This window comes from Musa acuminata, chromosome BXJ1-4 (genome assembly GCF_036884655.1).
Source record: "Musa acuminata AAA Group cultivar baxijiao chromosome BXJ1-4, Cavendish_Baxijiao_AAA, whole genome shotgun sequence".
Lineage (NCBI taxonomy): Eukaryota > Viridiplantae > Streptophyta > Magnoliopsida > Zingiberales > Musaceae > Musa > Musa acuminata.
Genome location: NC_088330.1, coordinates 10,928,864 through 11,035,229, shown reverse-complemented (window position 1 = coordinate 11,035,229; position 106,366 = coordinate 10,928,864). Strand labels below are relative to the sequence as shown.

The following is a 106,366-nucleotide window of genomic DNA, read 5'->3' as shown; positions in this document are numbered from 1 at the left end:
CAATTTCATAAATCTTATCATGTCAATCCAGTTTTATTCAATCGAATTGAATCGATTCATTTAAAAATTATATATTTTTAAATTAATTAAAAATATAAATCAGTTAATTGGTTAAGTGAATTGAGGTAATCGATTTTGAATCAGTTTAGTTATTAGGTCTGAATTGGTTTCGATTCGGATTATCTTATTTTAATTGAATTAAATTATCAATTCGATCGTTAACTATTGGTTCGAACTGATTTAAACACTCCTAATAATAATATATTTTTTTTAAAAAATTAAAAATCATATTATTTCAAAATGTGATTACCCCTAGCATCAAAGGCAATCAATCAAAGTAATGAGATCAGGAAGCCAAAACTATCCAAAATCTATCCACACATTATGAGTTCAAGCATAAATTTGCTAGCCAATTTATGGAGCGATTTTTCTCCCTAAATAAATGTATCACTTTAAATTCCTCAAACATATTTAGAAAATTTAAAATGTTTTGTTTTCAATAACATATCTTAAATCTCATGGTGGCTCCAAGTGGTGGTTGATAAGTTGTATAATAGCTAACGAATCCAACTCCACCAAATAAACTTTCTTTGATTGTAATTGCTTCATTGAAAACTATCGACCTTGGAGTGATACATTTGTAACCTTGGAACAAATAGCATTACTATCCTTGATGATGAAACCAACACCTCCCACCTATTCTATATTACCCGAGCCATCAGTATTTAGCTTATTTCAACCTTTTGCGTCCCGTCCATATTGGGTTTGGATTATATGATTTGGGTATTGAGCCCAAATCTAATTTATTAAAAAAAAAAAACTGTAGAGACGGTGTGAGAAAGAAAATGAGAGAAAAAATTAAGGTTTTTAGTACTTTTGCAATCAAACGGTTAAACTTTATTGGTTTTGGCTCAAATTTTATATAAATTTTTTTAAATAAATTTTATAATTTTAATAGTATTGATCTATAGTTTATCCTCTCTAAGGTGTTTTCTTGTTATATCTATTTTATGAGACTTAAAATTTAAATTTATATTTAATGATGATATGTTAATGTTGAACCAAGATTTGTGTTCTTGATTTTATTATGATCCGTAAACCTGTTATCATTATTGGTGATTTTGGAAGTTTGAAGTGGACTACGGTGTCGTGATTTTTTCCGCACTGAATTTTCCATATAAAAATTTCAATATCTCACTTTGTGACTGATTTATTGTTCTACTATTTATGTTGCTCTGATTAATATTTGCTTCTGATAACAAGTTAGTATTTTGACAAAAAAACCCATTTTAATATACAAAGAGGGAAAAAAATTATTCTGCTATAATAATTTTTCCTAACAAGTGGTATCAAAGCAAACAAGTTGTTTGATACTAGTTTTTTTCTTGTGTGATTGAAATGAAAAAATCAGATTGTATGATTAAATTGAATTCATTAAATTATTTCACTTGAAGGCGCATGATGGAAGATTTGTTTTATTACAAAAATTTATATAAGCCCATCAAGGTTAAAGATTAAACCTTCTACTATGGAAGATGAGGAATGAAAGGTTCAACATATAAAAGTTATTACTTATATTAGAATATGGATGACTATAAATTTGCATGAGCATATTTCTAGTGAAACTAGAGCTAATGTCTGTTTGGCAAATGTTAGAAAGCATCTTTGGGAAAAACATAGTGGAAAATAGAATTTCTCTTGTAAATTTGAAATATAAAGATGATAGCAACATTATTGAGCACATAAGTCTATTTCAAAGTCTTACAAACAAATTGGTTGCTATAAAAATGAATATAGATGATAAGATGCAAGGATTATTATTTTTCAACTCTTTACCAAAAAGTTGGGAAACATAAGTAGTGACAACTTGTAACTCCATGCCAAAGGGACTCTAATTATAGATATGTTTAAATACAGTTTGCTAAATGAAGATGCTAGAAGGAAAGAACAAATATATTGATGTTAGATATTACTGGATTCGTGATGTGCTTGAGATAAAGAATTATACTTGGAAAAGATGTATACCATTAAGAATGGATCATATATATGTTGATAAAGTTTTTGTCTAAGGAGAAGTTTGAAACATATAGATGAAAAACAAGCTTAGTAAGTTTGGACTAATCCATATGAGCTGGATGAAGAGAATTATTGGATCTAACCTATGTGTAAGTTTGGACTAAATATTTTTAGCGTTGAGTCTCAGATTTATTAAAAAAAAAAAGAAAAAAGGAAATTATAGAGACTTGCATAGTAAAGGCCAAAAAAGGAGAGTGCATGCAGCGAACAGCGGCGGCGTGAGAAAGAAACAGAGAGAATGTGAGAAAAAAATTAAGTTTTTATAATTTTTACTAGATGATTAAGCAACTAAACTTTAGTTCGTTTTGGTTCAAATTTTATGTAAAGAATCCTTATAACAAACTTTATAATCTTAACAGTACCGATATGTAGTTTATCCTCTTTAAGGTACTTTCTGATTATATTCAGACTTAAATTTTATTTTTTATGAAACTCATTTTTTATGATAATGATATGTTAATGTTGAGTCAAGATTTTTATTCTTGATATTATTATGATAATATTGATAATATTGAACCAACTGAACAAGCATCTCCACCACGATTCAATTGAGAAGATCCATAAGAGAGCGACAACCATATACTATATATCCTCTACATGAGTATGTTATGCTTACTGATAGAGAGAGCTAGAAACTTACTAAGAAGTTATTCTATATGAGCATAATAATGAGTGAGTTAAAGCCATACAAAAAGAAATGAGATCTTTGCTTGAAAATTACACATATGACTTACTAAAATTGCCTAAAGAGAAGAAAGCTTTCGAGAACAAATGAGTTTACCTATTAAAAACTGAAAATAATAACTCGCAACAAAGATACAAGACTAGTTATGAAAGGATTCAATCAAAAGAAATGTATTGACTTTGAAGAAATATTTTCTCCTATGGTGAAAATGTCCTCTATTCGAGTTGTTCTTGGTTTGGTTATTCACTTGAATTTAGAAGTTGAGCAATGTGAAAATAACATTTCTGTATGGTAACTTAGAAGAAGAAATTTACATGGAGCAATAAGAAGGTTTCAAAGTCAAGAGAAGAAAATCTGGTGTGCAAGCTTAAGAAAGGCTTATATGGACTCAAACAAGCACATAGACAGTGGTACAAGAAGTTTGATTCCTTTATAATAAGACAAGGGTATAATAGAACTATATTTGATCATTGTATATTTATAAATAAATTTTTAGATTATGATTTAATTATTCTCCTGCTATATGTTGATGATATGCTGATTGTTGGCCATGATGCTAGTAAAATTAAAAAGCTTAAAAGATATCTAAGTAAGTCTTTTGCCATGAAAGACTTGGGATTGGAAAAATAAATACTTAGCATGAAGATTCTTCGTGATAGGAAGAAAGGAAAGATTTAACTATCTTAGGAGACATTGAAAAGGTTCTTGAAAGATTCAACATGAGTAAAGCCAAAGCAGTTTATTCTCCACTTACAAGTTATTTCAAGCTTAGTTTGAAATAATATCCTACATATGAGAAAGAAAAAAAAAGAAATGTTCATAGTGTCTTACTCATATGAAGTAGCCAGATATAGCTCATGCACTTGGAGTTGTCAGTCGATTTCTCTCTAATCCTGATAAGGAACATTGGGTAATAGTGGTAATAGTGAAATGAATATTAAGATATTTAAGATGTACTTCCAGGTTGTGTTTATGTTTTAGCAGTGATGAACCTGTGCTAGAGGAGTACACAAATGCAAACATGACAAGTGATATTGATTCCAGGAAGTCCACTTCGGGATTCTTGATGACATTTGCAGGGGGAGCAGTCTCTTAGCAATCTAAGTTACAGAATTGTATTGCTTTTATCAACCATAGAAGCAAAATATATAACAATTACTAAAGCCTGCAATTAAACTTTATGGATGAAAAAGTTTATATAGGAATTGAGCTTGAAACAAGAAGGATATACTGTTTATTATGACAATTAAAGTGTTATTCACCTCTCAAAAAATTCAACATTTTATTCTAGATCCAAATATATTGATATTAGATATTATTGGATTCATGATGTGCTTGAGATGAAAGAATTACACTTGGAAAAGATGTATACCAATAAGAATTGTCAGATATATGTTGATAAAGTTTTTGTCTGAGAAGTTTGAAACATATAGATGAAAAACAAGCTTAGTAAGTTTGGACTAATCCTTATGAGTTGGATAAAGAGAATTATAGGATCTAACCTATGTGTAAGTTTGGACTAAATAATTTTCGCGTTGAGTCTCAGATTTATTAAAAAAAGAAAAAGAAAAAAGGAAATCGTAGAGACTTACGTAGTAAAGACCACAAAAGGAGCGGCGTGAGAAAGAAATAGAGAGAATGTGAGAAAAAATTAAGTTTTTATAATTTTTACTAGATGATTGAGCAACTAAACTTTCGTTCGTTTTAGTTCAAATATTATGTAAAGAATCCTTATAACAAGCTGGTACTTTCTTACTATATTCAGACTTAAATTTTTTTTTTATGAAACTCATTTTTGATGATAATGATACGTTGATGTTGAGTCAAGATTTTTGATAATCCTCTAATTATTCTAGAGAAAATTTACTCTAATTCTATTATCATTGATGATAGTGGAAGTTTGAAATGGACTACTGTCTCGTGATTTTTCTCGTATTGAAGTTTTTATGTAAAAAATTTAGTATCTCACTTTACGATTGATTTATTATTCTATTATTTATACTGCTCTGATTAATATTTGCTTTTGATAACAAATTGATATTTTGATGAAAAATTCATTTTAATATAATAGTTTTTCTTATTTTGATAATAAGTTGATATTTTGATGAAGAAATATAATAGTTTTTCAAGTTGCTTTTGATAATAATTTTTTCCAATTTTATTGTTCCCGCAATGCAAAAAATTTAAACCAAATTCTCAAAACAGTTTTAGAAAGCAACCATACAGATTGTGCAAAAGAGCAATTGAAAAATAAGTGATCAATATATTCTTTATGATTCTTTCGTAAGTAACAACATCATTTCATCTTCAATCCCAAATGGATCAATGTATCAACCGTCAAAAGTTTACGGTGTACTACTTTCTAACAAAAGAGTTGGACTCTATGAGCAACCGGTAGAGGCAACCCCTTTCGGATTAGGCTTCCAAATCTAACTATCATCATATGATCATGAAGGAACTTCGATTCCAAAATTTTCTCGATAAGCACAAGCCCAAAGGTCAAACCAAGCAAGGATGCATTCCAACATGAGCAAAGTAGCTTTCAAACAAACTGGCATGTGAGAAAGGTCAATTATCCTTGCAAACATTAAAGGAACACTATTTCCCAATAAATCTAATAATAGTTTCCAATTCCAATTGGCATTTGTAGGTCTAATGTTTAACCACAAGTTGACCTCCTCATTAAATATTATCAATGACAGTTCTAATAACATGTATCTCTCTAAGGCCTAGAAATGTATATTTCTATCTTTAATAAAGATGTATTGTATCGAAGAGGAAGAGAAGAATTCAAAGCGAAAAGGCAATTATAGAGATCAACAACGTAGTTTAGTAAAACTAATATATTCTTAACAACCCGATCCAAACGACGCCAATTAGGAATCAGACTATTGAATCAATGATTCGGATAGAGAAATCGGACCGAGAAGGGCTCTTATCGTATGATCATATGCCTTGTTCTTATCTCGGTCAAGACGCGTAATCAGATGGATTCTGAATGAACGGTCAACGGGTGAGTTTGACGGAGGCCCATTATTTCTTCGTGCTTTGTAATTTTCTGCAGAGATATCTTTTTTCTTCTTCTCGGTGGACGAACTTATTGTCCGCCTCCGATGCTGACTTCGATGCCCACTATATATCGATTTCATAGCATCACAATTTGTTTTTCTGCAAAATGGAAAGATTCAACAAAAGAAAATTACGGTCAGTGTGAGGATTGTCATATCCATCGTTTAGTAAATACCCTTCGCTCTCTTGCCATTTTGTCTGTTCGTTTCTGTGTGTCCCAAGTCAACTCTCATCGTCCACTTCTTCTCACTTCCCAACCACCTATCTATCTATATGAAACACCTTCATCGTGGAGTGCAAAACGGTGCCTGTTTTCGTATGTTCTAACCACGTGCGATCATGCTCGATGCAAAACCACCACCGTCATCTCTTCCTCTTCCCATCCCTCTCCTTTTCCTCGTCCCGCTATTCTCCATCGCCGCCGTTAGCTTCGCTTCCGATTACGCCTGCCAGGAACTCTCAACGAGCTGTGGCAGCGTAACCAACATCACCTACCCGTTCTGGCTAGCTAATGATACAGATGAGCATTTCACCCACTGCGGCTACCCAGACTTCAAGGTGATTTGCCGAGACAACACGCCGATTCTCAGCCTTGCCACCGATAGCTACACGGTCATCTACATCGATTACGACCGCCGTATCATCTCCCTCGCCGACGCCGACATCCTCGGCAGTGCGGATACCTGTCCCAGAGTCCGCCACAACCTCACCTCTCTAACCAATTTCTCTCTGGCCTACGCACCCTCCGACGCCAATCTCACCTTCTACTTCAACTGCAGCGACGGCCTCACCGAATACATGAGTCCCTGCCTTGGAAAGAAATCTTTTGTTCTCACAGACGAGATGATCGAGAACAATTCCTTCGTTCCTCACAACTGCGAAGCCGTCATCGTGGCTCCGGTCCTGCAGGAATATCTGAAGTCTTATCAGTATGAACTCGCGAACCGGTTCAGAGAGGTTTTGCACGAAGGATTCGAATTGAACTGGTCGGCGTCCACCAACACCACCTGCAGCCACTGCGAGCAATCCGGTGGGTGGTGTGGGTTGAACAAGACCAGTAGTACGACTTCGGTTTTCTCCTGCTTCTGCTCCGACGGAAGAACAGCATCGTACAATTGTTCAGGTACGCCTACTTATCTTCTACCGCTCTGCTTCTCGTTCTATTTCGTTCAGATCTGCACCTTCTGTCGATCCATTATCATTTGGGCCTTTCACCAGTAATCAAGAGATCGGTAGAAGTACCAGAGAAACTAGAAGAAACACAGTAGGTCTAGTGGTTGGTGTATGAAACTTCGTTCTTCACCTTCTGCGAGTGTTTGCTGACTGACTGGCTGGTCTTTCGGAGGAAACACGGCAAGAGAATTGAAGGATGGATGACTTGACCAGATTAAGACATTATTAAGATCATTTATTTTAACTTGAACTGTTTGACAAACATTTTCAACTGTACAGTAACGGCGACTGAATCATATAAAAGACTTGCTTTTTCTTCAATCTAATCGTCCTACGTTATGCTTCAGTCAACAGTTTCTCATTTCACTATGATGCCGAGAATGTGTTCTAATATCACCATTTGTTAGTCAATGCAGGCAGCCAAGGGAAGAAGAAGAAGAAGAAACTGAAAGGTACACAACTTTAGAAATAATATATTCTGAGAGACTTAAGCAGGTAATTTGTATCTCTTATGCTTTCCGTGACTCTGCAGGGACAGTCGCTGGTCTTACACTTGGATGCTTCACTCTGCTATGCCTATTCCTTTGTGTCTATATTCTACGTTCCAGAAAACACCATGAAAAGAATGAGCAGGGTGTCGAAGGCTTCCTACTTCGATATGGTTCCTTGGTCCCGAAGAGATACAAGTACTCAGAAATAAAGAGAATGACCAGTTCCTTCAGTAACAAACTAGGGCAAGGTGGATACGGTACCGTGTTCAAGGGGACTCTCAAAGATGGTCATCTGGTGGCGGTGAAGGTCCTAAGCGAAACCAAAGGCAACGGAGAAGAATTCATCAATGAGGTAGCCAGCATCAGTAGAACATCCCACGTTAACATTGTGAGTCTTCTAGGGTTTTGCTTAGAGGGACCAAAGAGGGCTTTGGTGTATGACTTCATGCCAAATGGGTCCTTGGAGCAGTTCATTTATGCCGATAAATCGAAAACTGAGACACAAAACCTAGGGTGGGAGAAATTATACGAGATCGCCGTCGGTGTTGCCCGAGGCTTAGAATATTTGCACCGGGGATGCAACACCCGTATCGTGCATTTTGATATCAAGCCCCACAACATCCTACTAGACCAAGATTTCCACCCCAAGATTTCTGATTTCGGACTTGCCAAGATATGCCCTCCCAAAGTGAGTGTCATTTCAATGGCGGCTGCAAGGGGGACTTTTGGGTACATTGCTCCGGAAGTGGTCACTAGGAGCATCGGAGCTGTATCCAGCAAGTCTGATGTTTATAGCTACGGCATGATGGTGCTTGAGATGGCCGGAGGAAGGAAGAACTTGGATGCAGGAGTGGAAAATCCTAGTGAGATATATTTTCCACATTGGATCTATGACAATCTTACTAAGTACTGTGAGGTGGGCATTTCTGGGTTGACCAGTGAGACAGGAGAGGTTGCGAGAAAGATGATAATGGTTGGATTATGGTGCATACAGGTAAATCCTGAGAATAGACCTTCAATGAGCAAGGTTTTGGAAATGTGGGAAGGAAGCACTGGAAAATTGGAAATGCCACCAAGGCCATAACACACTTCTCTTAAGGTTTTTAGCTGGACAAAATAATTGTACAAGATGAATCAGATTTTGTTTATCCATGGTTGCCATGTAAGTGTCTACAAGACTAATGCTCAATTATGAATACACATCATTTCATTCATTGTCCAAAGTTCCTGTCTAGTGTGCGTTGTGTTCATTGTGAACAACAAAATTAGAAATGACAGCTTGATTAACATGCAAAAGATCAATTATCTACTTGACTTTCAAGAACTCAAAAGTCATAATGTTGATATGGTTCTAAATGTTATTCTTGTTTCATCCAAGTATGAAGAGTATCGAATTCATCAATTATGTACTTTTTAATACATGTCACATTATCATATGCGGCTCACATGTTCTTGCTCTTCCTTATCTCGGTTGATGAAATATCCATGCAAAACTTTTCCAGTGGTATGGAGATGAACATGTCATTCAACTCTTGAGGAATATCAAGATCTTCAAGAACCTGAAGAATAGCAATTGTTGTTATTGAATTTGGTGAAATTGACCATGAAACACAAACAACACCTGGAAAAAGTATCATATACCTTGAAAACTCCATCAACCAAGCGGCCACCAACTAGAAATGTGCAACCTGTTCTTTTGCAGCCAAGAAGAATCTCCAGCATTTGGCTATAACTTCCACCATAATATTTCGGCTAACAGAAAGAGAAGAATTTTGTTTAGCGTCAGCTCTTCGAATCAACGGTTCTTCAGAAAAGCTATTACAATTATTGCTCTCACAATGGAAAGAACATATTCTTAGTGCGTATATCTAACTGCTGGCACCAAGTAAATTAATCTGCTCTATTGATGGTGTCTTATAAGCAAAATATAGCTAAGAATTTAGCAACTATTAAATTCTTACATTAATAAGCCTCACAGCAGTGTCTGCCCCAATCACAAAGGCACTTCCAGGGAAAATTTCTGCTTTCTTATAGAAGTATGGCTGGTTTGAGATAATAACAGTTTTCCCTGGATTGAAGATCAACGAGAAATAAGCCAACATGAGAAAAGAATACTTAGATTGTGAATTGATAAAAATATGTTTACACTTAATTTTTATATGATCGATGAACTGACGAACATGTATTAACTTTATAGTAATTCTCCCTCGATGCCTGCCTATGTGTTTGTCTTTTACCTAACCCTTGTATGGTTACCACCTAGGACCAAGTAGGCATTTTGACAACTTTGGCTATTTACTGAAAAAATCTGACCTCATGATAATATCACTCCACAGGGAACTCCCAACTGGTATTTACATGTCCAGGTGTGAACTGGCATGTGGACCACCACCATTTCAGAGAGTCTGGTCAGTTCCAATTATTAAAAGAAAATTGAAGGGTTGAAATTGGGGCTTGCAAATTGCGAGCCCTCTTCTTCGTGGACCTCTCTTCTCGCTGTCGTTTGTTGCTGCTTACCTCCCCTTTTCTTACAATATATACCAGTGTAATGTGTCTCAGTAAACTGGCACCAGTTGGTACATACCGATCTGGCTAGAGACCGATACAGTACCTGGTACGAGATTACGATCCTCATATTTCGTATGTTTTCATGAAGGAAAATGAAAAAAATAAAAATCACTGATTGCAGATAACTAGTACCAGCACAAAAAATTGCCTCAAAAAACAAGCAGCAGCTTTAGATAGCTAGGAGTAGTGCAGACTTGTCTCAAAAATACTAGTAGCAGCACAAACCTGCCTTTCTAAATTGTTCTACTCGACTTTTAATTTCAGCCAAAGACAATGGTGGTTTGTCAGGATTGATCACTGATATCTCGAAGCATGGAAATCCGTTCTCACAGATGCTGCATCAGAAATCAAAAGGATAAATTAAAAATAATTAAACAAATGCAAAACCAAACTATTCAACTTCAGAGGGTGTCAAAGAATGCTGGTGAAAAGTAATGTTATTCAGTTTTTTTGGCAATCGCACATCTCATATAAAAATTTCTTTTTTTTATTTGTAGTTGCCATAAATCACTATTCCAGTGAGAATATATACCAGTGCACTAGAGTAGCATTTCACATTTCTGATTCAAAATGAATCAGACGAAACAAGAAGGAGCATAATTTTTTAATACATTGTCACCACCACCCCTAGGCAGTCGCACTTTAGGGCGTTTTAGGCAAGCAGCTATTGTGCACCTAGATGGAGAAACAGTGATTGCCTGCATGGTAAAAGAGTGCTTTTTTTTGGGCAAACATGCGATGATTTTATCAAGCTAAGGGATGACAGAGACTCCGAGTCATAGCAAATATTTTTACATACAAAAGATTTAATTTAATTACCATAATGAAATTAGTTTCAACCGAAAATATGTATTGCTTGGGCACATTGTTTAACTTATAAACAGTTTAGTCTATGGACATGACTTGTTATTGCACCCAACTAGATTTATCTTCTGACTTCATAACAACTTTATAGATAAATGTTTTATAGTAAATGTTTTAGATAGAATTTGCAAATTACCATGTCACCTTACCTTGTTTGAAGCTCAGTTCATTTATTATAAATCATGTCACTATGATTGCAGAACAAAAGATTTGACATGAACTGTCCATGCAAATCTTGATAAATAAATACACATTTGTTGTTCAAGCATTATAATGTTGTCAAGCATCTTATGAGAACGATACAAAAATTTCCCAAGTCAGATGGTGAGAAAAGATCCATGCAAACAATATGAAAATGTCAGGATTTATGGCTTCTTGCTGTTGTGTATAATGTATATATGTTGACAATCTGTTATATTGAATCTTAGCTATATTCACTTTAGGCACCTACCTAGCTATCTTGTCATACACTGAATCATCAACAACCAAATTTTGTAATGGACAGAAATGCTAAAGCTGAATTTCTAAAGTCAGAAGTAATACACTGAATCATCAAAAAGAAAAAGGTAATATGCCCTCATAACCAACCAGTATGCAATAGTACAGATTGGCTGAATGAAAATTGGCAAAAGTAGTACGGAAACAAGAAACCACTTTAAAAAATTTAGAATTTCAACCTAATTGGTATGAGGATTACAAGACATTGTGGAAGTGCAGTGCTATTATTTTGAATTCAGAATTTGGAAGAAAATGGTGAAGTCTTTACATAAGACTGATAGGCATTTAGGAAAACAAAAACACACAGTTATATGGTCTTTTTGGAACTCGCTAAGACATTTAATTTTCGTTCTCTAAGAACAAGATATGTACATACATTTAGTACTACCAACAGATCAAGGTCTTAGATCTCACAATAATCGAGCATTGACATAAGATGGACATTCTCTTAAACAGGGTATTTCATTTGGGATATAACCAAGGTTCGCAATACCGTACCGTACCGGAGTTTCGATCTGGGCTCGGTATCGGTACGGTACGGTATACCGAGCGGTACACCCAGGTGTACCGAGCGGTATATTCAGGCGTGCCGTGCTACAGTACTGCTACAGTACCGGACCGGTAAGATGCGGTCCGCGTACCGAAAGTCTGTCGGACCGGTACGTACCGCCCGTACCGGGCGGTATAGTCCGGTACGGCAAACCATAGATATAACACCAAACTAATAAGTTCTGATGTGACCAGTATAGTCAAAGGTGCTAGGTGCTCGCCTGAGCAAAGTGAGACTCTCGTGAATATTAAAATTAAAAAAATATAAATAACGAGAAGTACAGTTACTAAAATAAAATTGAGATAAAAATTAACTATTAGGAACAATTACTATCACTACAAGAGAAAGATCGAAAGGAAGAAGATGGAGGAGAAGCTTAGACAAGGAGAAGAAGAATGGAGGCTATCGGTTGGGAGGGGAGAAGAAGAGGATGAGAAAGGATAGGGGGCAATCAAGAGGGAGCATGAGGCTCGATGAGGAAAAGAAGGAGAAGGTGACAACAGCAAGAGGGGAGCTATTAGGGAGAAGGAGGGAGGGGGAGGGGGAATATCGGGGAGTCTCGAAGAGAGGCGATGATGATGGAAAAGGGGGAAGGGGAGGAGAAAGATGAAAAGCAACAAAGGAGAGAGAATTACTGCAAGAAGATGCAAGTTCGTCATTAGAATTTCCGGAGGAGGGGGGTACGCGGTGGGAGGCTCATCTGGTTTGATGGAACCAATTTGCCAAACCCAATATCACTTGGTTCAGGTGCGCACTTGGGCTCAAGTGTGCAGTCGCGCCCAATTGCAAGCGCCCGACTGAGCCATGCCCAATTGCAAGCACTTGCTCGAATTCAAATCGAGGTGCTTGAGCCTCACCTTGCCTTGTCCCACTTATGTGAGTGCTTGAGCGCCTGGTGACATCCTTGGGTGTGATAGAAAATGTACTCTGAAAATGAGTTGCTATGTTCTTGCCTATCAACATCTAGAAAGACAAACCAAAATTTAAGATTCACTTGCTTTAGTTTAGGTTGAACTGTCCTCAACACAATTTGTGATAGTGCGAGAGAATTGGAGTGGTAAGAAAACAAGGATCATGCAGCATGTAAATAGTATAGAGAGAATAAGATTTCTAGGAATGTCACATTATGACCAGTTCCCTAAAGAAAGAAAAGAAAAGAAAAACAAAAAATATTGATAAGCTTGCCATCATATACTTTTTACATCTAACTTGACCTCGATCTCAATCACGCACACAAGTTGCTCAATATACATCAACGAGGTTCAATTTAGTCAATTAAATTGTCCCTAAGTCTTTCTTTTGAAATTTTGAATCATATAATTTGATAGACATCAAGCAACATAACTAAAACACCCATAGAAATCGTAAGCCAATTTGGCAGGTACTGATGCCTCACAAAGCAATAGCTAACAAGGTTTTAAATCTAGGCCACACCAAGTGATTTGGTATGGTTGGAGGAAAAGGACTTTAGCGCCACATTCTAGATGCATTCCTTGCACTACGCAAAGCACAAATTGGCCTCACCATAATATCAAATGACCGACACTGACTCTACATAGCTCAGTAGAAAATAAGGCAATCCATGCAACCTTTTTTTAGAAAATCCATCCATCCTAATTGAAGAGCTACTGCAAAAGATAGCTCTAGAATGTTAAAGAAAGATACAAGATGTATTAAAAAAATCCAGAACAATGTTAAAGGCCAGACAAATAAAATCTAGAACTACAGAAACCATGAACCAAGGTATACAATTTCATACCGTACCGGAGTTTCGACGTTTGCTCGGTACGGTACGAAACAGTATACCGGTATACCGCTCGGTATATATATATATATAAAGGCGACGTCGCATCGCCTTTTCCTTCTCCCACGCGGGGCGACGTCGCCGAGGCGACGCGATGTCACCTCATATATATATATATATATATATTTATAAAAGGCGACGTCGCCTTTTCCTTCTCCCACGCGGGGCGACGTTCGTTTATATATATATATATATATATATATATATATATATATATATATATATATATATATATATATATATATATATATATATATATTTATTTATTTATTTATATTTATATATTTATTTATTTATTTATATTTATATATAAATATTCTTTATATATAAGGCGACGTCGCCGAAAAAAGTGACGTCGTGTCGCCTTTAATTTATATATTAATATATATATTATTTATTTATTTATTTTTTCGTTCCGCCCGATAACGGGCGGTCCGTATGCCGGTAAACTGACGGACCGGTACGTATCGCCTGTACCGGGCGGTATTATTCGAAATTACATACCTTGCCATGAACAATATTAAGGGCCATCATGTGTGCCAAAATGGAACTATTAATGGTCCATACTGCCCATATTGCGGAGGTTGTTGGCAAGTCGATATGTGGGCTCTAAGATGGTTAATGATACAATTTACATCACAACAAACTGCTGCTACTTTGCCTTGTATTGGTTTGCAAGCCCAAACCCAACACCAAATAACCACTCCTTTGATCTTATATTCCCAATAGCTAACCGTACATCAATGAACGAATGAAAAAATAATAACATCAGTGATTGTCATAGCTAGTCATAAGATGATTTAGTCGGCCCAATTTACTGACGTTCACTAGAAGTTTCTTTTAGTAAATCTAGCTGCAATAGCAATCTCCTTATAAGTTAGCGACATGAATCGTTTTTTGTTCTACCACTCTGTATTGATGGGAATATCACTAGTCAAACTAAGGGCCATAATATCACCTTCGACACAGCTAGGTCTTTCTCTGCAATATGTTAAACTAAGAGCACTGGAACTCAACTGCAATATATTAGCACACTAATGCTCCAAGCAACCTTGAAAGAAAAAATAGACAATGCACACAGGAATGTGAAAAAATAGATAATGGTTTTGCTACTTCTAGGACTACAAGTAACATAGATGTAAACAGGAATATGAAAAAATAGACAATGCAGATCAACTAAAATCTTTGAGTGTATTTCAATACCTTGATGCAATTTCCGAGAGTCTCAGATGTCCATCATGCAATGGATTAAATGAACCTGGCAATATCACCATCCTCTCTGAAGCTGTGTCCTTATCTACAAGCACAGATGCTTGTTAGCTCACAAATATTAGAAGCAAATTAAGTTTTATAAGAAGTACAAGCAAATTAAGTTTTGTAAGATGACATCAAAGAATCTAACTATTTTCACAGTACCACGAGAAAAATCATAAATCTTCATGCAAAGCTTCCCATCAATAATTTGTTGTAGCTCCTCATCCTCATCAACTTGCCTTTCATATTCATCGGGTACTTCAGATTCATACAATTCTGAACTAAAAGTGGCAGAAACTTTGCAGGCATCTGAAATTGCCTTTCAAAATCAGGTAACATTTCATCAGGATAGTTGCAAATTATACATGTCATAAAAACGCAATCAACAATTAAGAAGCTCAACTGCATCATTACAGCTCATACTCCGCATAGAAATTAACAAAACTAGTACGATGATAGACTACAGCAATGCTACATGAATAAGAAGAATAAGTCTCAAAAACAATAAACTAAAAGAATTCAGAAGCAGGTATAGACTGAACTGTTACATCAGGTATGTACCAGTCCAATGGCCTGGCAGTCAACAGCATAAACCGTGGCACATGCCACTCAACTGTATATACTCAAATCTTAAAAGGTTCCATGGCACATGCTGACGTGCCATGTGTTGGTATACCAGCATGTACCAGACCAATAATGGTCAGGCCAGCACGGCGCCAATATCCGGAACATCAAACAATGGTTAGAAAGATATATTTAACTGCACTAAAAGGATGATAAATAATCAAGTTTCAATAATGCATATCATGATATTAAGTGAAGTAATCAGAAAAGTATTAGAAAAAAAAGACACAAAAAAAAAATTGTGTTGTACAATAAGAAATGAGCACTGCTACATTCCTAATAAATGAGTGATAAACAAAAGCTGTGTGCGTTTTGAGAAAGAAGTGAGCACTTTGGTTATATTGCAATAGGGTAGTAGCATATATGCAAGTAGCACATATTGCAACAGACCTCTAACAACAGAAGTCACTCAAATAAGCCAAGTGGCATATATATGCAAGCACAATTATTCTATTTCTTCTTCCTCAATCAAGCTAAATCTGCTTTTCGATCTAATTCTCAAATAATCAATACAAGTAATACATAACTTACATCACTAAGTTCTGAAAGTGCAGTACATCTCACATTGGCGTCATACAAGCACACAGCATTAGTGCCATTGCCAATGATGCCATATGAGATCACATTATAAAAGTATAATAACTGTCCTTGCCAGAGTATGGCACAGACTATGGTGTGGTTCCATATTACCACAATACATATAATGACAAAAGCTAACCAACATGGGCACAGCATATGGAACCTTAAACAACCAATCAACATAAATTAGGTATATAACATGATATCATCAAGGAAACAACAGAAAGTGAAAGTTGTATGGCCTTAGCTCGAGAAAAAAGAAACTTGCATATAATGGATCCTATTTCTCTCTCAAAATGCTCCAGTAGTAGTGAGCCTGTTAGTTCTTATATACCAATCCCCCTTTTCAAGATCCCACTCTTTGCACATATTTCATCTCAATGAAGTAAGCCAGCAAATTGTGCATCTTGTAACTTTTTTTCTCATGTAAAAGACATGCACAGAATAGGTCTTATTCGATAGCTCATCAAGTCTTATTGATCCAAATCATCATCATGCATCAGGCATCCAAAACAGACTAATACATCATTCTTTGAATGATATAATGCTTATCATTATATGATTCTGATGATCTAGCACAAAAAGACAACACAAAAAGCAACAGTTTGAAAGTAAGCAAACAATAATTAACACTTAATAGGAAGGTAGCCCAATATTACCAAACTGCTGCATAATTGGCCTATCGATTATGATTAGTTTATAAAGTACTCATCTCATTATTTATGTTCACATTATGAAATCATGCAAAAACGCATAATATTATACCTTTAATAAGAAATGACTGGAAACCCTGTCTTCTTCTTCTCGAGTTCGCAAACCCTAATAAAGACAGTTCTTAAGTAATATAGTATAGTAGTAAAAACAAATCTAGTATAGAAATATTATCCATGAATACCTTCAACAAAGTAACACTTGATGTCCAAAGACGATCACATGTTCGGGTAGACAAGTAAAATCTGCATGACAGTTAAAAATTAAGTAGGAAGACAATATAGACTGTATGATCATCAAAAGATATGTAGGAACATGACATAGAAGAGTATTTTACTTGATCTGAAGAAATGAATCACTAGCTGTATATGATGCAGTTTCATGTTTAAAAAGGACAAGCAACCAGACATACTAGTCTTTCGTATCTTCCCGTATATTCCATAATTTTGTTTCAATTGAGCATAGACATGAGTTATAACATAGTTGGCCAACTAAACAATTTAATTCTTTTTGCCAAAAAAATGGTTTCATAGACTTCTGAAGAAATATATTTTATTTACTGTCCCAGAAGCACACTGACTCAATTACTTCAGAGAACATATTTCATCTACACCAAAATTGAATTCAACCACCAAATGACAACATCTCATTTCCTATGAATAGAAAATAAAAGGCAACAACAATGATACCTGTGGTCTCCATGTTTTGTATATGTAGTAGCCAAGGACCCCGTAAATCCAACACCCAAAACTGGTAAACCTGCTTTTCCAAACATTGACTGAAATGTGTTAATCACGTAAGAATATCCATAATTGACATATCAGAAAGCATGGTTTTAAATACTGCAAGTGTGCTGCCAGGTATACAAGGCACAAACCAGTCCAGGGCGAGTTGGTATGCCAATAGACTAAAGTCCACCTCAGGTTTCAGTAGCCATTTATCATTCTTTTTTGGTTGAGTCCAACTGTTATGATTACAACATCGACCGGTATATACTGGTCAGATTTTGGGCTTGGTACAAGTACCAGTGCCAGTTTTTCTAAACCTTGTCAATAAGTATGCCCAGTTCCCATCAAACCTACCGTTAAGTAGATTAAATAATCTACAAGTTGATGTTCAAGGAACAAAGAAATCTTCAAAAAAGTATAATGATTTTGCATTATAAGTAGAAAAAAATTTGGAACTGGAGTTCCTTTTTTTCATTCAAATGTATATTGGATTATTACTTCAAAAGTTGGAACTAGAGTTCCTTTCTTTCATTCAAATGGATCAGCTAAAGTTCACGGTTGACAAGTAAAGAATAACCCATGGAAGATTAATGTATAACGACTTCTGGAGATAAGGAGGGAGAAGATATAAATAGAAGAACCAGGAAGAGAGAAAAAAATCTAGGCCAAAGTGCTGAATATCAAGGATTGAAATATCGTACCCTACCGGAGTTTCGACATTCGCTCGGTACGGTCCGGTACTGTATACCGCTCGGTATACCATCGATATACATATATATATATATATATATATATATATATATATATATATATATATATATATATATATATATATATATATATATATATAAAATAATAATAAAAATTCGTTGTCGTCTCTCTTCTCCCTATGCAAGGCGACGTCGCCTCTCTGCTCTCTCTCTCTCTCTCTCTATATATATATATATATATATAATACTGTCCGGTAGCGAGCGGTCTGTGTACCGATCTGCTGACTGACCGGTACGTACCACCCAGTACGAGCGATATTATTCGAAATTGAAGATCTTGCTGAATATACTATTATTTATCTGTAAAGCTTGCCATAAAAAAGAAATTCAATATCCTTATATGTAATCTAGAACTTAAGCTCAAACTTAATTGTAAAAACAAGAGAACCACTATTTAACCAAATATTAGCATACTAAGATTGATTCCTAAACCTAAAGATCTCCAAACTCAACTTACTTGGACAAATTAGACACCTAAGATAAATGATACAAATGATCATTCAGAAAAAAATGTCAACAAAAAAAATAAGGCATTGGACAGAAATGTCACCTTGTTTAGACTAAAAGTTGACTCAAGCTAGATCTAACCTTCATCAGCTTCTTGTTACTTCAATTATGGTCTTCATAATACTGTCCATCTTGATCTTAATTGAACACAGTAGCACCACTTCAATGTAAAATGAATGGTAGTGGAAGAAGAAAAACTAAGACTGAAAATTTAGGAAAAGGGAGAAGAGATGTATAAGCCAAAAGCCTTGAACAAATTCAATGATATTAGTTCATCTAATTCCTTTCTACATAATCTAGATTATTTAAGATCAAAGATAACTTAAAAAGGAAAATAATTTTTATATAATCAAATCCTACATAATTATTGTCGACTCCTATCATATCCTATCAAATCCCAGCATATAAAGATTATTTCCTAAACCTTAAAATGAGAGACCCACCAAAAATGAAATATAAAGCCAGTTCAAAAATAGGAAAAAATAGGAAAAAGAAAACAGTAGACTTAACACAAATCCTAGTTAGACAAAATTCTGAGACGAGCTAGAAATATCAATGATTTGATACGATCACCAAGTTATGCCTGAGTGCTGAAACAACTCAATACAGAATCGTATACCATTCACATTTGTTCCGGATGCTCAACTTGTATTGGAAGTCGATCAGCACTAGTAGAAGTTACAAGTTAAAAAACTTGAGCAATTATGTGCAACATGTCCAAGCATCACACAGTGGCATAGAGAAACTGTTTAGAATATCCAATGCAACATATGTTGTACAGGTCTTTAAAAGAAGAACCTGGTCTTGAAAGCTTCAATGCACGATTGTATGCCAACAGTGCCATTTCCTCTGCAGTTTGGTTGCTAACAAATTGTGCAGGAATCTGAAAACAAGGATTCAGGAAAATAAGCAATCAAAAAGCTTGCCATACTTGTTTAAAATTTTTATGTAGAAAACATACCCCCCCAAAACCGAAAAGATGAACATATTAAAAAGGTGAATTGTGGCGTTGCACCACACTCTTTGCCAGATTGGGAATGTTACAATTTATGTAATAATCCTCTTCTCATAAATTGTAATGCCTCCAATACATTCTGCTCAGTTGGTATCAAAGAAGTACTTGGGTGTTGTGGAGTGATCATACGTAAAGGCCTAAACTTTGCGGAAATCAGATTTAAGAACCTAATTTTTCCTACGAGAATTGCAAGGCCTAAACCTATACAAAGACTTAAGACACTTAAACAGTTAAACATAACTCAATATATAATAAGTTCACCACATAACATCCACACAAATGTTTATTGTAATAAACATCATGACAAGCAACACATTTTATTTCCTCCAAACAAATCTAAAAACAATTCCTCGTGATATGAAAAATTTTAACAACAAGATATAAACAATAAATTCTGAAACTCATATACTGATAAAACATATCATGAAGTAATATTTTGTTGAGTTTGTACGTTCTCTATGCATTCATACATGCAATGTTAATCTTCTTTTTTGCTTATATGAAAGATCAAAACATAAACTTTCTATGCTTTACAAACCATAACTTTTAACATAAACAGTACAAAAGCACACAGGATAAGTTTTGAAACACAATCATTCAAATACATCTTCATAATAAAACATAAGTAAACAAAAAACATCATAGTGCAGAAGGTTTAATTAATCATGAATAATTATGAATATAATTAAAGTTCATATCTAAATTCACAAATGATCATAACTATAACTAAGGCCACTTACATAACAGAAGTCAGAATAGTAATGACTGTAGCAATGTTGTATCTCTGTGACAAGAGTCAAAATTATGTTTAACCCTCGTAATGTAGATCAGGGATTGCTGTACCACACAAAATGGTTTGGTCTGTGCGGTACATACCGGTCCGAGCATGGACCAATACGTTGACCACTTCGTTTCGGGCAGTCTGAATTAAAATAAAAAAAAATCAAAAAGTGGTGGGCCCTAGTCCATTTCAGCATTAAAAAAAAGGCAGATTAGGGCTCTTCTCGCATACGAAGTCACAGAGTTGCTTATTCACCGCTTCGCCACTGTGATGCTGCAGCGACGCTACCTCTTCACCATTGTAACATTGCTACCTCACGTCACTTCACCATTGCGATGCTGCAGTGGCATTGCCTCTTTGTCGCTGCGATGATGCTACTTCCCTTCAACGCTGCCGCTGCTTCCCAGGTATCGCTGCACTTCTTCTCCTCCTTTTTTTTTTTCTTCTTATTCTTCCTTCTTCCTTCTTCCTTCTTCCTCCTCTGTTCCTCCTCTGGACCTTCCTCTTCAACCTCTTTTTCTTCCTCATCGAAAAACCAGTACACACCGGCGTACCATGTTGGTACACCAATACAGAGCGGCACAGATCGACCGGCACACTGGCTCAGTCTAGTAAGTCAAACCTTGGTGTAGATAACACATTTATCCATGTATTAGGGTACAAAAAACTAGCTTTAGAACTTATAATCAATATATAATCTCATTAGTAGAGTCCAGATCATGGCCAAACTTGAAAGCCACTTAAAATAATATGTTAGCATATCTTTTCAATAAGCAATGCATTTCAAATCTAACAAATAATATGATAGTAAACTACAATAATAAAAAAAAATTCAATCATTTTAACCAAATGCAATATCAACTCAGATGTGCTTTAAAAAAAGTAATTTATTCAATAATTGTAAATCATATGACTTTATTGGTAGTAAATATATACATTACTAATTTTGAAAAAAAATGACATCAGGTTTGGCTTATTTTATTGTTGATATTTTTTAATTTTATTATTTTGGCTTCCTATTCAATTTGGACGAGGATAGAATGAAGATTGTAATTGGGAGTTCATAATTTTTTTAAGGCGTAAAGAACTTTCTTTATTTCCCTATAAAGAGAACTTTCATACTTCAGAGAAAAGGGTCATAGGCTCATAGCACCTCCTACCAGGGTCAATTCTCTAGAATACCGCTTGAGTTTATCAAACCAAATAACCTACTCTAAATGTCTGGCCTCCTGGGAGAAACTCTAAAAAATTGATGACATTACCTTTCTAGGGGAAGGGAGTAAACCTACTTGCGCTTATATCTTGATATATCTTACTAAGTCTGTACCCTAAGAGGTGATCATCAAGGTTGACTCTTCCTAATCATTCAAACAACTGCCTTTCAATATACCTCACGCTATATTGTGGAATTGTGGGCACAAGATTAAACATTTAGTATGAGATATACTTGTCCTATATCACTATGGGTGTTGCTAGAGTTTCCTATATTGGGCTACAGTTTCCTATGTTGCATTGATGGAAGAAAAAAAATCCATTTATGAGACATGATTCTAAGTCCAAAGCGAGACAACTCAAATTATATGCTGGTTAAAAAAACTAGCTTTATAACAACCAAATCCATTAAAACAAAGGAATCCAAAAAAATTGAAGAATGGCTAGAAGGACAAATACAAAAACAGAAGGGTTATCTCACTCATCTGGTCCCATGTCTAGTTATCAGACTTTTCAGCAACCTATTTTGTTATCTTTATATTTATTTTTTAATGACAGCAAAAGATCTATGTAGCCAACCCCAAATAATTGTGACTTACGACCTTGTTATTGTTGTTGTTGACAGTTAGAGACTCATTTCTATAATTTCGTCAATTCAAAAGACAAGTTACTGAACTACTCCAACCTTCATCCAATTAAGATCTCAATTATATGTTCACGTTACATCAAAGCACATCCACTCGGCAACATCATCACTCTACGATATGAGTATATCTTCTAAAGAGTCTCCACACATCCCCGACAGTCCCTCTATATCGAAGCATGCCTCTATGAGACATTAATCAAGGACGTCCAACGACAATTTCTAAGACCAATTCATATAGGATTCACAAATGACGCTCTACTTAATTATAATCTTGCCTGTATGAGACATTAATCAAGGACGTCCAACGACAATTTCTAAGACCAATTCATATAAGATTCACAAATGATGCCCTACTTAATTATAATCTTCCCCTGATTTCCTCATGATTATAAACATCAAAAAAGAGAAGAAGGAATGTAAAGAACAGGCTGGATTGAGGAGGCGTACCTTGCCGAGCAATTGGGTCATGGAATTCTTGGAGTAGGGGACGACGACTTCAAGAATCGTGTTGGACGCCCCCGGGAGGGACATCAGCCATCCGAGAGCCTGTTACATTACCAACATCCAATCAGTCTCTCTCTCTCTCTCTCTCCCCCCTCTTCTTCCGATGATCGGGGATCAAAATCAAGAAAGGAAGAAAGAAATATAGAGAGAGGGGGAGGAGGAGGAGGGAGGATGAAGGACCTGGGAAGCGCCGCCGGAGAGGTAGACGACGGCCTTAGTGGGGGTGGAATGGATAGCTTCGACCGCTGCTCGAATGCACCCTTCCGTCATCGCAAGTCGCGACCCCTCCTTTTGGCTTCTTCTGCCGCTGTTTTGCTTCCCTCGACAGACGGACCGCAGGCAGCGGCGATCACACGCTATCCCGCTGTTTTAGCTGCTGTTATTAAGTGTACCTTGAGATAGGACAAGGGTTAATGGGACGCCCAGTGATTTAATGATCCACACCTGATAGGGTTCTTATTTCACCACGTCTCCCTTATCTCCGTCGTCTTCCCACGCCTCTTCCCCTTTTAAAAACCATCCTTTCTAAATAATAATAATAACAATAATAATAAACTATTTTAAGTTTTCTGGCCAAGCCCCGTTGCAATCTACTTCAATGAACCATTCATTATAAACCTTCATTAAAGAAGAAGAAAAAAAATCATATTCTCATCCTGGTGTACGCTACCTCCGAGATCTTGTTGGCCGTGCAAGGATGGTTGGTGATGACCCTGGGAGAACGATGATGATGGCCATGGATATACATTATCGTCATCAACAGATTGTTTTTAAGATTAATATTCATAAAAAAGCAATTAGTGGTTGGATTTGTTCATAAAAAATAATAAACTATTTTAAGTTTACTGGTCCGGCCCCATTGCAAGCTAGTTCAATGAACCATTAAAAAAACCTTCATGAAAGACAAAAATAATTAAAATAAATCAAATTCTCATCCTGGTGTACGCTACATCCGAGATCTTATTGGCCATCTTTATAATCCAGAATCCAGTTCAACGAGGTAATTTCATCAGCTGAGTTGATTACATTACAACAAATAACCTTGACTAGTAAAATTAAAATTGCCACATATTACAAGTCAAAGAGAGCAGTAATTACAGAATAGAGCAAATCTCTAATAACGGATGCACTATTAACAACCACAACTGGGATTACAAGAACCATGTGCTTATACAAAGATAACATTTGTGGTCTATAAATCATAGTACGGATTTCATGGCTCTAGAAGAATTCTATCACCTTTGACTCGAAGTATCAAAGGAAAGTGCATCGATTGACTCTGAGGAACACAGGACGAAAGCTCCTAGCCCGGCTGTCTCGGAGGCTCCTCGTGGCCCTTATTAACTTTGCCCCTTAACATCTCACTGAAACCGCCCTTCATTATTCTCCGGAACCTTGTATCGTCTTGCAGAGCCGGTGGACTCGGCTGTTGTGGTGGAGCAGCCGGTTCGTGTAAGTCGCCAACCTCTTTCTTCCCTAGAAGGCCACTCTCACCAAAGAAGCTGCTAACCGAAGATGCAAGCCCAAGATGAGCCCCCATAACCTTGCTGATGCTTTCAAATGCTCCACCTGACCTCTCTTTCAGTATAATTTCCAGTGCTTCCTTGTGTGCAGGATCCAGAGCATCCGGGTCTTTCAAAAGGTTTTGGATGGTGGGTACAAGGAAATCACGGATACTGGTAGCAGAAAGATCTGCAGAAAAAGGAAAAAGCTTGGAATGAGTTCTTTTATAAAAGTAAATGTAGGGATTCTAACAGATTCACCAATTAATCATGACCAGTTGACAAAATCTAAATCATTCTTAAGAGTATTGTGCCTTTGCATTGCTAATAAAAAACCATGAAATTTCTATAATCAGTAACCATTCACCAAAATTGATATTGACAAATTCCACTTTTTGGAGCAAGAAGTTGGTCATTTAAGATGATGAAACATGAAAAGCAAGCCCACTGCACAAGGTCTCACAAAAGAGGAATCCAAGAATGATTAGTGTACATAGCCTTAGCCTTATTCTGACAAGTAGAAAGATTATTCCATGACTCGGACCCTGTCCACTAGGTGACAAAAGGAGCAATCTTACTTGAACATAATGGCTCCAAAGGAAATATGAAAGGACCAAACTATTAGGCAAACCTGGTGAGTAGGGCCAGATGTGAGTGGGTCGCACCATAATCAGGTCTTGCTTCAGGATTATCTCACCACTCACAGACCTGACAGGTTGGGGCCCATCACAGCAAGTCTCTGAGAGACCCCCAAAAAATTTTTCTGGGTAACTCGGTCAACCTAAACAGAGTTCTCCAATATGATGGTAATAAAACAACCACAGCTAACTCAACCAGCTACAATGACAGCTGTCCTCTAGTATGGTTGTAAGTCTTGCAACTTATTCTTCTGTAGATTTGTATTCAACTCAGAAATGAAAAGTCAATGCATATAGTTGGGTTTTTAAGAAATTTCACGGAGAGACAACATGCATAAACATAGTGCCTAAAAGAGAAAATACAATGGAAACCTGAGTGCTTCGTCAAACTTGAAGTTCCCCCAAATTGAAATAGATAAAGCTCAACTCTACCAGCCCTTTTCCAAATACCATGGGGCTAATAGTCCAGAAATGGGAATTGGAAATTTGGAGGATTAAGTCCAGAAATCAAGCCAAAATTAGCTTTTTTTATTATCTACTTAATTGCTCTATTTATGACATCATAGGCTTACCAGACAAACTATAATCATGTGCTGCTTAACCTCTCCATTTTTTTCCTAGAAGATGAAACAATTTGGAAAACTAAGTAAATTCCTTTAGAAAGAGAATAAAAGGATTATCCATTCATGGCCATGATGCTTGTACCAGCTTAATCGATTGCTAACATGATAGTCTGCAGCATTGGTTCTTGTCTCCATAGAGCCAAATTTTGCACACACAGAAGTTGCTTTCAAGAACTGATCTTTCAATGAAAAATCAGTGACAAGAACCAAGCGCCTCATGAAAACCCAGACAAGGCACTTGGACTTGGGCATCGAGTGACACAGGCGCTCATATGAGTCAACCCAAGCATGTCACATCCCTTAGAGTGAGTCCAATCCAAATTGAGCCAAATGGTTTGGTTTGGCATAGTCAATTCATCAGATTCCTTCAAACCCTCCCCCTTCCTCTATATTGAGTGGATTATATTGAGTCCAATCCACAGTGAGCCAAAAGCACCTGTAAGCCCTAATCACCCCGACAACCTCCTCCTCATTTTCCTTGCACTCTGGTCTCTATTTTTTAGCAATGCAAGGCCACCCACGCCATCTGCACTCAATCGGACAATGTTTGACTTTGATTCACTTGGACTCCACTGCTCCTTTCCATCACCACTACGCTCTATTGGTACAGTCGCTTTTGATTGTTGATCTAGAATGGTCAATTACTGGATCATTACTCCTAGTCTTTTGTATTGTCACTACAGCTTTAGAATCTTAAATTATGGCTACTTATCCATAAGAATGATCTCAACTTATTTTTCTATTTATAAGTTCTTGTTACAGTCTTCTGTAATTTTGGAGCATAATGATATTAAAATGTGTTATGTACTAGCGATAGTTGTTATTTATCATGTTCTGTAGCTAAACCTCTAAGTAATTCCTAAGGCTTGCAGCACATATCATTATATACTTGAAAAGAATTCATTGTCATATCCATGTCGTGTTGTACCATATTTTCCCAAGGTTTGAACATCCTGGAGTATTTGTAATGTGTCATATCAGTATCCATGTTCAGTAGCTCTATATATATATATATATATATATATATATATATATATATATATATATATATATATATATATATATATATATATATATATAAATATATATATATATATATATATATATAATGTTAGGATGCCCTGAATTCTCTAAGTCCTAAACTAATGTAAAAAACATATTCTCTTGAGTTATGTAGTTCCAGTATGAGTCGGCTAGGCCTTCTAGTCGACTAAGGATCTAGTTGAGATTTGTTATTTTGATTAGGAGTCCAAGTCCTAGTAGACTAAAGGAATGAAACTCTATAAATAAGGATGTATCTGCTTCTTTTCGCTATCAAGAAAATAATCTTTCAGCCTTTGGCTAACCAGGAGGCTGATCCCCTCGAAATGATCAAGGAGGCCAATCCCCTCGAAGTGATCTTATCTCTCTTTTCCCCCCTTTCTTCTATGATAAAACCCTAGGGGTCTTACCATCTGGTATCAGAGCAACGATCCTCGACGTTCCCATTGCAATTCCTCACATCCCATCTCCCGCCAGAGACAACACCGCTAACCACCTCACGCAGCCCCAGATCGGTGTGCACGATCAGGATCGACTTCCGAAACACGAATCCAAGGCACTATCGTGGCTCCCCATCCACGTCGCCCGCCCGATTAAGATCGACTTCCAGATCACCACCACTTTACGTCAACCCCATCCACGTCGCCCTCTTGAGCGCCTCAAACAGTGGCAATAGCCTTCGGAGCCCCTCCCGCTCGTGGTCCTCCCCGCGGCCTTGCAGCAACACTTGTACGGCATCCTCGATCCCCCCGACGGAGTCGGACCCGGAGCCCACCCCGGATTCGCACCTAATCTCTTTCGTTGCCTCCTCCAAGAACCCGTCATCGAGCTCGTCCTCGAAGCAACAGCTGGCATCGAGCGCCCTTTTCCCGCTCACCGGTGGCCGAGCGAGAAAGGTCCACCGTCGTTAACCACCCCCTCGTAGCCCCCGGCTAGGATCGCTAGCCTCACGCCCACCATCACTGCCCCCCAGGCCTCGGCAACAACAATCCCTCGCGCCCTTAACGCTGCCATGGGCCAACGGCACAATAGCCGCACCGAATAGGGCAATGCATCACCCTTGACCAGACACCAAAAACAAGAATTGCGGATTACAGATTTGCAATCCGACGCAATGGCTACCAACAACTCAGTGAAAGCCCAACTAAAAGCCTTGGAAGCCAAGATTGAGAATCGACTGCAAGAAACCCTTAATGATTTCAAAAGAAGCCTATTGGAGAGGTTCAACAAGTTTCAACAAGATGAAAGTTCAAGTCCTACGTTGAACTGATTTGGAGACACAGGAAAAAGGCACCAAGATCATGACACAAGCTACCCACACATGAAGGTGGAATTTCCAATATGAGAAGATGGGGATCCGACTAGTTGGATCTCTAGGGTAGAAAAAACTTTCCACTTTTACAAAACTCCGGAAGAATCCAAGGTGGAAATAGCTTCAATCCAATTAGATAGAGATGCAATTCAATGGTATGATTGGTACGAAACCTGTCATGAGGTCCCTTCATGGGAGCAATTCAAGAGAGGACTTCTTGTTAGTTTGGCAAGTCTCATAGTCCCACATCGGGAAAATCAGACTTGTCGTCTCGTATTGGAACTATAAATAAGGGTCTGGGTTTTGAAGTCAGATGCACCACAAGTGGCACCACAAGAAAAACCTAAGTGTTTGCTTTGGGTTTAAGTCCACACTCAGTTAAATAGTTTGGGCTTATACTTGGGGTTTTTTCTTGTTTAGTATTTTCGGGTGTCTTATGGCCTAGGAACATCTTCCTAAGGCATTTGTAATAGTCCCTTTTATAGTAGTGATTTGCTCCTCTTTCGTCCGTGGATGTAGGTCAAAGTCAATTGACCGAACCACGTAAATCTGGTGTTTTTGTCGCTTTTTATCTTTTCGCTTTATTGTCTTTGTTGGGTTGCCAAAATTATCCTTTGGTAAATTTCCTGGGGCTAGCTCTAACAAACTGGTATCAGAGCCTAGTTTCGGGATCTTTTGGCAACGATGACAATAACAAAGATTGTTGTCGAGAAATTCGACAGCAATGTCAACTTCGGCATGTGGCAACTCAAGATGGAGGCCATTCTGGTTCAAGACGGAGTTGATTTGGCACTACAAGGAGCTGAGAACATTCCAGATGATACATCAAAGGAAGATCTTGCGGCAATGGATAAGAAGGCCCGATCAAGTATCATTCTAAATCTCTCTGACGAGGTTTTACGGGAGGTAGCTACGAAGACTACGACTAAGAGCATGTGGGACAAGCTTAAAGCCTTATACATGAAGAGGACAGTGGAGAATCGTCTCTACTTGAAGCAGAGTTTGTATATGCTTCAGATGACTGAAGGTACATCTATACTCTCACATCTTGATAGATTTGATTCCTTGATTATGGATTTGGAGAATATAGATGCAAAAATTGATGACGAGGATAAAGCTCTATTACTCTTGTGTTCTCTTCCCCAATCTTTTAAGCATTTCCGTGATACTTTGATTTATGGAAAAGAAACAGTTTCGTATCAAGAAATTAAATCTGCACTGAAATCTAAGGAGCAAATAGACAGGAATATCACTGGGGAAAGTAGAGAGAATCAGGCTGAAGGTCTGGATGTTAGGGGGAGAATAGATAAAAAGGAATTTGACAGTAGTAGATCTAAATCTAGATCTAAATCCAGATATAGAAATTTGGAGTGCAGATATTGTCATAAAATGGGGCACATTAAGACTGATTGCTTTAAATTGAAAAATAAATTAAAGCAAAAGAAAAAAATTGTTGAGAAAACTATTGAATCCACTAAAGCTAGTGTAGCAACTGATGAGAATGATGGAAATATTTTCTTTGCTACTGATGACAGGACGAGGTCTAAAAATAAATGGATTTTAGATTCAAGTTGTTCTTATCACATGTGTCCCAATAGAGATTTATTTTCCACATATGAATCTTGTAATGGTGGAATTGTTTTGATGGGCAATAATACAGCATGTGATGTTGTTGGTAGAGGAACAATCCGAATTAAAATGTATGATGGTGTTGTGAGGACGCTCACTAATGTTAGACATGTTCCTGATTTAAAAAAGAATCTCATCTCGTTAGGCACCCTAGAGGCCCTTGGGTGTAAATACACAGCTGAAGGTGGAGTTATGAAAGTTTCTAGAAGTGCCCTTGTTGTTATGAAAGCTTGCAGGTCTGGTAGCTTATATATTTTGCAGGGAACTACTGTCACGGGCTCGGTTGTAATGTCGTCATCATCATTGTCTGATTCTGACATCACCAAATTATGGCATATGCGTTTGGGTCATATGAGCGAAAAAGGTTTTAGCATATTGAGCAAAAGGGGTCTACTTTGCGGACAGAGTACTGGGCCACTGGTTTTTTGTGAACACTGCATTTTTGGAAAGCAGAAAAGAGTCAGCTTCAATTCTCCGACAGTTCACAAAACGAAAGGTACTCTTGACTATATTCATTCAAACCTTTGGGGTCCAGCTCATGTTCAATTTAAGGGTGGTGCCAGGTATATGTTGACTTTCATTGATGATTATTCTAAGAAAGTTTAGGTTTATTTTCTGAAGCATAAAAATGATGTTTTTCTAACCTTTAAACAATGGAAGGCTTTAATTGAGAAGCAGACAGGTAAACATATTAAGCGGCTTCGAACAGATAATGGCATGGAATTTTATGAAAGTGACTTTAATGAAATTTGAAAAAATGAAGGAATCGTTCGGCATCGCACTGTTAGGATGACGTCTCAGCAAAATGGTGTGGCTGAATGTATGAACAAAACACTCTTGGAGAGAGCAAGGTGTATGATCTCAAATGCAAGGTTGACAAAGGACTTTTGGGCAGAGGCGATTAATATGGCCTGTTACGTTGTCAACCGCGCTCCTTCTGCAGCACTTAACTTTAAAACTCCGGAAGAATTTTGGTCAGGTACTCCTACTGATTACTCTGATTTAAAAATTTTTGGGTGTCCAGCATACATGCATGTAAATGAAGGAAAATTAGAGCCTCGAGCTAAAAAGTGCATTTTCCTTGGGTATGCTTCTGGGGTGAAAGGATACAGATTATGGTGTTTTAATCCTAAATCCCCAAAATTTGTAATCAGTAGAGATATTACTTTTGATGAATTATCTATGTTATCTTCTAAAGAGGATTCTACTAGTTGTACAAATGATAGTGCGCAGAAGCAGGTGGAGCTTGAGATTGGTAGGTCTGATTCTTTTAAGTCGAACTCTTCTACTCAAAGAATGCCAGTAGATGGTCCCGAGTCTACTGACGCAGATGATCCAGAGGAAGAGCAATATTCCATAGCCAAGGATAGACCACGGAGAGATATTCGACCACCACAAAGATATGCAAATTTGGTTGCATATGCTTTGTCTATTGTAGAAGAAACATGTGAAGTTGGTGAGCCTACTTCCTACTCAGATCCAGTTTCTTATGATAATTCCACTAAGTGGTTGATTGCGATGAATGAAGAAATAGAATCTCTCTATCATAATAGAACTTGGGATCTTGTGAAGCCGCCTTCGGGTAAGAAAATTGTTGGATGCAAATGTGATACTATTACTGGGGGAAAGGTCCTTGTTCAGAAAATTCATACGAAGCACAATCCAACTGATATGCTTATGAAGCCTCTTCCGGTTAACAAGTTCAAGCAGTGCTTGGACTTGGTTGGTGTTTATTGTTGGTAATTGCCCGTTGGGGCTTTTATGAAAAAGGTGGAGCAAGTTTTGTTGGGACATGCCAAGGTGGAGATTTGTTAGTTTGGCAAATCCCATAGTCCCACATCGGGAAAATCAGACTTGTTGTCTCGTATTGGAACTATAAATAAGGGTCTGGGCTTTGAAGTCAGATGCACCACAAGAGGTACCACAAGTGGCACCACAAGAAACACCTAAGTGTTTGCTTTGGGTTTAAGTCCACACTCAGTTAAATAGTTTAGGCTTATACTTTGGGTTTTTTCTTGTTTAGTATTTTCGGGTGTCTTATGGCCTAGGAACATCTTCCTAAGGCATTTGTAATAGTCCATTTTATAGTAGTGATTTGCTCCTTTTTCATCCGTAGATGTAGGTCAAAGTCAATTACCGAACCACGTAAATCTGGTGTTCTTGTCGCTTTTTATCTTTTCGCTTTATTGTCTTTGTTGGGTTGCCAAAATTATCCTTTGGTAAATTTCCTGGGGCTAGCTCTAACACTTCTTGTTCATTTTGGACCATCCGAATATGAGAATATTGATGGGCAGCTCGTCAAAATTCGTCAGACTTCTACAATGCTAGAATATCAGAGTCAATTAAACACCGTCAAATTAAGATAAAGACTGGTCCGAACGACAACTGGTGGGTACATTTATTGAAAGACTTATTCCAGATATCCAATGTGAAGTTAATGCTAGACATAGGTGCCCTGCAAGCCAATCACGTGAGTGATGGCACGTGTGACATAACATGCAATCTTTTTGCTTCTTATTATTATGGCATTCTCTCAATTTTTATTGCTTGTTGCATATATATATTGTGATGTCCATAGATCTGTGTAATAGGAGTCGAATCGTGACGAGATCACAATAATGAAACTGATTCACCTTTAAACACAGACCCTAAATAATCCTGGTCATAGGTTACTCGAGAGGGACATCGAGATAACCGGATAAACTGGTGTACTGTATACCCGTGCATATGATAGGGGCGACTGATCTCATAGCTGCTCGTGTGGGGACACTAGGGATCCCGTACAGGTGCTCACTGGAGAATGAGTTGATTGATTAATCCGCTTACGGAATGCTGGATGGTTGATGATACCTCATTGTCAGACAGTGATTCCGTCGTCCCAATAGTGTACCTAGTCTTTAGACTTGAAACACCAAGAATGTCCTGTATAAGTATTCCACTCTTTGATACTGGCCTTATAGGTTTGAAAGTTCCAGATCTAGTACAACCGGTCATTGGGAATGGCAAACAACCTTACAAGGGCTATTGAGTGTCGATAGTGGATCATCCGTTCTCGATATCATGAGAGAAATATCCTGTGTGTTCTTGCTCAGACAAATTGGCCAAGGTCATCCGGGAGAATTTAATTAGAGCGAAACTCGATGAGAAACTGTATGAGCCTGACAGTATCATGCCCGGTATACGATCTCTGAGATATTATATGGATGAGGGACTATAGGTACACGGTAACTGAGGAGAGATAGGTACAAAGGATTGGATTCCCTTATATCGTCTGGGGACTGCGACGTAATGGCCTAGTACGTCCGCAATCGATGAGTTGAGTGAATTATTATGGAGATAATGATTCACTTAGTCAGAAGGAGTTCTGACAGGTATGACTCACGGCCAGCACGATATTGGGCCTAAAGGGTCACACATATATTGTCGACGTTACGAGTAGAGGCTCGGATATAAGATATCCGTCAGAACCCCTATCTTATTGGATATCCAATAAGCACTTGAATTATTGGATCACATGGATGAGATCCAATAATAACTAATAAGAGATTATTGGGTAGAGATCCACCAATTTAAGAGGCTTGAATAATTGAATGGAGATTCAGTAACCAATAAGGCAGAATCCATTATGGTTAAGTTAACTGGGGGCCTCTATAAATAGGAAGGAACCAAAGGCCCATAGGTTGAGGCTTCCTGGTTGCCACCTCCTATTCTCCTCTCTCCTCCTCCTCAAATAGTAGGTGTGAAGATTTGGGCAACGATTTGAGGAGCGTCGTCGCAGCCCTGTTGTGTGGATCGTCGCTCTAGAGGAGGGCACTTGAACTCCTTCATCCAATCTCATAGATATGTAGTAATTCAGGGATATACGATCTCCCTAGGTAAAAACACTATCTCACACGTGGATTTAAGTTTTGTAGGTTTTTGTGCACCAATCTTCGCACCACGACGAACACCTTTTTAGGAAATTTGGGGTTTTTGTTTTCTGTTCTTCCGCTGCGCATGTGATGTCGCTCTTAGATTTCCCAACAATTAAGACTCGCCAACCTCGCACTATGACTGTCGCGATCTCATTTGTACGTTTGAATAAGGAAAAAAAACAGTATAAAGAATCAGTAAAACAAAGGTTTCAACAAATAAGTGATCAGCAAGCCGCCCACCCCATCTACTCCCAATCGAAACCGAAACCCAAACATCCGAAGACTAACCCGAGAAGAACTCAAGAAAAGATCAGCGAAGGGTCTATGCTGGCATTGTGATGAAAAGTGGAGTAAGGAGCACCGATGCAAACAAGGGAAGCTTATGATGATTAAACTAATCGAAGAGGAACTAGAAGCTGACGATGTGGACTTCGATCATGAAGGTATAGAAATTGATGAAGATATTGAACCTATCACACATACAGTGTATGCATTAGCCGGCTACTCTAACCCACAAACTATAAAAGTTGAAGGAACTTTGAAACATCAGCCTATTACTGTTTTGATTGTACTGGTAGTACTAACAATTTTCTGAACAGTAAGGTTACTGCCCGATTGGCCTAACACATTGAAGGTTGTGACAAATTTGAAGTAAAAGTCATTGATGGACGGATTCTAACTTGCGATAGCAAGTGTTTGAAGATATAATTGATTATGCAGGGCCAAAAATTACTTGTGGATTTATTTTTGCTATTCCCGGAAGACTACGAAGTGGTGCTTAGAATTGAATGGCTATCGACCTTGGGTGATGTTTCCTAGAATTTTTCTAAACTAATCATGAATTTTTTATTAATGGAAAGTAGGTGATCCTAAAGGAAAGACGTGGAAGTAAGGTCACAACTATCACTAGCCATCGGATGGAGAGGGTTATTCGGAAGACACACACCGGATTCTTAGTACAGTTGCAGAGCATTGAAAAGGAAGCGGTAGTGCACAACCAAACCGAGGATGTTGAATCATTGCTCAAAGAGTTTGCAGATGTATTCACAGATCCACAGGGACTCCCACCTCTTTGACCTCATCATCACCAAATTCCGATATTACCTGGGAGAGCTCCAACCAACATCGGACCCTATAGATATCCACATTTTCAAAAGGTAGAGATAGAGAAGATTGTCAAAGAGATGCTGGAAATAGGGGTCATAAGAGCTAGCGTCAGCCCATATTCTTCCCCAGTCCTGTTGGTAAGAAAAAATGATGGTTCATGGCGGATGTGTGTGGACTACACAATACTCAATAGCATTATAATAAAAGACAAGTACCCTATTTTAGTGGTAGATGAGCTGTTGGATGAATTGGGAAGAGCCCAGGTCTTCACTAAATTAGACCTACAGTCAGGCTATCACCAAATCCGAGTACATGAAGATGATATTCAGAAAACCGCCTTCAGAACACATAACAGCCACTCTGAATTTCCAATAATGCCTTTTGGGTTAACCAATGCACCCTTTACCTTTCAGAGTTTAATGAATGATATATTTCGAGCTTATCTCCGTAAGTTTGTTCTGGTTTTCTTTGATGATATTCTGATATATAGTCCCTCCTTAGAGAGTCATTTATTACATTTGTGGACTGTCTTAACTATCCTTCGTGAGTATTGTCTTTTTGTCAAGAAATCAAAGTGCAACTTTGTGCAACCAAAGGTTAATTATCTCGACCATATCATCGCTCAAAAGGGTGTTGCAGTTAATCCTTCAAAAATCTAGGCGATGAAAGACTGCCCAATTCCGAAATCAATAAAAGCTTTAAGGGGATTCTTGGGACTCATGAGCTTTTATCGAAAGTTTATGAAAAATTATAACAAAATCAGTGTCCCCTTGACATCGCTTTGAAAAAAGATGTATTTAGATGGTGAGGCAACTCAAGCTTTCAACTCCTTGAAGACTGCAATGGCTACTACACCAATGCTTGCTCTACCCAATTTTAACAACCTGTTTGTAATTGAATATGATGCTTCCGGAGAAGGTATTGGAGCTGTATTAATGCAGGAAGGTCGGCCCATTACTTATACTAGTAAGGCTCTTTCCCCTTCTCATTTGAATTTATCTATTTATGACAAGGAGATGATAGTCATTGTACATGCAGTCACAAAGTGGAGACCCTACTTAATTGGTCGACGGTTTCAAATATGCATTTATTACAAAAGCCTAAAATATTTCCTGGAGCAAAGGATGTCTTCTTTAGAGCAACAGAAATGGGTCACCAAGCTACTAGGATTCATTCGATTATGAGATTATTTATAAAAAGGGGAACAAGAATTTAGTTGCAGAGGCACTCTCACGCTTTCCAGAATAAGCTAAATTAGTAGCTATCTCTATTCCTACTTGCGAGACTTCAGAAATTATCAGGAGGGAATGGTCAGATGATCCTAAGATCCAAGATATTATTAGAAGACTAGAAGAAGCTCCGGGTTCCGTTCCAAATTATAGCTGGGATTCGATGGACTTGCGCTATAAAGGCCGAATAGTTATAGCACCACATTCTTCTTGCCAAGCAATAATTATGAAGGAGTTCCATTCATCACCAATTACTGGTCATTCCGGATTTCTCCGCACTTACAGACGAGTCCAGCAACTTTTCTACTTGAAGGGTATGAAAAATTTTATCAAGAAGTTTATTGTTGAATGTGATGTTTGCCAATGCCATAAAAGTGAGACAGTAGCTACCCCAGGTTTGCTTCAGCCCCTCCCTATTCCTGATGTTTGCTTCAGCCCCTCCCTATTCCTGATGTTGCTTGGACCGACATATCCATGGACCTCATTGACGGACTCCCACCATCACAAGGGAAAAGCACTATATTTATAGTTGTTGATCGGCTTATGAAGTATGCTTATTTTTGTGCTTTATGAAATCCTTATACTGCCACAAGTGTTGCTCGTATTTTTGTTGAGAACATAGTTAAACTGCATGGGATTCCCCGTTCCATTGTTAGTGACAGAGATAGGGTTATTACTAGCACCTTTTAGACAAAGCTTTTTCGTTTACAGGGTACTCAACTAAATATGAGTACTGCTTATCATCCACAAACAAATGGGTAGACTGAAGTGGTAAATAAGTGCCTAGAAAATTATCTCAGATGCTTTTCTAGTGACAAGCTGAAGGAATGGACTAAATGGCTTCCCTAGGCAGAGTGGTGGTATAACACTTCCTACCATTCTTCTATTAAAATAACTCCCTGTGAAGCAGTTTATCGTCGAACCCCACCCGCGATTGCAAAATATGTACTCGTCTCCTCTAAAGTTGATCAAGTGGACAAGGAATTGCTTGACAGAGACAAGATTATTCAGCTTTTAAAGGATAACCTCGCAGCCACACAAGCAAGAATGAAACAGCAAGCTGATAAACACCGAAGTGAATAAGAATTTATCATGGGCGATTAGGTTTTCCTTCATCTTCAGCCCTACAAGCAAACTTCCATAAAGGTCCGATCTTCTATGAAGTTGTCTCCTCGATTTTTTAGGCCTTATAAAATATTAAAACGCATTGGACCAGTTGCCCATCGTCTGGATTTGCCGGCTAGCTCCAAGATACACCCAGTTTTTCATGTTTCCTGCCTTAAAAAGAAGTTAAGTGAAGATGAGATAGTGCAACACCATTTGTCGGACATCTCTACTGCTAGTGAAGTTCAAGTTTAACCGCAAGCCATACTTGATCGACGAGTTGTGATGCGCTGCAGACATCCTGTGACTGAAGTGATGGTGCAATGGGCTAACTTACCAAAGGAAGATGTCACTTGAGAGTCCTACAAGGCGCTGAAAGAGAAGTTCCCAAAGTTTGGTACTGCTCAGCCTTGAGGATAAGGCTAAATTAAAGGGGGGAGGAATGTTAGGATCCCCTGAATTCTCGGAGTCCTAAACTAATTTAAAGAATATATTCTCTTGAGTCCCGCAGTTCCAGTAGGAGTCGGCTAGGCCTTCTAGTCGGCCAAGGGTCTAGTTGAGCTTTGTTATTTTGATCAGGAGTCCAAATCCTAATGGACTAAGGGGTGGAACCAGGAGGTCGATCCCCTCGAAGTGATCTTATCTCTCTTTCCCCCCTTTCTTCTATGATAAAACTCTAGGATTCTTTTATATATATATATATATATATATATATATATATATATATATATATATATATATATATATATATATAACACACACACACACACACATACACAAAAATGGTAAATATGTAATACCTAAACTTAAATTTGCAATTATATCTATCTCTGTTATGCTTGCAAAGTTGCAATTTCCATATCAATATTAAAAAAACAAAAAACAAATAGGATAGAAAAGGGGAAGAGGAGAGCAAACAAGAGACAAGTCACTATCACTCAATATTTTTTGCATCTAATATATACAAGAGAAATAGATGGGTACCTTTGACAAACTAAACCTTAAAGTTTCACACCTTAGAAGTCAACTTCAGATGCCCTAAGACCATGGGGGATTGTTTGTCCAAAATAAAAGGACAGCCAAATATATACGGCTTTTACAAATGTGTGTGCCTTACCCCTATAAGCAGGAAAGTTATTTCCATGATTCAAGCTCTGTCACCTAGATCAGAAAAGTGCAACCTAACAGGACTATTTATCCAATTTAGCAAAATCAAATAGACCAATATAAGCCAGAAACCAATGTAATTATTATATTAATCAGCAATTACCTTTGCTAGTCCTTTTCATAATTTGATAGTTTATTCTCTTCAATCAAAGATCATTATTATCATCTCCGAAAACCTATATACCAGATCTTTTAAATTTATTGATATTGCAAGGTAGCAAGCATACACAATTGAGACAACCAGCTTAACAAACTTACCAATTTTATCTACAATTTAATGTTCTCCTTGTATGAGCAACATGTACTAGTAGCATATTTTGATTAGATAACAAAACATAAGATTGATAACTAATATAAAACTGTAGTAAGAGGGGACTGGTCCTGAAGGGAGCAAACCTGTGGCATCCAGAGCACGAATTGCTTCACAAAATACATTTGCTTTCTCATGGCGACGTGTGATATCGTTTCCATGAGATTGCACGCAAGTAAGTTGGAAAATTTTTGACAACAGATGTATGAAATGTCAAGGACAAAGGCAGAAAAAGGAAGCGAAAAAATAGAACATCCAAAACTATATATATATATATATATATATATATATATATATATATATATATTAAAGCACATCCAGAACATAAAGGATATATTCACGTAGCCTGTCTGTCGTATGTGGTACAGCCACAAGTAGTGCCCGAACAACAGTAAGAGTAGCTTCATGTGATCCATCTTCAAGAAAAGCATCCATTTGTATGCGTATCTTGTCAACGATCTGAAAGATAACCGCTTGGTTAGCCTACATTTAAATATTTATTTCAAAACTAAAGATATAGTGAAATAGCATTTCTTTAGTACCACATCATTTTTGAAATGCTGTGCAACAGCTCCAAATGCTTCTATGCTTGCATATTTTACATTCAAATTTGGATCAGAACCAAGAGTGACAAGAGCAGGCAAAACATGTGTAGAAGCCACTTTCACATCAATATATGGTACCTACAATTTGCATAAATGGAGTTAAAGCATCCAGTGCTATAAAAGAAGAAGAAAGTATCTGCAATATTTGTGAAAGAAATATACAAGGACTTTCAAGAGAACTGCTGCATTCGTCTTCATATTCACATTGGTGCTAGCTACCATCTCCCATAGGATATTAAAAATGACTCCATGATGTTCCTCAAATATGCTGGATTAAACCCCATATTAGTGAAATCATATGAAGGAACAGTAACAACATAGTAACCATGCATTATTTCAAAATACTAACCAAAGAAAGCGAACTGCATCAATCACCTCAGCATTGTAATGAACAAACCATGAATCTTCTTTGCTATTATTTTGCACTAGCAGTTTTCTCAAGTAATCTGGCAATTTTTCATGGCTGGTTGGAGCCCCTAAAATACCAGACAACAACAAAGGAAGAATGCACATGAGAGAAAGTCTCTCTGCCACAGGGGTTTTAGGCTGCAATCCTGCAACAAAGGAAAAGAAAGCAAGATCAGTGGTCATTAACAAAGAATAATTTCATCAATGATTGTGAAATTGGCTACATAGCAGAATATTCCAATGGATGATGTGAAGAGACTCTTCAACCAGTCAGGTTGATCAATCATCAATGTTCATAGTTTACACAGTCCAAAGTTCCTATTAGTGAAAACATAAACGACAGAGGAGTGCCATGAAGCAGGTACACAAATATGCCTAAATGATTATCCTAAGTTCATTAATATTGAAAATAACAGAAAAACATAACGCCTCTTGAGATGGTCCAACTACCTTTGATTCTGGACTTCATGGTTGAAGGAAAATATGTCAAATCTGCAGCATCACTATCGCCAACAGCTATCAAGAAAACAGGAAGCACTATATGTGAAAGATATTGTTCCCCAAATAATTTAGGTACGTCCAGAAGGTACTGTATGTACAAAAAAACCAAGAAATCAACAGGTCAGAGTTCATTACCCTGGGAATAAGCAGTGAGTCTAAAGGGAACCAGTTAAATAACAATTACTACTGACTTACCTTTATTATTCGAGTTCTTAAATTGTCTTCCTTGTAAGATAAGAGACAAGATAGCTGAATCAAGTCTGGAAGGCAATCCACATGCATCCAATCAAACATAGGCCAAATTGTATGGTTCCTATTCAAAGTGTATTTTACAAAAAAATACGTAGATCAGCTAATGTTAAAGCAAGGAAAAAGTAATTAAAAACCAATATGTTTCAGAAATGGACGAACTAGAAAGGCCTCAAATCATGTGAGTAGCTAACCCTGCATATAACTGAAGCAAAGAGGTTGAGAAGAAAGAATTTTGTTGTTCTGAAACAGCAAGAGGTTCTGCTATATTAAAAGGGCATGTTTCAATAGCTTTACGATGGACAAATGGCAGCAACCCTGTCAACATCCGAAGTAGCACATCAATGTTCCAGCGTTCTTGTTCTCCTAGAACACGCAAGTGAGAATCTACAGAACCTTCAACCCCTGATAGAGGTGGACACCGCTGACAAATAATTTCCGACAGTGTATTAGCAAGAAAGCCAAATCCAGTCATGGTAGAGGAGTCAGCAAATTCTACACAACAGTACCTGAGCAGAACCTAATATGTGGGAGAGTATGACTCGTAAAACATGGTCCAGTTTGCCACCCCAATTTATCACTGCAGGAACAAGTTCTTTGATTGTGGTATCAACAACCATTCCTGAAGGATCACATACCAACAGGAACATGAGCTCTTCAACCTATGAAACAAAAGCATGCAATTCAGATAAGAATGCAGTTGTGATCAATTTGTTTAACCAGGAAGTAAGCTCCTAAGCCACTCCTGGAGCCATTTGTTACAGCCTATTATATAGCTTACATTTTAGACAATTCTGTGAACTCAATTTTCTGCTCCATGATAGCCTCTTAGCATTAATGAGGCTGACCTTAAAATATTTGTCCAAATTTGGGAAGAGCGGAAGCAGTAGCGCCAGGTTATGAGCAGCAGCTTCTCGGACAACTGTGGCAGAATCCTCAATTAATTGTTGAATGATGGATAGAATCAGAGAATCACGAATCTCCGGTCGAACAAATTCTGCAAGCTCTCCGCATGACTGAGCAACTAGTAGCCTACGCTCCTCATATTTATGATTAATCTGCATATCAGTTTCAACATATTGACCATGTTGCTTAAATAGATGAAGGAGATTAAGACAACTATAAATTACCTGTTCCCAACACTGAGGAAGCAACTCTGTTTCAGTTCTCATGTCTCCTACGTTTTTTGCGAGGGTAACACAGGCCTGTAAAGAAAATACAAATGGTGATAAGCAACTCAGTTAGCTACTCTTTTCTTTGATAAAAAATAAGGAAAAAAAAACGAAGTCATTTAAACCATGTCTTAATGCAGGAACTCACATCCATAATGATGCGCCTTTGATGTTCATCTGGCCGTTTTATAAGATTAAATAATGTGTGTGTTAAGGAATCTCTAATTGTACCATCTGGATGGCGCTCAATCGCACACATAATCAATGGAAGAAGCTCCTGCATCCATGACATAGCTCATGTAATCTAATGTTTCAAAATATGTAGACAAAGGAAGAAAATCCAGATAAGAACCTCACGATGGTTGATCAAAACATAGGGAACAATCTTAGGTAATGCATCTGAAAGTATTTGGATGGTCTCCATTGCCTAGCAAGAAAAAGAAGTTAAACTCGTTCTTTACATATCCACCAAATAGAAGAATACTAGTGTTAGACACACGTTTTCTTAGCATTTACCATCTTTCAGTTCTTACCTTCTTGAGAGTCACTGAATTTTGGTCTAATCCTTTATCATCAGATTGTGATTCAGAAATGAGGTTATGAACATTCTCTTGGTATTCAACAGCACCATTACAAGAAACAATTGTTGAATCAGAAACAACATCATTAGCCTTAGATCTAACATCTTCAGATGTCTGGTAACCATCATTTCCATCTGAATTGGTAGATAATGATTCAACAGATTTAGATATAACAGCCAATTCATTGATCTCAACAACTTTTTCCTCCATCTGCACATCCTCACTAAGAGATTTAACAGATTCTGGATTTCTTGTTGAAGAATCAACACCCTTAAATTCTTCTAGTTCATTATATGATGATTTCTTTTCTTCCTTAGATTTTTCAGTATAAGGAGGCTTTTTGTTTTCCCCTTCTCCGGTTGTCCATCCTCTACTAGCTCGAGCTCCTTCTATGTGCATCTTCAGTGCAGTGATTTCGGCTCTGTAGTCATTAAGTTGCTGTCTCTGAAGATCCATGGACTGTTTAAGATCAAGTACCTTCAAACAACACAGATGTCAGCTGTATAGCCATGAAGCTAACTTGCAGAAAGATTGTGGACATGAGTGATACCAGAATGTCTCTATCTTTCAAATCTTTGTGTGCACCTTCCAAGTTTTTATTTAGAACTACTATCTGATTATCAGTCAATTCCTTGTTTCTATGCATGGACTCTAGCTCATCATGAAGTCTTTGATTTTCTTTCATCAAAACTTCATTTTCTCGAAGGAGGGAAATCTTCTCCTGCAGCCAGACAATCCATTGTGAAACACAGTCAAATTTTGCTTCATTTCTTGTTTGTAATATCTTCATAGGAACCTTGTATTTTGTAAAAGCAATTAACACAAATGATTGTCTGGGTGAAGGCTATTGCTGAAGTTCATCGATATTGAAAAGAACTAATCCCTTATATTCATCATAGAAAAAAAATATTTTTACTAACATAGTTACTTTAACCAAATGGAGTATACACCAAGAATTTATGATAAATTAATACCATTATTTTAATATTTTTATTCATAATATAATGCCTAGCACAGACAATAAATGAACAATCTAACTAGTGGTATACACATCTTGTCTAATAATAGAATTATAAACACACAAACAAAGAAAGTTCACCAGAAGTATCCATGGAGTACTTCCAAAATGTGGTATTTGACAGGTGCAAACCAGTATATATCCATAAGCAATAACTGTGCTTCATAGCTCAACTCAAGACTTGAAGAACAGAAAGAGGAGAACTTTTGGACTTTACACAAATTTGAGCTCTTAGAATCACAGAAAAGATCAAGAATTCGGTGTAGGTCTGTATCTTTTCAGTGCTGAATGGGTGGGGTATTTATAGGCCCCAACCCAGTTCAAAAATATGTGCTTTTTCTTATTCCTCCTCTTTCCTCACCCTTCTTTTTTTTACTCTTAACCTTTGCCAGTATCTTTGTATTAGAATGATGGCGTAGACCACTGGCGGCACTTGGTGGTCCATCTTGACAAGCATAGGCCATGTCAAAACCAAGGATCATTGGAACCAGCAACATGCCATAACCATTTCCCTAATCCCTTTTTTCTTTTGTGTAATGCTACATTTCAAGATGTCAGATCACCTTGCACCAACTAGAAGAAATACCAGAAAAATTATTGCCCGCAGTCCAAGCTCTGTCTTTCTTCTTTTTGTTGCCAAAAAACAAAATCAAAACGTTTCTTCTCTTTCAAATTTTAATAAGGCAATGAATAGACAACAAAATTTAAGTTTGATTCAACCAATATATTCTTAAATGATTGAATTTAACTTTTTTCCTTTATTTTTTCATGACATGTACCACTAACACACACTTGTAGGTAACTCATTGGTGCTACACACAGCCAATAACATGCATTATACAGAACTAAATCACTGGCATGTGCTGCCAATGTTTACATCCATGTAACAAACATCCTATGTTTCTTGAACTATTTTTGTACCTTGAAGATGATTTTTCATCCGTAAGCCTGGTGGTTTCCCTCTTCATCAAAGACTCTTTACAACTTTTGGAGGTACCATAGAACTTTTAGTTGAGTGCATTATTTTAATCTATAACCAATGAGATTAGTCCTTTGAGTCAAGGAATGCAATTTTGATTATTTTGGTACAGTACGGACGTTAGTTACCAGTTCGACTTCTGACCGGCATGTAGACCAGCCCAACTTTGGGCGGTTCATATGCAATACAGGGCTTACAACCCTTGAGCCCTGTGAACCAGATGGTAAGGCCTATGAACCGGTCTGCTAAAGACTAACTGTCTATCATGATGTGCTAACTGTCGGATACAAAGCTGATGTTAGGGTACTAAGGTCTTTGGCTATTGATCATCAAACGATCACTAGTAGTGATATGTCAGCACTTGGTGATCACTAATGGTGAAGATACATGCAATCTCCAGCATCCTGAAATGGCCTATGCAGACTGTCAAAGACAAATTAAAAGAGACATGAGACATGCTAATTTTCAACATTTATAATTATTAAAAAATTCAAGGTTGAAGTCATTTATTTTCCTTCATCCACTTTATCGATAAATTGAATAGTAAACTTGACAATCATTTTATGAAAAAAATCACACACATAAAGCAACTCTACTGACTGCTACTAATACAAAATCAAACAAGCCCTTAAGCTCATAAATATGATCTACTGATGGAAACATCATGATATGAACAAATAGGTCAATGGATGTACAGTAACATATGTAAATGAAAGAAATGTCATTTCAAGGGTGAGAGAAAACTTTGCCCAGAGTTTGGATATGTATCACCAATCCCAATTAAACATGGAATGCAACTAGTTTGGATTTGGAACAAAATATTGTCTAAAAAAAATGAAAACCATGTTCGAAAAGGTACCTCAGCAGCCTCTGAAGTGGATGAAAGATATTGATAATAATATCGACGCAGAGCATCAGAAACACAAGCAGAACTTTGCGGCCACACATCTAGATTTTGATCAGTGACCTATAATACAAGAAGGCAAAATAAAATGTGCTTAAGCATTTTGTGCACAATAATGAATAGAAAAAAAATAAGTAAAATCAAGGATACGATAATATTTGTCCATCAACAAAAAGGAATTTAAATGATAATCTTGACAGAAGTTAAGTCCTGATCAATCAGCATCTCATTTAACAAAAATGTTCTGGCATATTCTGCAATTGCTCAAGATGACAGCTTATTCTATATCATGTGAAATGATTAACCAGCCTACTGCATCAGTTGAACTTGTTAGTTATAAATGTTTGCTGTCATGCCACTAAGTCCTACTCACCTCCTCAAGAAATGTCATAGCTGTAAGGCGGTACCCGGCAAAGAGCAAGTACTCCTTCACAGCGCAATTTATATCTTTGCGTTCGGTGTCCTTTAAAGGGCCTAAAGAGACATAAGAGATCTCCCTCTTGTTATGTTGATATGTAGGGCCATTAGCTACAGACACACCTGAACTGGAACCTGAACTAGAATACAAGAACAGCATTAGAGTACTTTTGTGTATAGAATAATATTTTCAAGACAAAGGCATCAATGAAGTGTTAAGTATTGATATGAACAAATATCATAAATATAAAATACTAATTAAGGGCAAATTTCCAATTGCTACCATGTCGTGAGTTTAAATTGATCAACAAAAAGACGGTCGCAAGATAATAGCTATACAACAAGACATAAGCATGTCCGATAAATTTTCAGAAGATTCTGAGCTTTTACCACCTATCTTAGTATCTTATCCAAGTCATTTTGTAAATCACAGGAATCATTTACATGTTTAAGGTCCATGGAGGCATCTACAACATGTACATAAACGCTAAGGAGAAATATATGTTTGTTACAATGGACAAATTAAAGAAAATGAAGCTTGTTCCTTATTGTGTTTGTTGAACATTTTTCATTATCATACATTTCCCACTTTGAAGCTCTAAAAGAAATCACAAAGAAGCTTATGGTGTTGCAATTTGATACATAAAGAGTTTTGAACTTGAAAGATCTCAATATTATGCAATCCGCAACCTCAAAATTCTCTTTTCATGCATCATCTAGGATAGAGAATTGTTGGTATGCAACCTGTAAGCTGTAACAATGGAATGCAAACAAACATTTCTAGACAGTCTAGATTTTACTATATAGCCGACCAGAGTTATGTTTCCTCAACCTATTTTTCTATAGCAAAGAAGCTGCTGACCAATTATATACTTCCCCTCTAAGTATGAGTTTATGTGTAATTTTATAACAAATGACTCATAGGTAGATTTTAAATGCTCACTGACATGATAAATATCCACACAGTTTCATATACTCCATGCTTGAGATAACATGCATATCATAGGGATTGTTTCCATCATCGAGAACAAACCATTAAAGAAAATGAAGCTTGTTCCTTATTGTGTTTGTTGAACATTTTTCATTATCATACATTTCCCACTTTGAAGCTCTAAAAGAAATCACAAAGAAGCTTATGGTGTTGCAATTTGATACATAAAGAGTTTTGAACTTGAAAGATCTCAATATTATGCAATCCGCAACCTCAAAATTCTCTTTTCATGCATCATCTAGGATAGAGAATTGTTGGTATGCAACCTGTAAGCTGTAACAATGGAATGCAAACAAACATTTCTAGACAGTCTAGATTTTACTATATAGCCGACCAGAGTTATGTTTCCTCGACCTATTTTTCTATAGCAAAGAAGCTGCTGACCAATTATATACTTCCCCTCTAAGTATGAGTTTATGTGTAATTTTATAACAAATGACTCATAGGTAGATTTTAAATGCTCACTGACATGATAAATATCCACACAGTTTCATATACTCCATGCTTGAGATAACATGCATATCATAGGGATTGTTTCCATCATCGAGAACAAACCATTAAGTTCATCAGGGCAGGATTGTTTTTGCTTTTGTAATTCCTCCTTCAGTCTTGACAAGTCTTCTCGGGCTAAACGCAGCTCATATTCAGTGATTGCCAACTTTTCTTCTACTGCTACTTTCTCCTCTAGCAAACTTTGTGGCTCGGCAACTGCAACAAGTTCAAGAAATATCGCAGGAGTTTCTCATACAAGTACAAGCCAAGTACAGTTGACAATAGAACTTGTGACGTTACATGGTAACATTTTGGACATGCAGAAACATAAAAGTTCAACATCTAATTTGTTGAATTACCAAGTTCAATGATTAATACTAGCAACTTAAACAATTTGTTCAACATCAAAACCAACATGCTAAATGCTATATACCAATAGCAATCGATGATTTATCACAAGATCTATTGTCAAAACGCATCAAAAGAATCTTGTCCAATCATCAAGATTTATCGCATGGAACGATGTCACAACTTAAAATGCTGAAATAAACCCGAGTCAGAATCATCACCAAAATAACATGATCACTCAGGTTGCTAAAGAACCCAGATCCACCAACATTTAGCATGCTGTTTTTGTCAATATTACCCAAATGCCAGCAGCCGAGGTTACTCCTAGATTGATATTGTTTAATTACCCATCATCGAAATTAAGGGTTGGGGAATTCCTAGGGAAATGATAGAGATGAGTTGGTCGGTTTTATGCGACAAGAAAGTCGATTCTTGAAAAGGGGATCGACGGGAGAACAACGGAGGGTGCGGATGCAAGCGAACCTCTAAGGGAGTTCAATCGAGAGATCTGGTCGGGGGGGAAGAGCGTGGGGTCGGCGAAGTAGTCGCGGAGGCGGATGGCCTGGTTGTGGCGGCCGTCCTCGAGCAGCTCGTGGAGGAGCTCGAAGGCGGTGAGCAGGTAGTTCTCCTGAAGCAGGAAGTTCACCACGCAGTTGCACAGCGACGACCGCTCCACGTCCATCGCCAGCCTCGAAGCCGGATCCCCCGCCCCTCCTGCCATCTCCTCCGCCTCCTCTCTACCTCTCTCTCTTCTTGAAAATGCAAACGGATCCCTCCTCTGGTCTTCTTCTCATGTCACGCGGAGGAGACGGGGATCAAGATTTTGCTGGAATTGAAACAACGACATATATAAGACCAATTGACGATAATAACGAATCAATAATAATTGCAGATCTGGAAGAACGAAGGAGCTCTCACGGAGGAACAAAAGGTGTGAATCCCGAGTATTACTCTAGTGTGTATTGTAAGGCGGTGAGACGGCTGGCATTTCGGTTTGACTCGGATCGGTGGTTGGGAAGGACCGAAATTGACCCAATGGTTTGGTTCGTAATTTGAGAAACTTATGTCGGCTATTATATGATTTCAGAAAGAATATATATTCTTTTTTTATAATTAGCATTTTTATATTTCTCTCTCTCTATATATATTATAATATTCATATATATTCTCATAAAGATGATTTTAAGATAAAACTCTTCTATATTGGGAAGATACTCCCATTTTCAAATTTTACAAGGGGTATTATAATCGTATAATACCTTGACATGAACCTAGACAATTCTTATTGTATATGATTTACATGGTTAGTTATAGTTTTTTTTTAGTAGATGTATAATATTTTTAGCACATCATCAAAACACTATTAAGTAAAACAAATTAGATCAAAATTTAATACATACCAACTTATATATATAATTAATATTTTTAAATAAATATTTTTTATTGATTTATGTACAATATCAATCAAATAGGGAGAGTTCTATATCAATTTTAGAATGAATGTCCTTATAATATTTTTTGCATATTTATGAAAATACTATAAGATCATTCAAAACATAATAATATTTTCATAAATATTTGGTGTTTTCGATATTTTGAAATTTAGTGCTAAACGTAGTAATTAATTTAATTTTGTTGGATGAATATTCACGGAAGTGAGATAGACAAAAAGAATTGTAATTTAAAGGGATATAAAAAGAACAAAATCATCGAAGAAGCATATATGCAATATCAAATGATTTATCCGAAGTTTGATGGACACGTAAAACCACCGCTGAGAAAAAGTGGGGGACGGAACGGTAGGTTTATGATCATCATATCAGCCGTTATATCATTCTAAAACGTCGATACGAACATTAATCGTGTCGGTTTATGATGAGTATAACGATTGTTTTATGATTTTTGGGAAATAGAAAGCGTTACGACCACTGTCTTGGATCTCCACCCTCTGCGCCGTCGACGTCGCCGTCGTCTCCTTCTCGCCCGGCGATGGACCGTCGGATCCCTGGAACCTGAGATCCAGGCCTTGAGAAAGTTGATCCAGGGAAGCCGACCTGGCGATCTCCGAGATCTGTCCAATGTCACTGCCATGGGGATCTACGAGCTCCTGAGCTGGACTGATCTCTTCCACGGGGACGATGAGGCCTCCCTCGCTACGTTACTGCACCTGATGGAAAAGAAATTTGCAAGAATTTCTTACCCTATTTGCTTTCTGAATTAGCTACAAGAAAGAATGGTATTTTATTGTGAAAAAGGTGGATACATATTTGAATCTGTTCTCTGATATAGTGAGCTAAAAATCATTTACTTTTGAAAAAAAAAAAGATCGTGCATTTTTCCTAATAACATCTGTTTAGAGAGCAGTGTGCTGATTCTCAAGTTGCCTGTTGGTGTTTATGACTTGCATGCTATATAGATTCATATTAATATTTACCTTTCAGTACTTTTTACATTTAAAATAGCTTAAGAAATGATAAGATTTTCTTTTGCATTTTGGAAAACAGACACATGGCAGCAGTACCCAATTTTAGGCTTAGACAATGATATATAGCAGTACTTAGTTGAGAACTGCTTCCATATTTTATTCCATGTCAATCAGCATCATTTTATGTTTTAAAAGATCATAAGAAACCCTCATTTATCCATCTCCTAATGAGTTTATTTATAAGATGCATGAGACAGACCGGTCGTATGATTTGCTTACTCAGATTGTTTATTCATCTCCTTTTAGTAAATTTATAAGAAGCATTAGAGAGGAGGCAGCTAGGACATGAGAGAAAGAAACACACATGGGTGTTGTAACTTGAAACTTTCAAATGCAAAAGAGAAATGGGTTGATATCAGTATTGAGTGGTAGTATTGCCGTCCATATAGCTGGGTGCCGGTTGCCTAATCGAGTGCTATTCTCAGTGCTGTAATCTTATTGTGTGTTACATCCGATATTGAATCAGATCGAGCAATTATACCCTGCCGACATACTGGATCAGATATGGACCAGTAAATACCATACAGTACTGTCCAGTATGACCAAAGTCAGATTCCTTGATCAGTGTGTCTCACTTCCAAGAATTTAGAATTATGGAAGGTTGTGAAGAGATTATGTCTGACCGAATTAAGCAAATATTCAGGCTTCCCTTATTGCGGCTGTCAGCTGAACTGGTTGCCACTCGAGAGTTGCATTTTCATTTTACAGCTTATTCATATAAACAAACTCGATCTTGTTTGTCAGGCAAATCAGCTGGTCTGGAAAAGGGCTTGTAACTGTTGAATTAAATGTTGCATAGACTAGCCAAATTTATAATTTTGGACTTGAAAAGATTCTTGATGACAGCACTCGAAATATAAGCATAAACTTGACTTACCATTCATGTTGAGTAACTATCTCAGAGAATAGGTGCTCTGTCATAGCACTATTAGTTAGCAAATTGGATAATTGGCATGCTAATTGATCCGCATCTCTAGATAAATTTGGCACATTTGCAAGTTCAAAGTTCGAATTTTTACATGCATATTTTACTTCTCATTATATTTCTTAATGATATAGCTAATTACAGGGAAAGATGGAACAAGGGGTTCTGCTCGAAGATCATGAAAGGAACTGCAAAGGGCTCGACTTTCTTGCACAATTTTAGTCCAAAGAAGTATGTTCATGGAGATCTCAAACCTTACGATGTACTCCATGGACTGAATATCAAACCATACATATCTGATTTTGCAGTTGGATGTCTAGCAAACATAGCAGGCTGATCTCCATTTCTTCAGTCAGGTAGAGTAGTTCTTGACAAAAAATCATGGCAAACAATCAGATGTCACATTGACCCATCATAACTCAAGGATCTTGTCATCAAGTCAAGGCATGGATCGAAGAACTTGTTCTTGTGGAGGCTATGGAAATGAATTTGGTTCACTTTAAGTTTTGCATCGAAGAGAAGAAACTCTTCTTGAATGTGTTGGATCCTTTTGTAGCTCAAGATTTACATAGAGAAGACAATATTATAGTGCTGAGAATTGCTTCGGCTTGTGTTCAACCCAATCCTGAAACGAGACCATCATTGAGACATGTTGCTGATGCTCTGGAAAGATTGAACAACCAAAGCTAGAAGTGCTCACAAGGATTGCAAAAATTTTGCAGTTAGAACATTGGAGGTGAGACTGCCTTTCCCATGTCTTGTGGTATATGCATCATTCTAATAACTTCCTGCAAAGTTGCTTTGGTTCTAAGTGCCAACATGGCAAGCCATTGGATTATATACCACAAACAAAGGAGAATTTTAACCAAGCTGGATGAGGTAATAAAGGCCACCAAGCTTTGTTGTATATTAGCCAAAACAAGCGGCATCTTGTTTTGATGATCTTGTACTGTACCGGTCACTCTGTGTGTCCCTTAACATTGATCAACAATGTTTGTAACTGTTGTCATCATCTTTTTTCCTAACCATAGCTTGATGTGTTTTCAGATTCTCATTGGTTAGCACTTCATGGGAGTTTATTACTTGGTGGTTTAGGAGAATGTATGGATGAAAAATGTAGATATTGTTTATATTTGATCGATCAAATGATTTGATGCTTCTTAATTGACTTACAGATCACCGGGATTTTTAGGACTTGTCTGAAAACATATTCTTGAAAGGCAGACACAATAATATAGTCTCACATTGGGTATGAAAGAAAAATATGATTTACTATGTAGAACTTGATGGATGTACCTTCACTAGTTTAGATTGAAATATTTTGGGTCAACCATTTAGGCATATTGAGTTCACAGGTGAGTTAAAAATAATTGTTGTAGCAGTTCTTCATTTCATGAGCTATGGATTGAATATTCATTTCATGAATCAAAAGTATTCATTTGGATATTCATGTCACATCGAAGTTTCAGATCTCCAATCCCTTCAGGACAATGATATATAGCTTAATTTATATATGTCATTCCAGAAGACCATGGCCACATGCACTGTGTACAATATCGATAGAAAGGACCACATACATTGTGAACTACCCTCAAAGGCTCATGCACACATCCATTTTGATGGGTTGATTTGCTTTCTATGTCAAAAGAACTTATGCACACATCCATTGCGCATTACGAAACTCTGGCTTGGTTCAATGTATGTGGCACTATGCATACAATACTTAATCATCTTGTGACAAATAATTAAACCAAGGCCAAGTAAGGAATATGTTATGCAAAAACTTTAATGGTGAATAATTTCGAGTCACAGTTTTCATTTTTATTTTTACACAAGATAAATAATGGAGGTACAATGATTAAATAATATATTATTGCTTGATAATCTTTCATATTTGTTACAATATACTTTTTTATGGTTTAATAAATATAATTCCAATTCCAATTTTCATTGTCAACTAATGCAAAAAAGATATGAACAATATGACTAAGAAAAGAAACTTTTCCTTGTTAACAAGGATATGCTTTTGCTTTGTCCAGTTCAATGGAGCCATAGATGAGTGTGCAAAGCCAATACAAGAGCTAACACACCAAGGGGTGGAAATGTTCCATGGGTTGAGGTCCCTTGGAAATGTCCACTACGGTCTATATAATAACACAACCTTGTGCTGCTGCATGCCATGACTTGTTAATTTAGCATATCCTTTAGGGCATATCCACGCATATTCTACTCAACAATCCTCTCACAATTTGCTTCCACCACCTCTTCAACGATCAAATCTAACGTCGACAACCTTACTTTTGCAGAGTTCTTGATCTTATCTTCTCACCATGTCTGACTTCAATCCAGTTCAGAGAAGAAATCCCCAAGATGATTCTTGGTGCTTATGCGACCATCCGACTCTGTTGTTCCTATTCTGAGATCGTCTCTAACATCACCTTTTCCTTTGGCTTCTACCAGATCGGAAGGAGATGGAGAACGCTCGCAGGTTTCAGGAACTGATCGATGCTCTCGACGAGGAGCGTCGAAAGGTGGAAGTCTTCCACCGCGAGCTGCCGCTATGTCTGCATCTCATCAACCAAAGTAATTACACGCTAATGGCTTCCTCCTCATGTTTCACTCTCTCTTGTGTGCTTACTCTAATCGTTCCATCATGCACCCAGCGATCGAGAGCTACAGGCAGCGGCTGATGGTTAGAGATCTCACTCTAAGCCATGAGCTCGCAGAAAAGGAATGGATCTCCTTGAGACCCAGTTCCATGTCTTCAGAAGTCTTGGGGAGTAAGCAGCAGCATCCATGTCCCAGAATGGTGGGGCTACGAAACTAATGTTCATCTCTTTTGGTACTCCAGATTTCGTCATGCACTGATACTAGCAGATCTCTAAATGCTCAAGGCGACGAAGAGCTGGGGAGACTCCCAGTCTTCCGACAAAGAACAGGATGCAGCTGCACCGATCACTGGACCTGCCGGTCGAGAAGGTGACGACAATGGTGGCACAGACGGGGAGAAGAAGGAGAAGTTTCGGCATAGACGACGAAAGATGAGGCGATATTGGACAGAAGATCTCCATGAACGGTTCTTGCATGCACTGGAGCAGCTCGGTGGCTGCCATGGTGGGTTCCCAACTAAGGTTTTCTTCTTCTCCATGTGTCGGTACTTATCAGTCTGTGAATATTAATTGCTTGAGTGCAGCTGCAACACCGAAACAAATCAGGAAACTGATGGAGGTGGATGAACTCACCGGTGATGAGATCAAGAGCCACCTGCAGGTCAGTTCGATCTAAGCATTCCTCTTACCAAAGATCGAAAAAGGCATGACTCATCCAGATTATGGATCATGAAATCCGAATAAGAGTAGGTTATGTAGATCCTTTTTTTAAAGACCTATGTACTAAAAAGAATCCCTGACCTACTAACTTCGATATTCTACAACAGATTCCCACTATACTACTGTTCTCATGACCTACTAATTAAACTCAAAATTATATGACCTTCCCACTGTTTCTGCTTTAAACAAAAACGGATTGATCTCTATATAGGCCTGACATTTGAGAACCAAGTTCTCTCTGTCCACATGCAAGTAGGGTTCTAAGTGCCTTGTCATTTTCTACCCGTACTTTGCATCTGATCTGATCTTTTCTTGAACTCCATCGAGTCACTCCATCTGATTTCTCCTTGACAAGAAAACTACAGTTAGCAATCACTGGATTATGCCGATCATGAAGCTTCGAGATATTTGTTTCAGAAATTTCGGATTCAGTCGAGAAGAACAAGCAGCATGCATCACAGCAGCAGCAACACCTCGTCTGCCGACTTTGTGGTGGTGAGGGGCATATGGATTCCAACTCCGGAATATTCCTCGATCTGCATGGCAGCAGATGAAGCTGCAGCACACCCTGGTCAAGTCGCCGACACGCCGGAAACCGAAAAGTTTGCTCCTGTTGCTAACGAGCAAGAAACCAAGTAGCCCTTCCGCAGGAGTTTTGCATTCGAGACGATGACTGCTAGCAGCAATGCATGCACTACGTTCTCCTCAAACGCATTGATAAGTACTGAGATGTGTGACAGTGTTGGTTTGCTCAACCTAATCTTCTTCTCATTTCATCTTCCTTCTCTTTTTGTCTTTTGTCGATCCAGTGTTCGATTTGACACACTGAACTGACTTGGTGTTCATGGTTGCCATGATTCGTATCAATGTATTTACTGCAAAATTCACATAAAAGCTTAAATAGACAGATAATATTTCCAGCATTCGATCTGTAGCAATGCAACTACCAAAATTTCAATTATTATTATTATTTTACATGAAACTTTATTTAAAATCTGAGAATATATGGTAAAGAAAGCTTCTCTATGCAATGAAATCGGATCGGGTTTTGATTATGGACTATGATTCTGATCCGATGCCCGAAATAGGTACGGGTCGACCTGACCCGATTAATAATTGGATCGGCAACGGTTCCCTAGCGGCCCGATCTGGTAAAAACCGACCCGGGCCGAGCCGGGCCGTTGTTAAATTATTATGTATTTTTTATATTAAGAAAAATATGGGGCAAACAGTTGATTTAAACTCCGTCACTTCCCCCAGCTCGGGAGACACCGTCTGAGCCTGCGCTTCGTCTACTCTTCTGTCAGCAGGACGCCTTCCGCCGCTTGCCCGCGGATAACGAGGAAACCTAACGAAGTCCGCCCACTTCCTCCGGCTGCTCGTCGCGGTGGCCCTCACCGGCGAGATCCAGAGCGTGCGTGCCACCGAGGAGGACGATCTCCACCACCGTGTGACAGTAGAAACCATAAACCCTAGGTGCTTTTTGTCACTGCTATCGCAGAACCCTAAGCTACTAGTATTACTATGAGCTCTTTATTTTGGTAATGGAGTAGGGTTTTCTTTCCTAATCGATGCCTGTTTGGTCCCGATCCTCTCTCTCTCTCTCTATTTGCAATCAGTCCGTCGGCCCTTCTTGACCTCTGCCCTCAACCGATGTTTCGGGCGGATGAACGGGAGACTCAAACGATCGATATGGAGAAATTAGTGACGGCTTATCACAATATCATGCATTGAGATCGGAAAAAAGGTGCCGCATGTCTAAGGGTGACTTTATAATGAATGATGCGTTTCAGCGCGTAGATCAACTGCGCAGCTGATTTGTTAGGTAGCGATAGTTCAAAATTACAGCTATAAGCTTCTCCTCTCTTTTAGGCAAATTTCGTCTTCCTTGATCATAGATTTGGTCCTTTCGTCTCCTTGTTTCGTTGCTTTTTTTCTTTCCTGGCCGTTGTACAAACACTACTCTTGCTTTGTGAACCAACTCATCTCCCCTTCTCTCTTTCTTGCTTGATTCATGATTGAGAATACGTATTCTAAAGATCAAGTTTATAGTGTTACCAACTATTTGTCCATTTTATCTTTTCAGGTGGTGTTGATCGTATCTCGTAGGGGAGCTTTTGTTGCATTGCGGAAAGGTACTTGACGTCCTGAAATATAAATTCCGTTGGTTTTTATGTTATGTGAAGTTCCACGTGTTGTGCTCTGTTCTTTTGTTGCATCTCTCCATGAGGTACAATATGTCGCATCTCCATTTTCCTTCACATTTTTGTAATACTTTTGGTTTCAAATTATTATCATCTTTTAAAACCTTCCATCCTCTGCTTACTAACTATTGTCCTTCTATCAAATGCCAATATGTATCTTGACTTCTCTGTAGATTTTGCGAGTGGAACACATATTTATTCACTAATAAACGATAATGCCACATGCTCCAAATAAGGCCACATCTTGTCCGATTAAAATCACAAATTTTCTTTTACGAGTGGCATTGTTTTTCTCCTTGATCCCCATAATTTATATGCTTCTGTATTTCAACCCGAAGCAAGTTATTTTTGGTTGAGACAAACATCTTACAGTCGTTTATGTCATTCAGAGGATCCCTTTCCCAAAGCTGAGTGCAAGAGTTACTTCTGTTGATGATTGGTTCCTTTTCTAATTAGGTGGTCTTAAATGTTAGAAACCTAAGGGATCTTCTAAAACAACTTTCTTCTGTTGAGCATATATATTTCTGGATTCTAGACTAGAAACAGTATTTTGAGTTTCATACTGCGATCGAACCTCCAAAATTTTGGTATTAGACCAGAGAGCCTAAAATCAGTTATTAAGATAAAAATGTTAGAATCCTAAGGGACCTTTTAGAAACAGCTTTCTTCTATTGAGCATTTGTATTTCTGGATTAGACCATAGAAAGCATTTTGAGTTTAATGTTGTGATAGAACCTCCAAATCTTTGGTACTAAACTGAAGCGCCTATAAAAGTAACATGAACTACTCAGCAATAGACGAGGCCATCACTTTGGTTTAGACTTCATCCCATGTGAGGCCTCTAGTGACATTGGATAAGTAATCACCTGTACAGAATTTAGAGATCTACGCACATACATATTTCATTACTTGGGATCAAAGGATATTAATCCTACCCTAACCAAACTCTCACAGAAGAGGCAGAATCCTCAAGAAAGCAAATGAATTTTTTGGAATGGACAAATATATAAAACAAGGAGACGACCGACAAAGGAAGCTTTGCCTAATAGCCTCTGAGGTATACTTTTGTTTTTCTATATGGTTTTTCGGTTCATTTTCTTTTTTTTCCATTAAGATCTTTTGGTTTTATATGGTATAATCACCGGGGTTTTTCCACTCCTTCCCAAATTAAAAATTTCTGTAATTAGAGTTTTGTATTATTCGGATTGATTTGTTTCCTTATTTGTGTAATATACTAATATGATTAAGGAAAGTCAATTAGCAATTGAAATATGGTTCCTAAATTTTGTGGACTAGTTAGGAATTTAATTGATTAATTAATCCAAAAAATATTTCTATTTCCTTGAGAACCCTCACTCTTCTATATAATGCTGGTCAGTCCCCTTTATTTCATCAATAGGGTCAAGAGGACTCTAACAACAAGGATCAGAGAGAGTAGAGAGGGACCTCCATCTTGAAGAGAGCTAGGTCCTCTACCTTTCTTTCATTCAATATCATGATTTATAGTTTTACTAAATTTTAGGAATTAAAGGTATAATGCATGACAATGTTTATTCAATTAGTTTAAATTTAAACTTTTAATTAATTAATTAAGCATGGCCTATTATGCCATATATTGAACATAGTCTATTATGAAATTTTATATGATTTCCTTGAATACATACATGCATGAATGAAATAAATGAAAATTAACAATTGTGATGTATGATTATGAGCACTATGTTTCCCTGCCAAGGGTAGGCAGGCATTACTGGTAGGTGATTACCTTTAGGATTAACGAGACATTAGACATGATGGCAAGATGATTTTCATCTATCATTGGGAGGAATGTTGCTCCCACTTTTGTTGGGAGTGCAATATGAGTTCTCTCTATCTATCATTGGATGATTAGAAGAATGCAGAATTTATGTCATGGAGTAAAAACTCTTCGTATGTTGTTGGGAGAGGGCACTTCGAGTGTATAACACACACACCTATGTTATCCGTGATGTCACTTTTGCATATGATTGAGATATGTGATATGTTGTATGAAACTGAAGCATGATTTCATTTACTGCATAGGAATTATTAATGAATATAATGATGCATAAGTTCTTATTTGAAATATGAATTTCATGAATATTTTATTTTATTTTTATTTCATATGTATTGATTGAAGTAGCACTATCAAGCATGTTGGTGTGTGTTATATGGTGTCGTTGAATTTCATACTGATTGAGCCCTTTGTTTTGATCTTCTTGATTGTGGATTAATGCCAGCTCTTATTTTTATATAGTTTTATTTTTACGGTTCTTTTTTTGTATGCAAAATTGATTTGATAGAACACATTAATATCTTTTTCCATTTGTGCATCTGATGCTGTTGCATAGTTCTTGAGATCTTTGAGATTATTTGACTGAGTGATTTGACATTTCGCTAGATTTTTAGATGTTTTGTGATGCAAATTTTATCATAGGTTGGAGATGTGATGAAACAGAAGAATTATGCAAGCAAAATAATGGGTATTTCAATATGCATATGCTATTATCAATTTTTGGATGATGGGAAGAAAAACATTATCATGAATGAATACTAGGGACATGATTTCAGTATTTATTTTGTCACTGCTTGGTAAAAATGATACTGGAGGTGCCACTTTGGATAAGCTAGTCTTTTGAGCTTAGGATACCCTTCTATGTTTTCTTTAATTTCTTACTTCTTCATACAACTTTGTAGATTGTTAAAAGTTTTGCTAATTCTAGCACACCATTGGTTGACATGGTTGATGTAATATGCACATTAAATTAAAAGAAGGAACATCTATTTTCTTGGTGGACTGTTCCTTTCTGATTTGATTTTAAGACTGTGCTTGAATTTTTCAATGATAAAAAAACTATGCAGAGTCTGAATCCCACTGTTGCTTCTCTTGTGAGGTCATCTTATGTCTTACTTTCTGCTGACGAGTTCACATATTTTATATACCTTTCTGTCTGGATGAATTGTCAAAAAGAATGGATTTTTTTCATTATTACTTAAACCTATAAACATAAAACTTATTGGTTAAAATTGTTTGGATTCTTTGAATTGGAAGTCCCTTCATTCTATTTACAGTCGGTGTTCCCACTCAACTTATGATAGTTCGTTGGTGATTTGCCAGATGTCTTTGCAGGAAAGTCTCAATAGATTTCAGCGACAGCAGGAGAAGTGCCAGACAACTCTCACCCGTATAACAACCCGAGCTACACTTCCAAAGGTCGTTCAGTCGCACAAAGCAACACCTGCAAGCAATTCATTGGCTCCTTCAAAAGTAACTGCATCAGTGAAATTCTCAAATGATACGGAAAGGCTACAACACATTAATGCTATTAGAAAGTCTCCTGTTGGTGCACAACTTAAACGGGTTATTGGCCTCCTCTTTGAGGTATGATATTTTATTGTCCAAGAAAATAGTAATATGTGACTGTGCCCTTGAAATTTATGATTATTCTCACTGGTCTAAATATTGTCAAAACATCTAGGTTCTAGATATCTACTATGTTTTGTTAACTTTCTGAAGGCACTCTAACAAAAATTATTAGTTCAACTGAACATTGAGGAGATCTGATGATATGAAAAATCCTAAAGGCAACTATCCTGTTGCAAAAAAAATTATAATTTTATTGGGTCATATGATCAAGTTTTGAGTTTCATAAAGTCTCAATTACAAAAAAGAGTTGGTTGCTTCCTCAATTGTGGTTTGATTACATAATGGAATAAATTTGTGCAATATGTGGCTCAACCAAAACTATATGTTCAGCTCCATTATGTGCAAGCACACATAGAAAACAAAAAGTAAGAAACAAAATTTGGTGAATTGTTTATTATGATTGTGCCTGTAAGGTTCTTAGTTGATAGAATCTTGCTTGTGGAAGCAAATCAGAACCAAGAAGGGGCAAAACCCATTATGAGTAGGTTGTTAAGACTACTATCTTTTCTGTCTGCCAACAATCTATAGGCTAGGATCTTAAAAGAATACACTTCTATGTATTATTATACTCTTGATCTGCACTAATTTATGCCTCTTTCTACCTTCTGCAGACGAGGCAGACTCTCACACCAGAAGAGATAAATGAAGCATGCTATGTTGACATAAATTCCAACAAGGCCCTTTTTGATAGTTTAAAGAATAACACTAAAGTACATTATGATGGGAAGCGCTTCTCATACAAGGTAAAATAATTTCCTGTGAAGAAAATTAGCTTTTGCAACCTTTCTGCATCCCTTTAGAGTTGGTGCTTCATGATCTTTGTATGTAGCTCTGCATTAGAATGTTACATGCCAGGTTTCTTCCATATGATTTGATCTGAACTTAGGCCAATAGTTTACAAGCTAACTGATGAGCGTATGGTCACAGATATTTACTGGTTGCAGTTAGTTTATAGATACCTAATCTTAACAATGATTTTTTTTTTTTTTTTTTTTTCTGTTTTTGGCTTTATAGTCAAGATATGAGGACATTTTAGCATTCCTAGTCGCTTAAGATATTTAAGTTATGCTAAGAATTTGACTAGATTATGGGCATCCGTATGGCCTAATTAGGAACATATTTAGCGGGGTTTAAAGTGGAATCAGATGTTCGGTCTACCAGTCCAATTGTTTAGTTACAAACTGGCTTTATGTAAATTATGCCTTTCTTTACAGGAACATTGTAGACAACTATATCCATGTTAGGATGTTACAGTGCTCGACACATCTGTGCTTTGTAATGATACTGCCAAGTTAAATGATCTATATATCAAGTCTCTGTTGCATCAAACATCCATTCTCTATATCATTATGTCTCACCTCTCTGTGAAATATTATAGGTTGTCATCTAGTATTTTGGCGAGTTAATGACATGCACCAGGATTGTCAGTTGCTTCTTCATGCTTTGTTGTTTTCCCAGTTCGTGAGCACTACGCTATTTGTGGATACTCAATTAGGAATGTTTTCTGGATACTGTACAGTCCAAGTATGATCTGAAGGGAAAAGATCAACTCCTTTCACTGATAAGGAAGTACCCAGAGGGACTTCAAGTTATGGAGGTCAAAGATTCATATCCATCTGTTTTGGAAGACTTGCAGGTATTCTATCAAAATTTAGGTGTCTATGATGTTTCTATACAGTGTTTATTTTTGTTCTTATCAAGTAGTTAAAAACTGCATCTTTTCTTGGTTTTGCACATATTTTTAGTCTTCAACCTTTAATATTTTCAACTTGCTTATAGTCTTACGGCATGCAGTCTTACAGTTTGCTCTCTGATCTTTTATTCATGTTGCTATTTCTAGGTTGAGAGTTGTTAAATTGAATAAGTTAGTCTTAAAACCTGAGTGTTTGAGACTTATTTATCCATGACCTAGAAAAATCCAGAGATGCAGACGTATATAGTTTTGTTCTCAAGTAAAATGTACTAGGTGCTTTCTATTTTCAAGCAAAAACTTCAACTTATCGTGCATATGAAAAGCTTATTACATGATCTTGACGGAGTGAGGCTCATCGAGTGTTGGTTTTCATGGCAATGAAATGTGAAGCTGTTTGTGTGCCAATTTTTCCTTCTTGTATATCATCGATGCACCTGTAGGCTCTGAAGGCAGCTGGTCAGATCTGGCTACTGTCCAATATGGACTCTCAGGAGGACATTGTCTACCCAAATGACCCCAAGGTGATGATCAAGGTGGACGATGATATAAAGCAGCATTTTCGTGAGATCGAGCTACCAAGAGACATGGTGGACATCGAGAAGGAGCTCCAAAAGAATGGCATGAAGCCCGCCACCAATACCGCAAAGAGGCGGGTCATGGCACAGTTTCATGGAATCACCTCCAAGCCTAAGCCGAAGAAGAAACGGGAAATTACCAAGAGGACCAAGCTAACCAATGCCCATCTTCCTGAACTCTTCCAGAACTGAACGTTTCAATTTCTTAGTGCGGAACTACACCCCCTTCATTAATTTCTCATAGGCATGAGTAGTACCCAAATTGCCTCTCATGTCTGATAGAAGCTTGTAATAGCAATTAATTACGTTTACTGACTGGAGATATATTCCCTTTGCGGATATATGCTCTAGTACGTTGTAATTAATCTCTATTTTGCTTCCATCGATGGTGTTAATGCCAAGGAGCAACAGGAGCTTTGCCTCCTCTCTCGATGCAACATGTCTTTCGCTTGGATTGCATTGATGCCTAGATCACTTCCCACGTAACTTACTTCATTTGTCATGTCAATCTCCTCTTTGAGCAAGTCATCAATGACAATCTTAACCTATCACGTATTGTCACTCTTGCTATAAAATTGGTGGGTCTTCATGTCACATGTGTGGACCCACAACGACGGCAACCGAAGGAGGTACAAGTACACCCTTCGCTTATCGTTCTCCCTTTTCGGGATGCAGTACTTTTACCTCATCTTTCGTCGACGTAGATGCATAGTGATGCTAATGCAATTACATGATGACGCAAAACGATCATCGTCATCTTCCTCATCTTCCGTTATTGCTCTCATTTTTTTTACGCCTCCTTTCCATGCAAGAAGTTGTAAAAGTTCCTCAAGCTCCATCACTATCATGATCGTCACCCCTGTCTCAATCATCAATGCTAAAATCAATATCGACAAAATCGACCATTGAGTTATTATTGTTGACTATCACCATAACAACCACTTGTGACCCTCAACGGTATCGTCGTCTACCACTATCATAACAATCAACTAAAAAATTTTAATTAGGACATAAAATATAAAAATGTATCTGAGAGATTAAAATTATATTTTTGATTATCATTTTTATATCCTACTGTCATGTGCTATATCTTCAGTCGTGAAATTAAATGTTTCACTTTTATAACTATAGAAATTCCAATATAAATTTTTTAAATTTAAAAATTAAAATATTAAATTAATCAAAATATAAAGAGATAATATATAATTAACCCAAAAATACCCACATGCCCCTTCGTTCTAAAACCCTATCATATCATACATATAAAGCACAAATGCATATGTTGCCAAAGTATCAAAATGTTGCCCTTCAAACAATAACAAAAAAATACAAAAAGATCAAAAGAAAAAAGGTTCACCCATATCTTCCAACTCCTAATTTAATGCATCTAACTTCCCCCATCATGGGTTAGCCAAATATTCACAACAATCACCATACAGCTCACAAGCAACGTTGGATCATGAAAACATAAATGCCATCCCACACGCCATACACAGATAGCAAATCGGAAGCTCTAACTCCATCCGATGCCCTTCTTCTTATCATACATGCAGCTTTCACTGCCACTGCTTCATAAAGACCCAAGGAAATCACCTGCCAGAGTTGCAAGAATTTGAAACTCTCTATCAGATTCCAACCACTTCAAACCGAGTACCTTGAACCTCACCATGGTGTCCTTTTCGAGCTTTGCGTGCTTATCATTCAAAAACATTGGGTTCTCCCCTCCAACGTATTTGTAATCCCTCATCATCTTCTCCGAAAGGAATATACTACTTATTGGCCCGGATTTCAGAAATATGCCTTGCTTCAGAATCTTGTCCACGGTCCCTACTAAAATCTCACCTTTAGCGGGTTTCTGGGTGATGCAGCTGAAAGTCACAGGGAAAAGAACATCTCCTGACAGCTCTCGAACCTTTCCTTCACCTATTGAATTCAAGGTAGTAACTGCAACATAGTACCCGTGCTCCTTCGATGCCTTTCTATTTGCTATGTCATCCATAAGACGCAAGATAATGGCTTTGTGGAGGAGGAGTCCATTTGCATCGAGTTGTTCAGGCAAAATTACCACATTCCATGCCATTTCTACCTCCAGGAAAACCATGTTTGTGATCTGTTAGAAACCAGAGAGAAAACTAGCAGTTTGATCTCACGAGAGTTGATTAAGAGACAAAAAACTTTCTTACAAACTCCATGCTCTTTTATCCAAAAGAGCTTCTCATTCCTCACTTCTCTCCACAATGCAGAATGTAAGTTTCACCATGACCATAATTTGAATGTGAAACTTCACGTATCAGAATTTTGGTTAATGGTTATCTACAACATGTTCCCAAGCACTTGTATTGAATAAAAAATATCTGTAAATTAGATGAAACTTGAAAGGCACAAGTATTTAAGCCTAAAAACGTTTCCTGCATGGCAATTAGCATATTATTAAGGTTCTATCAGATTGCATAATGCTTAAAGCTCATTTATGTGCCTAAGCATATATGGAAATGCAGATATCTTCCTTTTCTCTTGGTAACTAAAATACAGAAATGTAACGAAACAATATTGCAGGAACGCTCATCATAAGACCAACATGACATGACTGCTTTTACTATATCCTTTGCAGTTTAATCGCCAACCTTTCAAAGACCAGACAAGAACTTAGCAAAGCCACTAACTCCAGTTGTAGCATTCATCTGCTCAAGTAGGTCCTCAGAATAACAAAAAGAGAAAACTATTTACCAGGAATTGATGGTTAAAGAAAATTTTAACCTTCTCTCATAGAAATAAGGCTTACTAATGTACTACTACAATGAAATGCAGCATCTTCCTTCAGTAATCTCTTGGAATTTGATGATGTATAAACCTATAGAATTGCCTAAGACAAATTACCCAAGAACAACAAGTGCAGTAGCTCCATTGAACATTTCAACACCACGAAATTCTAATTCTAATATGATGTGCTGAAAATTGCCATTTGATTAACACATTGGCGTGAAATGATTGGATGTTAGACATGGCTACACTGTATAGAAGTGCCCTCGCATTCAATACGAAGAAAATAATCGCTCCTATAATTAGGATGTTCCCATGGCGATGGCTATAACTCAATGCCTCCTAAAATCCGCCAGCTTCGTCTCTTTAACCAACCACTTGATGGTTGTGATGCTCAAAATTAGACAGGGATCATATGCTTCGAGTCGAGGGTAGCACAAAGGGCGCATCTTGCGTATGACACACCAGCAAACAATATTGAAGGTGAAGAATGTGTGTGTGTGTGTGTGTCTAGGGCTAATCTTCAACATAAAATTGCCGATTCCCAAATCAGACAGCGACCGAACAAGGCACATCGAAGACCGACCGAGCAACCTAAAAATATTGGTGGCGAAACCAACGTCTCCCCAAACAATGTGATCTGAACACCGACTTGAATCAGAGAAAAGGGAAGAGGGCGGGGGAAGGGAAGGAGGAGGGAGGGCGTACCCTTAGAGGAAGAGCAGAAACGGCGATCGAGCCGACGGCCAAGGCGGAGGCGGCCGCAGAGAGAGAAGAATCCGCTCCGGCTAAGTCGGGTTTCGTCCCCTCCTCGGTTGCCACACTCAAAACAAGATCTTTAAGTCACGACTGAACCCACGACCCGAGGGCAACCGTTCACTTATGTCCCATCTCATATCTCAACCGTTCATTTTGCGCATTGGAACAGCCAAAACTGTACGATCAGATTTACGCTATTTAATTCCCGTCAATATTATTTTGAAGATATTTTGTTTTAATGTCTTCAATATAACAGTGATGTCGACCAGTCTATTTGATAGATTTTTTTTTAATTATATAGTCTCTGATACAAGAAATATTCACTTGTAGATCAATCACATCACTAGTTAAAGGTAAAAGTTCAATTGAGTAAATCTAGGAGTAATTACATATTATTTTTATAATTAATTATCTTTAGTATTTCGATTTATATATTTTTAATAGTTACATTAAGATATTTATATTTATAATTAAAAAAAATATTTTTTGAAGTTAGGAAAAATGAATTAGTTCTCTCTCTTTATTTTTGTTTTATCGAGTCACCCGATTTATTAATTTGGGCACTAGAAAAATCTTTTTCGATATTGGATTTTTTATAGAATGATGATCATTAATCCATAAATCTATCATGTCAATAATAATTAAAAAAATAAAATATTTTTTGAAGTTAGGGATAGTGAATTAATTCTCTTTCTTTATTTTTATCTTATCGAGTCACTCGATTTATTAACTTGGGCACTAGAAATATCCCTTTCGATATTGGATTTTTTATAAAATGATGATCATTAACATCATGTTGGAAAGTCTCGGCAGTCAAAAGATAACATTAGTATCTCCTCATGCGAGCCGATCCTAACTAGGTCGATGCATCGTCCTATTCAAAGGTGATCACCGATAAAGGGAGATACCAAAATCATTTTCTTTCTCCATACTGCTTTCTGTTCCATGGAAACTTGGGAGCCTCTTGGCTCTTTGCTTCTCTACCACTCTCAAGTTGTCTTTGGTAAGATCATTTTTCAGCCAAGTTTTAGGCAGTGATAATATAAGCCAATTATATACATAATGAGCAGAAGTAATAGTCCACGAAAACACATCAAACTGCATAAGTCTTGAACTCCTAATAGCAAATGTATATAAAAATTACTAAGCTGGTAGCAGTGTTGGGTTGACTATATGAGAAGCTATACATATACATGAAGACAAGAGATGGACTCCATTTGAAGCTTGACATTTCAGAGAATGATACAAGTGTTAGTCCTGTCAGATATGTAGCTCAGATCAAGAATGAAAGATAAAGCAGTGTTTGCCCTTTCATAGGTCAAACTTGAGCATAATTTGTATCAAAATAAATTAGTTTATTCCCACAACTCTACATATTTGCAGCATTTTCATGTACTGTTAGTGTAAATCAGGGCACAAGTAGGATTCAATTTGACCAATTTCTTTAGAATCTGATTCATATGTCCAAAAACTCTGTTCCAGCTTTATTAAGACAGCAGTGCCTGTCATGGATCATTCACATCTTCCTCATTTGTGATGCCTTAAAAGAACTTGGAAGCATGAATCATTGATAGTGCTTACCTTCTCTCACTGTATTGGAGATGCTTGGAGTCAATACTCACCAGCATAAGAAAGTGCACCTTCAACGTTCTTAGCTGTGGAATACTTGAAAATTTTCTACTCAAAACAAGTGATATATTTCATCCTAACCTAAATATTGTTGTATGATGTCTCAAGGCACTTGTGTATGGTATTCATAAATGAAAAGCTGAGTGAAATAACAGCAGGAGCAGATTTTTTTAGGATCAATGTCACACAAACTTATAAAACCAACAACTGAGTTGTTCATAAATCTAATATTTCATTCTTAAACCTGTTAAACAAGATGACAAATACCTCATATTATATTTGAGGCAATGTCTCATAAGAAAGAGAGAGGGGGGAGTGTTGTGTGTGTGTGTGTGTGTGTGTGTGTGAGAGAGAGAGAGAGAGAGAGAGAGAGAGAGGGAGAATATAAACAAGATACCAGATATCATGTTCTAGGATTGAAGTGTAATCAGCAAAATACAGGATACTCTTGACTAAGCGGCTAGATGCACTTCTCTGCAAAGGTGCAAAAATTTAGTTCATCACCAAACTTGTCATTCAGAAAAAGACGCTAAAAGTACTATTCTATTTATAGAGAAAAGATGAATGCAGATGGAAGTGCAATCTTCATCTGGACATTCACCATGGACAACAGCACAACTCTCACTTATGTACAGATTAAGTCCATTTTTTCCCAAAATACTTCAATATTACAAACGTGAAAGGTGGTTGTGACAATTATTCATGTTCATTAACTAGATTAATTCAATAAAAGTTCATAAGCAGCATCTTACGATATTGTCATCTGCAATGAGTTATTATGTGACGTCTAACAATTTCTAAAATCAGCTAAGGACTCACAGAGCAAGACTTGCAAGACATCAGTTAAAGGGGTCAGTTTGCATATTCTGTACATATTACATCTATTTCTTTGAATTTTTTTAACCAAAGAATTAAGCTATCAGGCTTTCCTTCATGGAAGCAGAGTCACAAAACCTAGTGTACATTGACTACCACCAAAAGTAAGACCAGAAAGTGCAGCTCCAGTTGCTATGCATTTATACTTGTACATACTCCAGTTATCAATGCCCAGTGTCAAAGAAAAGACTATGTCAACATAACATCTCTTTGAAAGGTGTAACTACTGATCTGTTGTGGTATAATAATGGTATGAAAATACAGTATCCTGATTGAATTATCCTAGTAATTACACTATCTGCAGCTAAAGTATCAAGCTTTATATCAACAAAAAGGTGGGCCTAGATTAAGCTTTATCATGTTCCAATAACAAGATACATGGACAACAAGAATGATAACGAGTATACTCTGACTATACAAATGAATTAAGTATCTTGAGTTTGCAGTAAGCATGTGCAGTACTTATCAGACAAGGAAGGAGCAGCTAAAATAATTAGCCAGACCAAGAGAAGAAGAGGTTCCACCTCAGCACTCAGACATCTTATAAGTAATCAAAAGCACTCAGATATTAGATTTTTTATAAAATGATGATCATTAACACCATGTTGGAAAGTCTCGACACTCAAAGATAACATTAGTTTCTCCTCATGCGAGCCGATCCTAACTATGTCGAGGCATCGTCCTATTCAAAGGTGATCACCATATAGGGAGATACCAAAATCATTTTCTTTCTCCATGCTTTCTGTTCCATGGAAACTTGGGAGTCTCTTGGCTCTTTGCTTCTCTACCACTCTCAAGTTGTATTTGGTAAGATCATTTTTCAGCCAAGTTTTAGGCAGTGATAATATAAGCCAATTATATACATAATGAGCAGAAGTAATAGTCCACGAAAACACATCAAACTGCATAAGTCTTGAACTCCTAATAGCAAATGTATATAAAAATTACTAAGCTGGTAGCAGTGTTGGGTTGACTATATGAGAAGCTATACATATACATGAAGACAAGAGATGGACTCCATTTGAAGCTTGACATTTCAGAGAAAGATACAAGTGTTAGTCCTGTCAGATATGTAGCTCAGATCAAGAATGAAAGATAAAGCAGTGTTTGCCCTTTCATAGGTCAAACTTGAGCATAATTTGTATCAAAATAAATTAGTTTATTCCCACAAGTCTACATATTTACAGCATTTTCATGTGCTGTTAGTGTAAATCAGGGCACAAGTAGGATTCAATTTGACCAATTTCTTTAGAATCTGATTCATATGTCCAAAAACTCTGTTCCAGCTTCATTAAGACAGCAGTGCCTGTCATGGATCATTCACATCTTCCTCATTTGTGATGCCTTAAAAGAACTTGGAAGCATGAATCATTGATAGTGCTTACCTTCTCTCACTGTATTGGTGATGCTTGGAGTCAATACTCACCAGCATAAGAAAGTGCACCTTCAACATTCTTAGCTGTGGAATACTTGAAAATTTTCTACTCAAAACAAGTGATATATTTCATCCTAACCTAAATATTGTTGTATGATGTCTCAAGGCACTTGTGTATAGTATTCATAAATGAAAAACTGAGTGAAATAACAGCAGGAGCAGATTTTTTTAGGATCAATGTCACACAAACTTATAAAACCAACAACTGAGTTGTTCATAAATCTAATATTTCATTCTTAAGCCTGTTAAACAAGATGACAAATACCTCATTGTATATTTGAGGCAATGTCTCATAAGAAAGAGAGAGGGGGGAGTGTTGTGTGTGTGTGTGTGAGAGAGAGAGAGAGAGAGAGGGAGAATATAAACAAGATACCAGATATCATGTTCTAGGATTGAAGTGTAATCAGCAAAATACAGGATACTCTTGACTAAGTGGCTAGATGCACTTCTCTGCAAAGGTGCAAAAATTTAGTTCATCACCGAACTTGTCATTCAGAAAAAGACGCTAAAAGTACTATTCTATTTATAGAGAAAAGATGAATGTAGATGGAAGTGCAATCTTCATCTGGACATTCACCATGGACAACAGCACAACTCTCACTTATGTACAGATTAAGTCCATTTTTTCCCAAAATACTTCAATAATACAAACGTGAAAGGTGGTTGTGACAATTATTCATGTTCATTAACTAGATTAATTCAATAAAAGTTCATAAGCAGCATCTTACGATATTGTCATCTGCAATGAGTTATTATGTGACGTCTAACAATTTCTAAAATCAGCTAAGGACTCACAGAGCAAGACTTGCAAGACATCAGTTAAAGGGGTCAGTTTGCATATTCTGTACATATTACATCTATTTCTTTGAATTTTTTTAACCAAAGAATTAAGCTATCAGGCTTTCCTTCATGGAAGCAGAGTCACAAAACCTAGTGTACATTGACTACCACCAAAAGTAAGACCAGAAAGTGCAGCTCCAGTTGCTATGCATTTATACTTGTACATACTCCAGTTATCAATGCCCAGTGTCAAAGAAAAGACTATGTCAACATAACATCTCTTTGAAAGGTGTAACTACTGATCTGTTGTGGTATAATAATGGTATGAAAATACAGTATCCTGATTGAATTATCCTAGTAATTACACTATCTGCAGCTAAAGTATCAAGCTTTATATCAACAAAAAGGTGGGCCTAGATTAAGCTTTATCATGTTCCAATAACAAGATACATGGACAACAAGAATGATAACGAGTATACTCTGACTATACAAATGAATTAAGTATCTTGAGTTTGCAGTAAGCATGTGCAGTACTTATCAGACAAGGAAGGAGCAGCTAAAATAATTAGCCAGACCAAGAGAAGAAGAGGTTCCACCTCAGCACTCAGACATCTTATAAGTAATCAAAAGCGTATTCAGAAAGAAGTAGGGAGAAAGAAAAACACATTGACTACCGAAAAAACCCCAGCCTTTTGGTTAGACCAACAACTCAAGGAAGAATCACACCGAAAAGAAATTTTTTACTCCAGGAACCAATTTAACTAATCGCTGGTATCAAATAAAAGAACCATGAACTTTCATATAAGTTTATTTTGCAACACTACAGTGAACTGGTTTGTACGGTTGCCCATGACCTGACTGATTGAAATGAGTAGAAGATGCAAACTACATATGCCTGATCAACCAACAGTCTCACCTTTATGCACTTCGAGTGGTCGTCTAAAGCTTCAAATTGTCTCAAAGACTCCTGAATGGCTGTGTTTATCAGCTATTCAATTCAAACAACAAGAAGAATAGACAATAGAACAATCAATTTTTGACAAATAGGAAAAAGATTTCACAGTTTTAACTTGTCAGACAAAAGGAATCACACAACCGAAATTTAAGAAGAGATCAGTATACAAAATTTGAATCCTCACATTCAAGAGAGGAATGATGATAACGAAGTGCATAATTGCAAAGCAATCCTCCTCCAATTAACTCAAAATTAGACAAGAATCGACTAAGACCATCAGAGTAAGAGAGGAAAAGTTCACATTGTCGCTACAAACTCTTGACCAACAGACCTTACAAGCTAACAAGATTCCCATTCCACCTATCAGCAATGTGAAAACGAACACAATCATAAACAAATCTGAAACTGGAATAATCTGATCCACAAAAACCGAATCCAATCATTTTGTTGAAAGTTAACAATGTCAGTGGAAACTCGCGCACTGATTCAGATTGCTTTCATTCATATTTTTCGATCTCTACAAAATTTTCGCATAAAAAGATTGAAATCGATACCCGAGAAGCAAAAGCCGAAGTAAAAAAACCCAACCTTGCCGCTCAACCCGATCGCTTCCCCTCGCTAAGTCGCCGCCGGGTGCGCCGCTTCCATGGCTGCAGCACCGAATCCTGGAACCTGGAAGGCGTTGCCATTGGCCTCCTCCTACTTTTCCGCTTCGTACCAGCTTCAACTCCGCCATCCAGCTCCTCCTTCCTCATCTCAATTCCTTCTTGCTTCCCTTCCTCCTCCCCAACTCCACTGCTCCCAATCCGTTCGATCTCCAGAGCTCCGTCTCCAAAGACTTCAATGACAGCCAACACCAAGAGATCGAGGCCTTCGCAACGACTCGACGAATCATTAGAAGGAGGTGAATTCAATGAAGGCGACAGGGAGGGAGGGGAATCGGAAATGGAGCTTAAAAGTGGGATCTTTGAGGCCCGAATTCTCATTTGGAATGGCTTCTTTTGGGATCGGAGCACGCCGGAATGACCGATGCAGCAAAAAGGTAAGATTCTGGAGACCCTAATCGAGTTGGGATTGGATGAGGAGATTGGAGAATGAAGTCGAAGGAGACGAAAGATCGATAGGAGGAAGGTGGAAAAAGGCTTCGTTCGTATATGGAAGCGTTGGTGTTTCTTTTTCTGAAAACAAGAAACCAAAAGTGTTTCCATTTGGCTTTATGTTAACCTTTTTGATAGCAGAAAAAACAAAAACAAATAATAAATAACTTTTTTGTTTCTGAAAACTATTATGAAAAGAGAAACAATCTGAACTTTTGGTGGTTTTTTTCCCTTCCGAAAATAAATATAAAAAAACGGAAACAAAAAAACAATGAGAAAGCATCATTTATTGTGTCCAAATCGATCATGATTGAATTGCTTTCTGCAGCATCTACAGTCCGAAAATGAGTTCTTCATCTCATGCAAGTTTTGTTTTTTGTTTTCTGGTCACAAAAACACAGCTTTTGGATTTCAAAATTGGCTTCAATCAATCCCCACAAGCTGGCAATGCACTGAAGTCACCCCTCAAGTTTGTTCTAACAAATGTAGCTCAGATTAAGGATCCTACTCTGTTAAATCTCTCCCTTTTTTTTCTACATATTTTTGATAGTATTTTCTGATGTGTTAATAATTGCCAAACCAAACCAAATCAAAATGATTTGTGCTTCAGCTAAACCTAAAGAAATACAGATAAAGATGTAGTAGATCAGGTCAATCAGAACAAGTCCAACCAAGCAGCAGCAGCAGCAGCATCTTCTCCAAATTCCACTTTTAAGGACATGCATTTTTTATCATATCAATTTTGAAGACTAGTCTATTGACTTGCAGTAGGAGATATAAATGATCATAATACAGTTCAAATGAGCCATTTTCACAGCATTTATTCCCCACCCATGAACCTGAGAATGGAGCTGTCCAACATTTAGGATTCATAAAATGACAAGTATCCAGTTTTCATTGGATAAAAAATTGAAAAATAAAAAAATGCAACTTGAGAATTTTTTTTATAGAAGTTCTGTTAAATAAGCATCAAAATTTATTCCCCAAAAAATTAAAGTAATATTTTAGCATAATTGAACATTTGCAATTAAAAAAAAAAAGGTGAAAATTTTCATATCAAACCTTAAATTGACTAAATCTTATTGTAATTGATGATATCAAACTTTTTTAACATCAAAATTTTTAACATTAATCTTCACGCAAGAGGTAGAGGATTAGCATCACATCGAGAAATCAAAGTATTAGACTTGAATCTAGACAATATACATCGAGAATTAAATCTTTTAATCATTTTTGTTTGATTGTAGGAATAAAATTTTTTTATCCTTTTATGAGTCTAAATGAATAGTTTTTAAAAATCGAACAGTGATTTAAGATTTTTTTTAATTTATTGATACATATTATTGCTTTCTATAATTCTATTTTGTTTTATTTTTAGGTATACGATCCGATTCTAATATTCACAGGTTTCGACACACGTGTCAAGGAGAGAGGGGTTTCGAACGGCAAGAACTGGTCAAAGTTTATTTTGACTCGATGGCCCCACAAAACCGACCTTCCCCGCGCGGGGCCGTCTTCTTTATAAAGGAGTTTTTTTTTCTTTTTTCAATTGAAATAGATTACACATTATTTTAATAAAAAATAAAGAGTTTATAAATAAATAAATAAATAATAAAATTCAAATTCAAATCTAAAATTTCATGATAAACTATCCAAATATTACAAACTAAACTATACATCTTCAACATCAAAAGTGTTATATTTTATCCCAAACAACAACATAAGAAGGAGGATCGTAAAATAAAAGAACAAGGTTGAGGTGGGTATTTATAGTTGAGCCGGTAGTCCCATTAGATTTGTTTATTCGACTCATCTACTTGACTAGTAACTAGAGAATGATGGTGGCTCCATATATGTGTCGATGAACTGGTAATCCATAAATGAACAAGTGAAATGTTTATGTACCTACTATTTACTTTGTTAAAAAAAAAACACTGCAAGAATATTAAATGAATATTCATTTATTTGGATATACATTTTTCCTGTAAATATAATAATTCTCATCCTGATATAAAAATAACATTTGAAGGACCTAATCAGATTTCTAAACCATTGTCCGATCACCACCGTATTTGTGGTTGAACATGGTTGGCAGCCTTCTTCCTCCCTCAATGAGGACATTTACCACCGTGGTTTTTGGGGTTGTGAGTGCAACCCGATGGTCCCGAAGGTGGCACCCGCCCCTGCGGTAGAGACTCGAGGAGCCCGCCGTTCTTCCACCACCCGTCTTCTTGCATGGGCCTCGCTGCCATGAAGGGTGCCATGGTCGCAACCAGTAGCAGAACAAGCAATAGCTGCCTTGAAGAAGCCATGGCCATCTCAACAAAGAAGAGAAAGGGAAGGTGATGCTCTTGTGAACAGCAGCCAACGATGAGAAGGTGAAGATGCCCGAGGGCCTTGGAATGAGGCAAACTGTTGAGGAGAGTGCTCGTTATATAGCTACCATCTCCACGTATTCAAAGCACTCCAAGTCTGTAGACTCATTCCAAACGCGGTTGTTTTGCAGAGGGGTTCGGTGTTCCCATCAAAATAAGAAAGCATTCACAACAGAGAGGTCGGTTTAATCAAGTCTACATGTGCTGCAGCGATCTTTGACGTGCAATTCTGAGAGAGTATGAAACAAAGAATCGAAAGTCTTGATTTTGATCAGCGTGAGAATGTAAGGGACTTTTCTTCTTCTGTTAACGGGTTGCTCTGACCGAGCAGGTTGCTTCAGTTGACCGGAAGAGGACGGCGACTTGGTTGATGGTTTGGGGAGCAAGAGAGGTCTCAAACCGAATGCAAGCGAGCTTGACTTTTAGTAGCAAGTCTGTCTGCACACAAAGTTGGGGAAAAGCTCTTCTGTTTCTCCTTTTATTCAGTGAAAACCAGTCATTTCCCACACGCAACAAATAAGACACTGCAGTGATAGAAGCAATCTCAGACGGAATTTGAAGCACTCGGCCTAAACAAACTACTGGTCGGAGGAAAACACTGAATCACTGACTCATGCTATTTACATAACAGCTACTACTACCAAGAGAGGAATCGAATCCCTCCCGCATCACTTCTTCGCATCCGCTTCGGTTGCCTCATGAGCCGCTTCTTTGTCGGCAGAGTCATGGTCATCTGAGTTCTTCTTCCCCATCAGTATCTCAATCTGCATTCAGAGAAAGTAAGGGGTTCCGTTTGAAGCGAAACGAAGAAGAACAAGTGCAGCAGGTTACCTTGGCCTTCCGAACCAGGCGGCCCTTGGCCTCATCTTTGGTGCCGACCGTGGAGGTTAAGATCTCTGCTTCCATCAGACAAAGAGTGTCATCAGTGTTGTTTCAGATCAACGTAAAGGGGTTCAGATTTGGTTTCATCTCGTGCTTACTCTTCTCGGTAGCAAGTCCATTGTTCTTCAGGATCTCAGCGACTGTGACGACCGTGCCAATAGCTATATCACAAGATTTCTGTGAAGATCACAGAAAAACACAAACTTGCAGACGTATGTATTTCCTACTTCATTATCTTTCTTATTATTTTTCTTCTTTTAATGAATGAATGGCGTGATATTCGGCATGTTGTCGCAGCAAGAACACAAAACAAAATCTTTTGAATCTAAAAGAATTAAAATGGCAATGTATTTTGCCTGCGAAGACCAGATCGAGTGAAGAAAACATTACCCATGCCCAGCGCAGAGAGCTCAATCTCATTGTACTGCTGCATGTACCTCTGCAATCAGAAACATTAATCAAGGAGTAAATCACACATTTCGTTCCCTGATCGATTCTCGAAGATGTCAAAACGGAAATCGGATCTTTTCCACCAAAAAGAACAGTCACGCAAGAAACGTCGTCTTAGATGCAAACCGAAGGATATCCAAAGAACCCAGAAATATACATCAAGAAGGCACAATATGCCCAAAATGATGCTTTTGAAGGGAATATGAAGGTTAAAGAACCAAGAAATGAGATCGGAGCTATAATTTCAAGTTTGTGTGCAGAGAAAGGCCGGTGATACCTTGGCGAGATTGACGTAGAAGAAGAGCGGCTTCTTGTTGGTGGAGACCTGAATGCGGTTCTTCTTGATCTTCCCCACGCCCACCACGTCCCCAGTCGCCGGCCTGTTCTCGACCACCGCTACCGTCTCCATCTCTCTCTCGCTCTGCACCAATGGAACGGAAACGATGGGCAATGGCGATAACTGCGCCCGCCTTATATAGGGGTTGATGGTCCAAACACTTCCCGCCACGTGGAGGCCCATAGCGAAGCGTTTCCATGGCGGTTAACAGCCGTACGATGGCAGTTATGTCGGACGCATCCATTCGCAGGACGAGATGCACCGGTTTGACTCCTTAGATCAGAACCATCCATCGCCCGACTCAACCATTGGAATCAATCAAATCATTGATCATTATTATTTCATCTAAAATGAACATAATTCGGATCATTTATGAGAACGGTAAATATCGATTAATGCCACGTATATTATGTGGTGATGCGTAATCCGAGGAGGAGCGGTTGTGAACACAATTTAGATGAATCATCGCAAAGACAAGAAAAGAGAAGCGTTTCTCCAGCAAGCAAAAGAATGATATATTACAGAGAGAAATAATAGCTACAGGAATTAAGTACTCCCAATCTCACTTCCTCACTTGATGTCTTATTGACTGGGAACTGATATACAACTTTAAGGTAGAAAACCAACGAAAGAATAGCTACTAAGAATGCAACTTCAGCATCCATGCAAAACCCTAACGCCAGTTTGGGGTTTGGAGTGTGTGATCTAAGGGCAAGGTCTGCCGTTGTTTGCTGAGCCATTATGGCAACCGGATGGCCCCGAAGGCGTCACGGGGCCCTGCGGCAGGGCCTGGAAGATGAAACTGGCGGCTCCCCACAGCTGCTGCTCCACCCCAAGAAGCCTTGCTGCGGCAACTGGCTGGGAATTCATGAGGCAGATGATGGAAGCCATGGCTATCAGAACCAAGAAAGCTCTCCTGGACGAGTACATGGTTAACCAAATCCTCCGAAGCTTTAGCTATTTGTGTCTTCCTTGTTGCTTGTGGGAGGCTGGCAGATATGGAGATGAGCAGGATGGGAGGTGTATTTATAGCCTAGTCTTTGCTTGTGCTTGGGGAGGAGGTTGGTGGAAACATGACCAGGTTTACGTTTGACATTGAATCTTACACTTTGAACACAGGAAAGTTTGAATTCAACTTTTTTACGATTTATTAGTCTTTTTTTTTTCTTCAGTAGAACTTGGAACGAGTAAAATCTTTCCGTCGAAACCTTCCCACACGCACATATATGTATATGCATATATATATATATATATAGTAGGTCTTACTATACATTGGATGTTCTATCAAGTAGTAGAAAGAAAAATCAAATGTTGAATGGAAATTAAACTATCAGTGACTGGTTTTCTCGAGCATGAGTAATTCTGAATCAGTATGATCTGGTCTAAGTTTTGACTTATAATTGTCTTCTTTTATTTTCTCTTAATTGAAGTTAGACCTGGTCATTATTGTCAAGCAAAACATATGTCATGACTCTAATCGATGACCAAAACATGTGTCGTGTGAGATAAGGCGTTAGTATTATTTGCTTTTTCGGAGGGCACTCGTGAGCCCATCTCAGTGCCTGAGGCTCTATCTACCTCAGCCTTCATCTCTGGGACGCTAAGTCTTAGGTTTTGATCATCAAATTCAATTTCTGGCCGTCGGTCTACTTGTGAATCAATCTTCACCCTTGGATAAAAAAATATGTTTAATAGATAGTCAAACTTACTTGATGGTGTTAATATCGATGATGTATGGACTAGCCCCATTCGGTCAAGGATCATGTGGATAAGAAATTTGATGTGATTAAAAGGATGGCTCAAACGCTTACTCATGCTTTTGTTCTGCTATCGATCTACGTGAGATCGAGATTGAGTTAGGCTTATGATAAGATCACTTTAATACTCAAATCATTAGTGGAAGTTGTTAGGGTCGTGGGAGGGATCAATTAATGCTTTCAAAATAAGATTCTGATTTGAAATTTTTGATTGTTAGTAGAGGTAGTGAGTAAGTAAATTAGTAAGTAATGACAAAAAAAAATAAAAAAAAGATGTAAACTGATTTATAGTGGTTCGGTCGTCCCGACCTAAATTCACTCATGATTCCTCTTCCCTTGAGGTCATCGATTTTTACTATCGATCTTTTTTTTAACAAGCGAAGATCAATCATCCTTGTTATAACTCTTTCTCTTTTTCACAGACTTAGGAGAGAACATTCATAATTCTCTTTTACAAAAGACTTCATACCTCCTTGGTATAACTTCTAAACTCAAGAAGGAAGAGACTCAATACTTTTCAAAAGAGTTTACATACTTCAAATCATAAGTTTTCATTCTTATACCAACCAAATCATTAGTGGAAACTGTTAGGGCCATGGGAGGGATCAATTAATACTTTTAAATTAAGATTCTGATTTGAAATTTTTGATTGTTAGTAGGGGTAGTGAATAAGTAAATTAGTAAGTAATGACAAGAAAAAAAAATGTAAACTGATTTATAGTGGTTTGATCGTCCCGACCTAAATTCACTCATGATTCCTCTTCCCTCGAGACCATCGGCTTTTACTATCGGTCTTTTTTTTAATAAGCGAAGATTAACTACCATTGTTATAACTTTTTTTCTTTTTCATAGACTTACGAGAGAACATTTATACTTCTCTTTTACAAAAGATCTCATACCTCCTTAATATAACTTTTAAACTCAAGAAGGAAAATATTCAACACTTTTCAAGAGAGTTTATATACTTCAAATCATAATTTTTCATTCTTATACCAACCAAACATGAGTAGGTTATTTATAGACTCCAAATGACTTCAAAAATAGAGCTAAAAATTTAAATCCCTGAGTTTTCTGGGTATTAGTGATACTATCATCGGCATCGAACGATACTACCACTGAACATAACATGAGGATTAGGGCTCTAGTGATACCATCGTCGGCACTGGTGGTACTATCACCGGAACTCCTATAAAAGCATAACTTGTGCCAACCTCAGGTCACCGAGTTGGCCTTCCAATAGGCCCAATTCGACCTTGGTTCATACTCAATGAGCTTCTAATTAAGTTGGCATAATTACAGCTCAAAACTAATTCAACTAGACTCCAAACAACTTTGATCAAGACTTAATCACTCTAGTTATAATCATGAAGCTTTCAGCATATTGTCTAGCATGTCATATGCTTATCTGACACCTCGTTTGAACCTTCGGCACATCATCCTTTCCTTTGACGTATTACTCGATCTATTAGCATGTTGATCTCTCACAACATCCAATCTTCTTGGCGCAATGCCGGATCCTTTTGGCCCAATGCCCAAACACATAGGACGAAGTTCATCCTTCGACATATTGACCTCTAGCTCGATATCCAATCTCTGACATGATACTTTTTGACCCAACGTTTGATTCTCTTGTTTCGATAATTTACCCTGTGATGGTTCGAGTCCATGATCGAAGTTTTCATCTTATCTTAAAAACATACTAGTCCATAAATTCATCAATTAATTTTATTATCAAAATCTGGAATTCAATAATCTCTCTCGTTTTGATGATGAAAACTAACGATGATGGAGCTTTAATTAAACTCTCCTTGTCTATATGTCATTTTGAAATATTATAAGGAACTCGAATTCAAAAGAAAATTACCTTTCAATCATATACTTTAAATTCAAGTTAAAATAATTTTAATGAGAGTGACTTTTAACGGTAATCATTGCAAGAATCATATATCTTAAGTTACAACGTAAAGTAAACAAATATTATAAGTTAATGTTATCAAAATAGTTGCACATCTTCAAATAAATATCATCAAACAAAATAGTTGCACATTTCTCTTTTTTTTACGATGAAAACTAATCGATGATAGAGCTTTAACTAAATTCTCCTCGTCTATATATCATTTTGAAATATTATAAGAAACTCCAATTCAAAAATGATAACCTTTCAATCTTATACTTTAAATTCAAGTTAAAATAATTTTAATGAGAGTGACTTTTAATGGTAATCATTGTAAGAATCATGTCTTACCTCTATATAAGAATGCAATGTCATCAAAAAAATTACCATTACTCCTCCCCCTTTGTCATCAACAAAAAAAAAAAAAGAAATTTGTAAGCTATTGTTTCTCTCTCCCCCTTTGTCATAAAAAATAAATAAGAAAATTATATTATAATATCATGGTACTATTTCTCTTCATTTACTATCAATTGTAAAAGTACTTTAATATCACAACATGAAGGCTATTAATGTCAAAGATAAGTTAGAGATCAATTGATGATATGATATAATAAATACAAAAGAGTCATATGAAATAAATCCCAAGTCATAAACATGAAGAAAGATCGTAATTCATTTAAATAAATATCTTCTTTAATAAATAGCAAAAAGAAAGAATCATAGGATAATAAATGGTAAAAGGTTTTGATTCATGCCAAATAAATCTAGTCATAAACATCAAAAAGTCAAGTGAAAGACGATGATTCGTTTGGATAAATCTCTTTCTTAGTTATTAGCAAAACTAAAGAATTATGGGAGATCAAATAATAAGAGATATTGATTCATACAAAATAAATCTTAAGTCAAAAACACCAAAAGATTATAATTCAATTGGATAAATCTCCTTCTTAATTATTAGCAAAAACAAATAATCATAAATGATCCAAAAGTAAAAGGTTTTCATTTATATATTATGGAGATCCATGAGTCATCTTTAAAAGCATCATCAATACATTTATAAAATTTGAGATAAATAAAAAAAATTATATAAATATTTTTTTAACAAAGAATGAGTTCTAACACCTTTTGATGTATACCCAATAATTAACTTTCTAGAATGTACATCTATATACTTCCATTGCTTGCGTAAGATATCTTTAGAATAGATATATCTAAATTACTTTAAGGAGAAAATTTCTCGTTTAAACTCAATTTATCAAATCTAAAATCATCATCAAAATTATTTTTCTTAGTTTGAGAGATTCATTAAAAATAATACAAATAGATTCATCAATGACTAAGAATCTCTTATTGAAAACTTGATAAGATTTAGAGATAGAAGAATATTAAAATAAAAATATATTCCTCTTATAAGTTCTTTAATATGTGAGATTTATTTCATACTAGCATACTCTAGTCTTCTATGTCAAAATCATGCATTATCATTGAAAATCGAAAAGTAAGTTTTATCACAGTTATCATCAAGATGTAAGCATGAGATTCAAATTTGACATTGTATCCTTGTTAGAAAGTTGACTAATGGTTATTAAGTTATATTTAAACCATCTTTTAATAAAATAATTTTAATTAAGATATTTGATTTGTTATCAATATTTCTAATGCCAATGGAGCTAAAAATTCAAATATTTGAGTTTTCGGGGTACTAGTGGTACTACTATCAGCATTAGGTGGTACTACCACTGAACAGAGCTCGGGAATCTAGGCTTTGACAATACCATCATCGGCACTAGCTGTACTACCATCTGAACTCTTAGAAAAGCATAACTAGTGTTTTCCGGCTCTTAAGTGGTACTACCGCCTAGGCCAACCTTAGGTCACTGAATTGGTCTTTCAATAGGTCTAATTCAACCTTGATTCAGGCCCAATGGGCTTCCAATTAAGTTGATACGGTTACGACCCAAAACCAATTCAATTAGGCTCTAAACGATTTCGATTAAAACTTAACCACTCTAATTACAATCATGAAACCTTCAAAATATTGTCCGATATGTCATCTGCTTATTCGGCACTTAGTCCAAACCTCTAGCATATCATCATTTCTTTTGGTGTATTACCCGATCTATCAACATTTTGACTTCCCATAACATCCAATCTTCTTAGTGCAATACCCGATTCTTCTAGCCCAATGCACGAACTCATGGCACGAAGTCCATCCTTCGGTATGTCGATGAATCCATTAGTCTAACGTCCAATCTTTAACACGATGCTTTTCGACTCAATATTTGATTCTTCTGCTTTGATAATTTACCCTTCGATGATTCAAGTCCATGATCGAAGTTTTCTTACGTTTCTTATCTTAAAAACATATTAATCCATAAATTTATCAAAATTTAGGATTCACGAGAAATAATTACAATAAACAGTAATTCACCTTGATTATTATACCTAAGGTAATCTGTGGGCGAAATGTTTCCTGTCCTAATTTTTGACATATTTCTTATATTATTATTTTGGACTAATATCTACATATGTTGATTGGCCTTGCGAATCGAGCTTCCACATGTCGAATTGATATTGGACCCTATCACATATACTAAAACGAGCTCTTTGTTTGATTGTTATACTAAAATGCAAGAACAGTGTTACTGAATGAAAACGAGGACGTTTTACTACCACTGACGGCCTCTCGTTTCCTCATCTTTATCTGATGCTGGACACGGAAATCATTAATTATTTTTTGTCGTTTTATACTTAAAGCTTGTGTGCTCCCTAAAAACCCTTCTTTGGTTTTCACCAAAATTATCCACTGCATTAATTTCCTCTTTTCTAACGAACAAAATAGCATATAAAGGAAGGGAGAAGGAGAATCGCAAACAATATTAAATCAACAGAGATTGCAACCTCCTTCGTCGATCGCCATGGCCGCGCATCTCATCCAGCAGGTTCTCCTCTTGGTTTGCCATTTCAATTCTTTTTTGTTCTCTTTCTATATGTATACATATAGCACTTCATTTGTGATCAGTCATCTTTCTTCCTTTAAATCTATCATGCTATTCGAGCAATCTATTCCTATAATTATTCGTCATTTTTGTTTCTTTTTCTTCTTCTAATTACTCTTATGAATGAACTTCCTTGATTGTGCGTGGACAGCAAGCATTATGTCTAAATGAATTAATCTTTTGTTTCTCTTCAATTTTGCTTATCTTTACACTAAAATTCGCAAACACACTTTGACAAGCAAGTTATGTTCTTCGTTATAGTCTCATTTTCTTTTTATAAGTTATTTTCATGTATATTTACCCTTAATATGCATGCCGTGTTGTTTTGACTTATGTGGTCATTAAATGTTCTTCATGTGGACATCAATCTTTTCCTATTTTTGCAGTAGTAGTCCCATTTATGGTACATAATTAATTCATGGTGTTATGCAAGTTTCACATAAAAACTTAATTGATGTTTATTTTCTATTTTATTTTTCCTTTTCCTTTTGGAATTCATATATATGTATGTATATATATAATCTTCACATTTGGATTAGATTTTGGAGTGGTATTGAATATTTGCCTTGTGACTGTTGTATTAAGTTTCAGTTTTGTTGAAGAACTCTTTCATGTGTTTGCTTTCCTCTATCTATGTCTTTTCATCTTCCTTAGTTTGAGGCATTTAGATAGAGGCATTCTTCCTGCTTGAACTCTTTGTTATGACTCACTCTGCTATTGTTGCTGCAGCACCTTGATGAGACTGAACGCTTGATTTGTGCCATAATTGATGAACAGAAGCTAGGAAAGCTAGAGGATTCTGCTCGGTAAGTTTGAACTCGAGGAGCATTCATGACAAACATGAGCTATGTAGATTCTGCAATCATCTGCTAAGTACTTCTGTAACACTGTACAAATTCCTAAATCATAACTGATGACCAGTTCCAAACTTTTAGCAAAAACAGCAGTAGAAATTCCAATGAACTCTTTTTTTTGCTGTCATTTCAGATGTTAGATTTGCCTCTTGCATTCTTGCCATTATGTATGGTTGTTCTATTTGTTAATTCCTCCTTCCTCTTCAAGTTTCTGTGGAATTAATATAACCAGATCAAAGTAATGAGTGAGTTCCTTCCAGATTCTCATTAGCATACCATCTACAAGTTCTTCTATTTGTTCTCTGCTGCAGGAATCTTGAAAGGCTACAGAAGAACCTCGATTGTCTCGCTGCTCTTACAGACAATCAACCACCTCAACATCCAACTGCAGCGCAGGTAGGAATCATGCGTTGTAACTGAGAGGATAATTTAATCTTCTACAGATTAGTTTGTGGGTTTCCATACTCGAATGGTAAGTTTATTAGGGTAAGAAATGTTTCTTCTTCCCCATGTCTTTCCTTCCACTGTGGCTGTGCAACCCCAGCAAGCTCAACTGTATCCTGCCAACGCTCCTGTGGAACCAGTCCCTCAGGTGTTTCAGTCTCGGCAAGCTCATCCGTCTCGTCCCAGTGCTGTCGTGCAAACTCAGCAAGGTCAACCGATGAACTCTCAGATCTCGATGGTTGCCCGACCTGCAATGCTACATGATCAGATGCACACTCAAGACCAGCTTCAACAACAACAGATGCAACATGCAGCACTGCATGGAGGGACCAGTGGAACAAGTGTATTCCATGGTCAGACCATTAATGGAAGCTGTGCGATGCTGACCACAGGAGCATATTCCAGTGTTGATGGCAGCAGTGGAGCAGGTAGTAGTATACTACCTGGAACTGTATCATCAGCTGAAGGACAAGGAGCCATTACCATGCCTGATTACCCGTCAGACTCTGAACAACAAGGGGAGAACTGGGATGTTGAGAGTGGCGAAATCCTGGATTTGCTTTTACATAATGATGAACAAAGCTGTTCTTGAGAAGAAAATAGTATGCCATCTAGTTTAATGTTGTTTGGAACTTGGAAAATGTTATCTAAGGCTCTCTTATGAGCCCTGCAGTGAACAGTAGTTCTGGTGATGATTACATTTCTCATATAATATGTCTCCAGAAACTTTATGATGAAAGTGGATGATGTTTCTTTCTCATATGGAAATCTTTACTTTGACATGATAAAGGTGGAAATTTAGCTCATTTTGTTGAATGGTCAACTGTGAACAGGGGATCTTATGAGATCAATGAACCATCATGTTACCCTCATTTATCAATCATATGAGATCAATAATTTCTATCATTGGATCTTTTCTATCTTGGATATGCATGGCCAAATTACTTGTGCTTCTTCCTCAAGAACGTAGAGTGGATGATGTTCTACCACAACACACATTAAACGATGCAACAACATCGATTTCAGAGTCTTGGATTCAACAAAGCCCACGATATGATACTGTCACAACTTATTATTATGCTTCTGCTGCCACCTCTTCTTCTTCTTCTTCTACGTCAACCTTTTTCCTGTGAAGCTTAGCCAATGTGAGGGACCCGAGCAACGACCCCATGCTTGTTCACCCAAACCCACACCCTGTCACACCGGAAATCCTGGATGACCACCTTGCCGTCCTCAACGATCCTTGCCTTCACCGTTGGATTCTCCGACTCGATGATGGTCGCTGCCTTCTCCCCTTCAACTCCGAGAAGCTCCGGCCATGAATACTTCCCTGCGAACAAGCATGCATGCATGTACAGCATCAAACCTACATGTCTTGATTCCTCAGTCGAGCTTTACTTACCAGCGCATATGTTTTGCATCTTCCTTTTATCCTTAGATCTTCTAATGGAGGATCGAAGGATACGCCTCTTTCTTTTACCTCTTCTGCGTGTGGGGATTGAGTCGAGAGGATTTGTTCTTATAGGCAGCATCAAGTTAAGGTGACTTCTTGGATGTCAAAGATGCACAGAATAAGAACAAGCAGTTCACGTGAGCTGAGCTTCGGAAGTCCAGCTTCAGATATGGTTTCGCTGCATGCAGTACGTGCACAGTCGTAGGACATGCAACGTGGACAAGTACGAAGCTACGCCAAATTGTTTAGGTAGGAAGGAACACAGCTGCTGAGAGTTGTTGAGATCTTGTCTTCTCTTGCCTGCTCTTAGCGAGGTCAACTTCTACAGAATTCTGCAGAAAAGATAGATAGATAGATAGATAGATAGATCTGCTTGCCATTTGTCCCCCCAAGTGATCATCATTTCAAGAATTACATTATTTTTCGGGCTCAATCTCTCTGCAGAACGGCAAATCTTGAAGGTTTCGATCAAGTCTACGCACGCATTCAAAGCATGTTGGTTACGAAACGCTAAACGACGCAAATTTAGCCTTTAATTGATGAAAACGATAAACGACACAAACTTCAAACTACGAACAATTGCGATCGAGCCCATTAACTTTTATTCATGTTGGTGGCACAATGACATCTGCCTCCCTTATTTAAGATTCCAATACATATCCATACGTATTTGTCACCATCTACCCAATACGAGGAATCTCCGCGACGATTCCAGCCTTGTCAACCCAAACCCGCACCCTGTCGCAGCGGAAATCAGCAGTAACTACCGATCCAACCTTGACGATGACAGCTTTGACGGTCGGATTCTCACACTCGATCGTCGTCACCGCCGTCTCTCCCTTCACTCCCACCAGCTCCGGCCACGAGCTCTTCCCTGCGTTTTGTCACACGAAAAGCATTCATCAGCTAGCCAATCTTACGGAAACAAACATGAGCATGCATCTCTCTCACGTACCTGTGCACTGATCCATCTTTCTCGGATTTTAGCTTGTCTTGTCATGTCTTCTTCTCCTAACGTGATATTTATAGGCCTTGTTCTCGGGGTTCAGCTTTGAGATTGCTTGGTCAAAAACTTGTTTGAGCTCCTCACGGAACACGAAGGAAGCAAATTTATATACTACCAACCAAGCTGGTCTTCTTCTGCATCAGCAGCATTATCACAAACACTATTCAAAGACAACCTCCTCTCTGACTGCTTCAACTATAGCGGTCTCCGGTCACAATAAGATTAAGCGAGGAGCTAAGCTGTCGATTGCTTGAAACGAACAGTAAAACGGGGTTAGGATGTCACTTGGAGATGATCATTATATGTTAATTCCCGGCTTAACTTCTATTCGACATAGCATAGAGGGATAGAGATTGCACTACCATCATCATCACCATCATTGCTGTTGTTACTGTCGTCTTTATCAATCCCATCAAATCTCCTGTTATTATATTACTAATTGTAATAGCAGTAGCATAATTGTGAAGCACAGTGTTCCTTAAACTAGCATTAGAGTTAGAACTCTAAGTCCTACAAATTGTGAAGCAAACGAGATCATGTTTTTGCGGGCTTCGGATTGACTGCTAATAGGTTTTGGTTGAAGTAAATATGGAACATGTTGAGTCCCGACTAGAACTTGTTTTTCACGTTGAACAGATGCATGCTATTGGATCTCACATCCAGCGATGAAGAAGAACTATGTATATCTAATTCCCTAGACTACGATGCACCAACAGATAAGGATGATGCTTGCGAAGAAGATATACTTGAGAAAAACGCCACCATGATGGGGGGATCACTTGCTTGTAATCTAGCCAAGCTCAAGAAAACCCATTCAAACAAGATACAGAGAGAAGATTACCACGAGACTAAGTCAAATAAGATGACTACAAAAAGGAAAATAAAATTAATGCTCTTATTCAAGATAACCACGAGACTATCGTGTACGTGATCTTATTCATACAGATAAAGTTGGTGTGGAACGGAAGAGCAAGTGCATGTTGTCGTCCCCAAGGAAAGCTTCTCTGTTGCTACCCCCCCCACCCACCTTTGTTTGATTCCTAAAGCAATCGAAGCTTGGGAGGACGGCATCACATCAGACCAGGTTAAAAGTAGGCCGTGGGACCCGCTGCGCTGGGGTTAGCCAATGAATGCCTCTCTCGGTAGGTGGGCCCGGAGGAGGAAGATTCCAAAAGCCTTCCTTGTTGTCTTCCGCCTCTCGTCGCAAGCCGACAAAAACGGTGGCCCACCGGGCCCCCACCGCGGGCCGACCACTCTCGGCCCTCTTATGGCCCGATGTCCGATTCCAAACAGGGAACACAGAATTGCGTCGGCCCCCATGGAGGATGCGGCCTCGTCGAGGAAGAGCAGGATCCGCGGATCCTGGCTGGAGGGAGACGGCGAAATCTTCCCCTCCCGAGCCCCAAGCCACGTGCTCGCACCATTGAAGCGACAGCAGACCGGTGGGTCGCCCACGCTGCCTGCCACGGACGCTGCGTTGGCTCGATTCCGACGCAAGTGGAGGTCGGTCCCCACACGTGTGCAGGATACGAATTTGGCCCGGACTGCTTACACGAATTGCGTACCGTATCATTTTCTCCACCTGTCAACCATATATATATATATAAATGTATAATCTGACATTATTCTCCTCAATTTTATGTTAGCTTTTCTGGGATCTTATGGACAGAGGTACAGTCAAAGTGAGGACACAAAGAAAGAAGAGTGAAAAGAATCATGTTCTAATCAAGTTAAAAGACTTTACTTTGATGTACAGATCAAGTCATGCATGCTTAAAGAAATGACCTCGTAAGGTCTCCAACTCTCATGGAAGAATTAGGTGGTGGAATAAGTAGAGTCTCTTAAATAAGCATTCCTCCTTGATAGAAGCTTATGAAGCAGTTTGCTAAACTAAGGTTGTAATTACACTGCCTCTTTTCTAAGCCAGAAATTAGCTTTTGGAGTTGACTAGGATAATAAATGGTGACAAGACCCACGCAGACGTCAGCTGTTCCGGACGACACCTCACACCTCAAATGACCCGATCGAACCTGATCAAACGAATCAGAACACAGACCGAGGCCCATTAACGACCCGTCCAGACTCTATTCTTCACGCCACGTCAACACCAGTGTCAGACGCAACCCGCTCCCTGCAAGCAGTCGCATCAGACACGGTAAATCAACTCTATAAATAACCCCGTCCTTGAGGAGAGGGGGAATCATTCCACTCCACATCACTAACTGGATCGTCGGAGGGGTCGGGCCGAGCTTCCGACCCGACTTGTGTGCAGGTAGGAGGACAAAACTATTTCCCCGGGATGCCAAGGAGAGGAAGCCTTCCCCACGGGACATCCCGACGAACCCAGATGTGATCTGGTCCGCACACTCGGCCACTCCAGCAACCCCGAGAGACCTCGAGCAAAGATCCCCGCCATTCGGCCCCAAAACGAGTCGCGTCGGCCCCGAGGCCACGGCACAAGGTTGTTTACACCAACAAGAGTCATAATATATTTCAAAAATAGAGGAAAAATACAAGTTAGGTTTGGCACACTGAGCCTCTTCTCGGTACATTTCATGATTGGGTCATTTCCAAAGGCTGTTCGAGTGCCACATGCTGTGCTCCCACATGGCTTTCATTTTGTACAATGCATGTGAATTGTGTGACCACTGTTCTTGCGGCCATTTGCTCTTCTTGGAGCTGCAAATGTGCATAGCTCATGAGCTGTTTACTGTTCCTAGTGATTCCTGATGTATCACTTGTGGTCCTGCTGTTGTCCTTTTCCTCATATTATTGGGATATAAATACTCTTTCTTGACCCTGCTTTCTTGCCAGTGAACTGCTGCGAGCATCAAGCTTGTCCATCTGTTCAATGCAGGCCATCAGATGCCTCTTTAGGTGGCTTTGTGAACAACCTTTCTAATTCCTCCAGTACATTGTGAGGGACTCTCAAAAGTCATCTCAAATGAAGCTTTCTCTCGCTCCGGAATCCCTTCATGCAGGTACTTGTGAAGGACAGAATACTTCTCTTTGGCCTTGCTCCTTTGATGGATGGATCTCCCCAAGTAGCATGAACCAGTAACAACTATGGCAGAAAGAATCAAACAGATTCTTATTGGCCAAAGGCATCACTTCCTGAGAAAACCTGTGGTAGATGATATGTGACCCTCATGTCAATAGATCCTGATAACAATAATCTTGGTGAAGAACAATTTACATTTGGATGATGATGTTTATAAGTGAACCATTAGGCCTTCTCCGTTTTCTGGTGGTTTATATTTATGGAGTTATATGCAAAGATTATTATGCTTGAATACTGTGGTACAGTCCCTCAAAAAGATTGTTCCAAAACTGATATATTTGGACACATGATAATATATTAGATGAGCAGTTGAATTCTTATAAATATATGAGAAAAAGAAAGACTTGGAGATGTTCTTTATTCTGTATCTTAAGCTTATTAATGCTTGATCATTAGAACAGCCTGAACTAAATCAATGTTGGGATTTGTCTTATGGAGCTTTTTTAATGTCTGCAACTGGAAGCATGCTTCTCTTCAACTGTAGGACACACAGAAAAAGATTGAGAACAATATCTGCACATCGATTGCCTTCGACTCTCCCAATAGATTCTATCAATCATTTACACTTGTTTAAGCATACTCCAACAAAAAATTGTTTAGTCTTATGCTTCTCATTCTTCTCTTCGATGATATCATAAGGTACAGTCATTTCCTATAATATATCATTTACACTTGTTTAAGCATACTCTGTTTTGTCTCATTCATCATCCATTTTGCATTTGCTGGAGTTTATACTGTGAGTTTCTGTTCATGTCCCATGGTTGGATTATGTGCAAAATCTAGATCATGATTATACGGTTATAGGTTAAAATAATCATCACTCGTTTGATTTCTTTATGTTTAGCTCAGATGAGACATTCAAATAATGTGATTTGGCCAATCAGAGCGCGACACGGTTCCAATTCATCACCTAATGCTGCCAATGATGAGCTGCCAGAATTGCACTCACAGGAGTACTAAAAGACTAATGAGGGAGGCAGGTGCAGTCAGCATGGTCCACTGCAAGCATTCAGAGAGAGAGAGAGAGAGAGAGAGAGAGAGATCCTAAACAAACAAGATGAAAGGAATGGAAGGGAGGGAAGGGGAGGGCATTGTCACCAAGACATGCCACAGCCCCACACATGCAACAAAGAGGAGCAGGACAAGGTTTGATTACAGTGGTGGGGAGCCCCACACGAGCTTAGCCATCAACCCCAAGGGTGTCATTATTCTAGATGAAGCAATTGGCGCACCATTTACTAAAAGGGATGGTTAGAGTAAAGTAGCTTTATATTTTTTGTGTGGTCTGGGCTGTGAGATGTCAGCATCTTCCCCATGCTTAGGAACGCAGGATACTGCAGGAAAGGAGGAATGAGAAGAGGAGAGATCAAAGAGGTGGGCAAATTGGTGCTTGAGAGAATTAAGAGGAAGTTTAGGTCTACCAACTGGTGGTTAGGAGATTGAACACCTTAACCATCCTCATCACCAACTCCCAAGAAGCCACAGCAAGGAACCTCCTTTGAAGACTTGCAGATAAAGAGATAGAGGAAGATAGAAAGAGGGAGAAAGGAGGGAGAAGAGATAGAAAGATTCGTCATTTATCATGGATTAGGAAGAGGGAGAAATACTCTCACGTGCAAGATGCAATTTTGAGCTCTGATGAGAGAGAGAAAGACGGGACTTGCAAACTGGTTGTCATTTTAATATAGTTGGATATGCTGAAGAAGGTGGTGAGGCAGTATTAAATAGATATATTATAAGGGGAGGAGAGGAAGGGGGGAGAGCTTTGTCTTTGGAATTGAGGTCTCGGGATCGGTTTGTCTCCGAATTGGTAGGATTCTCCTCGGCCGATCGGCTGTGGGTTCATGCTTTCTTGTCCCCCACGAGGCGCGCAGACAGCAGCGGCCGCCGCCCTTCCCTTCTTCCTTTCGCGCCCTCCCCCTCTCTATCTCAGGTACTAGACTTTGATTTTTTACTTGTCTCCCATCTTTCTTCATCTCCCTATCCATGTCTTTCTTCTTTCAACAAGGACGTCTCGATTTTGTATGTATATGCATCATATTTGCTTCTTCAAATCAACATCCATATCATTGCAGTTGCTTCTTCCTGCCTGGCTCCCTCTCTTTCTCCTTCCGTCTCTATCTCTCCATCTAGTTTTTAGTTTAAGAATTTTGGATGTTGGCTTCACTATTTTAATTTTTTTTCAATCTAAGAAATCTACTGTTTTGAGAACCGTTCTCCTTTATTTACTAGTTTTCTTTGTTTGTGCAACAGATTATTTTTAAACGGATTTTGTTGTTCTTGGGTATTATACTTCTCTTTCATCTGTCTGATGAGTTTTCTCATGCTCTTTGCTCCCTCTTTATCAAAATCTGATGTTTGGGTAAAGGTTCCTTTATTTTATGTTTCTCTCTTTCTTGTTGTTTTTCATGATTTTGTAAATTATGCAGATTTGACATTTATTTTGCGTTGGCTAGGGTAAAGGGTACATATTCTGGATTTCTTGGTGGTGGGTTTTGGCTTTATATGGTGCATCTGGGGTTTTTCCTCTGGTATCTGGACCAAAGACCTTTTGCTCATCCATGCTTAAAGGGTTAAAAGAGACCAATCATTTGGGTCCTTTCAAAGATTTTCTACTTCTTATTGTCCCTTTTGCTGTCATATATCAATTGTTCTTTTAGTTCATGGAGCTCGAGAACCCAACCGAATTTGTATCATGTACTTTTGTTAGTTTCCTCCTAACCCTTTGGCCATTGTGCAAGCATGTAGCCTTAAAATGAGAGAAACGGGGTTCGGGTTGATTGAATGTCCTGATTGATTAAGAGATTATGTCTTCCTTAATTGGTTTCTGGCTACTCCTTTTATCAACTAAGCAAACAGATCTTGAGCTCCATTTATTTATCCTTTCTATTTGTGTCTGTGTTGGTCTTTGTTTGTTCTTCAGTTAAATTTTGCAAAATGATTAATTTCAATCTGAGGAATGATACAAGTTTTAACAAATTATAAATGATCTGCAGCTCAGAAGTTACTTTTAGTCATGTTCATTAAATGAATTTTCTGTTAGAACCTTTTTTTTTTCTGATCATTTATGATTCATTAATTTTTTTCTCTGTTTGCAGTTGATCTTTAATCAGCTCTTCCTCTTTACTGTATTCAGAACTGTTGTGACATAATTCATTCTTCACCATGGGCTTGAACTTTTAGTGTCGGGTTCATCCAGGTTCCCATGACTAAGATAACTGCCATTTTTTCACACATAATATTGCAATGATCCATCAGACTTCTGTCTTTGAAGATCTTGCCCTGTTTAAGATCAAGGAAGATAAAGATGTCTACTTTCTATTCAATGTCTAATGACCACAGTGGAAGCACTCCAAATCTTGGCCTGAGGGATCCAGGGCATGCTCCATATTCTGAATCACCAGGTCCTGGCAACATGATGTACCTGAGCTTCTTGAATTCTGGTCAGTATACAGATGCAGTTGCTGGTGTTCCTAAAACCCAGCAGAATCACATTGAACTTCCCGGTGCCACTTCTGACATCTCACCAGGCTTGACTGTAGGGAATTCTGACATGATCACTTCGCATCTTGGTAGCCATGGTTATAATGCTTGGAAGGATGGAAGAAATGAGATGTTATTTATGCAGACAGTTGATGGTACCATGAATGGTGCAGATGATCTACTTCATACTGATGACCCTCAGACGAGTATGCGGACTCAGTTGGGCATCATAAACGGACAAAACTTGTCTTTGCAGCAGTCAAATGTTCCAATCATGCAAAATCAAGGTTTAGCACTCAGCCTTAGCACACATATGCCGGTTCCTTCAATTCAGTACCAACCAACTAGCTCGGGTATCTCTTTCATGGGCTGCCATCAGTCAACTTCTGGAAATATTGGTCTGTTGAGGGAGGAACACTTTCAAAACAGAAGTTTTCATGGCAATGTCTCCCCTTACAGACAGTCTCATATTCCAAATTCTAAATATCTCAGGATAGCACAGGAATTGCTTGATGAAGTTGTTAACGTTGGGAGTGCTTTGAAGCAAAGAGCAGATAAAAGCCAAAGTCACCCTTCTGCCGATGGTGCTCTTACATGTAAGGATGGTAGTGGGGAATCGAAGAGTGAAGGGATGGCTTCAAACCCTCAAGAAGCCACCGTTAATTATTCTAATGAGCTCTCACCTTCTGAAAGGCAGGACCTTCAGAACAAGGTCTCAAAGCTATTAGGGATGTTGGATGAGGTACACTATATCCTTATCTCTATCTTTTTCATTAATTTGCTGTCATCCTTGTTTTCATACTTAGAATTTCATTTAATGTAGGATCATGTTAATAAATTTTATTTGAAGTTAGAAATTTTTTATTGAGAGTAGCAGTAAAATCTTTTGAGGTTGAGGCTTCAAATACTGATGGCCTAGCAGAAAACAAGTCATGTTGATTATAATGTTTGAAGGAACCATCTTGTTATCTTTGATGGAAAGAGACAGTGCATGTTCACAGATTTACAAGCAAGTGAACAAAGAATCATGATGCTTGAGGTCAGAAAAAGCAGGATTTTGACAGGAGGAAAACAAGAGATTTATCCGAAAAATCGGGATAACTAGGGAGGTAATGGTGGAAGAGAATGGCAACTGAGTGAGTGCCTCGAGAAATGCACTATGGCTGAAAGAAAAATGTCATACTGGTTCTGTAGTTCTTTGCTACCTGTAAAATTTCCCTGTTAAACATTTCAGAAGTTTCTTCCTTGGCATAATCTTTTTGAAGTTCGGTGGCTTAGTTTGATACTGCCATGCATGATTATCATCTGGAAAGTCATGGCAGCCCTTTTGAAGGTTGATTCTTTTCTATGGTTTATAAGCAATCCTTATTTGTGAAGTTTTCACATGGAATAAAGATAGAAGAGTGCAAATAAATATGCAATGGGATCTCATGGTTTAGCTATAAGGTTAGATGCGCCTAAGTCAAATTTATGAAGCATAATGAGACACAGTGTTTGTGCCTAATTATGGAAAGGGTTTGTGCCTATGGTGTTGTATGAGAAACTTGCACTCTGCGGAAATGTAAGACTGCTATGATCGTTTTCCTTCTATTTACATCTGTAACATTACAAACTAAAATTTCTTGATATAAGTTTCCGAAAAGGCTTGCACTTGCTGAGTAGAAGTGTATTGACAATAACAGCATTGTGCAATCATTTGTATTAATTGAATATACTCTTGTAGAGCAATTTTGACAAATTCGTTATCATTTCTTTTTCACTGCAGGTTGATAGAAGGTACAAACAGTATTACCATCAAATGCAGATAATAGTGTCATGTTTTGATGCGATAGCTGGTTGTGGGGCTGCAAAGCCATACACTGCGCTTGCCCTTCAAACCATTTCTCGGCATTTTCGCTGCTTGAGAGATGCAATCAGTGGCCAAATTCAAGCTATAAGGAAGAATCTTGGAGAGCCAGACAACACAAGTGGCAAGGGTGGTGGGTTATCTCGCCTTCGGTACATAGATCAGCAATTAAGGCAACAGAGAGCCATGCAGCAATTTGGTATGATGCAACAGCATACCTGGAGGCCACAGAGGGGCTTGCCTGAGTCATCTGTCTTGATTCTTCGTGCTTGGCTGTTTGAGCACTTCCTGAATCCGTAAGCCCAACTACCTTCTTTTTCACCTGGTTGTTTTAAAACTACAATAAATATATACAAATACTAACAGTTACATTATAATATGTTTTGCCAGCTACCCAAAGGATTCCGAAAAGCTAATGCTTGCAAGACAGACAGGCTTGTCAAGAAGTCAGGTATACTTGATTTAACTTAGGTACTTCTCTTGTGTTCTTTGGATAGTTCTTCTTTTAATGCTAATGTCGTTAGGAATGCATTGCTTAACTGACAATCTAACTATAATTTTTTTCGTCTGAAAAGCCACTGTTATGATTACTTTAATGTCTTTTTCCAGTAATTTATCTCTTTCCCCTCTCACGTCGTCTTATGTCCACTTCCTCTCGATTCTTTTACCAGGAAGGAATTGTTTCTTGGATCGTATCTGTATATTCTTCCTGATGAACTAACATCCTTGTGCTTGAGAACTGATAATGTACTGGTGTGCTATGAGCAATCTTTTTGGTTTGTAAATGTGTGCACATCATTAGTTAGACTTATTCCTGATTCCACTTGGGTCTCCTCATCAAACAGTCTAGTTTGCTCAAATGTATTAGTTTGTATGACTGACGAATCAAGACATATAGTAAGTAAATTCCTGGCTCACATCAGGTTGCGTCAGAGAAAAAGGGCAGTCGTAGTGTATATGTTTTGAATTTAACTTAGTATTTTTTTCATGATTTGGTCTCCTTTCATTCAGGTATCAAACTGGTTCATAAACGCACGAGTTCGTCTTTGGAAGCCTATGATCGAAGACATGTACAAAGAAGAGTTTGGTGATACCGAGATTGACTCAAACTCTTCCTCAGAAAATCCACCAAGACTTAAGGAAGACATTCAGTCCTCTGAGGACCATGACGACATGCAAAACCCTGCAACCGGAAGATGCCAAACAAGCCAGATAAGCAACTCCTCAAGACCTAATGTCATCCCAGCTATGGATGTGGCCGAATCAGTTGCTGCTTTCCAGAACGAAGAGACTGCACAAGATTCATATATGAATCTGAAAATTAGTGACCAAAGACCAGTCGGAGTAGATTCAAGCTTCTTACAAGATGCTCTTGCCCACCAAGACGGGAGTGGGAGGTTTTTGGCTTATCAGATGGCTGAGTTGGGTCGCTACGGAAACAGCGGAGTGTCTCTCACACTGGGGCTGCAACAGTGTGATGTCGGCCATCCTGCATCAGACGATCAGCAGAGATTTCTCGCAGCAAGAGCGAATGATGTTTATGGCACAGCTGCTCCAGTTGGGCCTGATACGGCCGATTATGATTATGCAAACATGGGAGATCGGCGACACCGACTCGGGTCAACACATTTGCTGCATGATTTTGTTGCTTAGATTTATTTACTTTGGTTGTGATTGCTATATCTGAATCTCTGAACCAGAATAATTTGTTCTGAGATGCCCTTTAAGCATTGCTTGCAATTATACAGAAGAAGTGGTTTTAGCATGGTATACAATGTATAACATAAAGAGGTGGCTATTTGGTGGAATTATAGGGTAGCATGTTGTAAAGATAGAAGCATATTTTTGTGTAATCTCAGAACATGTAATGTTACTACCAATTAAGTTTAATCTATATTGTATACTATTTGCATGACTTTCGTTTGAATTTCTTGTCGCTGTCATGCCATCTAAAAGCTTAAATCATGATTTATGATTTTATATTCTTAACAATCCCCGAATGAAACTTGAATTGTTCCAAATTTGATCTATGGTTTTGTAATCTTAGTACTTTCAATTGTAAGAATGTTGATGGAATATTTGACCGCAAGAAACATTGGGAGAAGTGTCATCCCTCCTATTTGATACAGTTCTCATGCTCTGAAATAACTTAAATCTGTCTCATTATCATTGACTTTTCCTCGAGCTGAAATGAAATAATCATTAGATCATTATATTGTCCCGAGAGTCGAATTCACCCCACACACACACACAATGCCTGCAACCTGCGGCAGTAAAACAAAATGATATCCTAAGAGGATGAAGACATGACAAGCCTAGCCTTCCTCATCATGTCAAGGAGGAGGCAACCTTGCAGAGAAAAGGTTCAATCATTGTCACATGACTTCACAAGACAATCCATCCAATGAACAGCTTGAACAAGATGACAGCAGACATCATCACTGTGCGCCAGTTTGGCCCACACCTTATTGTGCTGTGCAGTGTGATCGATGGGACAAGATCCAGCATCACTGTACACGATCCCAGTCTCTGCTCCACTGTGCCGACACACGATAACAATAATGAACTACTAGAACTTCCTGGATGTTCTTGAGGACCTGCTATTGTATTATTTTTTTTGATCAAAAGGGAAACAATTATATTGATTTAAAACAAAAGTGTAACATGCAGATCATCCGCAGCTAACAAAAAGGATGTGTGAGTTCTGCCATAAGCAGCAGCAGCAGCAGAGTGGCTCACAGCAGCATTTGCAGACCTTGGCAGGTGAGACACATTCACCACTTGCAATTTATCAACAAGGAACAAAAAAATCACAGAAAGTAGATCTCAGAAGCCAATTGACTATGGACAAAGAGTCAATCCAGGAACCAAAAGGATGTGGAAATGGTACAACGACGCTTGTCCCGGAATTGGTTATCAAGTGAGGAGGAGCCTTCCTAAATCCAGGTTCCTTGGAACCAAGAAGAAAGGAAACTGAATCTGAGGTGAAGGTGTAGTTGCAATGCAGCCCAGTAATCCTATGCAAATTGACATTCCAGCAGAATGCGGGAAGAGGAATCAAGAATCCTGCTGGTTGTGTATGATACTAGAAATGTAGCTAGAAGTAGACAAGTGATTCCAAGAAAGTTTTCGCAAAATAATTTTGGATCTTGGGAGCAATCTTGTGAAAGTCATCTTTCATATTGTCTTTTAGGTTGCAGATAGATTTGTAGGCATGGGAGGGGAGTGATGACCATGGATGGAGATGACCATATTTGGTCAGAAAAACTTTTACCAAAGGGTGTCATAGGAATGATGTGCTTTGCACAGATGGCTTTCTTGACCACAAGGAGGTCCCATTTACCCACCCAAGCCTCCCTGCTCTTTAGGTAAAGTCATGATGGACCAACTGATAAGATTGCATCTTGCTTTTTTGCCCATCCTTCATGAAAAGGTCCTCAGATAGCTTTGAGAATTTGGAAATGAGCTTGTCAAATATTCAGGAACCAAGTAGAATGTGAGTTGGGAGTGAATTTATGATTTGAGTTTATAAGCACTAGCTTGCCAGTTTGGGATAGCAAGCATTTGTGCCACCTTTGGATGGATTTTCTTTGATATCTATCTATCTATCTTGCAACAGACCTTCAGAAAGGAAAGTCTCAAAGTGTTTAACAGGCCAGCATCCTTCCTTGATGCCCAAACTGTTGCAAATCGAATACTTTGTACTTGGATTGCAGCAGGAAGGGAAACAGATGTTGGATTTATCTAGGATAATTAGTAATAACTTTGGTGAGAATTCTGTGGATCACATTGCAAAACACAATAGGTCTAAAATCTTTGATAATTAGTAATAACTTTGGTGAGAATTTTGTGGATCACATTGGAAAACACAATAGGTTTAAGATCTTTGATGTATATAACATTAAGAGACCCCAACTTTTGGGTATAGTGACAGTGAGTAAAATCATCAAAGGACGCAAGAAAATCATCTAGAAACCTTTGAAAAACTCGACATTCGGCAAATCGTATTAATAGCTGAAAAAAGAATACCTTAAACATATTTTCTTCAGCTGCAATTTTCTAATGAAATCAAATTTCCTGACAAGAAGAATGGCATCAGATGGCACATTTGCAATGACAACAGCACTACATTCAGCCATGTCAAATGACACCTTACTTCGATAACTAATGTGAAGAAATTAAGAACAAGACATCTAAGAAAGCAAATAAGTGATTGTTTTACTCTGCTTTCCTGATGCTATCCATTCTGGCACCAACTTCGGATTATGCGTTGGTAGACCAGTGCGAATATCTCAGAATTTAAAGAGAAAACTTGAATGAGCAAATGCACACACTGACATACTATCTTTTCCTTCTAAACGCAACTACCACACGATACAAACGACTATATTCGATCGACACCAGCACTTTACAATTACGCCGAGTTGTTCTGGCCAATGCGATTTGCAAAGCTCAGGTTATCGGCTGAACAGCTGAAGAACATACAGCTTCTACTGCAACTTTTTTCATCACATTCGGACATGGGTCACCGCCAAAGTTTGCCTGGGAGATGGCAACCACACATTTCTCCTTTCCGATACACTTCTGTTTAAATGTAACAAGGAGTCAAATTTTACCTTATCGGTAAACAATAAATTTAAAACTGAAATATGCATTGATGTAATTATTCTTTGCAAGGTTTTGACATACAAGGGAATATATGTCAAAAGTAGATGCATGTTGAAGGAATATGCATATTAGATCATACACATATATGGATTCTCCCTCATCCCCTATTAGAAACTATATGATACAAATGCATGGGCCAGTCTCCGCATGCAGCAACTAACGCTGCCTACGCATCAATTTGCAGTGGATTTTAAATAGACACACATTTTGCGGGCACAGACGCTTTGCCCGTGCCATATCTATTCATTGTCTTGTAACTATAATTTCATAGAAGAAAGAACTCATAAATAGCAACATAGAAAAATATGTGTATTGAAGAACAGAGTAAGATAAATTAGAAGTGTGGTAACCTTCTCCAGGATGGTGTTCGAATTTGGCGAATGGCATGCTCCCTGTTGAAAATTTCCACAAGTTCCGAGGGGTGTCCCATAGCTAGCAAATTTGATGGCCGATATAGATTGTCCCGGCGCACATCGCAGATGGACCTTTGGCTTGCGGTATTCTTCAGGCTCTCCATAGCTCTCGATGTGCCAATTTTTTATTGTGGGATGCCACTCAGAAACATCAGCACAAACACTAGAAACAGATCTCATCATTAATGCAATCTTTGTTGCATCACCTCCAAGTTCCTCAAATACTACTAGTAGATTTCTTGTTGGTTGTAACCAGGAACGTGGCACATGGTACCTGAATATCTAACAATTAGCTCAACGGTACACTATTTCCAAATTCATCAGCACATATCCTACTTTAGTCCCATTAACTGCAACGTTAAACATATATTTTATTCCTTAAAAGTCTGCTATCCAGTCATCAATAAAGTAAAAAAAATGGTGGCAGAGTTACCAGGCATTTGTTAGATAGATATTTCAGATTAACAGTAATAGCCACAATTGTTTCTTTGCACCAAATGTAGCATCCTTGAGATTGAGCAATTGTTGCAATTATCTTTAATAATTTCAGGCACACAAGTAGTTTTGAATTTATACAACCAAAAAAACATTGCCAAGTCTTGCTAACACTGGATATGATGTTGCTAAGTCATACTAAAACAGGAGGAATTCAACTGTATGAGGTCCCTCTATCAAAGGATTTCAGAGTCAATAACTTGTTCAAGTTGGCTTTATATTAGTTTAATGGGATTATACAAAATGTAATTATTAAGTTAAAAATACAAAAAGGAAAAGAATGTTTTTCATGCCAAAGTTACCATCGCTGGGTCGGTTGGCCACAACCACTCTGACACTTAGGTGATCGATATGTCCCTGTGTAACTGCATGACTTGCAATTCTCTTTCGGCGCATACGCAGTCCAGTATCTTCCAATGCTTTGTCCATTTATCCACACATGACCCTTCCCCATGCTGGCCATATCCAAAGCCAATGGCTCATCTCCATCAGGAGCATCAAAATATGCCTGAAAAGACAAGTCTAGTGGGTAAAGCTGAGATTATCAAGAAAATAACATTATAGACAGGTCTGTGTACCTACCCTATACCATGTTAATGGCTGCTGATTTTGTACTAATGAACCTTGCATCCATTCAACAGAAGAAGCACCTTCCAAAGAATTTAGGTTCATATCTTCTCCTTTTAGACCAACCTACACAAAGAAGAAGAATGAAAAAGATACCACTTCTGCTGCACTGAAATCTACCACACTGTAACAGATAACAAGGTCAGCAAAGCAAAATTACCTGATATGACCATGTCTGCCATGTTAAGTCTCTACTTCCTTCATCAAGCTCATGTAGCACAACAGGACCCAGGACTCCAGTGCTCCACAACTCATAATGCACCCCAGAATTCTTCACCGCAGTAATAGAGGCAAAGAAATTTGAAAATTCAGTGTTAACAGGGCAATTCTATTCACTATGCAAACCGGTTCAGACTGAAAAGAAATGGCAAACTTACTGGCAGTCCAACAGCCACACTTAACAGGGCAATTCTATTAGTTCCAGCACGAAGATTGATGTTTCCAGAAAATTTGATTCTCTTATTTTCCCTGGTTCCATATGCAGAACCTGCCAAAGCATACTTCAAATTCAGCCTCTTGCTAACTAAAGCTTTGCCGAATTAAGAGTACATAAATAGAAGAACCACGGATATGCAACATACCTGAGAGCTGTCCGTTGACAAAGATATGCAGTGCATGACCAGCTGACCGGACAGTGAGGACAGGAAGCTTTCCCCCTTTTAAAAACTCTTCAGCTGAGCTGATGTCAACACTACACAAAAAGAGGCATTCCTGTTTATTTAGTATATTAAACATTATTCTGGTGATCTCAACATTAAGACACAATGTCATTGTGAATTGAAGAAGAACTTAAACATCAGATAGTTCAAATCTATTTTGATTATGCTGAAATAAGGAATGTGGTCAAAGTCACACCTAGTGATGTACCACAAGTAGTCACTAGTATCCCTGGTAACATTTATCTGCTCCAGCAGCCCAGTTGCAGTAATCAAAGAATTTTCTTCCAATGAAGCAACCTCCTCATCATACCTCTCCCACATGAGTGACTGGGTATTAGTGGGGTACATTTGCATTTGAGATGTTTGAACACCAATCTGTAGTGAACACACACACAGACTCTCAGAAACATGTAACATAGAATTTGACTATTCAAAAGCCTTGCTAGTATGGTATGAACTTTTGACAATTTAACTGGAATGAAATACATATTGGCTGGAAGTATTCTATTTCAATCTCTGTTTAACCATCAAGATTTTAGAAGTGTCCAGCAACATTTGATAAAAAATTTGTAGAATTTGAAGCAAAATGACTTGCCTTTGCAGTGTTGAATACCACATTTCTGCAGTCAGGTAAGATGCTGATTGACCAAGGTGGTAGGTTGTAGTGCATGTTATTGAACATTATCTTTGCATACGAATTTGGCTCGTGATTTGAAAGGAAAGCTGCACAACCTCCAGACTCAGAGCTGAAAACGTGAGCCTAAAATTTGAACACAGTAAATTGAGTCATCATACATGTCCACCTTTAAAACAATAGAAGTGATAAATATAACTAATCACTATATAAGAAGAATTTAACACACCTGTTGGAGACTTCCCAAGGAAGTAACTGTTGGATCAGCTGAAACTAGAGCTTGTTCACACAACTTAATGGCCTTGTGGAGTTCTTTTAGATGTCCATATTTTGGTTCTCTGATTAGTCCTGCCAGTTTGTCATGAAAAAATTGAAAACCTATCTAATTCGAATCCAAGTAAACAGAAATATATTCATTGTGTTTTTGTATTAAAATCAAACTTTTATTAGTATCATAATGAGATTCAAACCAATCAATGAAAAATTGCATTACTGGTTTCAAGTTCCTGAGAAGGAGTTCAATTTATGGTTCTCAACATATCATATGACAATTGAAGTAAACAAATTAAAAAACTAAAACCAAAACTGAAGTAATAATATGACAGCTGAAGGAGCTCAATTAATTTCTTTCAACAGTAGAGGAGCTTAGTTGATCTTTGCAGACAAAAGGTCCTCTTTCGAAGTCTGGTAGCCCTCATTTAATAAAAAACCAATCTTATGAACAACCTATAATTCAAACGCTGAAATTTGCATCAAAGCATCAACAAAGACATGAAAGCTCTTTTTTTCTCTTAAATAAACAGTGTCCATTAGAACAAAATATGTCAAATTCCACAATAATGTGAATCAACCTGTCAACAAACATAAGTGCGAAGATACATTACATACTTCTTCTATGTATTTACAAACTACAAGGAGAGAGAGAGAGAGATTTATACACATTAAAGATAGAGAGAGCACATGCGATATAATAATGGAAAATACAAACAAAGGAAAATCAGTGTCAACATGTTATGTCATCTGTGACAATTTTCTAAAAGGAAAAGAAAAAAAAATCCTTACCATATTCATCTATTGGAGCATCATAATCATAACTGGTTGTGATGAAAGGACCTCCAGCCGTACGCCCAAAATTAGTTCCCCCATGATACTTCAATAAGTACGGAAAGGAAAATTGTATCAATTAATGTGTTCTTTGGAGAGGCTTAGAATCATCAGCATGCAAAGACAATTTAGTAGTATGAATAAATTGTCTAACCATGTAATAGTTGATGAATGAACCACCATTTTGTATAAAGCGTGCCACAGCAAATGCGAGGTCTTCAGCTGGTCGGTGACGGATAGTGCCTCCAAACTCTGTAAACCTATAGTGGTAACAAAGAGGCAAGTCTTGCAATTAGCTTCTGTGGTAACATGTACTTGTCAACAAGGTCTATTTTCCCAAGAAGATAAATATAAGAAAGCACATAAGTTCTTCAAAGACGAAGCATTTCATTAGACAATGATGCAAATTCCTGACACAACATACACATATCCCAACTTAAGCTGAAAGCGAAAATATATAACTTAAGAGAAACTTACCAGCCACTCCAAGCTTCAGTCCACATCATAGGCTTATAAGGCTTATTGGGAGTAAAAGAATCACAGTAAAAGCCATTGCATGTATTTATCTGTTTTCAAAAGTAGATAGATTTATAAGGAAAATATTGAGAACATATGCTATCAAGAATGCATATGGTTTAACATAAATGACCATGCAAAAAATATTGCTCCTCAACTTGCATAAGTTTAGGATACTCATTATCTTCTTTACATTTGAGAACCATGATTAATAATGTGACACAAAGACGATAACACTATTTAATTGAAAGCTAACAGTTAGAAATCTGACATCACACTTATTTCTCGAGAATAGCCATATTAAATTTTTCCCAAAAAAATGCAGAAACATTACTAGATTTCAAATTAAATTACAAAAAACTTAGTATATTAGGTGAATCTAGTTTATTAAGATATGAATTGTTTCTAATATAAAATCCAAGACAAATTAGTGATCGAAGCTGGATGAGATATATAGGTCTATTAAATAGAAAAAGAGCAAAGTAAATTGACATCAAAACACTAAAGTTTTAAAGATACATGCAAGACTGAAACACAAACAAAACATTTTGTTAGCAATATATGCAACAAAAAACAAAGAGAACCAACCCCACCTTCAACACGGCTCAAGATGAAAAAGGGAAAGAAAAAAAAAAGAAAGAAACGTGTGTAGAATATAGTAAATCCTCCTACCACTGGATCAGGGGCATCCTCCTCCTTGCACATAACCCATGGCACACCTGTTCCCAATCCAACAGCCATGTCCGCAGCCCAGTTCACATATGAACGACCAGCAGACCCTAATGCCTTACTCTCAGGCCCATACTCGTTCTCAATCTGCATCCATGGAACTATAGATCAGCAAGTGGAAACAAAAAGACTATTCCATGATTTTCTCCTCCTAATGCCTTTGGTTAATGGTAAGAAACATGCCTGTGAAAGAATGATTGGACCACCCTGGGAAGCAAATAGTGATTCACTTTTCATCATCTCAACAATTTTTTGGGTGAAACCTTGCATAGCCATCTGCAAACAAAATCATATTCTTGTAAGGTATACTCTTTGGTAAGATTTAATGAAGAAAACTGAGTAAAATATGGAAGAGAAGGTATAAATCTTGCAGTTTTTGCATCAATAGAAGGAGAAGAAATGTGATGCTAAATCGGAAACAATGGATTAAGGACTAGACCTTGAACGGCTCATTATCTGTTCTGAAGCTGATTCCCGGTACATATTTCAACCAAACTGGAAATCCTCTGAACAAGTATAGCAAGCGAAAATGAGATAGAAGTAAAACACCACGATTTTTTTACATGAGATAAGTAAGAAAGAATGTTTATGCAGCTGGAAAAGTTACCCAAAATTCCACTCGGCACAGACATAAGGCCCAACTCGGAGGTGGACATACAACCCCACCTTCTGGACTGTCTTAATAAACCTCACCAGATCATACCTTCCCTCAAAATTGTACTGCCAAAAGAGAAAGAAAAATGTATAAAATCAAGGAGAACCATCTAAGATGTTAGTTCTACAACAAATCAGAACACACAACACACTGAAGGATAGTAAAAATTGAAGAAGTGTGCAAAGAAAGGTCAGTGAGATACAGTTCCAGGTGAAGGCTCATGCCCATTCCAGAAGACATAGGTCTGTATAACATCCAGTCCTCCATCTTTAGCTTTCTGAATGAGCCCTTCCCACATCTAACACACCAAAACAACGAAACCCATCCAAGATTAACAACAAAATCCTCAGCAACTGTGAGAATACAAGAGACGAATATAAATCTAGGAACAAAAATCTCTGAGAGAGTTTTTCTTGAGGAAGTACATCTGGGGTGCTCCTGGGGTAGTGAATGGAGCCAGAGATGAGGATCTTCCTCTGCCCATTGATGATGATGGCCTTCCTGTCATAGGTCACACCACATTGTGCCACAGGGAGAAGAAAAAGAAGCAGCAGCAGCAGTGAGGAAAGGAAATGTGGTGAGCTCTGGGATCCCATTCTCAGGTGGTGATTCCCACTCCACTCTCTCAGATCTCACTCTTCCCTCCTGCTCTCCCACTCCCTTTCCTTTTTTTTTTTCAGGAGAGGGAGATGTTGCAGAGGGAGGAGGAGGACACTGACGGAGTCACA

General features: G+C 37.8%; 9 protein-coding genes and 1 non-coding gene across 17 annotated transcripts in view; 4 read left to right on the top strand and 6 right to left on the bottom strand.

Annotated features, from left to right (window-relative positions):
- Positions 1 to 6,076: 6,076 nt before the first annotated feature.
- On the top strand, positions 6,077 to 8,706 carry LOC103981709 (LEAF RUST 10 DISEASE-RESISTANCE LOCUS RECEPTOR-LIKE PROTEIN KINASE-like 2.7). The gene is made up of 3 exons (XM_065166402.1): positions 6,077 to 6,953; positions 7,420 to 7,455; positions 7,536 to 8,706. The coding sequence occupies exons 1-3, from the start codon at positions 6,170 to 6,172 to the stop codon at positions 8,576 to 8,578; spliced, it is 1,863 nt and encodes a 620-aa protein (XP_065022474.1). The 5' UTR covers positions 6,077 to 6,169; the 3' UTR covers positions 8,579 to 8,706.
- Positions 8,707 to 8,777: 71 nt separating this feature from the next.
- Positions 8,778 to 23,513, bottom strand: LOC135648592 (uncharacterized). The gene is made up of 12 exons (XM_065166411.1): positions 23,290 to 23,513; positions 23,053 to 23,151; positions 19,750 to 19,834; positions 17,636 to 17,705; positions 17,131 to 17,191; positions 17,001 to 17,054; positions 15,195 to 15,351; positions 14,982 to 15,075; positions 10,288 to 10,397; positions 9,456 to 9,562; positions 9,136 to 9,246; positions 8,778 to 9,053 (listed from the first exon to the last, which is right to left on the bottom strand). Exons 1-12 carry the CDS (start codon positions 23,377 to 23,379, stop codon positions 8,937 to 8,939), a joined length of 1,155 nt encoding a protein of 384 aa, XP_065022483.1. The 5' UTR covers positions 23,380 to 23,513; the 3' UTR covers positions 8,778 to 8,936.
- Positions 23,514 to 24,064: 551 nt separating this feature from the next.
- Positions 24,065 to 48,287, bottom strand: LOC103981371 (uncharacterized). Of its 3 annotated transcripts, XM_009398089.3 has the most exons (21): positions 48,269 to 48,287; positions 47,834 to 48,176; positions 47,066 to 47,218; positions 45,476 to 45,654; positions 45,058 to 45,165; positions 42,752 to 42,922; positions 42,154 to 42,678; positions 41,973 to 42,047; positions 41,769 to 41,897; positions 41,579 to 41,653; positions 41,297 to 41,506; positions 40,958 to 41,110; positions 40,643 to 40,872; positions 40,395 to 40,512; positions 40,149 to 40,287; positions 39,640 to 39,844; positions 39,453 to 39,558; positions 39,228 to 39,368; positions 39,021 to 39,144; positions 38,772 to 38,888; positions 24,065 to 24,801 (listed from the first exon to the last, which is right to left on the bottom strand). In XM_009398089.3, the coding sequence occupies exons 2-21, from the start codon at positions 48,069 to 48,071 to the stop codon at positions 24,413 to 24,415; spliced, it is 3,585 nt and encodes a 1,194-aa protein (XP_009396364.2). In that variant the 5' UTR covers positions 48,072 to 48,176; positions 48,269 to 48,287; the 3' UTR covers positions 24,065 to 24,412. The 3 variants fall into 3 exon arrangements, with proteins under 3 accessions (XP_009396364.2, XP_065022460.1, XP_065022466.1); XM_065166388.1 differs by lacking the exon at positions 48,269 to 48,287 and having other exon boundaries at positions 47,834 to 48,262; XM_065166394.1 differs by lacking the exons at positions 47,834 to 48,176; positions 48,269 to 48,287 and having other exon boundaries at positions 45,476 to 45,659; positions 47,066 to 47,205.
- A 4,712-nt stretch (positions 48,288 to 52,999) lies between these two features.
- Positions 53,000 to 54,860, top strand: LOC103981370 (transcription factor HHO2). Its single transcript, XM_009398088.3, has 6 exons — positions 53,000 to 53,140; positions 53,221 to 53,343; positions 53,424 to 53,569; positions 53,655 to 53,874; positions 53,954 to 54,030; positions 54,507 to 54,860. Exons 1-6 carry the CDS (start codon positions 53,131 to 53,133, stop codon positions 54,726 to 54,728), a joined length of 798 nt encoding a protein of 265 aa, XP_009396363.2. The 5' UTR covers positions 53,000 to 53,130; the 3' UTR covers positions 54,729 to 54,860.
- Positions 54,861 to 55,373: 513 nt separating this feature from the next.
- On the top strand, positions 55,374 to 62,443 carry LOC135648563 (transcription initiation factor IIE subunit beta-like). Of its 4 annotated transcripts, none has more exons than XM_065166362.1 (7): positions 55,374 to 55,565; positions 56,176 to 56,224; positions 57,693 to 57,760; positions 59,430 to 59,693; positions 60,350 to 60,481; positions 61,258 to 61,374; positions 61,872 to 62,443. In XM_065166362.1, exons 4-7 carry the CDS (start codon positions 59,430 to 59,432, stop codon positions 62,196 to 62,198), a joined length of 840 nt encoding a protein of 279 aa, XP_065022434.1. In that variant the 5' UTR covers positions 55,374 to 55,565; positions 56,176 to 56,224; positions 57,693 to 57,760; the 3' UTR covers positions 62,199 to 62,443. The 4 variants fall into 4 exon arrangements, with proteins under 4 accessions (XP_065022434.1, XP_065022419.1, XP_065022427.1 ...); XM_065166347.1 differs by lacking the exon at positions 57,693 to 57,760 and adding an exon at positions 57,248 to 57,350; XM_065166355.1 differs by lacking the exon at positions 57,693 to 57,760.
- Positions 62,444 to 63,238: 795 nt separating this feature from the next.
- Positions 63,239 to 65,607, bottom strand: LOC103981367 (DNA-directed RNA polymerase V subunit 7). The gene is made up of 2 exons (XM_009398084.3): positions 65,475 to 65,607; positions 63,239 to 64,116 (listed from the first exon to the last, which is right to left on the bottom strand). The coding sequence occupies exon 2, from the start codon at positions 64,105 to 64,107 to the stop codon at positions 63,577 to 63,579; it is 531 nt and encodes a 176-aa protein (XP_009396359.1). The 5' UTR covers positions 64,108 to 64,116; positions 65,475 to 65,607; the 3' UTR covers positions 63,239 to 63,576.
- A 9,531-nt stretch (positions 65,608 to 75,138) lies between these two features.
- On the bottom strand, positions 75,139 to 76,524 carry LOC103981707 (uncharacterized protein At2g34160-like). Its single transcript, XM_018824707.2, has 5 exons — positions 76,282 to 76,524; positions 75,945 to 75,993; positions 75,653 to 75,715; positions 75,504 to 75,568; positions 75,139 to 75,436 (listed from the first exon to the last, which is right to left on the bottom strand). Exons 1-5 carry the CDS (start codon positions 76,522 to 76,524, stop codon positions 75,341 to 75,343), a joined length of 516 nt encoding a protein of 171 aa, XP_018680252.2. The 3' UTR covers positions 75,139 to 75,340.
- A 9,080-nt stretch (positions 76,525 to 85,604) lies between these two features.
- On the bottom strand, positions 85,605 to 87,056 carry LOC103981706 (uncharacterized). 2 transcript variants are annotated; one of them, XR_010512970.1, is made up of 3 exons: positions 86,698 to 86,844; positions 85,692 to 86,616; positions 85,605 to 85,619 (listed from the first exon to the last, which is right to left on the bottom strand). It is a non-coding gene; the product is annotated as an uncharacterized LOC103981706 (transcript). The 2 variants fall into 2 exon arrangements; XR_010512971.1 differs by lacking the exon at positions 85,605 to 85,619 and having other exon boundaries at positions 86,259 to 86,616; positions 86,698 to 87,056.
- A 4,002-nt stretch (positions 87,057 to 91,058) lies between these two features.
- On the top strand, positions 91,059 to 97,053 carry LOC135648555 (BEL1-like homeodomain protein 7). Of its 2 annotated transcripts, XM_065166338.1 has the most exons (6): positions 91,059 to 91,742; positions 92,908 to 93,252; positions 93,340 to 94,034; positions 95,058 to 95,434; positions 95,529 to 95,589; positions 96,150 to 97,053. In XM_065166338.1, the coding sequence occupies exons 2-6, from the start codon at positions 93,117 to 93,119 to the stop codon at positions 96,789 to 96,791; spliced, it is 1,911 nt and encodes a 636-aa protein (XP_065022410.1). In that variant the 5' UTR covers positions 91,059 to 91,742; positions 92,908 to 93,116; the 3' UTR covers positions 96,792 to 97,053. The 2 variants fall into 2 exon arrangements, with proteins under 2 accessions (XP_065022410.1, XP_065022403.1); XM_065166331.1 differs by having other exon boundaries at positions 92,908 to 94,034.
- A 2,223-nt stretch (positions 97,054 to 99,276) lies between these two features.
- Positions 99,277 to 106,366, bottom strand: part of LOC135648549 (beta-galactosidase 5-like) — a 7,190-nt gene continuing 100 nt past the window's right edge. The window contains exons 1-19 of the mRNA XM_065166320.1: positions 106,064 to 106,366; positions 105,841 to 105,936; positions 105,591 to 105,703; positions 105,423 to 105,489; positions 105,167 to 105,259; positions 104,927 to 105,070; positions 104,216 to 104,304; positions 103,893 to 103,998; positions 103,697 to 103,784; positions 102,864 to 102,982; positions 102,596 to 102,760; positions 102,197 to 102,375; positions 101,923 to 102,032; positions 101,719 to 101,828; positions 101,502 to 101,612; positions 101,297 to 101,407; positions 101,017 to 101,222; positions 100,157 to 100,493; positions 99,277 to 99,722 (exon numbers count right to left, since the gene is read on the bottom strand). The exon at positions 106,064 to 106,366 is cut by the window's right edge and continues 100 nt beyond it. Coding sequence (XP_065022392.1) covers positions 99,591 to 99,722; positions 100,157 to 100,493; positions 101,017 to 101,222; positions 101,297 to 101,407; positions 101,502 to 101,612; positions 101,719 to 101,828; positions 101,923 to 102,032; positions 102,197 to 102,375; positions 102,596 to 102,760; positions 102,864 to 102,982; positions 103,697 to 103,784; positions 103,893 to 103,998; positions 104,216 to 104,304; positions 104,927 to 105,070; positions 105,167 to 105,259; positions 105,423 to 105,489; positions 105,591 to 105,703; positions 105,841 to 105,936; positions 106,064 to 106,234 — 2,547 coding nt within the window. The 5' untranslated portion in view covers positions 106,235 to 106,366 and the 3' untranslated portion in view covers positions 99,277 to 99,590. The remainder of the gene's footprint in view (positions 99,723 to 100,156; positions 100,494 to 101,016; positions 101,223 to 101,296; positions 101,408 to 101,501; positions 101,613 to 101,718; positions 101,829 to 101,922; positions 102,033 to 102,196; positions 102,376 to 102,595; positions 102,761 to 102,863; positions 102,983 to 103,696; positions 103,785 to 103,892; positions 103,999 to 104,215; positions 104,305 to 104,926; positions 105,071 to 105,166; positions 105,260 to 105,422; positions 105,490 to 105,590; positions 105,704 to 105,840; positions 105,937 to 106,063) is intronic.

Bases quoted from the DNA above. Each gene is read 5' to 3' on its own strand.
- LOC103981709 (XM_065166402.1), top strand. From the start codon at position 6,170: ATGCTCGATGCAAAACCACCACCGTCATCTCTTCCTCTTCCCATCCCT. The intron at 6,954-7,419 runs GTACGCCTACTT...TAGTCAATGCAG, and splicing joins AGCATCGTACAATTGTTCAG to GCAGCCAAGGGAAGAAGAAG. The intron at 7,456-7,535 runs GTACACAACTTT...GTGACTCTGCAG, and splicing joins GAAGAAGAAGAAACTGAAAG to GGACAGTCGCTGGTCTTACA.
- LOC135648592 (XM_065166411.1), bottom strand. From the start codon at position 23,379: ATGACGGAAGGGTGCATTCGAGCAGCGGTCGAAGCTATCCATTCCACC. The intron at 23,152-23,289 runs GTCCTTCATCCT...GTAATGTAACAG, and splicing joins TCTCCGGCGGCGCTTCCCAG to GCTCTCGGATGGCTGATGTC. The intron at 19,835-23,052 runs GTACGCCTCCTC...CCTTGTTTTCAG, and splicing joins TGACCCAATTGCTCGGCAAG to ATTCCTGCACAATTTGTTAG.
- LOC103981371 (XM_009398089.3), bottom strand. From the start codon at position 48,071: ATGGCAGGAGGGGCGGGGGATCCGGCTTCGAGGCTGGCGATGGACGTG. The intron at 39,145-39,227 runs GTACTAAAGAAA...GTTATCTTTCAG, and splicing joins AGCATTTCAAAAATGATGTG to ATCGTTGACAAGATACGCAT. The intron at 38,889-39,020 runs ATATCCTTTATG...GACATTTCATAC, and splicing joins GACAGACAGGCTACGTGAAT to ATCTGTTGTCAAAAATTTTC.
- LOC103981370 (XM_009398088.3), top strand. The intron at 53,570-53,654 runs GTGGGGCTACGA...TAAATGCTCAAG, and splicing joins AGCATCCATGTCCCAGAATG to GCGACGAAGAGCTGGGGAGA. The intron at 53,875-53,953 runs GTGGGTTCCCAA...GCTTGAGTGCAG, and splicing joins GCAGCTCGGTGGCTGCCATG to CTGCAACACCGAAACAAATC.
- LOC135648563 (XM_065166347.1), top strand. From the start codon at position 57,288: ATGGACAAATATATAAAACAAGGAGACGACCGACAAAGGAAGCTTTGC. The intron at 59,694-60,349 runs GTATGATATTTT...TACCTTCTGCAG, and splicing joins TTATTGGCCTCCTCTTTGAG to ACGAGGCAGACTCTCACACC. The intron at 60,482-61,257 runs GTAAAATAATTT...GATACTGTACAG, and splicing joins GGAAGCGCTTCTCATACAAG to TCCAAGTATGATCTGAAGGG.
- LOC103981367 (XM_009398084.3), bottom strand. From the start codon at position 64,107: ATGGTTTTCCTGGAGGTAGAAATGGCATGGAATGTGGTAATTTTGCCT.
- LOC103981707 (XM_018824707.2), bottom strand. From the start codon at position 76,524: ATGGGCCTCCACGTGGCGGGAAGTGTTTGGACCATCAACCCCTATATA. The intron at 75,994-76,281 runs GTATCACCGGCC...TTCTGATTGCAG, and splicing joins TCTACGTCAATCTCGCCAAG to AGGTACATGCAGCAGTACAA. The intron at 75,437-75,503 runs GTAACCTGCTGC...CTCTGAATGCAG, and splicing joins GCCTGGTTCGGAAGGCCAAG to ATTGAGATACTGATGGGGAA.
- LOC135648555 (XM_065166331.1), top strand. From the start codon at position 93,117: ATGTCTACTTTCTATTCAATGTCTAATGACCACAGTGGAAGCACTCCA. The intron at 95,435-95,528 runs GTAAGCCCAACT...ATGTTTTGCCAG, and splicing joins TTTGAGCACTTCCTGAATCC to CTACCCAAAGGATTCCGAAA. The intron at 95,590-96,149 runs GTATACTTGATT...CCTTTCATTCAG, and splicing joins CAGGCTTGTCAAGAAGTCAG to GTATCAAACTGGTTCATAAA.